The sequence below is a fragment of the Glycine max genome, chromosome 19, assembly GCF_000004515.6.
Source record: "Glycine max cultivar Williams 82 chromosome 19, Glycine_max_v4.0, whole genome shotgun sequence".
Taxonomy (NCBI): domain Eukaryota; kingdom Viridiplantae; phylum Streptophyta; class Magnoliopsida; order Fabales; family Fabaceae; genus Glycine; species Glycine max.
Window position 1 is genome coordinate 46,823,847 of NC_038255.2, and position 122,989 is coordinate 46,946,835.

The following is a 122,989-nucleotide window of genomic DNA, read 5'->3' on the forward strand; positions in this document are numbered from 1 at the left end:
TACTTGTGATATAGGAAAATGGAGGACATGATGAATGAAGAGTGTCAGTCATATATTCTTCAACACATTAATTTTAGTATACTCTTTGTTATTAGTTATTTTTATACAGTTTTAGTTGAAAATTATTTAAAATTATAATACTAAAAAGTGAGATCTATAAATTTTGTAATTTTTAATAAAATTTAACTAGTTAATAATAAAAATATATTTAAAAGAGTGTGTTAAAAATTATGATACTAACATCTCTAATTATATAGTACTTTTATTTTTTTAAGGGGGGTTTTGTACACAAACTAAGAAATGTAAAAAAAATAGTTTTTTATAAAATATTTTTTAAGTTTCTTTTTTCTCCTCTGCAATAAATGTAAACCGGATGAATGTGTAAATTAATTAAAAAAGTTAGGTGAAAAATAAATATCTAAAACATATACACCTTAAAAAAACCGGAGCCCCACCTATTTATTGACCCACGCACAAGTATCTAAATATGAAGCAAAGGAATAATTATTTTGATGTAGGATAGGCACAGTGTATGATTGGAGCTTATTCAATGCCGTAGCAATTGAAGTTGACAAACAATTTATTCAAAATTGATTGGTGATACCCCATCACTTAAATTTGATAGTATTAATTAAGATATAGAAATGATAAAAAAAAAAAAAAAATACAAGTATGATAGGCAGAATGATATAATAAAAACTACAGAAAATAAAATAATAGAGACTAATAAGTATTTAAAATGATAAAATATCTATCGATCATCATCACTCTTATTTATTTACGACGACAGTGTTTTATGATATCTCTTTTTAATTATTATAAGATAGATGATATGATGAATTATTTATTTAAAAAGGTGATGAATTATAAGATAGATGATATTATAAAAATGTTATAAACAAGATTTTTATAATTAATATAACTCATTGAAATTTAGTGCATTGTCCCGACCAATATAGATGTCTAAATAAAGAGCTAGCAAACATGATGCATTAAATAAAGAATAATTTTAAATCTTTCTACAATGTCTTTGTTTTGGATAGTCTACATGAGATTTTAAGTTCTAACTACAGTGCCATTTTTGTAAACCAAAAAATGGAGTACTAGATTATATATATATATATATATATATAAGAAAACATGGTATTGCTTTTAAATAAAAACACGTGATAATTAGTATCTTTGAATTATTGGTTAAAGGATACAAATATTTTTTATTAAAAATACTAATTATATCATTAATGAATAAATTATTTAATATATTAAAAATTTAAATATAATAATATTTCTTGTCCAATAACTTCAATATTCAATTTATTTAAGGTTTCTTGTCCAATATTTAAAAAGAACAACTAGTAAAGAAAATGCTTGTTGAAAAGTCCTTTAGATAAATACATCAGCTCATAGCAGTAATTATCATAAATCACAAATGTGACCAACTGTTGATGAATCATGATCGTAGACTATCTGGTCATCATGACAAGATCATCAATTTCTTTTGTCAAATTAATGTCTAAATAGTCCAAACGGTAATCCGAACACTGAAATAAAATTTAGAAAGAAAAAATAATAAATTTTATTTTTTTTACCTAAATTACCTGCTTAAGAAACATAAGTTATTATTTTTTTATGACTCGTGATTGTTGATAAATAATTTTACTTTTTGTTGGTATATTTCCTATCAAACACAATCAAGATCCTATAATTTTATAGTAATAACTTTGATTTATGAACTTTTAAAAAATGCAAATTTAGTAATTGCTTTTAACTTTAAAAATATGTTTTATTAAAAAAAAATCTTTAAAAATGTGATTAAGTAGTAGAGACGAAAATGAAATTTATTTACTTTTCAAAGCTTAAAGACTACATTTATCAATATAGAAATATAAAACTTAAACTACGTTAATAAAAACACATGTTACCTTTGAATTTAAGATATTCGGTTAGTTTGTGATTGTACTTTGTAGGTTGCACCTCCATTTTACCGGAACTGTAACTATTTCATGTATTATATGAATAATTTAAAATATAACATAGTAATATAATTAAAATAAATTAAAATATAAAAATACATGTATTTAGTTTTTAAGTTTTGAAAATTTATAAAAAAATATTTTAATTGATAGAAAAAATATCATTTGAGATCAGCAAATATGTTATTATATATTAAATTTTGGTTGGCAAAATATAAGTATCTGTTTAAGAAAATGAAAAAGAAAAATAAAAATAAAAGCAATCCCTCCGTCATGATAAATAGCGTCCTAAGTTTTTTTTATCCAAGCTGACAAAAGTTAGCAAACACATAAAAGTGATAACAATCTTACAAATTAACTTTATTATCATTAATTTATCTATAAATAAAATTTATTTTCTATCATTAATTTTATTAGAAATATAAATGAAAAAGATAGTTAATATTTTATTAAAACTAAAATGACACTTATTTTTATTTTTATTTTCTTATATAACACTTATTATGTAAAAATCTTTTTCATTGTGTAAGTGATTGAAAAAAATTAACTTGATATTTGTCATAAAAAAAACATTGTGATTGAGAAAAAGAGTACATATAAAATTATTTTACATTCAAAAATAAAACTCAAATAAGTAATTATAAAAAATTAACTTGATATTTGTCATAAAAAAATATTGTGATTGAAAAAATTATCCATTTTTTTAATGGATAACTTATATGCGTCTCAGATATTATTACGTATACAATTAATACATATTTCAAGAAATAGAGTATGTATTACTAGTTTTAATCAAATTTACATCTTTGGTAAAAAAGAAAATCAAGTTTACATCAATTTTAAACATTAACTAAAAAGTTAATTATGATAAGAATTTTTCAAGAAGCATGCATTAATTATATACGTGCAAAAATAAATAATTCCCCTTACTCACTCCTGTCTTCATTGTAAGCAAAAAAAAAAAAAAACACACTAATTAAGTAAATCAATTAATAGAAATTTGTTAGTCCTACTTAAAAAATAAGTTATGTTACTCAATTATCCTTCATTAAATTTTGATATAAAAAATAAAAAGAGTTCATTGAAAATAAAATATCAATTAAATGAAAAATATTTTTTAGATAACCTCATTAAATGTAGTAAAGTTAGTAGAAATTTGTTTATAATTGAGATCAAAATATATATTGTTTTGGTTCATATATATAAGACCTAATTACTTAATTCATGAAGATTTTAAAAAAACAGTTAGTTTAGTTAATAATAATAAATAATTTCTTAAATTCATACCTTTTTCAAAATTATGTTTTGTAATTAATATTTTTTTCTTTTTTAATTATTTGTCAATATATCATCTCTCTTCTTTTAAGGGTATTTGTAGCCTAAAAATAATGAATATAAGAAAAATTATATATCGTATTTTATAAAAAAAAATATCATTTCAAATAGTAGATAGAATAATTTTTTGTTGTTTATATTTAAAATCAAAGAAAATATTTTAACACATGCACACACACAATATTTGTCTGTTATAATCATCAATATATTCATTTTATACCATTTAATTAAGCGATATAGGTAATTATCATTTATTTCAACCTGTTGATGACCATGCATATAATATTTTTTAAGTTGTTAAAATTTTAAAAATATTTATTTTCTTTTATATATAAAATTTCGATTAGATTGTATTTTTAGTCCTACAAAATATTTTTTTCCATTAAATCTCTTATTTTTAAAAGGATGTTTCTTAGCTATTATAAAAAAAAGTCTGAGCCTCATGTAATCTATTTCTAAGGCTTCTATTTTTTTTATCTATTAATTATTGATGTAACTTAAAAAATTAATGAGAGGAAAAATGAAAATTTTGTGATATTTAAAGAGATTAAATAGAAAATTCGTGATATGTAAAGAGACTATATATAAAATAAAATAAAAATAGTACTTAATAAGCAAAACTAATGAAAGCCTACAAAGAAATCACATAAAAAAATAAAAAGTCAATAATTAAATTAAAATTTTAAAAATAAACTGATCCTGATATTTAAAAAAATATAATTTACCCAAAAATTTACTTTAATAAATTCATTCATTCATCACAACTTTATAGTAGTAATTTACTGCCACCAACCCCTACTTCCAAGAAATATGAAAAAACTGACAGGTGGTCCAGTTTACCTCTGCAATTAAACTCTTGTCAAAGTGCAACCATCTTTAGAATCATATGGTAATATAGAAGACACTAAGAATGAGCATAATTTCATTAATTCGTTCCCCTTTCCTCCTTTACGTCAATGTCGTTGCACCCTTATTATCTTTATCATAGGATTAGGAATATAACTTCAAAGTGGACCAGGTTTGTGTATCAAAGCTTCAGAATGAGTTTCCAAAGCACAACCATGATGTGGTAGTAGGGAGCAGCTACTTTTTTTTGGTTCTTATTACTTAGGGTCGGGGAAATTAATAAAAAAACAAAGCATTAATTTGTTTTTAGTTTTTCCTATTTGATCATTTCTCTATATTTGATTTGCAGGATAAGGCAAAGGCAATGCAGATTCTTGTACCGAGTCTGGAGACATAGGAAACCCATATGTTTTAATTTGTATTGTGCCCATTTGTCTTTGCATTTCTTCAATAATAAAATGAGTCATACCAAATTAAACCTTTCTGTTTTTCCTTTCTCAGACTTAAAAGTAGCTTTGCTCATGCTTTCTAAAGTTTATGAAAACTAATGGGTCGATCTATCATAAAACAGACACGATATCAAAGTTGAGAGTTTTTTTTTATTCTTTTCTTTTCTTTTCTTTTTATTCATAAAGTTGAGAGTGTATTGACTCTTGATATTCAATTTAACTATTCTATTCATAATATCAGTTTTCCTCTTTGTTAATGAATAAAATAGTTTAGAGAAACCATATAAAAATAATTAAATAAGAATCATAATAGATACTTTTTTTATGGATAGAATCATAATATATATATTAAACAGCATTCGTTTAGCTAAGCATTAACAATGTTGTCACTTTTTATATTTACACCAGATGTAGCCTATAAGGCTATAACTTCCAAGTATTGGTTGTTGCCTTTGTATAGTTGTCCCTCCTGTTCGCTTTTGAAACATATAAAGTTCAAAAACTGTGTTTCCCTACGGCTGCCATAAATTAATTTGTTAGAGATCGAACAAATGACATAGACACAGCTGAAAAAGTTTATTTAAAAAAAAAAAGAAGAAGTTTTTTTAATTTGGACAAAATTGTAAATTTGGTTTTATATTTATCTCAGAATTTGATTTTGGTCCCCTATTTAATTCATGAATTCAATCATCTAATTTTTTACAATCCCATTATTTCAATTCACAATCTTAAAATTGAACTTTAACCGTTAATTATTTAACTTGATCATCATCTATCACATTCTTATTGGACTCCTCAGGTGTGATTTTAGTAAAGATTGACATTAATTAGGTATACAAAATTAATTACTAATAAATAGGTGACACATGACGATCAACGTCCAATAAAAACACGACACGTGATGATCAAGGTTGACAAGTAATCGTCAACATCTAATTTTAGAATTAAGAACTCAAATGATGAGATTAAAAAAAATAAAAAAATTAAATTCATGAATTAAATTATAAAATGATGAAAATCAAATTTTGAGACAAATAAATGGACCAAATTTTACCTTTAATTTTTTCACACATTGGGATGAAAGACTGAAATGAAAGAGGCTTTGTATCATTAGACATTATTGCAGTATGGAAAGAAGGTGATCACATGATGATGCACAGTAAACATTTGATCCCACACTTTTAATTAAACATTGGATTTATGGGAGAGTGGGGACAGGCACTAAAATTCTAAGCATCACTTGGGTGAGCCAATCAATACGTGACGCAGCTAACCTTGTACATTCAACTTGGTTTCAATTATATTCCCAAATTATATACTATAAGTGCTTAAAAAATAAAAATGAAATATTTTTCTATAAATTAAAATTAGTTTATGTATAAATTTAAATTAAATTTGAAAAAATTAATACAAGGAATTTTTATAAATTAGCTTAGGCATTGAATAAGCTTATTTAACATTTTTCTAATTTGTTATGAGTATTTATTTATTTTAAGTGTTTATGAAAAAAAAATCTATATGTCTAAAAAGTAGGACAATGACATTACACATGGCAATTTTTTTTTTTTTTGCTGGAGGGTTGGGCGAACACCCCACATTACACACGACAAATGTTAACTAAGAGTTAGATTAATAAATTAAAATGAATTTTTTTTATTTATAAATGTTATTATTATGCACTTGCTCTGGTTTTCATGCATCTCGGTATGAATTTTAATATTTTTTATTTATTGATTCTTTAATCAATGTCTTTAAGTAATTAGTAAAACTCTGAATACAATTGTACCCATTTGTAAGAAAACAAAACTAGAAGTAAGGATGCTTTGATAGAGTTGGAGACGCCAACTTAATTAGTAGAAGTAATGTACACGCTATAAAAAAAAAGTAAGAATGTTTGGTTTAACAAAGTAAAACCAAACTACTCTTTTATTATATATATATATATATATATATATATATATATATATATATATATATATATAGTTTGGTTTGGTTATTGATCAAACTGGGTGATGCTAGGTACATCCAGTATTTTAAGTGAACGAACGAAAATGTTTTTCACTCAAGTTGATTTGTATGAGTCATATGGATCAACTTGATTCATATGACTCATACGGATCATGTTGATCCGTATGACTCATACAGATCAAATTCATTTGTATGACTCATACGGATCAAGTTTATCTGTATAAATCATACGGATCAACTACAAACTCATATACCTTCCATGCAAGGTAATTTTAGAATTAACAAAAAATGATGGGTGCACAAACAATAAAGCTGGTGCACTTAGCAACACCCAACAAGTTTTTAACTAATTTATGGATAAAATTGGATTTTTATTTTGTCAAAATTTGAAGATCATGGTTGGGCTTGTTCGTTCAAGACAGAGTATTGTTGAGCTGATATGTCTGGGCCCAACATGGGCCTCGTCTATGGAAAGTCATGGGCCATACCGGATCAAGAAACTCGGGATGTTGAATCAAATTTCATCGTCGACCTCATTATTGTAATATAAGCACGCGTGATGTGGCTAATTAAACATTTAACGAATTTACCTAATCGGATCCTCCATCAATTATTTATTTTAATGATTTACTGCAATGATTGCCGAAAAGTGTTGTATTTCATTTGAATTAATTCATACAAAAATAATGATAGTAAGTTAACAACAAAAACAGTAACAACATCAATTGTGCTCAACGATTGCTTTTGACCCCTGAATCCTTGCTCTTTATTTTTCAACAAACAAGGTTTAATTACTTTTCCTACTTCAATTAACTAATTTATCTTCCTATAGCCCCCCAAAAGCAAATAGCAAGAAACTCAATTGTTTACCCTCGAATGGAGAAGATAACAAATAAAGTGGGTAAGCACAACAATCAGTCATCACCATGCAAGAGGAAGACAATGGAAAAGAGTGTTTGCTTTGGTGAAAGCAATGAGCAACCAAGGCTTGCGGGAATCAAGAAGTTGAGTGTGATTGATAAGTTATTTTCACCAGCTTATAAATTGACCTGATCAAAGGAAAAATGTTGGTGATAATTTTTCTAGCACATACTTTCTTATAGATTAAAATATATTGAAAGGTATAAAATTAGAAAAGAGAATCATATGATAAATGAGAATCATCAAATTTTGTGGTTTCAAATAAATTGACAAGAGAGCCCAACCCAACAGAAGCAGCGCCTCATCTCATCGGAACACCAACAACAATGTACGTGCCTTCCGCTTCTCTATCCGGTTACTCTGTGGCCATGAATAGCTTAACGGCGAGTTTCACAGCTCGAATATGCGCCACGCGCCGCGACCTACTCCATATACGACACCGTTCCTTTCATCCTCTCACTACTCGACGCGTTGCCACCAAACTCACTCCTCCAAGAATCGTTTGCATGGCGGTAAGTCACCAAAATCATTCAAAACAAACACAACTCCTTCAATTCACTGTCGTATTTTTCCTCATTCGCGCTGAGTTTCAGGAACCTTATCTGATAACGAAGCTTGAGTCCGCCGAGAAAACGTGGCAAGAGTTATCGGTATGTTTGCCACCACGCGCTACTATGCTTCCTTTTTCTGCAAATAATATTTTTTCTCAAAGATGAAATTTCAGGTCAAGCTTGCTGATCCAGACGTAGTTTCTGATCCAAAGGAGTACCAGAAGTTAGCACAATCAGTTGCAGAACTTGATGAGGTGCTTTAATTTTATGTTACTCTCACTCATATTCATGGCTATTAAACCTTACATATTGACGCAACTGTGTAATGTTAATTGTGGTGTAGGTTGTGTCCACTTATAGGAGATTTAAAGACTGTGAGAAGGTTCTAGAAGAAACCAAAGGTTTGCTGAACTCTACTATCTTAGGTTAGGTACTTGAAGTTGAAGGCTCATTGATATTGAATTATTGATTTCTTTTTTTGTTTTATTTTTGAACTTTTGTTGTTTAGCTTTAGCAAAGGATGATGGCAACGATGAGGATATGGTGGAAATGATATCTTTTGAAATTGACTCTTTGTCTAAGCAACTTGCAGAGCTTGAGGAAAAGCTTAAGGTTTGTTTTTAACTTTGATATTGCATTGCAAACTGCAACTTCTTTAAAGTCTTATTCTGTCATGCTTGCAACTTGTGTTTTCATCTACAAAATCCTAATTAATGGATTTTAAGTCTGTTCTGTTGTATGTTCATTCGTAAGATGTTCTTCTCGTTATATATCATCATGGATAATATTGTGTTTTGTTTACTCATTCTAGTTCAATACCAATGTTGTAACAATCATCAATTCAAAATGTTGATTGTTGAATCAGTTGAAATTTCAAAACCATGCCGAGGAATCATGGTTCACTTTCGTCGTTCTGTTAGTATGTACTCTCTTTTGTTATTGGTTATCATGACTCATGAGTTTCCATTCCTCGGTTTTCTAAACCATACTAGGAATCTCATCTTCATATATTTCATCATTTGTAGCCTCTTTTGTCTTTGGCTATCTTGACTTTTCAAGTCTCTCCTCCATCTTTTTTATTTTTTCCCTTGGTATTTAGAAACTTCTTAGTTTTTTCCTACATAATGATAGGTGTTACTGCTTCCCAGTGATCCTATGGATGCTAAAAACATATTGCTTGAAGGTACATTATCTCTTTCTTTACACTACATTGTTGTAGCCCAATGATTTTACTTTATGGCTAAGTTGAATGTTTCATGAATCATGGCCAAGACTTGTGTGAAATATACATTTTTAATATGATTGATTGTATAGCTGAAATTAGGGATTTCCTTCTTTATTAGTCATTATTAGGTTTCCCTATTTATGTATCAATTCTGATTATAAACAAAGGCATTGTGTGTGGTGAAGTACACACAACACAGTAAATTCCTTTCTTACAACTTGTACTGTAGGACATAAAGTGGTTTCCTAAACTTTTTCTAATATTGTTTGCATTTTAATAATGGGAAATGTACAAAATATGTTATATTAAGGAGTTTATTGAATTGATAAAAGTGAGGCTGCTTCATCATATGCACTCAACTGAATTAAATGGTTACAATTTACTAGTGCTACTGTTTTTTAATTTTGCTATGGAGGAGTGTTACTCTTATTTGATTTATACATCACAGAGTGGCATAATTTTGGGATTCTCCCATCTTGTACATTTAAGTTGCACTCCAGAATTCTGGATAGCTGAGTTTAACATTTCAATACATTATTATCTTCATTTATTTTTCTAGCTCTAAAGGTTATATTCATCATTCACTTCTGCAGTACGAGCAGGCACTGGTGGTGACGAGGCCGGAATATGGGCTGGTGATCTTGTAGGTACATGCTAACATTTGTCTTTTCCAAGTCTAATCCATGCAGAATGCTTGAAGTACACACACATGTTGCAAATGACAAATCTGTTGTTGGGTCATTTCTGAATTGTTTAACTGTCGCTAAAACTTTTTAATTTTTCTAGTTCAAATGAAGGAACCATTAATGTGAAGTTCAATTATAAGCATATTCTGATGCTGTTTTGATGTTGAATCAGGTTCGAATGTATGAAAGATATAGTGAAAGGAATTCTTGGAAGTATTCTCTTGTCTCAAGCTCTGCGGTATTCCTCATGAAAACTCTAAAAGAAATAGTTTGTCATTGCTTATGTAATCTGTATAATTATTTTGCCATCTTTTAGGCAGAAAAAGGAGGATACAAAACTTATGTGATGGAGATAAAAGGAAATCGTGTTTACAGTAAATTGAAATATGAATCTGGTGTCCACCGAGTTCAACGTGTTCCCCTAACAGAAACACAGGGCCGGGTGCATACTTCAACCGCAACAGTGGCCATCATGCCAGAGGTGGAGTACATATTTCAGGCTTTTAGCTATAAATTATTCATGATCCTGACATCCAGGTTTGAAAACAATCAAAACATTAAGTCTTTGCATTTGGACTATTGCTAATTTGATATTTTATTCCAAAAGTTACTACTTTTGTATAAAGATCTATCTGAATCATAGAAGTATCTTGCATAAGTCTAAAGTGTTTCAAGTCTATATAGATATGGTGTTGTCTCAATTTATAATCTATTATTGTGGAAGGCAGATTAAATTTTGTAATTAAAGGTTGATGCTCTATTGAAATTGTTTCTTCTTTAAATTCATATGTTCTTTAGTCAGTATAATTTTTAGCGTACTAATTCTGTAAGTATATACATGCCTTCCTTTCTTCTTTTAAGACTTAAAAAAACATCTAAATCTATTGATCTGGAATCTTTTCATAGGCTGATGAAGTTGAAGTCATAATTGACCCAAAAGATATTGAACTGACAACAGCACGTTCTGGGGGTGCTGGAGGTAAAGATCTATGACCATTAAACCATTTTAGTCAAGTAATCAATCTTTCTATTCCTTGGAGCATGAATAAACTCCTCCATGAATTCTCATGCAAAGATATCTTGCAGGCCAGAATGTTAACAAGGTTGAAACAGCCATTGATCTCTTCCATAAACCAACGGGAATCCGCATCTTTTGTACTGAAGAAAGAACACAACTTAAGAACAAGAATCGTGCTTTTCAGTTGCTCCGAGCAAAACTGTAAGCATCAATCATGTAGTTTTATGAGTCTGATTTTAGAATCGAGTCATGTTTATGTCAGCAATGACTTCAACTTTTTTCCCCCTCCTTTTCCTCTTAAACACATGTTCACAAGATAAAATATCCCAATCTTTCCTTGAGTTCAATTATTCATGAGGAACTAAGGGTATGTTTGGATTGGGGGTAGAGAATGTAGTGGTAAGGAATGGAGTGGATGAAAAAATTATACCATTGATTTGTTTAAAAAAATAAGGATGGGAGAGGATGGTAACTGATGAATCCCACTCCACTGTTCAGTTCCGTTTTCATCCCCCTCAATTTGGGGAGCACAAATTTCCTAATTTATAGAATATCTAATTTGATCTTATTTTTTTTTATAACTGTCCACTCCACTAAGAACAGTTAAACTTTCTCCTTTCTCTTCCTGCTAGTGCCATGAGGCGGTGAGAGTTCTTCTTCCTCTTGTGTGCTGCTGCCTGCTTCTCCTGTCAAAGCTACATGTGATTCTACATGCTTCTTCTTGCTTGGTGTTTCTGAATGTCCTGCTAATAAGTACACTGTTTCTTCATTACCTTTCTTGTCAATCCAATTGCTTATAATGTAATGATTTTGCTGCATAAGTTGTTGTTAGATATTTAGGTGGTGGGGCGGGGGGTTAGAACTTAGGACTGAATTAATACTAAAGTTCAGAACTTTCCAGATTAATTTCATTTCTTGCAAGAAATAATAATTGGTGTTTTTTGTGAAATATTTGTGCCATTCTATTATAAATTACCTAAACAATAGAATGGTATTTTAAATCCAATCCATTCTTCTCCATTATATCCTGATCCATTCTGTTCCGTTCTCTACCACCAATCCAAACATAGCCTAAAGGATATTAATGTCAAGAAGCCAAAAACTGATCAAACACTATGAGTTCATCATTAATGTAATTATTCATGAGGAACTAAAGTATATTTATTTGCTTTAGTATGTTACGTGTAAAATGATACAAGGTCCTTTTACAGATATGAGATGAAGATAAGGGAGCAGCAAGAGTCATTACGAAATCAAAGGAAATTACAGGTATGCTCCTTCTTGTGCAGGTGTTTGAAATACTAGCAAGATATTGAATTAAATTTTATATGGTGTACTTGCTAAATGGGTGAGCAAACAGTTATTGAGTTAAAATTCTTTGCCTTGCTGTATGCAATTACAGGTCGGTACAGGTGCACGGTCAGAAAAAATCCGAACATACAATTATAAGGTACTAAATGTTGCTGTTCAATATATTTTAACATAGTTACACAGTCACTCATGAGTCTCTCCAATCCCCATCCAAAATTTAATGAGTTTCTATACATTGTAATTTTATTCATGACAATTTTTCCCTTTATAAATTGTAAGGTGAGCAATGCTAATGCTATTTTGTTAGAAAAATAGAAGATATGTGAGAAACATGACATAATAAGTCATTAATTATTTTTTTAAGATCTTTGATAATCATGTTCATTGAGTGAATTGAATAAGATTCAGCGAACTAGAGTTATGTAGTTCCTGTCAGAATAGTGGTTTGAGGTAGAATATTGCTGTGTTATTAAATTTTCATTTTGTCTTGATGAGATTAAGATTTTTAGTGGCAGTTTTTGACACTTGCAAATTTTTCTTATCAGGACAACAGGGTTACTGACCACAGATTGAAGATAAACTATGAGCTCACCTCTTTTCTTGATGGTGATATAGAAGATGCTGTTCAGGTATATTATCTAACACTTGGAATGAACTTGTTCTTTTTTCTTGTGTTTCCCAGTGTCTGGCTTCGTGTAAAATATGCTTAGAAAGTGGTATATGCTAGTTAATATAGGGGCATCTGTGCACTTTTTCAGGTGGTTTATTTAGGTACTAGAGAAGTGCTAGCAGGCAACACCCTATTTCTAACAGATTCTCTATTATTGGTTAAATTCATTGGAAACTACAAAATTATTAGTGGAACTCATAAAAAGTAGGACCCACAAAATTTTGAATTCAATAAATTTCAACTAATAGTAAAAAGTGTATTTAAAAGACTGTGACAGAGTGTGTTACTAGTATTTCTCTAGGTATTATTAGATAAGGCAGGTTTGTATTAAGATGAAAATGGGTCTGGTAAGCAAGGATTTGCAACAAGAAAGTTTGGAGGGCTTCAGAGAAACCCAAAATCATTGAAACTTCTGGATTGGATTTGATAATGTTGAGTGGGGTCTTTGAGAAGGATATAACTGGATGCTGATATGCTGTTGAATGACATTGATTCTCCGACTGAAATTCACACAATCACATTAACCAAAAAATAACCTGTTTCTTCAATTATTCCAAAAGACACTGCAAGGGTGAAGAACAGGAACCCCACAAAACAAAGGAAGGGACCGCACCCATGGGCTTGCACTCTACTTGGGCTTTTAAAAGAAAAAAAAAAGTGAGGACACGATTGACCAACGGCAAAGAATGACAAACACTAATCTGATCAAAAGTTACAATGTTTACCGACATTAAAAGGATATACTACAGACTTTACCATTAATGAGTTAATATGATTAAATGAATGAGATTGCTTTATCTATATCAGGACTCTGCCTTATTAAAAAACTTTCTTCTTGCAGTCTTGTGTTACAATGGAGCAAAAGGAACTTCTGGAAGAACTTGCTGAATCTGTGGGTGCTCCGGCTGGCTGATATGCAGCAGATTTCGCCCAAGTGATTTGAATTTTTTTTGCTGGAGTAATTTTCAGAATGGAAGATCTGCCATATTGTTGTTCTCCTGAACGTGCCCCATCATCCCAAGTTTGAGACATAGACATACCGTATCGAGTTGATTGATTGTCAATGTGTAGTAGATAGGGGGCACTTATACATATAACACTTAATTATATAGTACTCTGTAAAAATCTGTTTCATTATGTGAAGTGATGCAATTAACTTTTGCATTTTTTTTTGCATTGTATATGGTGTTGAACCCAATGAACCAAGAGTTCGATTCCCGGCTCCCTCATACTGGTTGAAAGTTGGAAGCCAGCCAAGTGAGCCAACATATACTTTTTCCAACAGGTTGTTGAAGCCTTGAAGAGCAACACAGTTTCTTACAGTTCCATTTCCGACCAAAAAACAAAACAAAGATAAACAAAATAGTGCTAATTTCTGCCCAGAGCTGCGTGGCTATCTGAAACATTCAGACTTGTTGGATAATCACTAATGTCATGGGATCTTTGGAAATTATCAGCTTTTATTTCGAGTAACATTTCTTTTTTATTGTCAGAAAAAAGATGACAAAAGCTTATTTTGGTAAGACACTCCCCAGTTACAAAAGTTCATGAGCATTGGAACTAACCATAGGATAATGATTTTAATAACATGGTGAATTGAATTTAAACCCATTGAAAATAGAAGTTTAATTCTAATTTTTTGTCATTATCAATTTTCATATCATATCCAACCCTAAAAAATTAAAATTAAAATATTTTTAAATAATTATCTTAAAGTAATTTAAATAGTGATTTGTGATTGAATGATAATGTAAAATTGTTTTAGACCGTTAATATATAAACATTAAACTTTATAAAATATGAAAACTTTCACTTAAATTTTATAAATAAAAAGAATTTTGGATAGTCTAATGAATATAAAATAAAAATTTAAATGTTTTTTTATATTTGTAATATATATTTTTTAGTTTAATACCTAAAATTATTTTTTTTATTTGATCTTTTTAAATTTTTTTTTTTGATATATATCATTAATTTAAATTTAAATTCGTTAAGTGATAATGGAATAAGTTAATATATTATCATGTTATAAATTAAGTGAACATGTAGGGAACTAACAAAGCAAAGAAAAGGTTGTGGATGTCGAACCGTTGAGAAGGGAAGAGGTAGACATGGGAACTCAGCTCATACTTGAAACTTGCTCTGGAAGATGCAGTTATTAGCTATTACTCATACATAATTGATAACCCTTCTCTTCTTCAAACTTGAAACTCTCACACTCAAAGTCCTCTCCATGGCATCATCTCATTCCCACATACACATTAATCGACTCGCTTCCGAGCAGAGCCCCTACCTTCTCCAACACGCACATAACCCTGTAAGTATTCACCATTCTCACCTCACTCCTCACTTTTCACTAATTATAATTTAATTCTTATTCAAGGTTCATTGGTATCCCTGGGGTGAAGAAGCCTTCGCCGAAGCGCGCCGCCGAGACGCGCCTATCTTCTTGTCAAGTAATTCTCCTTTTTTTGCGTGTTCTGTTTTTCTTTCTGCGATTTTCGTTTGCCTTATTAACCGCTAAGCTTTGCGTGTGGTTGGTGTTTGTTTGATGGCGATTCTGTTCGAAGTTGGTTACAGCACTTGTCACTGGTACGTCTATGTGTGTGATTCACAACTCCTATTGTTTTGGATGAGTTTCAACGTTTTCGGAATCTCAAGTGTTTATTGCTAAGGTGTCATGTTATGGAGGTCGAGTCTTTCGAGGATGAAGCGGTTGCCAAGTTGCTGAACGATTGGTTTGTTAGCATTAAGGTCATTTAATTTTTCTTTTTTATCTTGCTTTCAATTTTAGTTTCTAGAAATGTTCTCTCTGTTTTTACTCGGCATTGCTTCAAAGGTTTCTATGCTTTATTCTGTCTCTCACTTTAATGTGTTAATGCTACAGGTGGATCGAGAGGAGCGACCAGATGTTGATAAGGTATATTTTTGGAGGCATGTCAGCTGAGAGTACCTACAAGGATATTATTTCCAAAAATTATTCTATTTTAAGGAACAAAAAATGGTGTTTATAAATTATCCAAAATTCCTTTGGAATTTGAATGATTGAGATGGTTATGGAAAGTTTAAGGTTTTCTACTAGTAACAAGTTGTACTAAAGGATATTTTTCCCTTCTTTAGGTGTACATGTCGTATGTGCAGGCTTTGTATGGTGGAGGAGGTTGGCCCCTGAGTGTGTTTCTTTCACCTGACTTGAAACCTTTAATGGGTGGAACTTACTTCCCCCCTGATGACAAGTATGGACGACCTGGATTTAAGACTATACTTAGGTGAGAGTTATGGCACATGTTGACTTGAATCATCAACCTGCTTGGACTCTTCTCGGAGTAAAATTTGGTGGATGGCATGCTGGAATTTATTGAGTATAAAACTCCAGGCCAATGGATTGAAATTTTTATTATGGTTTTTGAAGTTTTTATTTGTATACTGTTTTGTTCCTGTTTTCTCCAGAAAGTTAAAAGAAGCTTGGGATAGTAAGAGGGATATGCTGATTAAGCGTGGATCATATGCAATTGAACAACTTTCTGAGGCAATGTCTGCTAGTTCAGATTCTGATAAACTGCCTGATGGGGTTCCAGCTGATGCGTTACGCCTATGCTCGGAGCAGGTGGGGCTTTGAGCATCTGCTTTTGTCTACTATTTCAACATTTCTTAGACTCGTATTGTAATGACCGGGGTTGATAGCAACCACTGTTGTAAGATTTCATATTGTAACATAAATTAAAGAATATTCTTTTTATAATGTGAGAAAAAAAATTATATCGACATGTATTTGTTGGATGTTTTGAATCGTTAAAATTATGCTGAGTGTTTCGAATCTTGAGTGTCATTCAATCTACTCTTTTCTTTGTAGCTTTCTGGGAGCTATGATTCAAAGTTTGGTGGTTTTGGATCTGCACCAAAGTTTCCCAGACCAGTTGAGATAAACTTGATGCTATATCACTCCAAAAAGTTGGAAGATACGGGGAAGTTGGATGGAGCTAATAGAATTCAGAAAATGGTTTTCTTTAGCTTGCAATGCATGGCAAAAGGCGGGATGCATGATCATATTGGAGGGGGATTTCACAGATACAGTGTGGATGAGTGCTGGCATGGTAAGTTTACCTTGGGCAGCAGTCATTTCTTTGAGTATATATTTGATATGTTATATGTATGAGTTGTAATTCTCAATATGAAAATACCTGAGCATTTTGATTTGGCCATGTTAATTAGGATGTGCTGTTATATCCAATGCTCTTTGTTTTAAAATATTGTAAAGATGATTGATTTGTTGAGCTGTTATATCTTTGCAGTTCCACATTTTGAGAAGATGCTTTATGATCAAGGGCAGCTTGCTAATGTTTATCTAGATGCGTTTTCTATCACAAAAGATACCTTTTATTCATATATATCACGGGATATCCTTGATTATTTAAGGAGAGATATGATTGGTCCAGAAGGTGAAATTTTTTCAGCAGAGGATGCTGACAGTGCAGAGACTGAAGGAGCTGCAAGAAAAAAGGAAGGAGCCTTTTACATATGGACAGGCAAAGAGGTGTTTCATTCATGCCCTATTTGACTTTCCTTAATATATTTTTAATGGATAATAACATTGTAGGTCCATAAAGAATATACAATTCTTCATTATCGTCCCCCAAAAATAAATTAGTTCAGTTAGGTCATTACAAAATTTATCTTTCAGTTGGGTCCATGTTAGGAACCAGAATTGAATAACCAGAAAGCTGATGGTATTAAACACTAAAACCAGCCCAATGAGCCGTTACAGCCAGAAGGTGAAGTCCAGAGCAATGTGCTCCTCAGAGAAGAAAAATTCTGTCCAAGATCACATCCAAAAAGTAATAATCTTAGCTAACTATCCTCTTAGGTTTTTACCATTCACCCCTATATCCCCTTCCTATCTTGGAATATACACCGTGCATAACTAACTCTCCCAGTTTCACATAAACACTAAACTTTGGGGCCCACATTTTGCTTTCTCACTTAAACCTTCCAAAACCTAGGCCCCTTGGTCCTAATCCAGCATCTGGTTTAGTTCTGGGTAGCTCTACCAGTCCAAAACTATTCAGAACAACTATCTGGGATGACATAAAATGCTGTGACATGGCCTACAAAGTTGCTGACATGGCACAATAACCTGGTTATATGGCAGTCAATTGAAATTCTTTAAGGATTCAATTGAATCAATTTATTTTTCTCTTGCACGAATTAATAAACTGTATTTTTCAAGAGAAAAATGTGTTGTTTCGCCGATTTCTTAATTATCTGTTAATTTGCTAAGGACAATCTAACTACAGTATTTTCAAAGTTGATCTGGAATTATTTGCTTAAACTTGTGAGCTATGATACCCTTTTGAATTTTGAGTTGTATTTTATGTTTTTCAACTCATTATTTTGTTCTCCTTGATATTTATTGCCCAACTGGGATAATAAAAAAAAATATTTGTTTCGTTACTGTAGATCTCTATATTGTACTTCCAAATACAAATAGAACATTCTAGTAGATAATAAGCAGATAATTCACAGAGATCATTTGTGCTAAATAAAAAGTGTGGTTTATTATGCTTTTTTTTTTTTCTGAACATCTCTAGCATTTGGCAGTGTATCATATTGTTCTGTTTCCCTTGTGTAATTCTGTGATTATATCTAGTGCTTCTTGACTCTTGACAATTTCTCATAAAAGTATTATATTAATGATTGGCTGGTGTATTATTTTTGGAGGTGTCTTTCAATTCGGTTTGTTCTGTATAGGTTGCAGACATACTTGGAGAGCATGCTGCTCTTTTCGAGGAGCACTATTACATCAAGCAATCAGGTAACTGTAACCTATCTGGAATGAGTGATCCTCACGATGAATTCAAGGGAAAGAATGTCCTGATTGAGAGAAAGGAACCTTCAGAACTGGCATCAAAATATGGCATGTCAATTGAGACATATCAAGAAATTCTTGGAGAGTGCAGGCATAAGTTGTTTGAAGTAAGGTCAAGGCGTCCAAAGCCACATTTGGATGATAAGGTATTTCCTCTGAATAATCTTATGGATTTATTTGGGATCCACCTATGATGATCTAGACTTCAACTTTTATGTGTACTCCCAACTCAAGGGTTCCTATGCTCCTAGGTTATTGTATCATGGAATGGACTGGCAATCTCATCTTTTGCTAGGGCTTCTAAGATTCTCAAGGGTGAAGTTGAAGGGACCAAATTCTACTTTCCTGTCGTTGGCACTGAAGTAAGTTTTTCCCCTACTAATATAGCAACTAGCAGTGAAAATGAATGACTACCAATATTTAAAAACATGGGACACAATCCTCGTTAATATTATTGATGTTTCTGGAAGATGTCTGTAAATTATCATCATAGATGCTCAGTTTTATACTGTTGATCACAATTCTTGCTTTGAACAATGACTAGTTTCTGAGTTAGAGAACACTGACAGTTTAAGTTATAGTAGTGGGTGAAGCTGTTGGAGGAAACCCTGTAGCCAATTTGATTCTTTCCTTTGTGTTTAACTTTCTCCTTTTGATTGTGCATGTTCCAGGCAAAGGGGTACTTGAGAATTGCAGAAAAAGCAGCATTCTTTATTTGGAAACAGCTTTACAATGTGGAAACTCACAGGCTACACCATAGTTTCAGACATTCTCCGTCTAAAGCTCCTGCTTTCTTGGATGATTATGCTTTTCTGATTTCTGGATTGCTGGATCTCTATGAATTTGGTGGTGGAATTAACTGGCTTCTATGGGCCATTGAATTGCAGGAAACCCAGGTAAAATTGATGTTTGGACTCCATTGAAATTTTATTTCATGTATATCAGGCATTGAGTTGCTAATGATGAGTTGCTTGCAGGATGCCTTGTTTCTTGATAGGACAGGAGGTGGATATTTCAATAATACAGGAGAAGATTCTTCCGTTCTCCTCCGGGTAAAGGAAGACCATGATGGTGCAGAACCCTCAGGAAACTCAGTTTCTGCTATAAATCTTATAAGATTGGCTTCCATGGTTGCTGGAAGTAAGGCTGAGCACTATAAGCAAAATGCAGAACATCTATTGGTCTGTAAAACCCTTTTCCCCTTTCCTCCTAAAAGCTGTTCTTGTTTATGTGCTAACAATGGTGGGATCAGGGATGGGGGTTATTAGAGGAAATCTGTTACTAGACCACTGAGCCAGTTGCAATTGACTAGAATTCCCTTCAAATGGTAATGCAGGCCGTTTTTGAGAGAAGGTTGAAAGATATGGCTATGGCAGTGCCTCTAATGTGTTGTGCAGCAGACATGTTGCATGTACCTTCACGGAAGCAAGTGGTTGTGGTTGGTGAAAGGACTTCTGGGGACTTTGAAAACATGCTTGCTGCAGCTCATGCATTATATGATCCCAACAGAACAGTAATCATACTTACTCTTTATAAAGTTGATATCTGCAATTTCCTTATGATTGTCATCAATAACATTTGTGCTGGTGTTGATCGTAGGTTATTCATATAGATCCCAACAACAAAGAAGAGATGGGATTTTGGGAAGTAAATAACAGCAATGTTGCTCTCATGGCAAAAAATAACTTTGCAGTTGACAAGGTTGTAGCTCTTGTATGCCAAAACTTCACTTGTAGCCCCCCTGTCACTGATCATTCGTCACTTGAATCTTTGCTCTCCAAAAAACCTTCCTCTTCATTAACATAAGCTATTGGTTCTGATTAGTAGGAAAAATAGTAGCTCCCTCTTAGAGATCCTCCTTTTCGTCTACAGAACTAGTTGGTTCTGACTTCTCTGTCAAATAAACTAATAAAGGTAGGTAATATTCTCCGTTGAGTTGAGGGATTGATGCATATCCTTTTCGTTTGCCTGTGCTCAACAAGCCATAATTTTTCTTTAAATGTGATACAGAATGATGGAATCATGGATATATAATTGTATATGTATTATGTAGGCAATGGTTGAAATAATTATCTTCTCCAGTTGGGGTCTGTTCTCATATGTTTGTACTTCATTTTTTTCTCGTTGAACTGGCACAATAAAGTCATGATGCCACGGCTAAGATATCCTTCATGTCTGTTTGTTCGTGCATATGTTGTAGGAAGCTCAAAAGGTTTTCCAATCTGAGACATTCTTCTGTTTTCGAGTCTTTTCTTGTTCTGTATGATTGGATGTGTATTTTTTTATTTATAGTATTAAAAATTGTAGGTTGCACACACTGAATGATATATAAAAATTTCTTATTTTTCGTAACACCATATAATCTGTCTCTTCAAATATAAAGAAAATGACAGGGTAACATACTTTCAGGCGATTTCTAAAAACGTTACGCAGGATTTTCGTATAAAACACCCTCTTGATATGGTGGTTCGAAATGTAATAATTTGTAATAAAAATATTTTGGCTTAGTTATCCTTTGAGTGTCTCAAGTTTCAGAGTCTGTATATTTTAGTCTCTCAAATTCGTGGAATGTTTTATTAGTCTTTTCTGACTGGTTTTTTTTAGTCATTTTGATTTGTGGTAATTTTTTGTTACAAGAGGGACTTAAAAAAGTATAAATTTTAATTTGAGAGATTAAAAAGGATAGACTTTCAAATTTAAGAGACTAAAAACATATTTAAATTAAAATATTTACATTGACAATTATACCAGCAGTATAAAGGAATTGTACAGAACTTGGGTATGGATAAAAAACAGTAGGCATTATGGGTAATTCATTTGTATATCGAATTACTATTACTATTCTTCTATAAAATAAAATTATGATTTCAGTAGATAGTTCAAAATTATCTTAGCAATGCATTTTCATTGGATTGAGCGTAATAAAATGCCTGATGCTAATGAATCTTTCTCGTAACTAATATCATGAAAAACGACTTCAACAAGCATATCAGAACGTATAAGTAATGTCATGAAAAATAAAACCAGCTCATTATTTTACTAAATTAAACTAATTGGATGAGGCAAGTGAGGCTTTAAAATAATATATAAAAGCATGAAACTAAAGAAAAATAATAAATGAGACAATTGATATAAAAAACCAAAATTCAATTACATGGTTTTAAATAGACTATATCAATATCCTAATAAGAAAGTTCAGTTACAATCCATGAAAGAAAAACAGAAGAATGAGGAAGAAAAAAAAGAAGACCCTATAAGAAAGAAAGAAAAATGAATTACTGTTACATTATGCAGAGAGGAAGAGGTCACAAAGTAAACTTCAGAAGATATGTACAGAATAAACTACACACAACATTTTGAGAGAGAAAGACGTTACAGAATTCAGTATGAATTAAGAACACTGGCTGAGAACTGAGGGGATCAAGGATCCTAGCTAACTGTTGGTCCTTGGTAACTTAGGAGCGTGACGTGCACGGTTTCAATCATAGGGTGCACACTGGGTTCTTGCACCTTCAAATGCCGTCAAACCCACTTGCCCACAATTCTGAACTAATTGGCCTTGCCCTTTATTCTTCCGAGTGTTCTGGTTTGCATCCAACATGTGCCACCCCAAGTGGAGGAAGATAGTGCATTCTAGGAAGTAGCAACGGCCTGTAAATGGCACATGATTGATTATAGTGGCCAATTTAACTTAGGTTTCGAACGTGCAGATATTGTGACATAGATGATCTTCATTTCATCAGCAATTTCCACATTGCGGACCGAAAAGGGGTAGAACATTGAAAGCCAATTTTATTTTTTTAAACCAAAGCATCCATTGTAAAAAAGTGGTTCGATCAAACTTTCCCTATTATAATACAAAATTATTGAATAAATCAAAATACTATTTCAGCCATTCAATTTGCCACTTTCGAAACCTAAGTTAATAACTTTACGACTAAAAGTTCATAATTGGTTGGGACAGAAGTTTCTAGACCTTTGAACATTTTTTATTAGGAGGTGGCACTTCGGCTCGCATGCAACGAGAAGTCAAATTCAATCTGTAAGTTTAAGTATATTTTTTTATTGTTTTAATTATTTAATCCTTATTCATAAATGATAAATAATGAAATATTGCAACAAGAGGTTGTCAAATTCTCCCAAGTCTCTACCCCCAACTTAACCATCTCGATGAAGATAGTAAGTGAAAGCATGTGGCAAGAATGAATTGAAAAAAGGAAGAGATTTCCTGCCTTTCGATTGAAAAAGAATGAAAAATCGATAGAGAATTCGAGGACCTACAATTTTTTGCTATGGAAAAAAAGGAAGAACATTTTGTTAGGACAAGGAAGTTATCCACCTACTTAAATGACATTAAAATCATTTAGCTCAACATTTTTTCCCACATTTTCTTCCCAACAAAAAAATGATCAGTTTTTTGCACTCATTTTTTCGATTTTCTATCATGCATCCAAAGAATACAAGATAGTAGAGTTTAGATCTAGTTATATGTAATTAATAGTGGTTAGGCTGCGAATAAAAGGACAATAACACAAGCATTTCCGCAACTACGTGAATCTTAATACCAAAAAACAGTAAACACCGACAAACAAAATATATAATTAAAAGTATTCAAGATATGAAGTTCTTATACATGCACACTACAAAGTCTAAACCAACAAAAAGAGATTCGTCACAACTACTTTAGCAGACTAAAGATTTTGCAGAGCTATTAAAGATTCAAGGTCCTTTGAATTCCAGGATATGCTGCTCACTTCTTCGATTTCTTTGGCGCTCTGCATAAAAAATATACAATTAGACCACAATACATGAACGACCAAAAGCATAAACATAAACAGTAATACTCACTGGGCAGACTGGGGCACTGTGGCAGCAGGGGCACTGGGTGCTGTAAATGACTTGTCAACAGGACCCTAAATATTTTGCAAAGAAAATATGAATGTCAAAATTTCCATTACCAACTTCAGTGAAAACAATCTTAGCCTTGTTTTACATCCCCAATTTTGATAAAAGTATATAGATTCAAAGACACTGGAACTCACTTGGGCTAAGCGCTCCTCCCTCCGAGCAATTTTCCTTTCCCTGCTAGCCTTGTTCTTTGCACGCTTAGCCTCAAACTGATCAGACAAAGTCTTCTCTCTTGCCTTCTCAGCCTTAGACTTGTGAATGCTCTCCATCAAGACTCTCTTGTTCTTGAAAACATTACCTTTCACCTTCATGTACATATCATGGTACATGTGCTTGTCAATTTTCTTTGATTCCCTGTACTTACGAAGCAACCGTCTGAGCACACGCATCCTTCTCATCCAGAGTATCTTGGTGGGAAGCCTTGCCTCCCTTGTACCCTTACGTTTACCTAATAGTATTCAGATAAGCATTATAAATAACAAATAAGGCTTCTCCCCCTTCCCCTCCCCAAAAGACAATGCTTCTCCCCCTTCCCCTCCCCAAAAGACAATGGAGCAATTCATTCAAATGGTCATCCAATGACCCAACAATATTCAACATACAATAAGTATCTATATGACTGTCTCCTAAACTATTCAGCATTATCATTACAATTTTCCTTAAACTGATAAGCAGCTCGGTAGAATCTGTTTGGATAAACTTTTCCAAAAACACTTAAATCTCCATAAACACTAATAAGTTATAAGGGGGAAAAATTGCTCAAATAAGCTAAAATCAACTTTATCACTTCAGCTTTAGGAGAAATTAAATGAGAGCGATCCTATAATGCTTGAGTTGATTTAAGTCAAAATCATTTTACTTTCTTATGTTCTTTTCTTCTAAGTGATTGTAGAAGGTTTATAGAGACAAAACCCTAGCCAATTTCAAATGACTAAGTGTGAAACATGACCATAACAATAGATTCCAAACATTCATTAACTCCAAACTGCTCGCAATTACACCCCAGATCATTTATTAATATTTATTTTACATTATACAAGTTAAAGTTGGGAAAAAAAATACCATAACCGGAGTGGCGGCCCTTCCTCTTTGCCTCCTTCATCCTACGAGCACGTGAGCGGGAGTGAATCTTGGTTGGCTTCCTGATGATAAACCCATCCTTAACCAACTTCCTGATGTTTTGCCCTGCAAACAAAAACCACCAAGCTTATTAACAAGACCCTTGTGTTGCAAAACATTTGAGGATTAGAGTAAACATTAGATTCAACTAAAGGACCTCTTAAAAATAAAAATAATAATAATAATAATAACCTTAGCAATTGTTCACACGCAAAACCCTTGACACTGCAGACAAGTTTCAGTTTCACTAGTCCACTTAAGAGCACTTTAAATATCAATCACAAATAAGACAAAATTAATGAAAATTACATACAATCAAACTAGAAAGCAATTTATTTCAATGGAAATGATAGCCGACAGTGCAAGCTCAAGTTAGAAATATAATATTGCAAACAACAATAAGCTTCGGATTCAATATAATTTCTCGGTCCTCAACACATCGATAAGAAAACAAATAAATAAAAATATTTATACTGATAAATAAGAGAAACAGAGATTATAGTGATGAAAAAAGAAAGAAAAAAAAAGAGGAGTGAGAGTGGTTACGAGAATTGGCCATGGAGATTTCGTTGACTTCATTGGGGTCAAGCCAAACCTTTCCTCTGCCGCACTTGAGCACGCTTGCGGAGAGGCGCTTCTGCAGTTTCAGCGACACCATTTTTCCCTTATTTCTCTACGATGCTGCACTGGGAGGAAGGAAAACCCTAATTTCGCTCTTATGGATATATAAAGCCCAAATTATCAAAATTGGGCTGGGCTTTATCCAGACCTAAATCATTTGGATTTGTCCACCGTCATCTGGGCCTGGCATGTTCGCCAGCCTTGTGTGTGCGCGTATATCTTTGGTGCATAACTTTTAAAGAAAAATGTTAGTAATAGATTTCAAATACACCTTTTTTAATATATATATATATATATATATATATATATATATATATATAAATAATATTATTTGATGAAATTTATCAAAAAAAAATTATAAGGGTCACACTTTTTATCTAATGAGAATTACAGTTAAATTATTTTTGATACAATGACACCATGTTAATTACATATGCAAAAATTCATCAAAGTTAGTAAATATTGTTTTGTGACAATTTTTAATAATCATTATGTTAAAATTATTAATAACATTAATTTTAAATTAACCAAAATATCAAATTGATCAATATTTAAAATAGAAAAGACTAAATTAATTATTTAAAGAAAAACAAACTATTTTTTTTAAAAGAACAGATCAGTAATTTAGTCTAAATAGTTTTTATATATATACTTTTTGTGTGTTCATTATCCCAAAGAATATGATTGATTATTGATCATTTCCGGCATAATATTATTCCCAGGATAGAAGAAGGCATGAATCGATGAAGTAGCCCGCTCTCATAACAAACCACCAACGACCAACATTGGGAAAGGCAAAGAAAAAATTGGTGGAAGAAAGAAGCTAAGGTAGAAAAAAGCAGAGCTTTAGATTGAAAAAAATGGTGGAAAGGAGGAGAAAGCCTCTGATACTGTGTTCCACCAAACATCTCATAAATTCCACTGTTCCAACCAACAACCTCTTCCCCCATGAATCTCTTCCCACTTTCCGTTTACCCGTTGGGATTCTCCGATTCTCCAACCCCGCAAACCCCTCTCTCGACCACTCTGCACTTCTCGCTCTCTCCACTAGTCTTCTCAAAACCCTCTCCATCACTTCAGGCTCTCCGGTAATTCAAACCCCTTCTGCTCAATTTCCCATTTTTTTTAACTTTCTCCACTTAAACTATCACTCATTTTTAATTTTCATTAGGTTTTGGTCAAGAATGTTGATACGAATACACAGAAAATTGCAGTGGCTATTGCTCTTGATCCACCAGGCACCGCCACTAATATGGACTCACCCTCTTCTTCAAATTCTCGAATAATGCTTGTTTTTCCTTCTTGTGATTTCCCTTCTAGTGGTTCTGTGTTAGATGATCAAGTAGCTTATATATCTCCTCTTTTAGCCTTTAACCTTAACTTGCACGTGACATGCTTAAAATCTATTCTTCACCACGGGCAAGATGCTTTAGCTTCTTATTTCAAAAGGGGTGATGAGGATGCCACTAAAAGCACTGTGGATTTTGTTATCAACGTAGAATTGGAACCACTTGCTCAACCTCCAAAATTTGCCTCTCTCCTGAGGGTTTCTTTTGTGAAGATACCTGAATGTGGCATCCTTGAATCCATTAGAGCAAGTTCGCCTGTTGAGTCACAAGAGCGGCAAGACATGATCGACTTGGAGTTGCAAAAGTACTTTGAAGTCGATAGGTATTTGTCGAAGGGAGATGTTTTTGGAATTAAAATAAGCTGGAACTGCAATTCCCCCATTTGCATTCCTTGCAATCAAAGATCATTAAATAAAAATGACAACCTTGTCTGCTTCAAGGTAAGGTATTATGAACTCTCTCTTGCTTTTGCTAAACCTTGAGAAACATGTCAGGTTGGTTGCTAGAGTGTAACTTATGTCTTCAGGTTGTTGGTATGGAACCTTCAGATGAGCCGGTTTTCCGTGTCAATAACACCTTAACTGCTCTTGTGCTGGTAGGGAGTTCTCCATCCGCACTCCCTCCAGATTTGTTGATTGGTGGACAAGCAGAAGGACCTGTGCCTTTGCAAGGGGACACTGTGAACATCTTGGCTTCAATACTTACACCAACTTTTTGTCCGTCAGTGCTTTCTTCCAAGTTTAGAGTTTCAGTTCTATTGTATGGCTTGGCAGGTGTGTTCTATGTTGTCCTGCTTTGTTTTCGAAAGGGATCAGTATTTTCTCCATGATTCATAAAATTACTTTGTAATTTTGACTACCATTTGATATCCTTAATTGTTGTTCGTTTAAAATGTCAACTAAATGGTGGTTTTGAAATGCATTGATGGTGCATGTTGTATTTCCTGATCAACGTAATTATGCAGGGTGTGGGAAAAGGACTGTTGTTAGATATGTTGCTCGTCAACTGGGCGTGCATGTGGTGGAATATAACTGTCATGATCTAATGGTGTCTGATAGGCAATCTGTTGCTTTAGCACAAGCTTTCAAGACAGCTCGAAGGTTTATATTTAAAATATTTGGAATGATAAGAACAATTATTGTGCAAGAAACTTTGTTATAGGGACAGGAAGATGCAGTTTCACTAATTTATTCACCTGCTTTTTCTTCATAGTGGTTTTTCTCTCCACCTAACATTTGTTAGATTCCAGGCTTTAATTGGGCCACTTACCTGATTGCCTGATCATGTGTCAGCTCTAAGAAGTTTAATGTTTTGGATATGATTTCCAAGCTTCTAGTCTGCGCTGACAGGATGATATTGTTACAGATACTCACCAGCAATACTTCTTCTTCGTCATTTTGATGTTTTTCGTGATTCACAATCGCCTGAGGTTTCACCACATGACCAAAGAGGAAATACATCTGAAGTTGCATCAGTTATTAGGAAATTCACTGAGCCAGTCAATGAACATGGTGATAGTAGTGTCCCAGGGAAATCAAACAGTGAATCTGTATGATCTTATTTGAATTTACTATTGCTGTTGTTATTTAGGAAACAACCTTTTTCTGTTAATGTTTTTTTCCTGCACATGGCAGATATTGTATCTTGTATTGCAAATCAGCTAAGGAAGTAAATCAAGTTAACATCAAAAGAAATGGAGAAATAATCACTTTTTTCAGCTCTCTAACATAGCTTGAGAGAACAAAAAAGCCAATTATTTCCTAAAAAATAAGCAATACTATAGGGAATCAGCTTCTGTAATAGAAAAGATAATTAGTAAGCAATAATGACAGTTTCTGTAAAAGAAAAGAAAATGTGATGACAAGGAATTAGCTTCTGGGAAATCTAGTATGTTGTGGCAATCAACTATGATACAAGCTTCTAAATTGACTGTTCCATTTTAGGGAAAAAGTACACTATCAAGTGGCATGCAACATACTTTGATAAGAATTAAGAATAAAATACATCCTGCAGAAAGATGCCTTCAGTATGCAATTTGCACTCAAACACTACCCCTTTAAGACCAGGATACATCTTTTATCATTCGGCTAAATCCAAGATCAGAAAAAATCTAAAAAACCAAATTTGCCTTTTATTTTTAACTAGATTATAGAATTGCAAAGATTTTTACTTTTACAGCATGTCAGTGAAGGTGGAGAAGAATGCTGAAAAGACAAGTGGGCATCAGGTCCTATTGATTGCTGCTGCAGACAGTTCAGAAGGTCTGCCTTCGACTATCAGACGCTGTTTTAGCCACGAAATAAGCATGGGGGCTTTGACTGAAGAGCAAAGGGCTGAAATGCTATTCCAGTCACTGCAAAGTGTTTCCGGACTCCTCTCTAATGTAAGTGTGTAATGGAGCTTCATCTTGTGTTTATGTCTACTTTTTTATTTTTATTTTTCTCTTTTTGACAAAATCTAGATCAAGTTTCTTATATACGTGCCTTCAAGTTCGCAAATCAAACAATGGCATATGGGTGTTTCTTTTGACATTGAACAACTTATATTAAGAAAATAAGTTGTCATTTCATTGTTTGATTTGAGAATTTGATGGAAAAGGTGTAAGGAACTTGATTTAAGTTTTGTCCTTTCTTTGGTTAATTAATTGACTAGTAACAGATCCTTGTGATGACATTTCTCTCTCTAAATTTCAAAACACTGAACAAAGAAATTCCTTCAAAGTTGAGAGTGGGAGTAAGATGGTGCCTTGTGATTAGTTTGGAATTCTAATTTTCATCTCTCAGCTAAAAATATAACACTAGACTTTTAAGAAAGGGAAAAAAACAATACCAAATGTTGGGACATGCTCTGTATAAGAGTATAGATGATACATGCAATATTCTTCAAATTTTTAAGGCACTTGGCTACAATTTGTGCTCCTGAATCCTTCATCATTAAGGTTGAATGTTAAGCCTGACTGATTACATTGTTGCTTCTTGCAGACTAATTCAGAAGCTTTAGTAAAAGAAATAGTTGGGCAGACATCTGGTTACATGCCCAGGGATATATGTGCTTTAATTGCTGATGCTGGTGCCAACTTATTTCCCAGAAACAATGCTAAAGTAGACAAAGATGTACATGATGATGTAGGTAGTTCCCTTAGTTCCAAGATGGCAGAGGACAACAATCACGGGAAAGTTTCACCTCAGATTACTGGAAAAGAAGACTTGTTGAATGCTTTGGAACGATCAAAGAAAAGAAATGCATCAGCATTGGGTACTCCAAAGGTAGATTAAGTGATCAGGCTTTTATGATGGTTTTCATGTCTGCATTTAAGCAGAACAATTTACTGTTGTTTTGATGCCCAAAAATGTATATATACTGCGAAAGATGTGTTCTGTGAATTAGATGTTCCACAATGCACAGAAATTTTAAGTATGGATTTTTCTTTTGCAGGTTCCGAATGTGAAATGGGAGGATGTTGGTGGGCTTGAAGATGTCAAAAAATCAATTCTGGATACTGTTCAGGTGAGCTTCTTGTATGATATAACTATATCATTTATTACTTTATCCCCTGATTTGAAAGTACAATTCCACCCTTTTAGGGGTCAGTTTGGATAAATTTCTCAAAAATAACTTATAGAAGGAGAAAGGTAAAATGAATAAAACTTCATCTTCAAGTTAAAATCAACTTATCCACCTCAACTTTTGAAAAGTTCTCTCATCTAACTTCTTCAAAAGTAAAGGTACATATGTTGATTTTAGCTCGTGAGAAAAGTTGTATTCACTTGACCTCCCTATTTTTTTTCCTTCTATAAGTGCTTTTTGTAAGTTTATCCAAACTGGCCCAATGTAAAATTCTGTTTATTATATCAGACGCAATACCTGTCGCAGCAACTTGAAAAATATTTGGTGGAAAAAGAAACTTCTGGTTATGTTTGCATGGTGAACATTTTTGAAGATGCATTAGGCTGTCATATGCCATAAGCTGACTCAGTCAAATTACATTTTAATTTTAGGTTAGGTATAAGAATAAAAATTAAAAAGTGCTTCCGGAGAGTCGAAATTAAATTTGAATGCAGTTCTCTCCTATGTTCAACATGGAAGCTATGAGCTATCAATAATGGATTCTGCTAAGAAGAGATTGAATAGGATCTTTCCGCTAGAGCAAGAAGATATGTCCCTTCTAACCATAAAAAATATGTGGTTTTCCTCTGCAGTATCGCTACATATGTTGGCTCTTTCTGTTGAATGGAAAATAATGCGTGCTTCTCTTTCAAGTCACTTTTCTTTTCTGAGAAATTCCCGTGCCTTCTTGCATCTCTATTTTAATACTTATTAAATTAATGTTACCTGGGGCATACTGTTTATTGTCTGTAATTTCTGAAAATCTGATTCATTCTGTATTTCATACTGTAGTTACCTCTCCTGCATAAAGATCTATTTTCATCTGGATTACGTAAGCGATCTGGTGTTCTTTTGTATGGTCCCCCTGGAACTGGCAAAGTAAGTTGTAATGTAACTGTAAATGACAATGTTCTACCTCATTTGTCTAACGTTTTACTTAAAAAAATATTTCTAACACCATTTTCTTGCTCTTTTATTTAATAACAGACATTATTAGCAAAAGCTGTTGCTACAGAGTGCTCCTTAAATTTTCTTAGTGTGAAAGGTCCTGAACTGATCAACATGTACATTGGAGAGTCTGAAAAGAATGTTCGAGACATTTTCCAGAAGGTATAATAATATTCCGGATTTTTTTATCTAAATAATTTCTCAATTTGAGTAAATGTGTTTGTGCCTTTTTACTGTGAACTAAACAGTTTTCAGAACAGATTTTGATAAAATGAACTTCAAAATAATTCACAGGCCAGATCAGCACGTCCATGTGTCATCTTCTTTGATGAGCTTGATTCTCTTGCACCAGCTCGAGGTGCCTCTGGAGATTCTGGGGGTGTTATGGACAGAGTGGTTTCTCAGGTGATTTCCTACTCCGAGCAAGACCATGATGTTTGCAGTTTTTTCTCTGGGTTTCCTAACGTAATATATTCCCCTTGTTATAGATGCTTGCAGAGATTGATGGGTTAAGTGATTCCACACAGGTTTTTTATCTGCTTGAAATATTTATCCTTTAGCAAAATATTTTCTTTTATATTGCTTCTAACAAGTGGTGTTTCTGTTCTTGGCTTAATAGGATCTGTTTATTATAGGTGCAAGTAATAGACCAGATTTGATAGACCCAGCACTTCTGCGCCCTGGTCGATTTGACAAACTGCTATATGTCGGAGTTAACTCCGATGCATCTTACAGGGAGCGGTAAGCAGCCTGCTTTTCCAGCTTTCTGTGTTGTGAAATATCTATTGTTGATAACATGCTATTTTGGACCTCTGATCTCCATCTTTCTAGGGTCCTGAAAGCTCTTACCCGAAAGTTCAAATTGCATGAAGATGTCTCACTTTACTCCATAGCAAAAAAATGTCCACCAAACTTCACTGGTGCAGACATGTATGCTTTGTGTGCAGATGCTTGGTTCCATGCTGCAAAGCGCAAAGTAAGTTTGACCAGGATCACAGGACCTATGATTACTTTGTATGCATTTTGTTTGATACTAGATCTGTTATGATATCTGAAATGATAGTGGACTATCAATTTATAGAGGAGATTGCATCCTGTATTTACTGTCACAAGCAACGCCAGCATTCAGATTTCAGAAACCTTAATGTTGTACAAAACCATACATAAACTATTATGTGATTTAGAGGTACTTAATCTCACTACTTCCTTCTAGGTTTTGAGAGCAAATCCAGAGTCTTCCAGCCAAGATAATGAAGCAGATTCTGTTGTTGTGGAATACAATGATTTCATCCAGGTAACTTGCATTTTTTGTTGATAAATCTGTTTATCTGTGGATCAAACTCATAGCACTTGTAGAGTTACCAACTTATCCATCAATTGCTTTCCCAGCTGTTTCTTGTATCTATTTATGTGACTGGCATTTTCTGGATTTTTCAGGTCTTAGAAGAGCTGTCGCCTTCCCTCTCCATGGCTGAGCTCAACAAGTACGAGCAACTGAGAGATCAGTTTGAAGGCACCTCTAAATGAGTTTTGTTATTATGTGTTTCTGCTGCTGTTTTGAGGAATACAAAACAAATATACATCAAAATTCAAATATCCTTTTGTGGGGGTAGCAGTGGTGTATTACTGTATATTAGCCATTAGGCTTTCAACCACGGACCAGGGACGGCCCACATCTAGCTAAGTGACCATCTCACCATAGTCAACTATCGTAACTAACCTCTAATTTTTAAAAAAAATAAATAAATAATGATGATACATCATATTATTTTAAAGTAAAATAGAAGTTAATTAAGATACATTGATAATGTAAAAGCTTGTTATATTGACATCATATCACATAATGACACTTACAATAATTATTTTAAAAGTCGTATTTAGAATAATTTCTATCTAGTTGATCATGTAAATTTTTATATTAATATTAGAAAAAATTCAAGTTGCATTTCGACTAAAAATAATATCAAAATATAAGCATATAAGTGGGGGCTCACCTTATAAGTGTGTTTTGTAATTGATAATTGACCATGTATGAAAATTAAACTCTTAAAATATCAGTGTAAAATTATTTTGAAACTTACATATAAAACTATTAGAAATATAAAACTATTCTAGATATTTTAATATTTAGAATGGAAGACGAACCCAATCCTATTTAGTATTTACAAACTAGACATTTGCCAACTTAATCCTATTCAACACAATTTTGGAAAACAAACTTGAACCTTTTTACATAGTAGCCAACATAAAAGAATATTAAGTCATTTTTAGAGGAGACATTATTTAATTTAGTTTCAGCATCTCTTCCCCTAGTTTTGAAAGTCTAAGTGGTGGTATTGGGAGTTGTAGGCCAATGCGATGGGATGTGGAAAGGTGACAATGTCGTGGTGCTCCTTCTATTTGTTTCCATCTTACTCTCCCACAGTGAAGCCCATGGCTATGAGTCATCACCCTTTCATTTTCTCATACATCAATGACAATGTCACTTTCTCTTCCTTTTTTTTTTCTCTTTTGCTACTAGCTAGACCCACAAACCCTTGCTGGAGAGTGCAAGTTCAAGTGCTCATTTTTCTTCCCATTGCCATCTAAATTTTCAATGACTAACGGCCGAACGTTTCTTATCTTTTTTCTCCGTGTAATTTAGGGATTTTACACTAAGCTTGTCGAGAATAAAGGTTAATTATATTGGCGTTTGCTTGTTTGAAAAATTACTTTCACTTTTGTTATTTAAGGTTGGAGTGTGTGTATATATAATAGAATTAGTTTCTCATACTAAAAACATGTTAGAAAAAAATATGATCAGTCATTTTCCGTAAGAAATCAGTCATTGATAAAATAAGTAGATATTTCATATCACTAACATGATAATCCAAGAAAAAAAAGGTGTTAATGAAATACAAGAATACGAAGAGTAAAGCATATATAGTGTAACAAGGACGGTTTATAGTACTGCAAGCAGTTGAGGAAATTGTCACTCAAGAGAAATGCTTCCAACATATTTTCTATTATTAATGAGTCATCGAGCTTTATCATAGTAACGTATGTGACTTTGGAAGATCAATTAATGTTCTACTAAAAATGAAAGGGCAATAAGTGAAAGTTTCGTAATCTTTATTATCAAGCTTTCAAATCAAATAGATTATTCTGGGATCTCTTTTCAACATTAATTAGCTTTTGTTAAACACACGTTGCTAATGCTGATTTAGAAACAAGAAAAAAAATTATTACTTTTTATGGGTAAATATATATTATTACTTAATTTGAGAATTGGGTGGCAAAAATATAGAATTTAATCTTTAAAAATGAATATTTCCCCTCAAAACACATGAAAGGATTCTGGCTAAATAAAGAAGTCAAATTTTAGTTAGAAGTCCTTAGTCTCGTATTTATTATACGATCCATACGCATTATGTATCCGATAAATTACAAGATGGCAAATTGGCAATAGATGAATTATAAAAGGACAAAATCTAGTTTGCCATCAAGTCTTCCATTCAATTGATGGCACGTGGATTTTTTATATAATAAATCTCATCCCTTAAATATACATTGTAAAAATTTAAATGAAGATTTATGTGTCATCATTTCATTAAATAACTACAACAAACGTTGAAACTGTTAAAAAAATTTATGAAAATAATTAATATGAGCTAATATTTTAAAACAATTTTATTAATTATTTATTATTAGTGAATTTTATTTTATCTGATTAAATTGAACGAGTTTGAGACTAATAAATAAGGTGACATGGGATTAAATGAGCAGATGTGCTCATTAAAAAATATGGAAATTTTATTAGGTTAACACTATAAATAGGTTATAGTTTCTAATATATCAAATCATTGTACATGGTAGATTCTCTTTTCTTCATGTAAAGAGTTACAAAGGTCCTATTGTAGAATAAAGAAATTTCGGTTGAGAGAAAATCATAAAACTATCCTACATTATTCACCAGTTGTTCATGATTCAATGACTGTCGAATAACACTTTAATTAGGAACCAACTATAAATCCATGTATTTTTACTACAATCCTTAATAACGAAATACGTAGATCTTAGAACTTTTGGTGATCTAGTCTATGATATGTACTTGTAAAATTTAGCTCCCGCATAAAGCATAAAGAATAAAGAATAAGGTTTAAAGATTAAAGATTTCCAATAAACATAAATAATAGTGATTTGTGTCTCTTAATCAACCAATCTAAAATTGGAATATTAGTTGACTCTTGAGTATAAAATAAATCGAGTCGAAAAGAGAATATCCATTGTGTGCGCGCTTAAGGTACCCGTGGAAAATTTATCACCACTTATAGAGGGAAACAATTTCATATTAATACCATGATCATACAAAAAAATTAATTAAAAACTTGATGTTAAAAATGTATAAAAATGCCTTTATATTTGTTTGTACTAAAATGCTAGGAAAAATCCTAGATCAAAATGTAGGCAAGGGTCTTATGAATAGATATCTATCCTAAAAGAGATTAGTAAAAGCAATTATTTCAAAGTATCAAACCTGTGAGATTGGTTTAAATATATTTTTAGTTCTTTAAATTCTTTAAACTTATTTTGTTGTCCTTAAAAAATAAAATTATTTTTGTTATTCTCTAAATTTTTTGAAAAGCCACTTTTAATCCCTCTTTATTCATTATGTTTGTGGTTAGATAATTTGTGATAATTTTTAATTTCCAAAATAAATATTTTTAATTTATTTAAAAAATGCCAATTTTAAATCGCTAAAATATTTGACTCATGAATTGATGTTTTTTTTTACATATTTTGAGGGTTTAAAAGAAGAAAATAAAAACATGAATGTTGAATTGTGACGATTTTTTATATATTATGACAAATTAAATTATTACAAATCATTTTTGAAGAAATTAAATTAAAAAAAAATGGTGGTGAGCAACCCTCAATAACGCCATCAGTGCAAAGAAATAAAAGTATTTTTTTATAAATTTGAGGGACGAATAAAAATAATTTTTTAAGGATTAAAAAAATAATTAATCAAATTTAAAGAAATAAAAATATATTTAATTGTTTTTAATTTCATTAAACCTCTGACATATTATCGAGGTACAGTTGTGCAGACATAAATTTGAGAGGAACCGCTTTTATTTTCTTATTTTGATTTTGATTTTGTAGCATGCACGAACACCTTTGCTTGGGAATTCCACAAGCATGTGTGACATTAAAGTTAGGGTTTTGTTAATTGTTATCCATTTATGACTGTTCCTACATTCTTCACTCGGATGGCATATTCTCGCCATATGCGTGGAATGGGCACTGTATATTCCAATGCTGTAGCGAATGATGGATATGGTTTCCATCGCTTTCAACCCAACAATTAACAAAAGCATGAATGACTACTCCACTCACGTGATAAATATCCGTGGTTCTAGGTCCTTTTTTTTTTATGGTCAACGCGGGTAACATGAACTTTATCCCTATCTTCCTAGCCTCCATTTTGAATCTTCCAAGTTTTCCTTTTTCTACATATATGTTTATATGTTTTTGTAGTAAAGGTTATTGTGTATTTATGTTAAATCGATATAGAGAATGTATCTTGCTAATTAATTTGGACTATTATATTCTAAGCATGCATACACTACTCAGTATATCATGTAAATCCAAATTTATGACTTTTTTGTCTTGTAATGAAATTAAACTCATCATAATAATCTAAACCAACAGCTTTGTCACATAATTTGTCACTTAGTATATATGTGAATTACTGACAAGAATCACAGTAGTTGATAGATAGTTAAACTGTTTGAGTATTTTGTCAGAAATTTAAGTCCTAGTCATATATGAAAAAAGCTTAATTAAAAAAGGCAAAACTTACTTTAATAATATTTATGTCTCCAAAAAAATTAGTTTCCATATATATAACCAAAAAAAATATTTGTAAATTATTTTTTGGTTTAATTGCTTATTCTGTTGGGCTACAGTTCGTGTTCACTTCAATAAAATTCGTTTTTCCATTTAAAAAATAAATACTTATTTATCTTTATAGTTAAAAAAAAACCTTTTAATCTCTATACTTTAAAATATCTCCTTCCGGTCTCAATGCATATAATCTTTAATCCTTTTCTGTCTTTGTTGTGGAGATTAAAAGGGAATAAAATGATGCGTGTTGAGATTAAAAGAAATTAAAATTATACGTGTTGAGATTAAAAGATTATGTTTTTAATTATAGATATTAAAAGATAATATTTTTGTAATTATAAAAATTAAATGAGTAAATAAACCTTTCTTTTTTTCATATCTTAAAAATAGTTTAAATAGAAGTAGATTGAAATTGTTTATAATTATTAAGCATAAGTAAATGTACTATTTAATGATTTAAAATTTAAACTAATGGTGGACCACATTATAATAAACTACAAAAGCATCCTAACCTTACTAACTTTATTCCCTTTGACTAGTCTTTCATGCGGGAGAAAATGAGTTTTTGCCATCCATTGTTAGAATCTTTTGAAAGCCAAACTCATAAATTTTCGAGGAGCGACTACAAGAGAGAAACAAATGAGAAAAGGATTTAAACTTATTCATCACTCAAAACACACAATGTTTGGTGAAGATCTAAAGTTTCATTCCTTTTGAGTAAATTCTGTTTTGTTGGAAGATTATCAAGCATAGTTCGCAAACAAAAGAGCAACAACCTTTGAAGGCACAAAAGTATCGTCCCAAAAAATTTACCAAAGAACTAGTTTTTTCTTTTTTCTTTTTTTTTTCTGGAAAGCAAACTCATATATATATTATAAGGTACCAGTGGTACCGAATTCAGACTGTTTTCCTAACCGCTACCAGCAAGGGGGTTTACTTAATAATAGATTATTACAGGCTATGGAATTAATATAGGTCTTACAACTATTCAAAGACCATTTTTTATTCATCATTACAACCATGTTTGATGACAGAATTTAAGGTGTTCGATAAATCGACAAAAAAAAAAGCTCTTTTAACAAACAAAACAAAAATCTCCTTCGCCTTTCATTTTCCCATGCATTCGTTTAGGTTGGCAACTTTAATTTCCTTATTTTCAATTATGCAGTACATCTAATCAAATGAATAGTGTAGATATTGAGTTCCAATTCACGTATCATGCCAGAAATAAGTACTGGATTCATCAATTTTTTTAGCTTTAAAATGAACCATACTTCGAGGACCAATTGCATCATCACCGAAATGTTTGCTATCCTTTTATTTGTTGAATGTATATGTCAAAATCTTCAACATCATCTGTCATACTTATTTGATTAAATATTATAATTTCATATTGTACCAAATATTTGTTTTGGAGCAAGCTAGTATTCCTCGTGAGAGATAACATTGTGTTATTCATGTGAATATTAACACGTTATTGCTGACTTAAGCTAGTTTAATTACTATGAAATACAGTTTAGTTTTGTGGTTTTAACTGTTTCTTTTGTGATAGGCTTGTTAGTTTAATGTGTTGATTAGTTATAGATTTGCCAGCCAATTAGGTTTTTGGTTTTTTTGTGGGTAGACTCGATAGCCCCCCTATTGATATGTTTAAGGTTGAACCCATCAACCTATATAAGATCTTATTATAAAAGAGATCTATAAAGAAGCTAACATGTTATATCATGATTACGTAGAGGCCAAGACAAACTTAAAAGAAAACTTGTAATAGGTTAATAGGCCAGACTTAGCTTGTGAGATTAGGCAAGTTGATCTAGCTTAGCATGAATTATTTTTATTTATGTACATTATCTAATTCCCTAATCCACATAAAGTAAAATATAAGATAGCATATGTATCACCCAACATATTATCGGATACACAAACATTAGACAAGAGCTTATTGTGAAGAAAAATAACCTGTTCATGAATGTTATGTAGATTGAGTTTGGTATACCTCTTGATTGATTGAGTTGAGAAGTCTCAATGAGTTGATAAAAAAAAAAGTGAAAATAAACTATGTGTGTTCTAAACAAACCATTAACGTAACTCGTATTGATGCTCTTGAATGAATATGCTAGTTTAATTTTTATTTGTTAAGTTGATAAATCATATTTTGTGTTTGTTGTAATAGATTACACGTATTATGTATTCTGTCATTTAGTTCAAAAGCTTATGATATGATACACGACAATTTATTACATGGTACAAAAACTAGTTTTACATAAAAATATTTGCTTCATGGAATAATTAATTACATACTTACCAGGGACGGAGCCAGATTTGATTCTAAGGGGGGCAATTATATATAAAAGTTTATTTTCATACAACAACTATATAGATTTTCAATTTTATACAAAATACTTTTTATAGTTATATATTTCAAAATCTCAATCACATTAACAGTTTATCATAATATGTCTCATATGTGTTACATAGATCATGTTTTAAATTTGCACTGAACTTTTCAATAGTTTTCTTTTTAGAATAAATATTTTCTAAAAAATCACTATAACAAACATTAGTTTAACATATTAAATAAATAAATATTTTCTCCATTAGCAAAACTTAATAAGTAAATTTTAATTTTAAATAAAGTATAATCAAATCAATATGAATGAAAGACTAATAAAGTTATATGTGATTGCAAATGCAATATACAAATTATAAGAAGAAAATTATTAAGAATAAAAATAAATGATACTCAAACATTTGATCACTATGATGAAAACAATAAAAAGATAAATATAATATTTATCTAAAAAAGAAAGAAAATAATATTACTTTTATAATAAAGTTATATATAAAGGAGAATAAAATATGTTTTGTCCAAAAATATAGATAATTAAATACTAGAGTATTATTTCCCAAGTCAAACCTCATTAAATAATTTTTTTATCCTAATACAAATATCATAAATATGAAATTTAAAATATTAAAATATAAAAAATTATCTCTACATCACATGCAGCGATCTAAATCAACTTTAGAGTATCTTTCAAAGTGTATCTAAAATTCATTGTTAGGATATTATTTTATGAAAAATTTAAATTTTTAAAATTTTAAAACAAAATTTTAAACAATTAAAAATGTGAATTTTCAATTTCTTTCTAAAAGATGAGAAATTGAAATTTTCTTTTTGATAAAAGAATATTCTAAAATGTTCGCATATTTCCTTTATAACCTTTATCGTTTCTTTCATCTTGAAGTTTTTGAAATCTTGTTCTCAAACTCGCGACTCTTCATGATTCTCTTTTTTAAGAAATAGCTCATGGAGCATTGATTGAGTGTGGGCGTATGGGAACACATAAAACTGTACCTGCTAGTTAGGGGAGCAACCGTCATTATCCATCACGCGACAGAGGTAGCGCATGAGAGCTATTTTTATTTCTTAATACTGAAATTATTGACACGGTAAGTTGATTATTTAATGCATGAAAAATTTGTTATTGTTTTACTAATTATTGAACTTAAACCGTCCCAGTTATGAATTTTTTTGTTATGAATGGGAAGTTATTGATTTTATCTTTATGGAATTAATGACTATTTCTTCGGCAGGAATTTTTGTTATGAATGGGAAGTTATTGATTTTATCTTTATGGAATTAATGACTATTTCTTCGGCAGGAGTTAGGGATAGAAATGAGTGGAGCCGCTTGTCAAGGGCCTATGGCTCGGTTTGACTTGTTTATTATAAAAGTCAAGCTCAAGCTTTTTAAAAAGATTTTTTAGATAAAAAAAGGCCAAAACCAAACTATAAAAAAAGTTTATTAAGCTTGACAAGCCGACTTGTTTAAATAATAATAATAATAATAACTATTATCTATAGCATTTTTATGGCATCATGAATGCCAGGATGAAGTGACATAAAGTGCTTAGAGAGTTCACTTGCATATGAAAAATTTTCAAATAGAAAAAGACTAAGTTAAAAGGATAATGCAATCAGATTAATACTTACAAAGAAAAATGTTTTGTAAGGAAATTTTCAAACAATTTAAATATTTTTATTTGGTTATATTAGTATAAATCATCTCCAATCCATATATTTTTTAATATTATGCTTTCTTTTTTCATTTTCTTTTGATATATTTTGTATTTTAATAACTTGAATTCAATATGATTTTGTTTATCAATTATTTTTGGATTTGTATGTTACTTATATGAAATTTTATAAGTTTCGTTTTTTAGTTAGTATTTCACTAGGTTTTAAAACAATTAATTGGTTAAAGACGTCTTTAGGTAGACTTTTAAATAGGCTCGTAGGCCAAGCCAGACTTTTATGTAAGCCGAGTCGAGCCTTTAAAAAAAGTCTATAACAGGTAATGAGTCAAGCTCAAGCCTTGCGTATTCAACTCAAGCCGAATTCAAGCCTAATAAAGCTTGACTTGACTCGACTTATTTCCAGTCCTAGTAGGAGCTAAATAATTTATTTTAACAACATTAAAAAAATTGTAAATAAATCTTTTTAAGGTTGGGGCCGATTCGCCATGCCCCGACAATCCCTTAAACTTAGGTGAAGATTTCTTTAATAAATAATAATGAACAAACTTGAACATTTAAATTAGTTTTTAATAATAAATAATAATAAAAAACTATTGATGAATTTGTTGCTTCACACATGATATGCATAATGCATGTATACACACACACAACAAAATAGCAATCTATTTTGTTACCTCCATCAATAAGGACAAACAGCTTTCCAATTAAGAAAACGGGTTGGTCTTGAGTAATTTTCTTGAGTAATACTTGTAAATAGGTGTTGAGTTGTTGATAAAATATAAAACTAAACTACTCAGTAAATGAGTATAATAAAAATAGAAATACATGTAAATGTAAATATAACAACAAATGTATGCATCTTGTGAACATTTGCTCAAAGTATTTGGGAACATTCATAAAAATAAATTTAATGGTACAGACCCAACAATCTTCATCAATTTAAGCATACTCCATACTTCAAACATTCTTTCTCCTCCGTGTAACCTTTTGGCATGACATGCAATTCACAAAATTAACGAACCCTAACGAACGAAAGCATGACCAAATCTATACTTTTGGCGTGTTCATATTTTTAGAGATACAATATTCAGACCTATCAAAATGTTGTGCATAAATGTCAGACATGTTATTCATAAATTCACTCATTCTTTGACGCCCTTCAATTCGCATTGATGCCCTTTCAAATGTATGTAGCTGCCAAGAAAAAAAAAATACAGTAACATTAATATAACAGACAGTAATATTTTGAGAAGTATTAGTTAGAATGCAGAATCTTTTTTTCTAAAAAGAAAAGCAAAATCTTTTAACAATAAATGTTAATAAAACTATAAAGTTGGATTGCTCTGCTTCAAAATCATGTATAATTTATCTACTATAATAAATTATACCGTGTCTTGTATAATAATTACTATTTATTAATTTATATAAGTAGATACCCATGATTTTAAAGCAGAGCAATCCCCTAACTATTTTTTTAACAAATTAATTTTTCTTGATAGATATTCTTTTAAACATGCTATCACACCACTAATTATTAAAATATATGATTATTTATCAATCTTATTATATCATATTGGTAATCCAACGTACTTATATGAATCAATAACTAATTTATTATATTAAATATGGTAGGATTTAAGTTTTGGCCGCTTTTAAGTAGATTGTCCTAAAAATATTTATATATAAAAAAGTTATGCATTAACGGTATTAGATGTAAAATAATATTACATGATTTTTTTTAAAGTGAAAGATTATAAGTGTCTTTTAATCTATTGGATCAAAGATCGATATTGCTCATGATATGTGATTGCCATTGATTCGAGAAAATTTTGCATATAGTGATTTTTATATATCATTGCATCAATTTTTTGGGTTAATATTATATGATTATTTAATTTATGAAGTTAATTTTTACTAGGAGATTTACTCCAATGGAGGTGTAGATTTACCCCATTCCGGTCCCTGATTTGCTTATAAAGTTCTATAAAAAAATAATTTTCATAGAATAAAAAATATAATTTTAAATAACAATCATAACATATTTTTAGATTGTATATGATAACATAAAATTCAATCCACCACAAGTATAAAATTCAATTCAATAGTTTCATGTTTTAGCGTGTTATAGATAAGTAATGATATTTTAGTAAATTAACTAGTAGTGGGACGAGTTTGGGAGCGGATTCGGATTGTGTATTAATAATCTCATCCCCTATCCCAAACCTTACTTTTACTTTGACTATCACAGACAATCCGATCTCGCTCCCGATCAACTTCGATTTTTTCCGTCAAGATTAGTACGAATTTGAGACAGGTTCATGGGTTCGGGTCTATTGCCACAAAACAGATTATCCATTCATTCGACAGAAAAGATCACCAAGATTTCTTGATTCGCTGCCGAACTTATTCCAATTCAATAAGAGATCTCAATATTATGTTTTGAAAAAGACTCGAACCTCCATGTTCTTTAACACGAGATTTTGAGTCTCCATGTCTACCATTTCACCACCAAGACATCTTGCCTACTTCTTACCATGATTATTTTAAAAATAATATCATTTGTGATATTTGATTAATGAATAATATAGAAATCAGGTGCATAGTCATTAAACTAAAAAAAAGTGGTAGAAAAAATGGGAAGGGAAGTAAAAACACGCGCCACGTCAAGGTTTGGGTATGTTGTGATACTTTTTGGACAAGGTTGTAAGATGAGGAGGGTCTGAAGCGAAAACATAAAAACGAGGAAGCGAAGGGGTAAAATGGTTTCTTTCGCCCTTTTTCCCCCCTTATCACAACTAGTTTCTCCCTCTCTCTCTCCTACCGTGGGATTAAAATATTGTTTTTTAACGAAAAATTAAATAAACAATTTTGGAAAAAATAAGAAAAAAAAAACGCGGCTGCTGTATTCACCAAAAACAGAGACACGGTGAGAGGGAGAGAGAGAGAGAGAAAGACAAACTGTGTTCTGATCGATCCCGGCTAAGATTCAACGTTCCAAATAATCGAATACTGCTTTATTGTTTTTTCGATTATCGGAGGTTGTGCTTTCAATTTTGCAATAAATTATTTTTTGTGAAATTTAAGGCTGTGATTTCTACGGGAGCTCGCGATCGTGTAGAATTTTTCAAATTACTTGCGGGGGTGATTGGTTTGGGTGGGTTTTTGATTCTGAGGAATGGATCGAAGAGGGAGTGGGATTTTGATTGGGACGAAGGGTTCTCAATGCGGAGGTTTAAGTTAGAGGGTTTGATTTTTGTATTTTGTTGTATGTTTTTGGATGATTTCTGCAGGAGGTAGGGATGCAATAAAGGGGCTAGGGTTAGGGTTAGGGTTAGGATTGGGAGCTGGGAGGAAAGAGATGGTGGAGTCTGAGCTTGAGGAAGGTGAGGCGTGCTCGTTTCAGAACCATGAAGATTATGATGCCACCGTTGATCCCGATGTTTCCCTCTCTTACATTGTAAGGGCCTTTTTGTCTTGATTTTGCTTGCCCTGGTGTTCTGAGTATAGTTTTGTTGGTTTTGGAACTTGGAATTATTGATGTTCACTTGTTTTACTTGTTAGATCCATGGCCTGAATTTTATTTCCGGTTGGTTGTGTGGTTTTGGGGTGCGTAGTGCTGAATTGTGTTTTGTTGTGAGTTGAATAGATTTGATATGTAGTTGGCTTAGAGGGTGTTGTAGAAGATTTTAAATCTTTGTGATGTCAACTTGATGCATTGGGTTGTTGAGGATGTTTCTGATCAATCTGCTTGATCGGCGTATGGAAATGCTGTGTGAATCAGATTGTTGCTGTAAACAATTAATTTCCCTTTTTTCCACTTCTCGTTTGATTTTTTTATCTTTTTCCTTTCATGAAGAACTAAATGTTCGGTTTTTTTATGTGCTTTTGTTTTTGTAAATTGATGTTTACGGTTTAGGTGTGCTGTGTTCCTTCAGTTAGACTTGTATATAATCTCCACTAAGTGCCAAACGATATGGTGGAGCTGTTTTGTCTGTATTCTCATTTATAATTATGACACAGCATGAAATACGTTTCTGCTTCATAAAATTTGTGTTTTAGAAGTTGTGTGTACTGAAGGAACTTCCTTAATTTGAAAATCGTTCCAACTGTGAGATGGCTGCGTGGCACATTTAAGTTGTTCCATTATTTCATTATAGAATGCTGTTTGTTTCTATATCATAAATCATAAATATGTCTACATCTGTTGGATTTTGTCAGATTTAGTCCCCGTTCCTGTTTTGATAACTAATCTTCTTTCTTTTCTCTCGATGATTTACATTTCAAATTTTCTTTCCCTTAGGATGAAAAACTTCAAGATGTTCTGGGACACTTTCAGAAGGATTTTGAGGGTGGGGTGTCTGCAGAGAATCTGGGTAAGTCTTAACTTGCTAGAACCATGACCCATCTAATGTAGGCATACACATTAAATAGTTATTGGTTCTAATGATATCGAGAAACAATTAATGACAGGGGCAAAATTTGGTGGCTATGGATCATTTTTGCCCACCTATCAGCGCTCTCCTGTTTGGTCTCATCCAAGGACTCCACACAAAAATTATAGTCAAAATACGCCCAGATCTCCCAATAATTTGCAACCGGAGGTAAATTTCTTTAACTAAATTGATGACTGTATATGAGATTTTATGACTTGCTCTCATGTTATTTTTTTTCATTTTCGACTTATTTCAAATTGATTTTGTACCATGCAGGGTGGGCAGGGGGATGGTGTACAATGTTCAACTGGAACTCAGTCATCAAGACTTGGCCCAGGTTCTGGTAACTCCTCGAGGATGGCTGCAAACAAGGGTCTCTCTTTAGATGATGGAACTAATCAAGAAAAATACATGACAGCCACTAAGGCTGACACATCCACTTCTAAGCAGGAGTCTCTAAACAAAAAAATTTCTAGCACATCAGACCAGAAGACACTGAAGGTTCGAATCAAAATGGGTCCTGATAGTTTATCAACAAGGAAAAATGCTGCAATATACAGTGAAATTGGGCTTGATGTGTCACCATCATCATCACTAGATGACAGCCCCTCTGAAAGTGAAGGAATTTCTCGTGGTCCTCAAGATGCTCCTTTTGAATCTCCAACCATTATCCTTCAGGTGAATTATCTTCTGGCATTTTGATTCTCCTTTATTCTCTTCAGATTGAACTTGACAAGATTAGGTTGAATATTTTTTGGTGTCTTGGATCAGATTATGACAGACCTCCCTCAGCTATTGTCACCTATTCCCGATGATACCATTGAGTTAACTGTAAAGGAAACACATGCTAGAGATAGCATCCCTGGTCCTGTTCATATGGATGACTTAGAAAGTTTTGACATGTACGAATCTAATAATGTAAAGGGAGACAGAAAGTTGTTAGGTGGGAGTGGGAGGAAAATGAAATCTCTGGAGGGTTGTGAATCCTCAATGGAAGTCAAGGGCTCTACAAAGAAGAATGCTCGGAATGATGTTGGAGTGCTGTCAAGAAAGGAACAAAGTACAGATGCATTGACTATGGAGGAGCTAGTTTCAAAAACTATGAAGCTTCCACTTTTATCCAGTTCATATTCTTTCAGTGATGACTTGGTTAAGGCTGTGGATGGGCAATGTGATTCATTGAAGGAAGCCAACAAAGTTATAGTGAGGGAGAAAACCTTCTCTGATCAGGGACAAAAGGAACGGATGGAGTCAACGTCTACTGAGGTGAATGGTTTTGCTGAGAAGGCAAAGGGAAGTTCAGGAAGAAAAGTTGTGGGAGATAAGGTTTCTCTTGATGACTACCCAGTAAAGGAAAATCACCAGGGAGATAAAAATTTCAACTCAATGATAGTTGAAAATAATGTTTCCAAAGTTAGGACAGAACCAAACACTGAAGAGCCACCTAAGAAGGCTAATCAGAGAGGTAACCTCTCTGAACAAGATGGTGTAGAACATCCATTTCCAGGGGGTAAGAAAAAGCCAAAGGGAAGTCATGGCACCATGGTTATGGAGAGGGAAAAAGAAAACTTGAAGGTTGGATCCTCTTTGGTTCCTAAAATAAAAAAGAGTTCTGATGATAGTTCTGCATCAAGAAATGAAACTGAAGATGCCAGAATACAAAAAAGTCTTGGAAAGACTAGAGATACTTACAAAGATTTCTTTGGGGAATTGGAAGATGAGGAGGATAGACTGGATTCATTGGAGACCCCTTATGGAGAAAAACTGAAGGAATCTGAGGTGGTCGAGAGGAGTGCACCTACGACTAGTTATGGAGCAAAGGAGAGATCTGGTGGTAAGAAAGTTGATAAGCCATTCACAGCTGAAATATACCCTAAAACAGCCACAAATATCTCATGCACTGGAAATGCCAATGGCACTGACCTAGAGAATGGTAAAGGGATTCCTGTAATGATACCTCCTGTTGAGATGGACGATAAGTGGGTACAGTGTGATCGGTGTCAGAAATGGCGTCTTCTTCCCGTTGGAACAAATCTTGACAGCCTACCTGAAAAGTGGCTATGTAGTATGCTTGATTGGCTGTAAGTTCTGATTCAGTGTCTAAATCTTTTAAATATATATGTCCATAATTAAGTTTTAATGCCCTATTTTGATAAATTTTTCATAAGTACATAAAGGAGAAGAAAATAAGAAGGTAAAACGAGTTGAACTTCTCCCTTTAGTTAAAATCAACTCATGCACTTAAACTTTTGTAGAAGCTCTCATTTATCATATCCAAAAGTTGAAGTGCATAAGTTGATTTTAACTTATGGAAGAAGTTTGATTCATTTTGCTTTTCATTTTCTTCTTCTATAAATGCTTATAGAGAAGTTTCTTCAAACGGGCCTAAGAATGAGTGAGCTTGTAGCTCAATTGGAACTGGCCCCAGTCTCTTGAGGAGTTAAGGTTGAGGTGTGATTGATTGAGAACTACTTATATTCATTATAATGGATAGCACTCAAGTACAAGGTTTTATAAATCAAACTAACGTTGTATGCATAAATATGCAGGCCTGACATGAATCGATGTAGCTTTAGTGAGGATGAAACCACTAAAGCACGTATTGCATTATATCAAGGGCCTCCTCTTGATAGTCAAAGTAACCTGCAGAATGTCTCCGGCAGTGTTATGCTGGGAGGAACCATGGCAATGTCCCAGCATCCTTACCAACACCAACTAAATAATGATATGCATGCAGCACCTGGGGGCAAGAAAAAGCTTATGAAAGAGAGATCAAATTCTATAAATAAAGACAGCTTTTCTCAATCATCATATTCTATTAAGAAAAACTGGCAGTCAGCAGTGAAAAGTAGGAGCTTAAATGATGTGAACAAATCTCCTGTTGTGAGTGAGGCTGATGTTCCAGCAGACAAACACAAAAATAAGCATTGGATGCTGGAGCACAATTCTGATAGAGGTAACTTGAACCACATATTCATTGTGCTTATCTCCTCTGTATTAACTAATGTGCAGATGTTCAAAGACCTGTTAAATTTATATGATGTTATGTTCATTTCTGGAAATCTGTTCTCAGGTGATACGAAGAATATGAAAGTCAAAAGCAGGAAGGACCCTGATCAAGATAGTTCTAGGCCATCCAAGAAATCTAAGAGTGACAAGGTTCATTCTACCAATGAAGAGTGGATTGTAGAACAGAGTGGGACTACTAGGAAGGTGGGTGATCATAGCTCAAATAGCACTTTTCCAAATACCTCAGTTGGCAAAGATCGACATAGACAGAAAGACCCCTCCTCTTTGCGGGACTCCAAATCAGGAAAAGACAGGCTGCCAGTTTCTGCTGAAACGACAAAAGATAAAGGTCAGGGTTCCTTGGATGAGGGATCCCTGGATCTGGGGAATTGTGATTCAATTGGTAGTGTGAAAAAGAGGAAACTGAAGGGGTATCAGGATGCTCAAACTTACAGCCCTGGTAACCCTCGCCTACAGGAGAGCAAAACTTCTGAGCACGAGTTTAGTAATTCCAGGAAGGAAAAGAAGGCAAAAAATTCAAAATATGAAGGTAAAGAATCAAGTGCCAGTAAAGGCAGTGGTAGATCTGACAAAAAAGTTAGTCATACAAAGACCCAGAAATTCAGGCAAAAGCCTGAGAGCAGTTTGTCACACCGGAGCTTGGATGGAATGGACTGTTCAAAAAGGGACTTGGGGTCTGTACATGCTTCTGTTGCTGCCACTTCAAGCTCTTCTAAGGTTTCTGGCTCTCATAAAACCAAAGCCAGCTTCCAGGAAGTGAAAGGCTCACCTGTGGAATCAGTTTCTTCATCACCTATAAGAATTTCAAATGCAGATAAGTTTACAAACAAGGAAATTATTGGGAAAGATGATCCTCATGATATTGCTGCTGTGGATAGTCCAAGAAGATGCTCAGATCATGAGGATGATGGTGGGAGTGATCGATCTGGAACAGCTAAGAAGGATAAATCTTTCACCATTGCCCATAGGTCAGATTTTCAGGACAAGGGTGTTAATCACATGTCAGATACTAAACTTAAAGCTCAAACAACCAGCTATTGTACCAATGGGGGTGTGGACACTATAGTCCTAGATGGGACACATCCAGGCACAGAGCAGATTAATCATCCTGGTGAAGACAAGATTGATGTTTATTATGCTACTACATCTCAAGCAAGGAAAAATGGCATAGAATCAGGTTTGGAGGACAACAATGTCAATGACAGCTGTAAGTCAGAGTCCCATGCAGATAAGGTCAAGAGTACTAGTTCTCCATGTCAACTGAAAGATCAGTCTCCTCTACATGAGGCAAAACATAAGGATGGAAAAATTAAGTTGCAGGAGAAGTTTGGGTTCAAGCCTGACCAAAATGAGATTATACATGCTGGCAAGAAAGATTATACAGGAAAAAATGAGAGCAGGAATAAGGAGAATCACTCGAATCGGGGTCACGACTTTCAGGATGTTAGTACAGATGCCCCATGCAAACAGGAGGTATTTCATGCTCCTATTCAGAATCAGTTTCCGGACTGTGATACTGAAAGATCCACAAAGAGGTCTCTTTTGGAAAGAACTGATCAAGAAGTACATGGAAAAGGGAAGCCATTGTCATCATTGCCATATGAAGGATCTCAAGTTGAGATATTAGGTCGTTGCCCACGACCAGTTGGCTTACTTAAAGGAAATGGAGATATGGAAGTTGATCCTTCCAAAGTTGATGATGTGTCAAAGTTACAAAAGAAGCAATTGAAAAAGACTGACCATCAAAATGGAAATCTGCAAATTGGTTCAAGAAATCCCATACTTAATGGTCACAAGTCCAAGGAGCTTGATGCCCCTAGTCCAGCTAGAAGGGATTCTTCCTCCCATGCTGCTAACAATGCTCTGAAAGAAGCTAAAGATCTAAAACATCTGGCTGATCGTCTTAAGGTTTTTACGCAGTCCCTTTTAGATTTTTATGCTTTTGCTCTTCTCTGTAATTATTTTACCAATTTTGGGTTTATCAAACAGAATACTGGATCCAGCGTTGAGGGCACTAGTCTTTACTTCGAGGCAGCCCTCAAATTTCTTCATGGAGCCTCTCTGTTAGAATCTGGCAACAATGATAATGCTAAACACAATGAGATGATTCAATCAATGCAAATTTATAGTAGTACAGCAAAATTGTGCGAGTAAGACAACAGTTTTCTTTATAATTGTGCTTTAACTTGTTTTAAAGATCATATTGTCTTCCTTTGTTTAAAATGCTGGTGTAAATATTCTTTCCTTCATCTATTGTTTTATTAGGTTGCAATTTGCAAGCATGCCTTCAAACCTTATTACTGTGCTTTGCATAAATTATATCTTTAGGCTGATTTTATGTTGTATATCATAACCTTTATGATTGGAATATTTTTATTTTGGCACCATCTTAATATTTTCCTTTTGATAGGTTTTGTGCTCATGAATACGAGAAATCAAAAGACATGGCTTCAGCTGCTCTTGCCTACAAATGCATGGAGGTAGCATATATGAGGGTAGTATATTCTTCACACACTAGTGCAAGCAGAGATCGGCATGAGTTGCAGACAGCACTGCAAATGGCTCCTCTTGGTAATGAATTTTGTTACTTGATTTTCACTCCATTTGCATGATGCAACAATTTTCTTTCTGAAGTTCTCAGTTTCCATTTGAATTTGTCCTAGATATCCTACCAAATCCAATCTCCATTTTGATGATTTGGCAATTAAATGTAAAATATTCTGATAGTTTTGTAGAAAAAATATCATGTCTCATTCATTATAATGGATTATCTGAACATCACTCATCTGACAAGCATTCTACATGTGGCTTGATCATGGATACATATCCTCTTTGGTGGTTGTCTGTAATTTGGGGAGGGGGTGGCATTTAGAAGAGTTTCTATGGAAGCTTATTCAGGCTTATGGCCATATAAGCTGTTTTAAGTTTATTTCAATGAGTTTCATGGAGAAACTTATCAAAATAAGCTATCTTAAGCTAATTTCAGTAAGCTTCACGGTCAAATTTATGAATAAGCTCTCATGGGATGAGTTTTTAACTTTTTATTAAATAAATGTTTAATTGTTTTGTTTACCAAATGCACACTAAATGTATGAACAGGAGAAGGAAAAAGAGAAGAAGAATAAGAACAGGTAGAAGAAAAGTTAGATATGGTTAATTTGGTTAATATTAATATGTCTAAAATTTGTTTTTCCTTTTATCATGTCATGTAAGTGGACTACTGTTTCTCTTTCTCAGGAGTTCCATTGACATTGTGGTGATGAAATTAGAGTAGATTAAACTCTGGTCTTTATTTTTTAACCTTGTTTCATTTCTCAGGCGAGTCTCCATCATCATCTGCCTCTGATGTAGACAATGCTAACAACTCTACAGCGGCCGACAAGGTCACCATATCTAAGAGTGTCAATTCGCCCCAAGTAGCTGGAAACCATGTTATTTCTGCACGAAATCGTCCCAATTTTGTGCGATTGCTCAATTTTGTAAGTATATAGTTCTTATTCACAGAATAATGATCTTGACAAAAGCCACCCATTTCCTCACATAGAAAGCCTTAGAAACTTGATAGGAAACCACAGTGAAGGATAATGCATACGTAAATTTTACTTCAGAGTAATGTGAAATTCTGAAGGCTCGTTGATTACTGAATTCAGTGATTGTCATGTCAGGCAATGCTTTCACTGATTGTGCTGTGAAATATGGTTACTATTTAGGATCTATGGTGGAATTTGCAGAATTGAATTTATTTAGTATAGGACTGTAGTAGCCTCCTGCAAAAATATAGAACTATAGAAGTGCTACATTGTTAATAAAATTACAAATTAAAAAATGCAACAAACAAATTACAGTAAACCTTTAACTTGACTGAAAATACCTAATGATTCCTTTTTTGAGCTTTCACAAGGAGAGAAATGTAGTCATAACCACCAAATGTGTAGATTTAATTTAACCTTTGATGGCTAGTCTAACAAAGAGAAGTCAAATATATGTGCACAGTAAAACAAGTAAATTATTTTAGCTTAAGAATAGCCTGGGCCAAAGAAATATGCAAATAAGTCAACTGTTCGAATTCTAAGCATCCCAGTATTTCCTATTATGACCAAATGAAGGAATTAACTTCCTAAAACTGAAAGGAAGTAGATCATCAAGGAAAGATGACTAAGATTGTGCTTAAGACTGAATCCGTTCTAAATTTTAGGTAGTGGGAAATAGAATAATAGATTTTATGATCTTATTTTCTTAATGGCTAGGCTATCTTATTCCTACAATGTTCGTTCAAATTGTACACGAGTAAAATTTCTGCAAATAAAAATCTGGTATCCAATAGGCTATAGGTACAATCCTTTTATGATCCTATTTGATTCCAATTCTATTCCTACTTCAGATTGGTAGGGCATGTTAGCTCTATAAAATCAGATCACTTGGTCTTGTGATCTGGATTGTGATTTTAGTGTTTGCAACAATTATTACAGTCATGCCAAAAGGGAAGCCCATACCAACAACTATAGTGTTAACTTACATACTTCGTTGACTGTGTCTTAATTAGGTTGCATATGATATATTGGAATTAAAGACATTTATCAATTGCAGGCTCAGGATGTTAATTTTGCCATGGAAGCCGCAAGGAAATCACGGAATGCTTTTGCAGCTGCTAATTCAAGCCTGGCTGTGGACAAGAATGCAGATGGTATCTCCTCTATCAAGAAGGCTCTTGATTTTAGCTTTCAAGATGTGGAGGAGTTACTACGTTTGGTAAAAGTTGCTGTGGAGGCCATTAATCGTTAAAGGATCCATTTAATCAAAAGATGATCCTAGCCCGTTAAGAACATGTGTTTCTTGGTCATGTATAATATCTTCACTTTGACAAAAAGACGGTCTGAATTAAATTATGAAGGGAAAGATTCATTTTGTTGGATCTTGATCTGGTCTTGCCAACTGGTGAAAGCTACTGTCTTTATCATATGTTTGCCTTACACAGATGGAAGTCTCAGTTTACAGTCAGAGGAATTCAGTTGCTCTCTGTTGTGTACAAGAATAAGCTCTTTGCAAACCTTGAGATACGTGGGAGGCACTTGGAAGTAAACTTCTGTAATGCAGATTCTGAGCTACTTTTTTGTGCGGAAAGATGCTACATCCAGATTATGAATTGAAGATATAATAGGTGAATGTGGGTAGACTTAGAAGTTTGAAACTATTTGCTATCTTTGTCCTCTTCTCATTCTGGAGGGTTTATTATTTTGTCAATGTGTAAATGTATAAAGTTGTAATTTCTGGTGAGAGGTAGTTGTGGATTTTGCATTACTGCAATCATGCTTCTACCAGTGGGTACTGCACTTTCTCCTCTTGTCCAATCTCTGCAGAAAGGAAAGTCAAAGAGAGCCAGGCTAATGTGAGGCATTTTCTTAATATGAGGGCATACATGTCCTGTTCCTGTAACTTTTTTATTTCTTAATAGCCATTTTTTTTCCTGATTTGAATCTCAACTTATATGCAGGTTGTCTTGTACAATGTCAGGATTAGTGGTAGAACAATACTCTTTACTCATTTTATTGTTGATAGAGGCCAAGCTGAAAACAGAAAAGGAGGGATGTACAGCAAGCATTTTTTTAAAGTGGCAGGCAATTAGCTGCAAATGGATTGTCAACTTATAGGTATAAAACTACGCATGTCTTGTAAAATGCGTTTTGTTTGATAGTCAATTGAATGTCAAAGCATCTCTAACTCTTGATTGCATTACATCTGTTGCTTTTCCGTGAAGGGATGCAGTGGACGTGTAAATAAACATTATAGATTCAAGTTAGAGACAGTGCAAGCTGGTTGCTGTCTTCTTGCAGAATCTGACAGGTATTTTGGCACTATGATCAATTGATCATTGGCATATTTCTTGATGATCATATTACTGCTAAACTGGCACTATTAGTTGTGCACTGCTTGGGAAATTTTTTATATGAAAGTGTTATATACTTTCATATTAACTTTAATTTTAATTACTTTAATATATAAATATTATTAGTATAGGCATACTAATCAGACCCTTTAACTTGCCTCTATTTTAAAGGTAGAATCTTATCTGTGAACATCAAAGGGATAAGCGTACAAATCCTTACATATATGCGTTAACGTGCCTCACCTCTAGATGCTGGTCTTCTAAGTTTAACTAGTTTCCTGTTCTGAAATGGCTCAAGTGGGCAACATTGATTGTAGTCATACAAGAACTTTAGTTTTACAACGTTTATTGCAACTATCTATGTCAAGATTGTCAGGCATTTCACACGTGTAGCATAAGCACAGCAACTAATTACCAGAGCTATAGATAGGGTTATACAAGTCATTCGAGTTATTGATTACCTAGCCTAAGACGCTGCCCCCTCATTATGGAATATATCCTGTTTTCTACTTGCTTTCTGGTTTGTTGCTTGTACTTTATGCGGGTATTTATATGGGTGTATGGTAGCATCATATTCTAGTTAGCACTCCGCAATGCACTTTGTGATTGATTGATGCCAACCTAACAGTGTCTGTGGTTGCAGGTTTGAGCAACTGAGGTAAATTCCAGATAGAGCTACAATTGAGCTGGCCAAATCTGTCTGTAACTGACCTTGGTGGAGTTCTTTTTATCTATTTTTTCCCCCTGCTTTTCCCTTAGTCAACAGTATTACATGTATTTTTTTATACAGTTGATAGTATTGGGCATTTAATTTTAAAATTTGACTTTACTTACCTGTTCTTATAATGTACATACTACATTGCTTTATTCATCTACCTTTTAGTAAACGAGAATCTCTCATCCTTTAGGTTTGGTAGCGAGTCCCATTTGGTGCATCTTGTGAATTTATATGCAGTATAGAATTGAAAATAGTTTAATGTAAGATTATGGGTCTTTGATTGTGGTTTTATTTTTCCTAAGAAAAATATTTCTAGATGATTTTCAAGCCTAGTTTTTAGAGAATAGAAGGGAAAATGTGAAGTGTAAGAAAAAAACATAGGAATAATAGAGAATTAAAACAATTTAGTAATGTTTTTGTTTTAAAAATTAAAGAAAAATGATTTTAGAAACGGGTTTCACAAATTATTTTTATTAAGCAAGTTTCATTTTTTTTAAAAATAAGTAGTTTTTGAAAATAGTAAACAAACGGAATCTATCATTGTTGTACGTAATTTGGATTAACTTATTTGGGTTAAATATGTTTTTGTTGGTCAGTTTTGTTTTTTTCGTAAGTTAAAATTTGATTGTTAGTTCATTGATTTTGAAAATTTTAGTCTCCCATCCCGTCAATAATTCTCTTAAATTATGGTGATATTGATGATAATAGTGTTGATAATGATGGTAGAGGTAATGAAAAATAGTGGCGATATTTATGGTGATAACAATAGTAGTGTAATAATGGTAACTATTAATGGTGGTAATAACATTAATAATGATAACAGTGATAAAAAGAGTGATTATATTACTAATAATGATAATGATAGTGGCAATGTGTGATTATGACAGTAGGATGATAGTAATGGTGATAAAAGATGAGTTTAAAAGACTAATAGAGATAAGTGAGAGAAAAAAATAACAAAAGAGATAAATTATTTTCTAAAAAATTAAATCAGTTTTAGAATTAAGACAAAATTATTAAAATTTTAAGCTAATAATTGTAATAAAACTCTCAACATATATTTGTATCAACATGTTCGCTAAATCCTTAAGTATGACAATCAGCATGTTAGCTAAACCCTTAAGTATGATATTATTGCTTTAATATTGTACCTGTTCTATGCTAGCTAAAGTATACCTGTAAAGCCTGGCCATTTTTATTTTGGATGCAAAATTTATTCTAGAACATGTAATTTATATGAAAGTTATGTATGTATAAAGAGATCTCCTTTGATGGGTAAAACATGTGAATTATAGTAAATTCTTTGGTATTAATTTTTGGATCTTATGGATAAAAAAATAGATTATGCATATGACAAGACACATTAATAAATTTAGAGTCACTCGCTAATTTAGTCTTTATATTGTATTAATCCATCAAATATCTTTATAATTAATAAAATAGTGAAATGATTTTTGAAATTGTAAATTAACCATTGATTATCTGAAATTAAAATAATTGATCAATTTGGTTTCTAAAATTAAGAAATAGCAAGAAAAAATTGAACAAGGAAAAAAGAGGCTGAATTAGCAAGTGTCTGAGTTTACTATTTTCAAAAACTACTTATTTTTCCTTCAAAAACTACTTATTTTTCAAAAACATACGAGATTATCAAATCACAGGCATGAAAATGAGTAAAAATTGGTGGAATAATAATCGACTTTTCCTTCTCAGCATTCTTATTCTTCCTTCGCCCTTTTTGCATTTGTCTTTTAATATATGAGAAATTCTATCAGTTATCACAATAACCCCTAAAAGTAAGTTGTGAAACATGCATAGTTTCCAAAGTGGATAGATAAGATCAAATGAGTACTACGGTGCCATTTATTCACTGGGTAAATAATAATAAAAAAAACTAATGAGCAAAGAAAGAAGATATAGAAAAGAAAAAACCAATCAATCACAAATATGTGTCTAGTTAATTGTCACTCGATTTAACTTTTTTAACGACCTTAAATGATAACAATAATGGGTGATCAAATTGATTAATGATTTATAATTTTAGGGACTGTTTTGTCTTGTTTTAAAAAAGTTAGGGACTAAACATTTCTGTTGTGTGACACACCACACAACGCTAAACATTTCTCTGATAAAATGAAAGTCGAAATAAGTTGATTAAAAAGTAACAATTAATCCCAAAGCCCGAAAATATACTGCTAAACCAAATGATATCAACAACGGCCGATGAGCCACACTAGCTTGCCTCAATTTGTAACACTTAGGTATTATAATATCAAGGTTCAATCTTTCATTATGCCACCTCCCCTTCCCATTTAAGTAACCAAGAAAAGCAACGTATTTAGTACGATATCTTGCTTCGCTATGTTGTTATAAACTAGCTCTTAAAAATTCAAGTATGCCAAAAAAAAGTCGCTCCTGGTGCTTCTGAATCAAGTAATCGGCTACGATCATTTACAGAATTGTGTAACCTTAAGAATTTTCAACTGTACTTCCCTAAGAATTAAATTCAGGCAAACCCCAGTGCTTTTTGCAGGCCATAACACTGGCCACTCTATACATTAGTAACTTCCATTTATGCCAGATACCTGAAGGTGTTTGGGTTATCTTTGTCCCTTTCCAGGTAGTCCCGAGTGATGAGATCTTCGATCCTCTTCTTGATTGCTTTGATATCAGGCTATAAAAATGCAAATTCAGAAGGTTCAGAAAATCGTTCAGCTATTATAGCGATTATCATACTTTCTGCATTAAAACCACTTTCACATTGACAACAATAAACAAAATTCTGGCATTTTATACCTTGAACATGCGGCCCAACTGCTCAACACACTCCAAAACTAGTTGTTGATGACCCAAAATTTTCCTACTCTTCATAATGCGCACAATTGCTGCATCAATGGCATATCTCCGATCTTTGTCAACATCTTCAATTACCTTTTTTCTTTCATCAGCTGGTGGTAGAGGTATCTATCATTAACAAGTGCCAGATTTAGTATCTTAACAGGGAGAAAAGGATGCACAACCCAGCTAGCAAAGCTTCTACATCTAATGATCTAATAAAAGATGAAAAGTATGGCTACAAGTAAGCACAGACCTTGATCCTTCTCATTTTATCCGTAAATTTGTGGTTGAACTCAAAGATGTCATTTTGAGATATAACTTTATTGTTTGGCTCCTTGATAAGTATCTTATATTTTGCACATGACAGTGAATGGAGCAATCTAACAACATCTTCATGGCCCAAGTTCAGCTGAGTCAAAATCTCTGAATAGCTCAACCTATCAGCATTGTTGAATAGCAGTAGGGCAGCAGCCTGTGAAGTAGAAGCAACACTTATCAAACCAGCAGCACAAGGTCATAAATCTTAAATACCATAGTAGCACAAATTTCAACATAGGTGATGGGTGAAAGGCAGGTTACCGGATAGGTTGGCACAATTAGTTCAATGTTTTTTGTATCAAACTTGCCAGTGACGTGGCATGTTCCCAGTGAGTATATCCAAGTAAGTTTTCTGTGTTTTGTCCTCGTTTCATAGAAGCCCTTAAAAACTTCCAAGCATCTGATCTGAAACAAAAAAGTTCACAATAAAGAAGAATTAATAAATCTTGTCTTCTTCCCCACAAAAAAAATCACAATAACAGAAACTTAAACAAGTCTCATCCGCAAGACATTCTTACCATCTCTGAAGGAAGGTTGAGATCAAAAGACTTATAACTAGGCCAAAATCCTGTGGTAAGCACAGTTACTGTCAGGTCAATTCCAGGATTTACATGTGAGTTATCACGAAGATACTCCTCAAATTTCAGCTGATTATCCCTAGCCAATGTCAAGTCTACCACCTGAAAGTTACATATTTCAAGCAAATTGTTAAACTACCTGATTAAAAAACAAAGGAGAGCTAAGCATGCTAGGACAAAGACAACTGACCATCCCCTCCATCTTTGATGTGAACTGGCCACCACACTGCTGCTTTAACTTTGTCAAAATACACTTTTCATGGTCATCATTGGCACTCCTGTCAAAAAGTAATCTTCGGGCAAGCTTCTTCCTGTAAATATAAAATGCATTAAGGACTTCACAAGATAATATGAAGCCTAAAATGTATATATTACAATTAAAAAACCTAAGTCTTACCTGTAAAATTCTGCAAAGAGATCCTTATCACTGATATATGCAAGCAACTTGACTACCTGCAGAAATTAAGCAATTTTTAATACACAAATCATAAGGGATGTAAAATCTAAAACCTAAAAACTACCTTCTCAAGGGTATCTTCAATTGCTTCATCACTTAGCTTCTCACTTCCACCTTTCTTAAGGATATTGTCACAGAATGTAGATAAAAGTTCAGCACTGGAACTACCACCAACAGTTTTATTGCAGAATATCTCAAATGCCTCCTTTAATGCCTGCAAAAGCAGCCAAAATGAAATATACTATTTATTAACTATAAATCATTCTATTATTCAATAAGTTATTCTTCAGTTGTCTCGACAAACCTTGTGGAACAGTGTATGATTCATAAAGCAATCATTAACATATGCCATATACTTGTCATGGAGCTCTAGAAATTTTCGGACAAGGACCTGCAAATGTCACATGGTTAGCCTTAAGAACTTTCCAGCTATTATTATATATATATATATATATATATGATAACAAAACACGGTGAAGGGACTTGCTTGTTCCTGAAAGCCAGAACCACTAGTAGTCTGGAGAAAATGAAAAAAAATATATTATCAGCTGAAAGTGTCAAGAAGCAGAAGATATCAACAAAAAAACACACTGTTGCAGCAAATGCTGAACCTGATTGCTCGAAGCTTCTTCAGCTTGTTGAACCAATGCTGCACCCTCAGCTGTAATATGCTGCAAACAGATAATCATCATAATACAGCATTGAAAAGAACTAAAACCAGAGACTCAAAATAAGCACAAAGCATAATGCAAAAACGAAAGAAACCAACCTGCTTGAATACATTGGCTACAGGATCCAAGCCTTTAGGTATTTTATGGTAAAGTCTATACATCCTCGAGAGATCTTCCACCTGGGAAAAAAGAAAAAATTAAAAAGAAATTTAACCAAAAACATGAATGGGTAAAATGATTAAGTGTCACGTGGATGATATTGTTAAATAATTTATTTGAAAATTTTGATTGTCAGGGTATCGTAATTTGTATAATAGTGTTTCAATTTACAAATATTGCTTAAAATCTACATCATTCTGGTTGTTAAATCTATTTTTTACAGTTAGGGTTGTAGTAATATATATATATATATATATATATATATATATATATATAGACACAATGTGGATCCCTAGCCATTAATTTTGAATTAGAGAAGTGACCCCAAGGTCACTACTTTACAACCCAAATATGATGGCAAGGTGATGGAAACAATTGGTTTTTGAGCTGTAGAAAATCTAAAGCAAACATAAATTGAGAAAACATCATCAAACAAACTAATGCAACACAATCAAGTACCTTATCATCTCTAAGTAAGGCATGGCAGCCAGAGTTCTCTTTCTCGAGTAATTGATTTGCATGAATCACCAGCACCTCTTGTTGCACTTTCTATTAAAAATGAGAAAACAAAGTGTGAAGGGGGAGATAATTTTAACAGAAAAACAAGTAATTTGTAAAAGGGAAAAAGCTTTCAATAAGAAAAATATTTGTTTTGATAAAATTGAATCACAGTTTTTTTAATTACAATCTTCCCCAAACTTAGATAAGCAAGAAGCATACATAACATGTGCTTTGAATACTTAATAATCTTTGCAACTCTTTATTTACAATGGTCCATGTATCAAATATATAGGTGCAAGATTCCCTCACGATGCATTCTAAAATTATCATCAACATGCACCTAATGACTTCTGCTGCAATAGTACACTCAAAGAGATAACAGGAAGAAAAAAAACTGTACATTTCTAATCATCCAAAAAAATATATATAAAAGAAAAACAGACTGACCTCTACCAATTTCTGCTCAGTGCTAGAGTGTAAGTAATGAGACACTCTATCTCTCTCCCTTCTCAAGCAATCCTCAGCCTGTGCAATAACAGGGAAAAGTTATTATGCATATCAACTAACTAGATACAATTCAAACTCTCAAGGCACAATATAGACAGACTTGCCTTAAGCATATAATCTGGGCAGGAGTCAATCTCAATCCAGTTTGCAGCCTTACTTTTGTAGTAATCGGCAGTATCCTCAAGCATATGTACCTCAAAATCCTGTTCATATTGATCCATTTCGCCCATACCAATCTCAACAAATATATCAAGAACATTTTTCAACAACGATCTATCAATTTGTTCACCCTCACGTTCTTTATCAATCTGTAACATGAGGCATGGTTATTTTAGAAGTCATCATCAGCAACTAAGTATATCATGCATATGAAGTAATATACTTACAAGTGCAATCACAGCTTTCCTAGCATTGACTCGTACCTCCATATAAACCTGTAATTACAAAAAGGTTCATCTAGTATAAATTCAACTATGTATAAATAAATTATTGGTATCACATTGAAAGCTGACTGTAGTGTTGCCCTTCAGCACATAGTCATGGATAAGATCATAAGAGAGCTAAAAGAGATTGATAACTGACTGAATCACGGAAGCAAGTGAGGCCAACTGCCCCAAGTCCAGCCAGGGAGCGTCGAGAAATGAAGTAGCGATCAAGATAATGGAAAAAGCGTGAAAGCCACCGGACCATAACTTTATGATTTAACCATCTTTGGACAAGCTCCCTCAGCATGAATTCATCATGCTTCTCTCTTAGAGATGGCAAAACCTAAAAATGAAAGAAGATGAAAACAGAAACAGGGTATCAAACTCAATAAGTTATATATCAGAAAAGTAAATCAAGCAAGAGCTGATGAAAAAGTCAAAAAAGTAAAGCAAAAAAAAAACATTAACAGGGGAGATTTCCATACGGTGGTATTAATGTATTCATCAAAAGCATCCTTGTATTTGTCATAAAGCTGTTGTGAAAAGTCATTCGGTGGCTTCTGAGTACACATATTATAAATGGTTCTGTGATGGTTATCTTAAGGAAAAACAACAAGATATCCAAAACTACGCATTAAAACGGGATAGATTAGACCACAGGAACAACAACGGAATGCAAGAAAAAGGATACGTGTATAGCATCATGTATTCCTCAGAACTGAAAGGAGTTTCCGGTGCTCCTTCAAGAATTCTCTTCAGCTTGGTAATCCCCTTCTGCATATAATCCCAGCCTTGGTCAAAATCAATGATCTTCCGCTCCATTGTGCCTGCAAAAATATCAACAACATTCAGGCTATACTATAATTCCACGCACGCACAAAAAAAAAAATCAAAACCAATCTTCTAGCACGTAGAAACATCACAAATCTCATCCCTGTCATGCGAATGCAGATTTCAAATAAAACCCTAAACACACCACGACCATAAAGATTTCAATAAACCAGTGGAAGAATCAGCACTAAACCCTAACAGGGCAGTGAAAGAATCAATATAATTTCTGACAATGTTCCACACGTAACACACGTTTTCAGTAATAATACTGTGCAGATGGCAAATAATAAACCCTAAACCCCAAAACAAAGCGATCGTCGAGTCAATAGAAAAGGAAAACAAAATCGCAACAATGAAATTATTTAACGGAAAACAGCAATACAAAACCTAGCTGTTGCGTTGAAGAGACACAGAGAAAGTTTGTTTTGATTGTTCTGGTTTGGTGTTATGATGTATTAGTATTAGTATTATTATTAGTGAAACGAAAAAACGCAAGGTGTAAGCATTGCAAGGAGATACACTGTATTGTGAGTGAGTGAGTGAGCAGAGAAAGAAACTTGGGAGCGTGACAATCCTTTTGTAGAGTAGCCTTAGCCTTACACCTTCCCAGACTCTCTTTCACTATTATCACAAATTATTAAACAGCTGATCCAAGTATATAAAGAAGAAGAAAAGGAAAAAGGAATCAACATAAAATTTAGGCTTCACTACAATTTTATCCCAACTTTTTACTCTCAATAAATTAATTTGATGTATTTTAAGAACTTGCGGATTTCATTCTTTATTGTTTATCCATTAATAAGCATAAAAAATTAGAATAAGAATCTACTATAGATAAAATGATACATCTTATTTGTGTATTTTTTTAAAATATATATAGATACATATATATAAGATATATCTATTTATAGATATATTTATAACATATTTTAGTTCATTGATTAAAAAATGTACGTTAAGAGTAAAACGGTGGAGATAAAATTTGTATGTTTCTTTAAAATTGTGATAAAATGTATGAAATTAATTTATTAAAGATAAAATTCGTCAAAAATTTAAAAGTTTCAAGTAAAAAATTACAATTAAGTTTAAAATTTAAATATAATATTTCAGGTTAAAAATTGATAAGAATAAATATTTTTATCTGTTTCACCTTTTATCTTTTTTTGGTGGATTTTATTCTACTGACGTTGACATTTTATTTTGAATATAAAAAACTATTGCCCTATTTATCCCATTTTTATTATTGGACATATTAAGTTATTTCCTTTCTGTTTTTAACTATAACATTGGAATTTGGATAGTGATATTATATTTATTTTTTCAAATTTTTATAAAATTTTAAATTGTTTATTGTGATTACAATATTAATAATATGTAAATTCTATTTGTGAAGCAATATGTGTCGGTGTAATATTTTTAAATATTAAAAATATTATATATAAATAAATAATATTTGAATGGATGACATGCTATGAAAAATTGTATTCAAGTGGAAATACTAGAGTTTAGTAGGACTTTTTGTGTGAATAAAATCCTCTAAATTTATCTTTTACAATATCTAAGTTTATTATTTTTTTAATAAATATATATTTTCTCGGGATCTTTATATACAGGAATTTAAGAAAATATCAGGGATTAAGAGTTACAATCACACGCATCGTGTTCACCAAACTTAGTCATACTCCTTGATTTTCAGTTTAAATATTCACAAACTTAAAACACCGTAATTTGTTGTCATGCTATATACATATTGATTTTTGTCATATCTTTGCCAACATGTCTGCGTTATGTTAATGGAAATAAGTCATTTTGGTTTATAAATAATGTTTTTGTTTTTTAAGCTTCCACATGACGATCACACAGCTTCAAACCAACAAACGACTGGATCCACAGATGTAGCCTTCAGTAATGACGAGATCCACAAACCAGGGCTCATGGAGAGTATAAGAAACAAAGGAGTCTGCGAACCTATGAAATATGAACATCTCAGTCTCTTGTCATGTTCGATATTTGATCTGACACCAACACCAACATAATCGTGTTTGGATTGAGTTTAATGTGTTTGATATATATCTACGTGTCCGTGTTAATATTGGTGCTTCATAGCTGTGAACAAATTCAATGCAACAATCACAAACAAAAAAACGTACCATTTTGGATTAAAACAACGTTGTTCATAGGTTTTTTAAAACAAAACAGAAACGCGTTCAACCCGACCCCAGTCGCCAAACTTGACTGATCACACCGCTAAAAGCATCAGTTGTCGGTCCGATCAATGCGGTCTGGTTTTCACAACATTGCATCTATGTGTCCATGACATCCGCAACACTGCATCTATGCTTTTAGCAACTAAAGCATATGACTCGTTATGGATTCAGTCAACTGTGTTATGATCCCAACACCTTTTATCCAAATTAGTGAAATCCGTCACTTTAAGGTCCAGAGATACCATTACTGAGGGATGTTTGTTCTCATTGTCATTGTGAAGGCTCCAATGTATTTTTGACATGTCATGTCATGACATAAACCGTAAAAGAGCAAATTGGATATTAGAAAACCATGATTACTCCTATGAGAAATGACATTTGCAGTGTTAAATCTTAATAAACTGATTTTAATTTGTATTACGTATATAAATAATTTATATATATTTTGCGAAAATATTTTTTATATACTTATTAGATAAACTTCAAATTTTGGCTTCCCTATGATTTCTTCCTGGCTCCGTCTCTGCTTATAAATTAGTAATTTTTTTCTTTCTATTTCCTTATATACACATAAAATAACTTTTATAATTAATAAGTTATTAGTTCAAATGTTATTGAATTTTTATTCTGGTAAGCAAAATCTTATATATAAAATCTTATGAATAAAAAAAAATATAATTATAAAAATAAACCAACTGAAAGGTGATTAATTATATTTTTAATGGACATTAGTCACTAACAAAATTAAGACATATTTTACACTAATATCATGGACATAATTTTTTTTTTTTTTAGTTTTAGAATCCTTATGGTCTCTTCACTTGGGTTCTCAATGCTATTCATGAACAACTTCGAGTCAAATATGAAATATATAAAAAAAATTGTCATAGTTATAAAATAATATTCTAATAATTAAAATACCTTGGTACATTTTAGTTATTATTTATTTTGACAAAATTATTAATAATTAATTTATTTATTTTTTTTTATAAATTATTATGATTAAATTCATAATATAGTCTCTATGTAATGAATTCTCAACTTGTTCTCAAACTTATTAAATTATTCCTTCTACTTTCATTTGATTTTTATACTTATATTGCACCTGTTCTATTAATAATCAATCAATCTTTCCCAAAAAAATCTTATTAATTTACCTACAGTCAAATGTTTTCTTTTAATTACATTTTTTTCATCCATAATTAAGTTAAATCAAATTCAGAATCACTCAAACTAATAACTTGTTAAAAATATATATGTGTTGTACCATAAACATTAAATTAAAAATACGTAAAGACCTAAAAATGGTCCAGCTTAACTTAGGTTAAGTTTGTAAATTATTGACAACAGACTTATTTGTCCCAATATTACTTTTTCCTACCATTTTTATTAATTTAAATAATTTTTTATGTTTAACTTTTTCATAACTTATTTATATTACTTAAACACAAATTGTTTTTAAACAACACCAAAAGTAGTAGAATAATGGCTTGTAAACATGACCTTAATTTTTTTAATAGGCCTCAAAAGTAATTCCTGAAATTCAACCGGGTCCCGAACATGGCCTAATTCTCGCTCATCTCATTCGACCCAGTACTCTATCTGACTTTCTCTCTTCAGAATTAGCTCCGAGCCAAACCCTAACCAGTTTCGTTCCCAACTGGGAACCGGTGAGAAGCATTGAGATTCATTCAATCATCTCTAGTTAAATGCGTGTTGCTACGCATTGCGGGGAAGGAACTTCGATCAACGATGGATGCGTGGAACGAAGATTTTTCGGTGCTGGAGATTGGGAGCTCCGCGGAATCGTTCCAGAAGTTTTTGGTTTCGCAGAAAGAGCTCTTCCACAGCCAGATCGATCAGTTTCAGGAAATCGTCGTCACACAATGCAAACTCACCGGCGTCAATCCTCTCTCTCAGGAAATGGTGCGCTCTCTTTGTTTTTCGTTTAGTTTTCTTTATAACCTCATTATTTAGTTTTGGTTAATGAAAAAAGTGAATAGTCTATTAGTTGCGTTTCATTTCAAGATTTATGCTGCTTTACTTGGAATCGCTTGGAACTTTTTGTAGAATTAATTGTAAACTTAGTCTAGTTTTAATTTTGCTCTTGTATGTACTAAGTTCTTTTAAGGCATTGTTTGAGTGTCTGATTTTGTCTATTTTTCGTTTTTTCGTGTGCAGGCTGCTGGTGCTTTGTCAATAAAAATTGGTAAGATTTTTTGGTTTTTTTTTTTTTGTATAGGTTCTCATGTTTTTTTAGTGTTGGATGTGTCTAACTTAATCCAAATTTGCAGGAAAAAGACCGAGGGATTTATTGAATCCAAAGGCTGTAAATTACATGCAATCAGTTTTTTCCATTAAAGATGCTATTAGCAAGAAAGAATTGCACGAGATCAGTGCTTTACTTGGTGTCACAGTGACACAGGTTTATATTTCTCTGCTTCCTGTTTAGTCCTTTCTATCTGTCCTTATGGAATGATCTATGTAATTGAGATGTTGTGTGTAGATATTTTTTCTGTCCATCACCTTTCTTGATACTTATCTGTTTGTAGTTTGTTATCCTTTTGTTGGACCGAAGAGGGTCGGATTCAATTTAAATTTTATATTAAAGATAACATGTTATCTAGTTCCTGTTTTACGTTAATTTATGAATCCTTGTACTTTGGCTTTAGGTGCGTGACTTTTTCAATGCTCAACGTTCAAGAGTGAGGAGATCCGTGCAGTTGTCAAGGGAGAGGGTATTGAGTTCTAATTCTTGTGAAGAACCTCATGATGATCAAATAAACTCTGATCCTATGAGACCAATAAATCCAACTCCCTTAAACTCTGCTGGCCAGTCCAATACTGAAGAAGCTTCTTGTTCGACACAGGAAGTGGCTTTGCCCGACCTAGATGACTCAGATAAACAATTTGTTGATAACATTTTTAGTTTAATACAAAAAGAGGAGACATTTTCTGGGCAGGAGAAATTGATGGAGTGGATATTGACAATACAGAATTTTTCAGTATTGTTGTGGTACACGATTAGTTTTCTTAATAGCATGATAATATTGAATTATGGTAGTTTATATTTTATGTCTTAATTTAGTTTTTCTGCTGTATGCTTGTAGGTTTTTGAGCAGAGGGGGTGGAATGAATTTAGCAACTTGGTTGAGTAAGGCAGCTGCTGAAGAGCAAACAAGTGTCCTTCTTCTTATCTTGAAGGTAAATCTGAATCCTCTGGTTAATATTTTGCATTGTTTTAATTGGCACATAACTGAATATTCTGAAACTCTCTGGTTAACTGTTTTGCAGGTTCTTTGTCATTTGCCTTTACATAAAGCCATTCCCATGCACATATCAGCTATATTGCAGAGTGTAAATAAACTACGGTTCTACAGGACATCAGGTGTGATTTATATTTTCCTGGCCCAGTGCCCATCTTCCTTGACACTGATTTGTCTCCAATACTCTCCCCTTTCTCTTGGTGTATATTGATATTCTCCCAAGATTTTACCTGTATAGCATGTGTTTGGTAATGACTGCAATGGACTGATATATGATAATGGCCACATTTTCTTGTGGTGGGAAACACTTTAACTTGTGGTTAGCTTGTTTGGTCATGTCAACTATTCTTAAAATTTCGTGGCTGATTCCAAGTTGTTTGATGTTTGTTCATTGTGTTTCTGATGTGTATATTGTGGGATCTGGGATGTTGATTAGGAGACTTGTGGATTTTGTTATCATTTCAAGCATGAATTCTAGGTTTTCATACATTAGCTGGCAAGTTGCTAGCTATTAATGATAGTATTATTTGAAGGAGCAAGATAGAGAGGTGGAAGGTGGTTGACAATTGAATCTGATTCTTCCTTATATTGTTAATTGTCACGTTTTATCAGACAGCCAAATAATAGATTAGATATATCTTAATTTTACTCTGAGGTGTAGAAGTCGGGTTTAAGTTGATACGTAACACTTCATTCTTTTCAATATTTTATTTTATACATGTAAGTGGTTTCAAATCTTAATTTTGTAGGGGTACAGTTTGATGTCACCTAATAAACGCAATAGTTTTAGTAATTTGAGTGAATTATAATCTCACTGATTTGAGGATCAGACATATCAAATAGGGCAAGGGTTTTGCTGTCAAAGTGGAGCAAACTATTTGCAAGGAACCAAGTAATAAAGAAGCCCAATGGTGTTAAGATTTCTATTGATGGTCATAAAGAGATGATGCTTTCTCAGAGGCAAGCTTGCATTTTATCTCTTTTCTGTGCACAATTTATTGGGACCTCCTTTCTCAATTATTATGATTTCTATTTTTGCAGTATTGGTCAATTCATGGGCTCTGAATCATGGCATTCAAATATTGATGTTCCTGTAAGTGTTTTCTTATATATGTTTCAGCTAGCAATGCATTTTCAGTTTGCATGTTTCTTAGTGGTCCTTTCGTGTTCTCAGGAAGACATTCTTGCTCTCTCAAGCGAATGTTCGGATAATTTCAGGTATGCGTAGGTTGTGGCTGATTGCTTTAGGTCATCTGTTTTCTTCTAATTGAATAAATCTTTCTGCCAATACTTTTATGCCATTCTTGAGTTAATTGGTTTTGCTTTTGCTAGTTGTGAAAATGCTCCATTTTGTTTCTTCTCTATTCAGGAAAATGGGATCTCCACAAGGTGTGAAATTGTTGCCTCCCAGCTTGGATGATTCTAATAAAAAGTCCTCTCTTGGTGTATCTTCATCTCGTATCCTTTGTATACTTGAAACTAGCTGACTAACTAATAGAATTGGCATAAATCCCCAGTTTGATCCTCAAAAGAATTTGGGGTCCTCAACAGACTTGTTAATCTAATTGCTCTTAAAATGATAATTTTGATCATTGAATGATATCAATTTGGTCCAAGTGAACTATAACTTTTGGACTATAATACTATATTGATGTCAAAATATTATTGAAGGACCACATTGATGTCATAATGTTTCAAGGACCGAAGTGGTGGGTTACTTGGGGGAAATGCTAACAACACATTCTCCAAACACACTTTTTTGAATACACTATTAATGGCTAAAATTTTGAGACTTGTGAAATGATGTGGGTTCTATTCCTTATTTACTGTGGATTTCTATAAATTTTAATCAATAATAATGTATCACAGAGAATGTTGTTAGCACCCCTCTTACTCAAAATTGCCAATGATTAAAAGTAGGCTATATCTCTTGTCTATTCCTTAACACCCTATCAGAATCTAGAGAACGCAGAAAAGTGCAACTGGTGGAACAGCCGGGTCAAAAGTCAGTGAGCAGAAGCTCACAAGTGACGAGAGCAGGGCCTGTAAGTCAAGGCCGTCCCATGTCTGTTGATGATATCCAGAAAGCAAAAATGCGTGCTTTATTTATGCAGAGTAAGTATGGGAAATCTGGTTCAAAAGAGAGTAAAGAAACAAAGATTGATAGTCCAAATAAACAACCTCAGACAAACCCTGCCAGTATTGCAGCTTGCTCTTCTAAAGTTCCTACTCCACCCAAAATTGAAGAAAACAAGAAACCTTTGTTACTTACCTCTAAAACCACTAATAGGCTGGAAGCTTCTTATTCAAAACCAAAAATGGATGTGAAGGAACCTCTCTGGGAGAAGTGCAAGAGGGTTCAGATCCCATGGAGAACACCAGCAGGTACATTTGCAATTATTTTTGTTGGTTCTATCAAATATGTCTATAATATTAGGATAGAAAAATTGGTGAAATTCTATGACAGCCCGATAAAAGAATGAACGACACATTGAGAACAGACCATATTAACAGCTTTGCTGATGTTGAGTTAAAAAGAGGTATATCTTAGTCAATTCCCTGCACATTTTCTTGGAGGGCAATATCAGACGCTTCTTTGCTACCTTTGATGCTAACTCTTATTGACCGCATCCCCTTTTGCAGCTTTTATCACCTTATTATATAAAAGTAGAGCAAGAGTCGTGGTCTAACTCTTTGTTCTGTAAGTAACTTGGTATATTGGGAGTTGTATATACGCCTGCATTTTTAGAATTGTTCAAGAGATTAATTAATAAAATAAAACATTGCTGTACAAATCTGTCCCTTGGGATTGTGAGATTCAAATCCTAACACGGATTTTTTTGAGGATTTTAGGATCTTCCACTATTTCTAAAAAATCGGGCAGTGTTTCTAATTGATTTTTGTTTTCCCTACGTCTTATCTGCACAAAAGTACTAAAAATGGCGTGATGCTCCTAAATCTTATAAAGAATGGGCTTAAAAACATCTCGTTTGAGGACTTGATAATTGTTTATCACGAGCTATGCCAAATATTGAGGTGATCGCAAGGATAAAAGACCAATTTTACAAATTGGCAATAACATGTAGATCATTGTTGCAAAATTTATAAAAGGAATAATTTTACTGTCCGAATTTCTTGTATAAATTTTTAAATATATCGCAATTAGAGGTTCTTGTTCCTTTATCCTTTTGCCATGGCTCATGGGAATAAAAGTTAATGCATGTATGGATTGGTTTGGGCGTGATTGGTATTAATTCAATGTATGACATTTTTTGCTATAATGGGAAAGGCAACAGGGAATTCTGTGCTTTCATTAGGACCAATTCATAATTCTGAGTTATTGATGTATAGTAATAGTAATGATAGAAATATGAGGTGCTTCCAAATATAAGACGAAATTAAACAATTCTAAATTTCTTAAAATACAATCCGGCTCTATAAGTTGAGAATATGCTAAACTTTCAAAGTTAATTTTATCTACACCATCCCGCCTCTTACATTAGTTATAATTTTTTTTTCTTCATATTAATGAGTAAAAATACGCTGAAGCTTTGATTATGAGTTCATAAACGAAGCTTTCCATGTGACATTCCACGTCCAGGTTAAATATGTTGCATTTGTGGTAGCGATATTCTTTTATAATTTGCAATCATGATGGAGCATTGTTTCTTTATCTATGTGGCAAAGGAGTTTGTAATATTATTCATGGCGTCTTTTTTGCATGTTTACGTTACAAAGTAGTCCAGGTTATGGATATAGTTGCAAGCCTCGAGTATATAGACTGCATCCTGCCATGATATGAGTTACAGCACCGAATTAATCCCACTGAGGGTTGATTGGCGTCTATATTTTTTGTTGGCTGCGATTGTAAACTAATTTCATCTGGTGAATTCTTTGCTACATTTCTGGTATCACCCCCCTTTGAAAATTACAAGCTTTTGCAGTGTATTAATCACCCAACCTTCAATCCTTGAAAACTAATGAAGGGTTCTTTTTTTTTTTTTGGTTGACAGAACTAATGAAGGGTTCTGTGATCGTTTTATTTGTCATATTTAAATGAGTGTGACCAGCTACATTCTCTTTTATTCTTTTAACACTTCTCATGAAACCAAATTTTAATTTGCCCCTTCTGGGGCTTGGTTCATTAGGGAAGTTTGTAAATCTTGTAATACATAAATAAAATTGGCAAATGATCTGATGGAGGGGGAGTTGAAATATGAATTTTGTTTTTCAGTCATTTTTGTGGTTCTTGTAACTTGTGTAAGCAATAACAACTTCTTTAATTTCTCAAACACATTTATTTTCGGTTTTCAAATTTTTCCTTTTTGGTTCGTTTTTCCTTTTTTGCAGAAGTGGAACTTAAAGACACCTGGAGAGTTGGTGGCGGCGAAAATAGCAAAGAGGTTGAGGTCCAGAGAAATAGAAACCGCAGGGACAAGGAAATTATATACAAGACTGTCCAAGAGATGCCACCTAACCCCAAGGAGCCTTGGGACCTTGAAATGGACTATGATGACACTTTGACGTTGGAAATTCCTATTGAACAGCTACCAGATGGTGATGGTGCAGATATAGCAATTTCTCCCAATCAGGTTGGAACTCATACTGTTCAAGGGGTGGCCTCCACTTCTTCAACCGGTGTGGCTACTGCTGAGCCTGATTTAGAATTGCTTGCTGTACTGCTAAAAAATCCGGAGTTGGTATTTGCCTTAACTTCTGGACAAGGTGGTAGCATACCGAACCAAGAAACTGTGAAGCTGCTTGACATGATCAAGAGTGGAGGTGTGAACTTGGGTTTAAGTGAAAATACAAATGGAAGTTATGGCACGAGTGTGAAGTCCCCGGAGAAGGTGGAAGTTTCTCTCCCATCCCCAACCCCCTTGAGCGATCCAAGAACGGTGCGTGATTTGAGTTCATACTACAACTATTTGTCAAAGATCTTACCACAATGTCTGATGTCTCCTATTACAGTGCCTTGCACACCCCACTTTGGCCATGTTGGCTTATACGTGTTGAGAGTGGAGAGCCTATAACACTATTATAGCATTAGGGTGTTGGGGTAAATGGATTTTCAATGGTTGCCCTAATCGAGACCGAAATGAATTGATTTCCAAGTTCTTCTCGTTCTTTTCTTTGGCAAAATTTTGCCACGGTTAAGTTCTTGCATGCCACGTAATCAATATTCTATATTAGCAAATAGCTAATTTAGGCAAACCAATGGGCTTTAAGAGGGTTCCCTTGGAGTAGTTCTGCTGGTATTTAGAGTGGCCAAAATTTTGATGCCTGTCCCTTTATTTACGCCGTTGAGACACTTAGCCTGACCAAGAATGCATGAAGGGCCTCTTGATATTTCCTTACAATTTACATTTGTCAACGTGCTAATAACTTAGAAATCATTAATATTCTCATCAATTATTAAAAAGATTTTGGTTACAGCATTAACTGATGTGTTCCCATTTTATTAACTTTTCAGAGTGGATGGAGCTCAGAAGCATCAAAAAATCCCTTTTCACGGCGAAGTCTAGCACCCGATAGAATTACACAGAACCATGCTGCAGTGGCAACTACCAACTTATTATCTCAGATTCCTATAACTGGCACTACAGTAAGGCAACAGCCAACAGTTGTGGTTCCATCTTCGAGGCATCTTACAAGCACATCAGTTTCTCCATATTCTCTGCCTCATGCAACTAATGTTATTCCTGAAAAGCCATCACCACTGGGGCAAGTACAAACATCCTCAGATGTAGGTTTAACCATGAAGAACTTAACCACCGCAAATGCATCTTCAGTTAACTTTCCTGGCACACATTCAACTCTAGCATTGCGGGGTGATGGCACCAATTACGTAAAACCTGTACCTAATTTGAGTGTACAACATGAGGGTTTGTCTAATTCATTCCGACAACCCTTCATGCCACCCTCACCAACGCCATCACATTCATCCTTACAGCAACAAAGACATCAACATTTGACTCAGGAAGTCCATTACACTGAACCTCCATATCGTAACCCTGGCCGATCCTACCCGCCACAAATCGAAAAATCAGATCATGGGTCTGATAATATGTGGAGAGTTAGGCAGGATCATGTGTCATCCAGTTATCATTCTCAGCGAAATCATAACAACAACTATAACACAATGGTTGGGGGATCCAGGCAATCTGGTTTTTGGGATAGAAATAATCATGCAAGGGGAGAATTTGAATCATGGAGTCCGGAGAATAGTCCAACTAGAAATCCTAGGTATGCACCAGGTAGAAATTACCCAGAGTCCAGAATGAATCATGGTAGAAATCCTAGACCTGAATGGTCAAGGCAGAGGGGTTCTTCTGGACACTGGGACCCGGGCAGGCAGGGAAATAGAAAGTGGCATGATCAGAGACGATGATGAGTTTTCTGTTCAGATTGATTTGGGATTTTTTATCCGACTCATTAATTTTCCGGATGTAGAGTTGGATTGGATTCTGATAGCAATGACATTTCCTTTTTTGGGTATTGGAGAGTGGAGATGGATCTAAACCTCAACAGTATGTTACATCTAAGTGCGGTTGCACACTTGCTGTATCTAGAATGTCATGAGTTTGACTTGTCAATTGTAGAAAAAACAAAAAACAAATATACATTAAAATTTACCAGAAAAGGATTGATTTTGCCGCATTCTTTTTCAAAAGTCTTACGTGGCCTTTAGATAAGAAGTTAAAGATTTAGTTGCATTTTGGTGCCTCAGCATGAAACCGGTCAAATACCGAGGACGCACTAGAGTTATATTATTAAGGGGATTTTTATTACGTTAAAACCGCAAATTTAAGATTTAGAATTAAATAATAGGTGTATTTTATTGAAGGAATAAAATTACTAAATTACGAGTAAAAATCATTAAGTAAGAAGTGAAATTTATATAATTTATGATTTTGATAAATTTTAATTAAGTTTAAAATGTGTTCAAGAAAGTTTGTTACTATCATTTTCTGTACTTAAAAAGGTATAATTAACCAAAAAGTGTAAAATGAATTTTATTCAAATTCAAAAATATTTCAAATTGGCTAAATGATCATTTTTATTTTGTTGAAAATAATCCTTTTATCTTTAAAAAAAAAATTATTTTGATCTTTTATCTTATTTAAAAAGTTTAAAATAATTATTTAACTTTTAAAAAATCTACTTTGATATCTTACCTTGTTTAAAAGATTCAAAATGTTTTTTAACTATTTAAATATATTCTATTTTATCCTTCCAATAACATTTAGATAAATAATCATTTTGAATTTATTTAATTAGTTAAAGGATTTTTTTAAACCTTTTAAATAAAATAAAAGATCAAAATGAAATTTTAATAGAAAAAGACTATTTTGAACAAAATAATAAAAAACAACAAAAATAAAATTTTAAAAAGATTAAAAATCAAACTAAACAAAATAAGATAAAAAACCAAAATAGTCACTTAACCTTTTAAATTTTACTCCAGTTATTGCCATGGTTTACAAGAAATCCATATTGACATACATAAAACTTGCAGGATTTTACTTTGAAATTATATAATCGAGCAAAGTGACGCAGATGACTTTTTTTACGTAGTTAACTTTTAAAGTAAAAATTAAAGAGCACAAATGACTTTTTTTCCGAGTCTTCTAATGGAAGAAGTTGTGACAGATAACGAGAGACCGAGGGTACTTCGTTTAAGACCATAAAAGGAATGCAAAAATATATTTAAGGAAATAGCACAATTACAATAATCATACACAAATGAAATAATTTTGTGTGCCCAGTATTATTATATTTTCCAAAGACGAATGATCAATCCATTTCGTAGATCCCGCAATGTCTCCCTGCTCAACAGATGTTCTGAACAGTATTGTATTTGTTCCTCGTGGATAGACATTGAAGGGATTGTTTACAATATAACCTCATAAAGCTTTCTGCACGTATCATCTGTCTGTAAAAATCAAAATAGATCAATAAGGAATGCTTGTGGGTTGACGTCATTGGTGGACCATTGGAATATGTCTAGTTCAATTTGAACAAGATAAATGATATTGGTTAGAACTTATTAAAAAATCTTCAAAAATGGGAAATTCTTTGGCCTTGGTTAGATTAAATGGAAGTATCGCCTTTCACAAAAACAAGAAAAACTATTGCAATTCTCTTCGAATGATTCAAGACTTCTGGCCATTAATTTTGGGAAATTAAATAGATGTAACCATCTTATTCTTACCACAATAACATAGTAATCCCTCCGTTTCTTTTTAATTGTCAGATTTTCAACAAAAAATTATTTGTATTTATCTGTGTTTTCAAAATCCAAGATAACATTAATTCTTTTTTTTTTTGTCAATTATACTCTTATTAATTATTTACATATTTTTTTTATAAAATTAAATGATAAATAATTGAAAACTTGAAAGAAAAATTAAATGCAGGAGTACATATACGTTCCTCAGCTTCTTCACAAATGAATTATTCCCAGCAAAAGAGAATTAATGATAATACGTGCTCTGAATCTAAATTTCAAAAGAAAGAGGGTAAGATGCAAGTACAAAGTAACAAAAATGGAAAAGAATGGGAGTGCCATAGATCAGATAATTGTAGTCTGTTTTTTAAAGTCGACACTGAAAAATTCGGAAAACGATATCATCATTTCAATAGCTCTTCCCATTCAACTGCGTTTCTTTTCATTTTCTTTGGATGGATTTGAAAAATTCAAGGGAATGCTGCAAGCATTATTATGAATCTATATATCTAGAAACAACATACAAATAATCAAACGAGACGAATAACTTCATAAGAAAAGAGTTGAAGGCTCAGTAGGATCCATTGGTAGTTTATGTAATCACGAAGGAACAATTTACCTTTCCCTCATAAAATAGGTAGTTTTCAACATCACAGCCTTCAAAAACACAACAAAATGAACAAGAAATCAGTTAATTACCGACGTCAAACGCATAGGCACGAAGTCACACACACCAAGGCGAAGAGAAATAGAGAGAGAGGCGAGGAAGCAGAGACAAAACTGTGATGCTGAGTATAAATAGAAGTGGTCAAATTAGGGTTAGGGTTTGTGGTCAAAACGGCGAGTCGCATTTTTAATGACTGAACTACCCCTCCGATTATTGTACGTATGGGCCTTTAAGAAGATGATCTGGGGCCTCCCTTCTGTTGGTGGGAGTGTTAAGCCCATTAACTGAATGATATAATTGGAGCTGTTTTTACTTTGCATGATACCAAAAAATAAAATAAAACTGTAGGATACATTTATGAATTTAATTAAAATGCACTACCAATTAAATATTTTTTTTACATTATTAACTGAAAGTTATCATCTCGTTTAAATTGAAATCAATATCATCTCGTTAAAATTATTATTTTTAGTCTTCTACATGTATATTCTTTCGAAGTAATTTTGTTAGGTATTAAACTACATTTGGCTACTGTTGTATTTTTTATTTTTACTTTCCACTGTTGTTATATTGTGGTGTATATAATAGAACTATAGTTAATAACTCAACTGACATTGTTATTGTACAAAAAAGATTTATCGTCTTTCCTTTTAAGGTTTTTATAGAAAAACCTAAGTAAAGCAAAATTATAATTGTTAATGACCTAAATATTGTTAGTTTTTAAGGATTATAATTGTTCAATTTTATATAGGAGTAGAAGGATAAAAAGGAAAGAACAAGAGTTTGTTTTTTTTTTGAATGGCACTCAAGAACATGCACACAGGTCACAAGCTAACATTCTTTAATTTCACATGCATTTTTCTTTTTAAATCCTGAAAAAATAACGTAAAAATGCTGCTTAAATCTTCTATGAACTTAATTCTAAACTGACAATATGAGATTTATTAATCGATTTGCATTTTGTTTTTTTTTTCCCTTTACATGAACCGATTTCAGTTAGAGAGACAAGTTGAGTGAATTTATCAGCTTAGGCTTAACTATTGATTCAAAAGGTAAACGCAGCATTGAAATTGGTTAAATATTCTGTTTCGTATCCAATTCTAACCATTAAAGCATTCCACACAACATGATTAGTATCTGATGATTTCAAACATCCCACATGGGTTCCTCTATAGTTGAATCCTCGTGTGGAAAATGGTGATGAAAATGATTCATAACTCTTGAAGTTGAACCACCAATGCCCAAAAAGTCATGAACAGTTGTCATGTCACTCCCTCCAAACCTTGTTGATGGCTGCATTGGGTGGTTACCATCATTCACATCTCTTCCATGCATCAAACTGGAACTATTACTAACTTCTTGTTCCACGCTCTTCATCAACCCTTGGTTGTGATGATCTCTCCCCATTGGCATTTGGCCGAACATTCCCACATCATTCATGGCAGAACCGGGATTGTTAGTATCGAAAACTTGCGAAATCTCTTGTCCTTTATGAAACAACTGATTGATGAATGCTCCTCCACCACTCACCTCAGCCATGCTGGAAAGATCAGGCTGTGGAGAGAAGTGGTCATAGGAGTTGTTGTGCTGAAGCATAGCACCAGAATATGGTGGCCTAGTAGTGGAAGAAACATGATCAGGACCAGTAGTAGTACCACTAACAAAGCCTTTTTGCATCATTGGGGAGTTAATGCTATTGCTTGCAGTGGCACCCATTTGTGCTGCTTTCTGTAGTAATGCTGTTGCGGACATTTGAGCCGAGGCCGCGATTAGTCCTCCGTTTTCGCTGTCTTGCAAGTAATTGAAGCTTGATGAGGTGCTGGAGCCTAGCTGGAGGCTGGAAGAAGAGGGAGACATGGTTTTTGGGCCACCAAAGAGTGCACCTGCATTGGTGGAGAACATACCCCCACCCATGCTCATGAACTTGAATGGTATTGGGACAAGTTCTTGGGCTAGTGATTTTAGAGGGTTCTTAGGGTCATATTCCCCGAATTTGGATGCTGTGTTGGGACTAGTGGTTAGGGGCATGGTAGACATGAGATCGGGTATTTGACTTTGTAAGTTTGGTGGCATGCCACTTGTTAATCCCTGGTTGTTCACTCGGTTGTTTTCTTCAGTTAATGCGTCACAGAAAGCTCTGTGGGTGATGAAACTATCTCTCCTGCATCACGTAGAGAAATTGGTTGACATGCAAGAGGGCATTTTAATAGTTTTAACTGCTCAGTTCTCTGATCAAGGAGATATAAATTTAGGAGAAGATTTAGATACAATTTTTAAGTTGCTTTTGATCCTGTTTTCTAATCAGCATTAGAATTTCAAACCTCTGTTGATCTTTAATGCAAATTTTTAGTATATAGATTATCAAGATAAAACTCTAATTCAAACCTTTAATACACAGATTATCAACATGAAACTCTTAATTTTGATTAGAAAATAACACCAAAAGCATGTAAAGAACTAAATCCAAGTTTTATCCATAACTTAAAATAATGATGTCATGTATGAAAACTTCGCTTAGAGCCACTTCAATTCAATGGTGCCGTATGCATTGGAAAGCTAAGAGTTGTACCTGGAAAATATGGTACCACAATCACATTTGTATTCCCTAGTGCCACAAGTTTTCTGGTGAGCCTTCCAATCAGATTGCACTGCGTATCTTTTGGAGCACTTGTCACATTTCCATTTCTTCTCACCGTGTTTGCGGCTATAATGTTTTTTTATGCCAGTGAGGTCCCCTAATGCACGAGCTGGGTTATGGTGGACGCATGATGGCTCAGGGCACACATAGACCCGCTTCTTCACCTCAGTGCTTGTTCTTTGTCTCAGTTTCCATGGAAGATTGTGACCTCTGCGGTGCAACTGAAGGTTTTGGTCCCTCTGGAACCCTTTGTTGCAGATCTCACACACGAATCTATTTGTTGCCATTAGTGTGGTTGGTGATAAAGCAACAACTTCAGCATTAGGATCTATTTCATAAAATACACCCATTAGCAGAAATTTAGCAAATACTAATATTGCTAGCCATTACTAGAGGATTAGTCCCTCTTCTGAAAACTAGGAAAGATTGAGCAGATTAACCATTTCATAAAGAGTAAGAGTATACATAGAATTCGAACCATGGAATCTTTTGTCATTTCATGATGCTTTCTTTTTAACTTTAATTGTTTGATAGCCAGAAACAAAAGTAAGAATATCAAGCTTAATAAAGCAACAGTTGTTTACAGTTTCTGTTTTTTTTTTTTCTAACCAAGGATAATTCCCAGCTAAGAGCCAAAGACTGATCTCATTAAGTGACTGATTTTTTTCAATAGATGTTTTTCCTGACATTAGGACATAGAGATCAAACCCCCTAACTGCAGGCTTAAGTTAAGAGACAAGATTATCTGATAACCATGTCATACTATGTTGGTTTAGTGTACGTTATTTGTTATCACTACTTGACTACCTTCTAATTCTACCAAACTACAAAATTCAATGTTTAAGCAAGCAACGGAGAGCCTAGAATTTGACCAGTAGAGAAAGTATACATGATTTTCATTTCAAAGCAAAATTCAACTTCTCAAACATGATATCTTGATTTGTTAGGCCGTAATTACGGGATAGAAACAAAAATTGAAGTTGAGGCAGCTGAATATTTGCCTGGGGTTCCAGGAAGATTTCGTTTCTTCTTGGTTTGTTGTTGATTAGAGGAGGCATTGCTATTGCAAGCACCGGATGGTCCTGAACTTGAGTCATGAAGTTGGCTTTGTAGATGTTGCTGCTGGCTTTCTTGATGAACTTCTTCTCCATTATTTCCTGAGGAGAAGCTTCCTTCATCACCTGAAATATTTGACATTTGAACAGAAGACTGTAAAAGGTTAATAGAAGCTTCTATGTGTCTTCTCTGATCTTTGTATTTTTTTTTTGTTATTGGTGATGGACCTCACTAAAAGCTGGGGCTTGTGTTTTTGGTATACTCTAAACAAGAATCCACTCTCCCCACCTAGAGGAAGACAAAAAGCTCAGGGAGTTTTTGGTTTCTGTTGAGGAATTAGAAAGAAATTGCTGCCATATACAAAATATTGGAATGAAGCTGGTCTTCTTTGGCCTTATATAATTATATATAATGCTCATATGAAGAGAGAACTAGTAAGTAAATGCCCCTAACTTCTTGGTATTATTGTAATATCCTAAACAGCAATACATTTTTCTCTTTTTCATTTAATTCTTAGCTCATATACATTTATATGTAATATTTTAATATTTGTGTCATTCTCCTATACCATAACTTATTGTATGGTTTAAAATGATGCGATCCCGATTAATTTTCATATGACATGTAATTACATTAATTTTTTTATAAATTAAAAAATGCAATTACATATATCGAGATCACATGATCTCATACCACATGATAATTTATCTTTTAACACACTTTTAAAATGTTATTATTGATTAAAAAATATAAATTTTCGTTAATTAATGTTACTTTTTATTTAACAGGTCATATATGATTTTATAGTTGTTAATAAATTTTAGCCAAAATAAAAATGTGTTGCTAGCTATTCGGCTCTTAGTTTTTAACAAATTCGACATGGTTTTACTTTTGTACTGCTGACAATTTATATACTATACAACTGCTAGATAACAGATAACACTCTACTTATTTTACAAAGGACACTTTCAGGTTACATATTCATAATGGAGTTTTTTGAATGTCTGTAACCGAAACAACTATAACTAGAAGTAGCTACTAGCTAGGCCGGTAAATTTCAGAATTGTCCTGACTCCTGAGCTATATTATACTCTCTGCCCTCATTATAATGTTAAAAAAAGAGTTTAATTTATATCAATTATCAGAGTAAAATATATTTTTACGTACATAGATGTCGAATAAGAATTTATCATGGGTAAGAAATATTTTCTTGGGTGTAATTTATGATGATATGCACAATACTAGGTGGAAGTCAAACTTTGCTTTCTTGCATTAACATAACAGACATCTTTAATTTCTCCTTTTCCCTCTCTTAGGAGAAACATAAATAAGGTTCAAATCTTACCTTTGTGTTCTATATATCTGGATTTTATTTTATTTTTTTCATTTTTCATCCCCAAAGTTGCTAATTAAATTTGGTCACTAGCTTTGAACATCACGACATGTGGCTCCATATTATACTATTGTGTACTTGTGTTCAACTTTCAACCTTCATGTTACCAAGTGTTTTTAAACATGAATCTACTTCCACAGAACAAGAGAAAATTAGTATCATCATAAGATGAAATCCCTGCCTTATTTGAACCATATCGATCGAAGATATCTTCGTATAAAAAAATGGTAAAGTAGCTACCGATTAATGACACAAAAGAGGGTTGCTGCCGAGTTAACCTAGACTCAAGCTTAAGAGCAACGACATTAACTAAGAGTATCCTAAGGCCTCCTAAATATTCCATTGTTTACATATGACATGTACATGGAAATAAAAAGGCAAAATTTGTTATTACTGATCTTTTCAAGATTAGTTAAATTAAAATTTCAGTAGAAGATTGTTTCTTTCTAAATCTTAACCGGAACAAATGTTGTACCATGTTATGAGGTTGATGAAAATATTAAGATATTGCGTGGAAAGGTTTCTCCTCATATATCCACAGGTAATTAATATTTAAGGTAATAAATATAGTTTTTTTTTAACAATTGCTTTAAGCAGTCATAATCGCCATATAAAAATTCTATAGTATCCTTTGTTTATATATGTTGAATTTTACAGCTCCCTCACGCTTAATGTAAAGGAAGAAGAAAACAAAGGGACAAAAACTAGAATATCAAACGTGAACTAAGCTTCAAATTTTCAGTCAATTATATTTTTAGTCCTTCCCATTGCAAATGCTCTTCTCCGTATCAAACTGGTAAATATAAAACGACCAAAAAGACACCGTAGAAATTATCGATGTAGAGATCGATATAATTCACGAAGCTTGCATATACTTACAACAAAGTAAGGACAAAAGCTTGGCAACATTTATACAAGGTATATCCCACCGATTTCTTTATTAAATTATGGAAAGCCCAATTTTAATTCCTAAAGAATTTTGATTTCTAATTCTCCATAATTATTAATTGATCTGGTTGCTAACTGACATAGACAAAAGAGCTATATAGATAAAACCAACATGGGAGACAACCTCGAATTATTCTTTCCTATGGGTATGTCTCTTACTTCTCTGACAGTTTGTTTATGTTTTATACAAGGATAGGTAATCCATAAAATTAATATTGTTGATTTTGACATGTATTGATTAGGTGAATAATTATTAAAAAATTCATTTTTAAGTGTTTAGTCGTTTATCAAGCTGCGTGGAGTTCAGAGTAAAGAAATTGATGTCAATGTTTTTCTATTTTATCTTGACATAAATATTTTACAATTGGTTTTAATTATTTGACGAACAGGTGAATATCGATGTTGTGCCTCGACTACACGCAGTTCTTGTATCGAAGATTTCTAGGCTAGAATAACATGACACAATAACGAATAATTCTTGTGTGTGTGTAATATTTATGAACACAATCAATTAAAAACTCAAGATGTATTAAAATAATAATAGTCTGTTTTGAGGTTATTTTAATGCTATTTAATTTTTTTTATTTGTTCTACCTACAAAAGTTGTGCTCAAGAACTTTTCATTATGAAACTATATATATGTGGGGTAGTGGAAATATATTGTGATGAAAAACTCTTGAAATCACTAAAATTAACAATGCACATTTTAATAAATCTTTTAAATATAATCTCTTTTTTATTAAAATTTATTAAAAATTATAAAATTTCATCACTCTCACGTTTTATTTAATGAATATCTCTTATATGTTATTGTTATTTTCTATAAATTTTGATTAATAATAAAGTGGGTATCGTGAGTGTGTTAGAGAATATATTACCACTTACATTATAAATGAGTTGGAGGTAGTATATAAATTAGTTGTATAATTAAAGTCTATTTAGCAATATTATATTTTTATGGTATACAAGATACTAAATGAAATATAAGAGTATCTCTAGTGTAGGTGCCTATATGAGAAATTAAGCAACATTGCTTAATAAAAAAGAAAATATAAGAACATCTCTATTTAACTGATTTGTACTAATAAAAAAAAATATTTTTTGGTCACAAAATTTAATGTGACTCATTTAAGCACTTACCATAACAACTTTAGTATTAGAATATTTTTTTTTAAGTTCTTATTCTATGTAACATTATATAAGATCTAAGATAATTAATTCATTTAAACAATTATATATTATAGATGCTCAAGGTAGCTTAACTAACTAATTTGAATTCAAAGGACAAACCCACAACGAAAAAAGGACTATTTTTTTAGGTTCATCTATATGAAAAAATATCATTTCCTTAAATGGATTAATTATTGTCTATTGGTTAAGGGATAGGTTCATAAAGTAAATGTCATAGGTGGCACACTCATAGTTTAAGATTAAAAAAATAGTTGTTACCGTGTGTTTGGTTGATTTTAGCTGAACTAGGAGACTTATTTACAGTGTAGTTTTTACTTTTTATTTTTTCATGCCTATTATACAAAAATCAAACTCTTTTATCACTTGTATTATAGTTAGTATTTGTGCTCAAATTAGGACTAGGTATAGAAACCAAGTTTCTGGAATTAAGCCATATACAAATCCTTGTGCATCTCTCATTGTTTGAGACGCGGATCCTTTCGAGTCGGGGTTTTGACCTCCATGAGTCAACTTCCAACATTTGGGTTTAGATCCGGATTCTAAGTCCAAAGTCAAAACCATAGATTAACTAGTATTTTAGCTCTTGCAGTTAAATATAGTGTGTAAATTTTATGATTATAATTTATTTATTAAAAAATAAAATTATTTATATCATATAATTAAGGTAAATATATATATTAAATGACCCTAATAAAATTTAGTAATTTTTTTTATAAAAGAACATTAAATATATCTAAATAAAGGGGAAAAAAATAATGTTATCCTTATGTCAGGAAAAAAAGGTAATAATAAATCATTATCGGACAATTTATTCCCTCAAAATTGGAGATGAACATGATAGTTTAAGTCAAGTATGAAATAAAATTATTTAAATCAGGTAAGAAATAAAACATTAAATCAATATGCAAATTCAAAGATATAAAAATAATTTTTTCCCAATAAATTAAAAAAACTCCATGAAAATATAAATGAGGGGACAAATTAGTTTAAATTAGGAAAGAGATAAGGAATTAGAGATTTTTTTGAGTGAATAGAGATGATTTTTTTTAATTCAATAGATAAGAGAGGAAGAAGAGAAATTTTTTAGAGCAAATAATATTTGCATAGGGAAATAGTGTAATTCACCTTTGTTTGAGAGAGAATTTAAACAAAATTGGATGTGAAAGAGAGTGAAGCTTCTACAAATTAAGTAATATTAATTATTAGTAAAGTCTATGAATGTTTCGTAACAATAACATGATTATAAAAAAATAATTATTTCAATTTATATAGAGAAAATATAAAAAATTATAACTACTTAAACCTAAATATATAAATATTATAATTGATATATCATTTCAACAAACAAAAAAAATGAAATGATTTTTTTTCAAATTTTCTATATTTTCATTTTCCACATATTAAATTTTTTTTATATGTCTACTAATCAGCTTCAATAATTACAATGTAGTTTCTTAAACTGAAATTCCCACTTGCTTTCATTTACAGTTTAAATCTCAAAAAACATTGATAATATATAATTACAATTTGTATCAAAATAGAATTTAGTTATCATGCCCCGAAAGTGTAATTATTTATACATTATTAATCAATTAAAAAAAATCTTTTTTTACAATAATTTTTAAAGTAATTATTATAAAAAAAATTTATAGATACCCAAAGGTCTTCATACAGTGACTGCATTTAAATTAAATTTATCATAAACGATAATCTACTATAGAATGACACTATAAAAGGTCTTCATACGATGAGTTCATCTAAATTAGACACCTAAAGTCTTGCATAAAGATTTGAGACAAGGAGGTGCTTATGTCAACATTATTATCATCTTCCACGAGTGCGGCGTGCACAATGTTTTGGACAAAACGAGTTTAACTTCAAGCATAGATTCAATGGACCATGAGAAATCTTGGCCTCTGACCATGTCAACGATTCAGGCACATCAGATTCCTAATCAATAATGTCCAGCTAGCAGCAGCCAGTTTGGGCTGAAAATTATTATTTCAACTAAACAAAGAAAGTTTAAAACGCAATGTAGACACTAATAAAAATTATGAGAAACCTGTGAAAAGGCATGTTGCTTGGTATTAAAGTTTCACATTGTACCAACCAGTTTAGTGGTATTGTAGTTAAAAATTACAGTATAATATCATTGGTTGGCAGCTTATACATCATAAGGGCTGCCCGAGTTATAGAAACTAATTCATGAAATGATCACCTGAGACACAAACGTGCATAGGGAGATGGTGCAATTGTGCACTATTCGAAGCATGATTATATTACTATCAGTCTGATACAAGGCAGAAACTACAACTTACGTTCCTGTTAAAGAGAGAAACTTAGATCACAGCTTTGGCATCAATGGTCTATCTTTATATAATTAATCATGTTATAAATTCTGATTTTATTCTATTATTCTACCAGTCACATGTTTGGAAAAAAGAGAAAGTGAATATGGACTGATGACTTTGATCTTCTTCATGTATGCTTATGATACATTTGAACCAATGAAATTATTAGCAGTTTAAGCTCAAAACCAGAAAGTTTTATGAACTTGATACCCCTCGAGAAGAAGCTGCCCCAACCTTTTTCACAAATTATAATGAGCCCCCATTCAGATCGATGCTACAACTATATGCTTGGATAACATTCTCTTCCTCTGCTCTTGTATCAGTCACAGAATCCTCAATGCCATTATCACTAGTAGCACTATTAACTGTCCCACTACTTACACGTACACATTTGGACTTTGAATTATTGTCTGAACATTCTGTGTTCTTTCTTTTCCTCTTTGAGTTGATAAATCGGTACTCAAGAGCTTCCAATGCTTTTGTGGTCAATGGCCGGTTCCTTGTGCTCTGGCGACGGTTGGCAAGGCTAGACTGCTGCTCCTTATTACCATCAGGAAACTCCTGTGTGGCATTGAACTGGGCTATCTCAGATGGAGAAGATGATGTATCTGCACATTGATTGTCATTTTGCGGTCTGACCATAGAGGATGGTATTTCCATTTCAAGTCCTAACTCAGGTGAAACTTGAGGAAAATTCAAGTCAATCAGCATCTTGGTTTCAGAATTTTCTGCAGAAATTTCTCCAACCAGGTGGTTCTCAGTGACACTGCCTTCATTGCTCATGCTTGGACTTCCTTTAGCCAGATAACTTGGGAAAGGCAAATTTTTTAAACCCATAGACAAAACCATGCCATCAGATGCTTCATGCAGATTTGATGGTGAGATTGGCTCATTTAAATCAAACTTTCTATCCACAGAAGTACTTTCAGTGCAGTGGCTAAATTCTCCATGGTTACAAGCTCTTAACTTCTGCATCGATGTGATGCAGGGAATTGTGCAATCAGATGTCATCTTTTGAATAAAGGGGTGTTCATTGATCTCCCTTGAATGCTCATCATTATGCAGATCAGAATGACATCTATGATACTTTACTTCATTGGTGGTGTTGAGGGCTTCAAGAACATGAGTACAATCTGAAGAGTCTATGCTCAACCCCTTATCAGAGAATTCTTCAATAGGGTTTGAGGAATTAGCTTGTTCAACCTGGTCTTGAATAGGATATGAAGAATTAGCTTGTTCAACTTGATCTTTGTTAGGGCTTGAAGCATTAGCTTGTTCTACCCGATCTTCAATAGGGCCTGAAGCATTAGCTTGTTCTACCCAATCTTCAATAAGGCTCGAAGCATTAGCTTGTTCTACCCAATCTTCAATAAGGCTTGAGGCATTAGCTTGTTCCACCCGATCTTCAATAGGGCTTGAAGCATTATCTTGTTCAGCCTGATCTTCTGATTCTTCAGATGTATCGTGCTCAGATTCACTAGAGCAGCTTGAGATGGTAGATACACTCATAGTTTGAAAAGGTAAGCTTCTCATCTGTGTCACTTTATGTTGATTCATATCATGAAACATACTGGTATCTACAATTGTAAATTTTGTGAGATCTTGATTGGTCTTTGAACTTTGAGGTTGAAGGTAATGAACTTGTTCTCTATTTGGCACACCCTCTAGGTCTCCTTGGTCTTCTGTTTTTTTCCTATCTGCACTTCCCTCAGTTGCTTGACTTTCAGTCTCAAGAAGCCCAGGGTCAGATGCTACTTTATTCAAAACATCACTTATAGAATCAAAGTAGTGGTCACCTTTAACCAGTTTCCTTCTTGAAAATTTCTTAACACCAGGTACAAGAAAAACCAAAGATTGTTTTGATCCAGAAACAACTTGATCTATAGGCTGTTCAGAATGCCAGCCTTTTGCTAACAGACGAGGCCAAACAGCTTCCCAAAAGAGATCACTGGATCGAGCTTTACTCAACCTAAAATCTCCTGTGAGAAACTTGATTACATCTGCAGGTGTAAGAGAGGAGCAAGCTTTGCCAATTGGTATTTCAGGGCGAACAGAGAATGTGTGATTGATCTTTGTTGGCTCAACAGCAGTGCCGGTGAGATCTTGCTTCCCTTTTCCAATACCTACTGCAGCTATAAGTAAGTCAATGCCAACTGCATCCTTTAAAGCAAATACATATTCTTCAAAAGGCATCTTTCCCTCCACAAATTTCCTTGAAATCTGCAGTAATATAATAATATATACATGAATTCAGGCGACATTGTTTTTCTGGTTGGAAAATACATGGGTTACAGAAATACAGCCAGTTTAACAGCACACTATACAAAAGCGAGTGAACTATGGATACAGTTAGAAGGAAGTGTCTATACTTTTATTTGAGAAAAGGAAATAAAAATGAGTGTTTAAGACTCTAAAATGTAGGAATGTCGATTATGCAATTACTTGGACCAAATAAATTATCATGGCATGTAACTTAAGAGAATGTATAGGAAGAAACACATTAGTTGTAACTTGTAATTCACTCTAGCGAGTATTCTCTCCTAATCGAGAAGCTAATAGACTTATCTCAATAACATATGTAAGGGGAAAAGTTCACAGTTGAAACCATAAATATATTTTGTTTTAAGACCTATTGACACTATTTTAAAGACTCTTCACATATCCAATCTTTTTAACTTCCAAAAATTAAAGGAGGTCTAAGCAAATCCTGCATCTAACTCATCACTAAACAGTTCAATTTTTTAATGGTTAATAAAGAAGGATCTTGCATTTTTTTTAACTGTGTGCCACATTCTTCTTGGAAAATAAAGAAGATAGCCATAAATACCTTCCTATAATTAAACATTTAATAGTAAAGGACTTGGTTTAATGGGATAAGAGTACAAGACAGGAAATATGCTTGAGAATTTGACTATTGTTCTAAAATCAACCACATATTTTCCATGGGAATAGAAACATTGTTATTTAAGGTCCTAGTATTAAAAACACACAGAATGACCATGACAACTTGTCATAATCAAATTATTCAAATGCAAAGAGGCTAAAGAGCAAGGAAAATTTGTCAAATAAATTTAAAACTGTGTAACAGTGATTGGCATAAATGAAATATGTCAGAGAGATACCTCCACCAATGTAGTTTGAGACTCCCCTGGCACGCGGGGAAATAATCTTGACAGCAATTCTTGCTGCCTCCATCCTGTGAATATTTTCTGGCCATATATACACCGCTTAGTTCTCAACTTTCGGCACTCTGACCATCGGCAGTATTCTTTAGACTTGAAAAACTTTCCGTAATAGAAAAACAATATATCTCCCATAGTTCTACTCCCAACAAATCTCTTTAAAAATTTAAGGTTCTTCCCAAATACATAGAGGCCAAGAAGAAAATTGTTGTATTCAATATCTGTCCAAGATTGATCATCCAACAATCCAGGGAGAAGATACTTCCCTCTTGGCTGAACACTTTTAGAAGATGATTCAAAATTTGAGAACCCTCCTACATTTTTCTCTCCACCATGTGAAACAGTCTGAAGTGTCACTTCAACTTCTGGACATTCATTCTCGGAAATAATTGGCCCCGCTTCACTTGTGAAAGATTCTGAAAGCCCACAACCACAACTACCTTCAAATTTGCAATGTGCCCACTTAAGAGGAATGGGCAATCCTAGTGACATAGACTCTTGCTCGATGACAGTGATTTCTGAATCTCTTGTCTTCTTCACAAGCTGAGAAAGATAAGGTGTTGTAATTAGTGAAGGAATTTCTGCCTGGTATTCCTCTCCAACACGAGGCAGAACTTCTGGATCTCCAAATATATCTTCAAATCCTTCAGCAGACTTCATTTCATTGTCTTCTTTGTTGTCATCAATGCAACGAGAATCCATCTGCAAATATTGGATTGTAAGTTGAATAAAGAATAACATAATATGATTTCTCTCTATTGCAAAGACTATAAATTCTTGCCCCTCATTGCAATTGCTCCTCGTGGTGATAAATAAAGTTAGGAGAACAATTCCATCTATAAAGCATTAAGCCAGCGAAGTCGAATCATTCACACATTAACTGAGGCAATACCATATGTTAAAATTTCGTACCTTAAAACACAAAATTATACACCCTATAAGATAAAAACAAGAATTTCAATAATTTTTTTATCATATCAGAAATTTCATTCATTACTGCAGAATATATAATTCAGTCATATTTAGTATAATTAACTTAACTATCGCGTTGCTCGAATGAAACAACAATCGGAAAGGAAAAAAAAGGTGATACAAAAATCAGTTCACAGAAAACCACTCAAATACTCTGAAAATCTAATCAAGCACATATCCACATCCAATTCCAATCCCAGATCAACGCTCCACGTTAAAAGACCCGATTGATTACTGATTAAACACTAGAGAAATAAAGAATTAAGATTTTACAAAAATCGAATAAAACCAAATACGAAGTAACTTTGCCGTTTCTTGTTTCTTTTCTAAAAGATGGGAAAAAAAAACTACCTTGATAATATTATATGAAGCAAACAATCAGCAAGCAAGTATAAATGATTGAAGCAATCACAATGGGTTGATACGATAATTCAACGGCAGACCCATGAAATATTAAGATAAATAAAAAAACGCATTGAATAGAATATAAGAAAAATCAGAAAGAGAAATGCGCAACATGCAAAGTAATGATTAGAAACAAGCTCGGGTAATGTAAATGTAACCTTGAGGGGAATAGGTTTGAAGGCACGTGAGAAAATCGACCTGGGGAAATGGGTCTTGGAATAATCCTCGATTTTCAACGTGTTGTTGTTTCCTTGGTGCGCTGAAAATAAGAACTGAAAATAACAATAATTATAATAAAAATAGAAGAGTAAAAGAAAAAAACATTAGGAAGAGAAGAGAGTGTTAAAGAGAGAAGAGATACGTGGTAAGGTAAGGTAAGGGGAATCGTAGAATCATATCATATCATCACTCACATAGCTCTACTTTCATGACAGCAAACTTGCGTCCCCGTAACGAGAGAGAGAGAGAGAGAGAGAGAGAGAGGACCAAGAAAACGAGAAATCGAAAGAAATAAAGAATGGAAATTCTCCGAGCATAACAAAAGCTTTTTTAATTTATAGTCCTCACTAGCTTATTTCTCAATGTATTGCACCGAACTTAAATTTATATTTTATTATTTATAGGAATATTTTTAATATATTATTAATGATTTAGTGTAAATTTTGAAGGATATGCCAATAAATCATTTATCAAATTCTTAGGTATTATAATCGATTTAGGATTCTATTAAAAATAAAATAAAATTTAATAAATATAAATTTTATATTAATTAAATTATTTAGAAAAAATAAATATAAAGTATCATGTCACATCACTCTCATAAAATAAAATCTTATATATATATATATATATATATATATATATATATATATATATATATATATATATATATATGCACAAGTTTAGTGTCTCATACCTTGCATATGGATATTAATTTTATATTTATAATTTATAGGAATCAATTTTTTATTTTATTATAATTTTAATATATTATTAATTATTTATTTCAAATTTTAATAAATTTATACTAGTAAAAATGTAAATAAATACCTGAATGTATTTTTATGTATCCCACATGTTTCAAAAAAATTATTATTGAGGTATTGTCTTAGGTATGATTCTTTATTTTAGTAATATCTTACATGTTTCTTTTTTACTTATTTTTTTAAGTTGATTTAATTTTTTTTTTTAATTATGTTATTGGTATGAATATCCTATTTTTGTCATTAATGATAAGATTTTTAATCAATTAACTATTTTTAATTAAGATAAAAACCGAGGGGGTCTATCTAAGTTTATTAAACATGATATGCAAGTTGTTGAAAATACATGTTTTTGATTTCTACTATAAAGATACTTACGGGATCTATTTTTGTTTTTTTTTTTGTTTAAAAAAGTGCATAAATTGTTGTAAAATAATATTGCTTTACCATATTTATATTATTGTTTTTATTATTAAAAATTAAATACTAATAAAAAATATTTATTTATATATTAATTAAACATAATTATAAGAATATATTGATGTTACGTCAAATACTAATAGAATCGTTAAAACCATAAAAAAAAAAATCTACCATATCCATAATATATCTAAAAATTCCAAATGATTGTTATAAAAGCGAAATCAAGACATCACATCCACAACTATTTTTTATTTTTCTAATAAAATCTAATGAAATTCATTATAATTTAAAGTAATTTATAAAAATTTTAAAATAATTTTATCTATCAAAATTAAAATTATATTATTTTTCTGTTTCTATTTTTGTATTTAATTATACATGGTTAGATTTAAATTAATGTATATATTCTAAATAATTCAAACAAATTAATGTTGATTGATTATTTCTAATAAAAAATTCAAAACTTATACAGACAAAAAAAAAATCAAATGATTGTTAAAAAAACATTAGATATCAATTACTTTTTATTCAATTGATTTTTTCTAATTAAGATAAATAAAACATCAACACTAAAATTAAAATATCTTAAACACAATTTTGTGGGTAAGTAAACGTTCTTTCCAACCACGACAAATAAGAAATAGAAAATGTAATAAAATAGCTTTTTTCAATTAATTTTGAATATGATATAAAATGCAATTAGAATACATATTAAATATTTAAATCATAAAAATCATTGGTAATAATTTCCTTAAATATGAAATATATATATATATATATATATATATATATATATATATATATATATATATATATATATATATATATATATATAAGTACTATCAATTAAATACGAATGTATTAATAGTTTGAATTTTCAAATTATAAAAATTATACTATGATAATTTCCTTTATTATGTAATTAAGTATATTATAATTGAGTAATTATCTTAATTATTGTGTAATTAAGTATTGCATAATTAAATAATTATAATTTTCTTTATTAATTAGACTATTTTTGTCATGATTGATTATCCTAATTAAATATTTCAGAAAAAAGTGTAATATTGAGTCTCTAATCAATCGATTTCGGAAATAATATCCAACAAATTATATTAATTTGATTGAATTTACTAATTTTGAAAGGAACGATTATGAGTTTGTCACTTAGCATCACTCACAGAATTAAATATTTTTTATATCTATAAAAATAGTATGTATATATATAGAGCTAATGGATCAAATTATACATGTATAATTATTACATCAATTCGGGGCGTCATTAAGCCAAGAATCGTAAATTCAGCTTGAAGGATGCAAGTATCCTTCTCCAAAAAACCATTATTCTGGCCTGTAAGCTGTCTGGACCCCCCCCACGTCGAACTTACCACAAACTACAAGAGGAACCAAGTCAAGTTAGAAAGGATAGGAAAAACTGTTGGAGATAAAACAACACTATCGGATTGCATGCGAATTTCTTTTATATGCATTCCACAACGAGTTTAGTGTTGGGGGGCAGAGTTGAGACTTCCAAAGTTAAAAATAACGAGATACTGTTGCCCTTTCCCTCAACGATTCCATTAGGAGCTTCCTTAAAAAACAGATTTGACAAAGAACAAAGAGATTTTTGGTCCTGGTTATATGCATTAAGAACATCACAACAGTAAACATTTAAATTCTACCTCTAAAATAAGTTGGCCTTTAAAAGTATCTTCTTAGTATAATTTGACCATTTAAATTAATTTGCATAAGAACCAACTGAATTCTCGTGTATCTTCTTATACATAATTTGGCAATTAAATTAGTATGTGTTTAGTATAATTTATCTTAAAGAAACAATCTTTTTTATTCATTTCTTCACAGAGCTTCTGGAAAAAAAAAAAACATTTCCTAAAATTAATTAATAATAAACATGTAATAATTCAATTTCAAACAACAAATCAACCATAAGAAAGTTGAAACTTAAAAGTATTTGTATATATACCATTTATAGTTTCCACCGACAAATGATTCAGATTCGTACTTGTCTGATTTTGCCAAGGAAAAGCTATTAAATTTCCAACTATGGGTAAGAGGGATAGAACCATGAATCATAGATAAACAATCGCCTTTATTCGTGGTCTTGGCAACGAAAACCTCAGCTCCAAACACACAGGTATCGTCCATCAGATAATCCATTTGAAGGGTTTGTGTCTATGTCAATGAATTTTGTGACACCCCACTCAGTTCTCAGCACATGGAAACGCTTACATTTGTATCTGCATTTCAATTCGTTAACATATAAGTTAAGATAATAAATTTTATCATACTTCTTCATATATTTTTGAAAATGTCATTAATAGATAAGTTTCGCTCGTTTGATCAAAACACATGCATGACCAATAAATAAATTAAAACACGTATTCACCAAAAAAATAATTAAAACAGAGAAAGATTTGTATAAATTAGAAATCGCCAACATATAGCATAAAGACTGGAATGCAATAACAAAGAAATTAACGAATCTTACTGGCTAGTTGCTACATGCTAGTGTAAAATGTTGATAAATTTGAAATTTATGAACTACAGCTGTACCTTGAGTAGTAACATACTCGTCGTCAATGAAATTATATGCAGAAAAATTTGCAATTGCATTGACCTCCCAATCAGCAGGTAACGAACTTGAGTCCATAAGCACCAAATAAATAGAAACATGACCTTCACCAACCCCTTTCGTGTTCCCAGTTCTGCAGGTCCATTGTGCATCAGATTCATAATTCACAATATATATAGAAGATGGAAAAGCATAAACAAAGTATCAAGCCAAGATCAATAATGTTATCAATGTGGTGAAAATGTTTATAATAAGGTTGTATTTAATTTGTAATGTTCAATGAGCAAAAGTACAGGGATCACTGAATTAGCAAAAGAGCATGCATATACCATTTATAACCCCCTGCTTCAAACTCTTCGGAGGTACATTTTTGTACCGAGGCCTTGGAAAGCCATGAGAAGGACTTGATTTTAAATGTGTATTGACTTGGTGGAGCTTTTCTTCCTAAGAGATTTAACCGAAAACATGGTAAATTTTGAGAATGGAAGAGATGTATGGATGTATTATGTATAATGTACCCCACCTTCCTATGTATCTTCCAATGGGATCAGTCTAACTGTTACGTACCATTGTTTTTTACATAAAAAAAAATCAATTAAAATAATTTTAAATTTTTCTCTAACATGGAAAAAATTAATTATTTGTATATTTTGAAAATATTAAATATAATTAATTTTTATTTAAAAAATAATAATTCGAGCAAGATATTCGAAGGGAATAGGAGAAGAACAGACACACCTTTCATAGTTTGGACAGAAAATAATGGATCAGCAGTTTTGGTCTCCATGATTGATGCAGGCAATCCAATGGTAAGGTCTAAGGAAGCTTTAATCTGGGTTTTGGAGTTTCTCAAAGATTCCAAGTTCCATCTGCAGGTGCAGGTCTTTCCACTAGTACTATATAATTTCTTCAACACTCCAACAAGAAAAGGATTGTTTGCGAGTTATGCATTTGTTTATTATACGTAGCCGTAGGTAGTGGAGCTTACATTTTTAACAATAATTTCAAATGCATTCTAAAGGGAATCGATCAACCTTGGTATAACCAAAATACACATCACAAACAATCCTTTCCTTGTAGCACCAGAAAGGTTAAGAAATTGTATCGAACCACCAAGAGTTAGATATTTCAAGAACTTTGTGGCCATAATTGAGATTTGCTCTCTTTCTCTCGAACAAACTACCGATAAAAATTAACTTCAATGACAGAGAGAAACATTATTTGTAGGAAGATGATTTCCTTTTTTAGCCAATTGAGTGTCACGTTTTGGGAGAGAATAAAAATAATGATACGTGAAAAGCTGTCAAGTGACTTAACGGAGAGATGAAGTGGATACCATTATGTAAAACTTAGAAGCATTAACATATCATGAAGTCGTTGTAGTATAGTGGTAAGTATTCCCGCCTGTCACGCGGGTGACCCGGGTTCGATCCCCGGCAACGGCGTTTTTTCTTTTACGTTCTTATGTTTTTCTCTAGTTTGGAATAGCGTGTTCGGTAATTATGAATTATCTCAAAGTGTTCATTTATTACTAGTAATTACCAGAACTAACTAACACTGAAAAGTGAAGAAAACAGTGAGTGATATTTTTGCTTTGCGTGCTTAGCGGGAGAGGGAAGCTGAAGAGAATATTTTCGTTTTCGAAATCCACCGATCTCTCTCATTCTTCAATGGCCACCCTTTCCGCATGCGCTTCCCCTCCATGGCCAAACCCTAATTCTCCCAATTCAAATCCAGACCCTAATTTCCTCCCCGATCAATCCCAAACCCTCGACTTCGACTCCCTCATGCCTCCGCAACCCGAATCTCCACCGCCCCACCACCACCACTCCCCCGACGCATCGCCGCCGGAATCCTCCCCATCGCTCCCGCCGCCGTCGCTCCTCTACCTCTCCTTCAACCAGGACCAGGCCTGCTTCGCCGCCGCCGCCGACAGCGGCTTCCGCATCTACAACTGCGACCCCTTCCGCGAGCTCTTCCGGCGCGATTTCGACGGCGGCGGAATCGGCCACGTGGAGATGCTCTTCCTCTGCAACATCTTCGCCCTCGTCGGCGGCGGGCCTAACCCTCAGTACCCGCCCAACAAGGTCATGATCTGGGACGACCACCAGGGCCACTGCATCGGCGAGCTCTCCTTCCGCGCCGCCGTGCGCGGCGTCCGCCTCCGCCGCGACCGCATCATTGTCGTCGTCGAACAGAAGATCTTTGTCTACAACTTCGCGGACCTCAAGCTCGTGCACCAGATTGAGACCGTTCCAAACCCTAAGGGGCTCTGTGCGGTTTCGCAGCTGTCCGATTCTCTCGTTCTCGCGTGCCCCGGTTTGCACAAGGGTCAGATTCGCGTGGAACACTACGCGCAGAAGAAGACCAAGTTCATCTCAGCGCATGATTCCAGAATCGCTTGCTTCGCTCTCACGCTTGATGGACAGTTAATCGCCACCGCCAGCACCAAGGGTACGCTGATTCGGATTTTCGACACAGATCACGGCACGCTTCTTCAGGAAGTATGTGTTGTTTCGTGTTTGTTTGGTTTGGGGATTTGAATGATGTCTGTAATTTCTGAGTTTGTGCCTGAATTGCTAAAGCTATAAGTAGGGTTAGGTAGTAAATGTGTATGTTAGTTTATTTTCTCTGATTTGATGCTATAGTTTTTACTGTGTGGTTATTTTAAACATTTTGGTTCTCTGGTATAAAGTTTATTGGGTGTCACATTCAGGTGAGAAGGGGTGCGAATACTGCTGAGATTTGTAGTTTGGCATTCTCTTCTACTGCTCAGTGGCTAGCGGTCTCAAGTGATAAGGGTACTGTCCATGTATTCAGCCTTAAGAAACATTCTAACATCCCCGAGCTGGAAAAGACACAAAGTTCATCCAATTCAGAGGCTGCCGTTACCCTATCTAACTCATCTCGCTCCTTCATTAAATTGAAAGGTAGTTTTTTTTACTAGAGTATTTCTTTTCATTTTCTCTCTTACAATCTTTTCTACAGTACCATTTTATGGGCTTGTCTATTTGTCGTGCTGATGTTGAAGTTTTAATAATGGTGTTGAGATTTCAGATTTCGAAGAGAATTGGTTATATGTTGTTTGCTTGTTCTTTATGCAAAAGTGCTGCGGGTGAAATTGATTTCATTTATGTAATATCTGTAAATAACTTTTTAAGTTAACTTTACCAAAATGTAATTAGAAATATATTAATTGGAATAAAATTTGTAATAAATGGTAAAGGGAAAAATTATATTTACATGGAACTGATAAGCACATTAATTTCATTTCATTTTCAATATCAGATTTTGCTAATAGAAGCAAATAGTTGGTCCTTATCTATTTTATAGGAGTATTTCTTTGATTTTTGGGGACACTGAAAAGTTGGACTCTGAAAACAATTTCTAAAACTTATCCTTGTCTTCCATAGTTGAATTTGGCTTCAAAAGCTATATTTGAGTGGCTTAGACGTTTGTCACACTAGTTTTTCTCTGGGTAACAAAGGTGGCCTATTAGAATAGGGGGGAGAATTGTTTACTTCACCGATTGTTTGATAGAATATTTTAAATGACATCAATTATTTTGCTTTCAAAGACAAGATGTACCCCCCCCCCCCCCCCCCCCCCACACACACACACACAGAGTTTCACCCTATTTTTTCAGTGTTAAGCGTTGTAACACATGAATTTGGGGGTCAACAAAGTTTTATTTGAATTTTTATGTCAGAAGTACTACCTGTTTGGTGTGTTGTGCTGTGGTCTGTTTAACTCAAACTCATATTTTTCATTGTAAATTGATACTATTAGTTTCAACAGCTGTCTGTATAACTGATCCCCCCCCCCCCCCCCCAAAAAAAAAAAATTTGTTGAAATTTCTCCGTATTTTAATTCTGAATTTTTGAATTAATATAGACTGGATATGGATTGTCTGCGTATGAAGTGCTTTATCTATTCAATTATTTTTTTCAAAAAATCTGTCAGTTAGGAAGAGTACGGTGATTAATATCCTTTTCCCTTGTTGATTCTATGTATTACTTTGCTCTTATAGGAGTGTTGCCCAAGTACTTCAATTCTGAGTGGTCAGTTGCTCAGTTTCACTTACAAGAGGGCTCTCATTACACAGTTGCATTTGGTCTCCAAAAGAATACAGTCATTATTCTTGGCATGGATGGAAGGTATGGTTTGAAGAAACGACTAAATGGTGTTTTCTCTAAGCTGTTATTGATAGCTTTTCTGTTTGTTTTAGATGCCGCAGATTCTATTGTAATACGTAAAACATGATAATAATGCATTCAGTATCACTCTGCAGTATCACTGAGCTGACACTTTGAAGAATGATCTTGAGAATTCTAAGTTTGCTACTCGTCTCATACTTATTATTTGTAAGATAAGATAAAGCTAATGGAGTCCAAATTTAACTTAATGATTCAATTGAGCAGATAGCTAAAAGCATTCGGTTTTTGCCATATAATTTTATTCATGTGTGTTGCATAGGTCTCATGGCTCTTTTGACAAATCTTAACATATATCTATGGCTTTGTGTTTTTGGTATGCTTGTTGTTTATTGGACCTTTTCATATCCCAAAAAGGTGGACGCTTGTGTTATATGATGTAATGAATTGCAGGATTTGTTTTATGCAGCTTCTATAGATGCCAATTTGATCCAGTACGTGGAGGGGAGATGACTCAGCTGGAACATCGCAACTTTTTAAAGCCAGAACCAGAAACAGCCTTGTAAGACGCGGAGAGAAGAAATCCTTAGCGCTTGCGTTTCTCTGCTTAGTTAGGCTTATGTAAATATGCATACTGAAGTAACACTGACCCCATTATTAGTAACTCAGGGTCGACCTCGTTGCTTCCATTGTAATATTTGTGATTATATAGTTTTCTATTTTTTTAATAATAAATATTGAGAGCTATGGTAAAATCTGCAATCTCCTAATCTGGTTGTGTATTAGTATTATCGTATGTGCACGAGAGCTGTGGCAATCTATAAAGCATTACAAATTATTTTCCGACGATTAAACATGAAATCATTGAAACTTGGATTGATAAAGAAAAATGAACATTTTCTAGTCAAGTGGAAAATAAATGCATTGAGAGATAATCCATATTACCTTAGAAGGCAGCTAATTGACAGCGATTTTGCATTCCTTCCCTTACATTTGATTTCAAACATGATCTGCAATCAACGATTTCATTTCACAACTGCTTTCCTAGCATTTCATTAGAATAACAATGTGTTTTCCATCAATAAAACTTTCATAGTGATTATGATAAATAAAAAATTGCATGGAGCATAAATTCCATCCGAAGATATTAAAGCATATGATCTTCACCCCAAATGAATAAAGATGCATCCAAATTCCCAAGAAACTATTTTGCTGAGACCTAAATGGAATGGAATGAATGGCATGATGAAATGTACAAAAATATACATCCTGTGTAAACTTTTAAGATTCTTGTTGTGGGGAAACGAGTAGAATATCCCAGTCCCAAAGTCGAGCTGCAATGTTGTCAATGCCTTGCACGATTAAAAGACACAGCAGAAGGCGCACATAGCCAGTTGGTTTGTAGGTCCATCGAGTAATGTAGTATACGTATTATCTCAACTGTTAAGTATGTTACTATCATTTCCTCAAAAAAAAAAAAAACAAAGTATGTTACTATCGTGTAGTATTTCTTTTGTGAACTACTACATCATGATATCCTCTTGAACACCAATTTGGAGGGAGTGACAAGTATTCCATCTTAAGTTACATGATAATGATAAGAGACCAACTTGGTTAGCAGATACCATATCTTATAAGCACGTAATTAGAGGTTTAATTCCTACATAGTCGCTTAAATGGTAAGAGAGTTTTACTATGCCAAAAGTTCGCCAACATTCCTCTGGTGTTGTACCTCCACAGAACTACACCCCAAGTCCTTGGTCAGTTGCCTATCCTTCATCACCCCCCTCACTTTCTCAACATCAGTCCATCTTCCCATCGCCGCATACAGATTTGATAGATGAACATAATATGCAGTGTTATCCGGCTCCAATTCAATGAGCTTTCCAGCCGCTAGCAGACCCAACTCCAAGTCACCCTGAGCTTTAGAACCAACCAACAACGATCCCCACATAGCCTTGGTGGGTCCAAAAGGCATACATCCCATGAACTCAACAGCCTCTTTCAAACGCCCAGAACGCGCCAACACGTCAACCATGCAAGCATAGTGTATGACATTAGGACAACACCCGTACCTCCCATCAACCAACAAACCAAAAATCTCTCGACCCATGTCCACCAAACCCGAGTGACTGCACGCAGATAGCACCGCCAACAAAGTCACTTCATCCGGTCTAACTCCATCTTTCTCCATTTTGTTAAACCACCAAATTGCTTCTTGTCCACTCTTGGCCAAAGCTAGCCCTTTAATAACCGTATTCCAAGTAAACACATTCTTCTCCTTCATGCTCCGGAACACATTCAACCCCTCTTCCACTCTCCCACACTTCCCATACATATCAATCAGCGCCGTCCCCAATACCACATCCAATTCCCAACCCTCCCTCTTTATGACACCATGTATCCACGCCCCCATGTCAACATTCCCAGAGTGAGCACAAGCGTGCAACGCGTTTATCATCGTGACCCTATTAGGAACAAACCCCGCATACTGCATCTGTTCAAAGACAACCAAGGCATCGTCGTAGCCGCCAACGCTGTTGTACCCAGTGATCAACACGCTCCAGGACACAACATCCCTGTGAAGCATTTCATCGAACAGTTGGCGACACAATGCGAAGTGGCCGCACGAGGCGTAGACGTCGAGGAGGGAGTTGCGGACGTAGATATCTTGGTGGTGGCCGAGTTTGAGGACGTGGGTGTAGACGCATTGCGCCTGGGTGACTTGGCGGGTGTCGGAGAGGGACTTGAAGAGGGGAGGGAAAGTGAAGTTGTTGGGGAGGAGGGAGTAGCGGCGCATGTGGGTGTAGATGAAGAGAGGGGTGTGCGGGGTAAGGGATTGGGAGAAGACTCTGATGAGGGTGTTGAAGGTGTAGACGTGGGGGTGGGGGAGGAGGGTGGTGAAGAGAACAAGAGCAGTGTTGAGAAGGCCGTGTGATTGGCACGCACCGATGAAGTGTTGAGCGACTCTGGTGTTTGGGTAGATTTTCTGGAGGATGAGCTGCGCTTGAATTTCTCGAACCTGCTTCTGGCTACGGCAGGATTCCTTAAGCAGAACAAGAATCGCAGCCCTCTCCCAACCCGCCATTTCCAAATCAAAACGTTTATACCGTCTTAATTATTCACTCATTCTCATATTATTTTAAATCATTTAATTTGCTATTTAAATTTTCAAAATAAATTAATTTTATCTTCAAATTATTTTAAATGATTCAATTTTATTTTTAAGTTCTTGAAATTTGAGAATCAAATTGATTCATTTCTAAGAATTTAATGATCAAATTAATTTATTTTTAAGAATTTAAGGATTAAATTAAATTTTTAAAAATTTTTAAAAACAAATTGATTCATTATTTTTAGAACTTAAAGATTAAATTGATTTTTTAAAAAATTTAAAGACAATTATTTATACTTTATAGTATATGATCTTAATATACCATGAAATTTTGATTTCCAAATAACTGTTTATGTTTTTTTCTTCTTCTTTTTCTTTTCTTTCCCCTTTTGTATACTATTTTTGGCGACAATTTTTTGAGACAAGCTAGTCCGTAAGCATGGGTCGCATTTGTTGTTAGTACATATATATTTAAAATGATTTATGTGTATAAATATTTCCTTTAAAAATAAATAATAGAGTTTATGAAACAAAATCAATCATTTATAACATAATTAAACAACCTGAAAATTTTAATTATATTTATATATTACAAAAATTAAATTAAATTAAATTAATTTACTATGGACTAGAAGAAAATTGTAATTCCAAAAAGGAGAAGTGAGTCTATTTTCTAAGAAAGTCTTTCTAAATCTTTTTTCACTTTCATTATCTATTGCATGATTTCTTCATTTGGATCTTCAGAATTCATTATCTCACGTTCACACGGTTGTGTTCATCTTTATGTTTATTCTAAAACGATTTTATGTATATAAATATTTATTTAAAAATAAACAATAGAACATGTAAGATAGAATCAAATATTTTGACTGAATCTAATAGAAATTTATTATTATTTTTTAGATTTAAAAACATAACATGATAAAAATGAAACAAAATTCCAAATATAGTATCTATTTATTTAATTAATTAATTTTTTTCATCTCACAATATTTTATTTTATAAATTTATTTCAAAATTAATACAATAAAATATAATAAACTTGATATTTTCTCTTTTGAAAAATTCCGAAAATGAATTCTATTAAACTACTTTTAAATGAATACTGGAATGAAAATAATGACTTCAGAGTGTAGATAAATGAAAAAAAAGAAAATAATTTATTGAAATTAAAACAAAATTTATATATTTTACATAGACGAAGTAGTCATTTCATTTCATATTTTAAAAGAATGTAAATAAAATAGAAAATAAATAAAGGTATGCGCAACCGGGGAATCGAACCCCGGTCAGTACCGTGGGAGGGTACTATGATACCACTACACCAGTTGCGCTTTTGGAAGAAAGTGTCGCACCAAAATGTTTAAGATAACTAAAAGATATTTGAAATTAAAGATGCTTGTGTTGAGTTGAGAATGTCAAACAAGTTAATAATTTTGATTACAAGTAAATTAAAGGAATACATATAATAATTATATAGGCTTTAATCTTTAGGAAGAAAAGACATTGGCATTTAATCCGAGTTTTGAACCCCTCCCTGTCCCAGGTAAATCTGGGTTTTGACAAACTACTTGAAATTGATCAAGGGAATGAGGATCGTTGGACTGACGGGTGGAATAGCGTCTGGAAAGAGCACCGTTTCCAATCTGTTCAAGTCCCATGATGTTCCCATTGTAGATGCTGACGTTGTCGCTCGCGTAAGTTCCTTCTCCCTTTTTTCAATTTCGGTCAAATTAAACTCTGTGTCTGTGAGTGATTACTGGAATACTATGCAGGAGGTGTTAATGAAAGGGAGTGGTGGTTGGAAGAAAGTCGTTGCAGCTTTTGGGGACGAAATTCTTCTTGAAAATGGAGAAGTCAATAGACCCAGGCTTGGCCAAATTGTCTTCTCCGATCCGGATAAGCGTCAATTTCTCAACCGGTATTCATAATTTCCCTTTCATTTAGTTGCATTTGGATAGATTATTGAATTTCTCTTTTTGAGTTTGGGTTATGATGTTGTTTTAGATTGCTAGCTCCTTACATATCACGTGGGATATTTTGGAAGGTTTTGAAGCTATGGATGAAGGGATACAAGGTCATTGTTCTTGATGTGCCTTTGTTATTCGAGGCCAAGATGGACAAGTTCACAAAGCCCATTATTGTTGTATGGGTTGATCCTGAGACGCAGATTCAGCGGCTCTTGGCGAGAGACAAATCCAGTGAGGAGGATGCTCGGAATAGGATTAATGCTCAAATGTCACTGGATGTTAAAAGGGGTAAAGCTGATATAGTTATAGATAACACTGGTTCATTGGATGACTTGAATCAACAGTTTCAGAAGGTTTTTGTTGAGGTCACAAGGCCATTGACATGGACTGAGTTTTTGCGCTCCAGGCAGGGAGTCTTCGCCATTCTTGCTTCCTTCACCTCAGGTGTTGTTCTGTTTATGAAGACATTCAACAATCATACCCACATTTCATAGCCACCTGTGTTCTACACATTTGTTAATGTATTATTTACATTCCCTCTAAAGCCCTAAACCCATGAGTTCTTTTGTGTATCTCTTTTCAAATTCCCCAACAAATCCTGCTGTTCAAAGTTGATTAATTTAAATTTGAAGATACAACTTCAAGTTTTAAATAACCATGATATTATATTTCTTACGACATGCTTTCTTTCTTTTTGTTGTTGTTGTTGGTTGGGAAATGACTGTTGTTGATTGGTCGTTGAAGGCTTTTGAACATATATGTTTGAAATTTTTTATAGATATATCATGTTTGATAAACATATGCGTCTGAACACTTTGGTTACCTTAAGGTGGGTTGAAATAGAGATGGAAAGTTGTTGTGTTCTGCAAATTTAAGCAGGTTGTGCTTCCATTTAGTGACCTTGAATGGCATCTACGATGCATCTATCATTTGTTTTCTTTATCAATTTGTTCCCGTAGGATGAAAACTTTTTCTGGCTTCACATATATAGACATGATTAACCTTGTGGAGAAAATATATGTCCATAATTATAAGATCCTTTTCAAGAAGTTTGTATATTTCTTTTTATAAGATTTTTTTCTAATTTTTAAGTGCATTAATTATTTTTTTCCTATATACTCTTACTTAATTATTTTCTTTTCAAATATTAATGAGAAGCAATTAAGAAAAGAGTAATTTTGGAATAATAATATAGTTAATTGATAGATATAATGTGATTGACTAAATTAACTACTTTTCTTAAGGGACATAAATTAGTGAAAAGAGTCTTATAATTAGGGGCAAGGAGTATATATGAATAGCAAATCTTTTGGAGGAACTATGGTTGTTAGCTTTTATGCTCTGATTGGTGAGACACTTTCATTTTGATTCTTACCAATTATATTCTAGAAATATTTGACTTGAAGTTTTAAACCTTCTTTAGCTTGCAGAAATATTTTAAAGCTTGGTGGCCTAGCAAGTGGAGGTTAAGTTGTACACTTCATTACTGTGATTACTTCATAACTTTGATAAGGATGACCACTTCCTTTTTCATTGGTCGTTAGATTGTAGATGAGATAGGAAATTTTGATAATGGTAATCATATTTCACTTTTCCAAAAGTCTGTCAAAACCATTAGCTAGCCTAACATAAAGTGGAAGATAACCTAGTGTCCATTATGATATCATGTTGTGTTGATATGGATGTTTTTGTTCTTACATCGAATACTACAGTTATATTATTTACCAAAAGACTGCATGGCACTTAATATTCTATTTCTAATGATTACTGGTTTGAAGTGGGACTCCTAGTGATAATCCGTTGTTTACTTTACTAGTTTTTGCTTGAGGCACCACTTTCTATTTTGCAATTTGCTTTCACTTTTTATTTCTAAGGCGATGTCTACAACAAGCATGCATACACCAGATAGCTTTTGGGTTGGGATTCGTCTTTTGATTAGAGGAATTTATTAATTGTATAATTGCTTTTCGCTTTGTTATGGGAGATATCTTTTTATATTTTCCATTCCTTACCTTTGAAGGAATAGTGGTTTTAGACCTACATTACTTTACCCTTCAATCTTTCCACCGGTTGACTTTTCTTTCCTTCCATGGGGCAAGGCTAACAACTAACAAGTTACAAGGCACACCATAATTCTAAGGCATCATATGGTATTGGTTGCTCTGGTCTTGCTTTAATTTCCTGAGTGGAATTTTCCACGGAGACTGGAGATTTATTATGTGTAATGAGGTTATAAATTGACTAGATTAAATTAATAAATAAAGTAACCTGTTACCATTTAAAATTATAGTAACTTCGTAGTATAGAAATTTAAGCTACCACTTAATGAAAATTATGTTACTTGTTATCAAGTTTATTTTGTCTACACAAGAGTTGATTGGTTTATTGGAGAGATACATTTTCTCCCTAACTTTTTGTTGCAGTATGCTGGGGTCTGGAGGGAGCCATATCTGTTGTGCTCCGTGGTTAGCTTTTTGGCTCGAAAGTCAGAAAATTATTCTTGCTGTATTTTGACTATTTGAACTATTCAAGTTAGCAGTCTGGTAACCTAGTATTCAAGAATATGTAGTATGCTGTTGCTATATTTTGCGATTTAGAGCCTGTTGCTTGACAGAATTTCCTGGCACCTTTGGACTTCTCAGATGCGTTATGTATTTTATCTTTTCAAGTGTGTGATTAATTTTCTGTCAGAATGGAATTTAACAGACTTATTTTCTTTCAGTGTGTAAAATGACAACAACGAGAATTGAACCTAAGATATCGTATAAATTACCCAAATCTCTTATAACTAGGCCGATCCTAATAGGTATAAATATAATTGATCTAATGTAAGAAAAAAATTGTCAGGACTTTTTCTTTCATAACCAGATAGTGCAATGGCTTTCACAGTTTATTTTTGGTAAGCTGTGAGCCTAATTATTTGATGGCTTACATGAAATTGTTCTCAAAAGAATGAATTCACTGGGAGTGGATTGGGAAAGTTGGCGATGATTAGCTGATTAAATGACTCAATGGTTTGTAATTCACCTGAGTAGCCGCCGATGATGGAGGTTTCATGTTGAAAACAGTTGTTCCAGGAATTTGGAATTTTGGAATAGTGTTGTTGCCACAAACCACGATGGTGGGAGTCATGACAATCACAACCACCTGTTGCATAGCAAATTCTTTTGGTCTTTGACAACAAAGTTTGTGAGGAAGGAATAAAAATGAAATAGAAATAAATAAGCCAGAGAAATTTTGTAAAGATAAAAATGAAAGAATAGAGTAAAAATGTGTTATTTGGATTGATGAAAAAAAGGGAAGGAATTTCTCTCTCATTTGTTTAATGAGTCGAAGTGAAAATAAATAAGCAAATTGTATAAAAACCTTATTATATTCTCTTTTCAAACAAACATTGTGAAAATTTGATATTTAATTCTATCTCTATTTATACTCGAACAAACTTAACGTTAATGAAACAAATGTAACAGACCACTAGTGGATACTTGTTGAATATTGCCATTAAAATTCTATAAAAAAGAGTTTTGAGTTAAATTTAGGAAGAAAACCTGCTACTGTCATTCGTATAAGTAATTATTATACATTTATTCTATGGCACTTATAAGCCAAAGATTAAGAAGCATTGATAAGTGGACCCTGAAAATCTGAATGGGGTGGGAGAAATTATTGGATGCTGGTGAGTTAAATCATCTGAATTTTATTCGAGACAGCACAGGGCTGCCCCTTCAGTCATCAACCCAACGAGCTAACCACTCACCAGGCAAGTACCACTGTAAACTTCAGAAGCAAGAATGGATGGTCATGTTATGAAGAAGACGTACACTTTGGTGATTGCATTCTTCAATAGCAGATATACCGTTAATCATTGTCGCATGTAATTGATTAATTATCATAAAATTTATATTTCAACACATTTACATTTACTCATCATGTCATATACGAAGTTGATTTTAGTATATAGTACAAATATTTTTCATTAAAGATAATCATGTTTGAATGGAATAAAATCAAAAAATTTATATATATTACAATTAAAATGTTCTTTAAAATATTTATCTAGATCTCAAACGTAAGATTAAGTTAAAGTAATCTTACACCAGTTAATTTAATTGTATATATGAAGTTGATATAACAATTTATATATTAAGTTGATAAAAAAAATTAACTATATGAAGTGAATCTTGAAGCATAGAGACAATGCATTCATGAGTGGTGGACCTGTTATCGTGTGTGGGTTGTAGTCCCGGGGAGCTCTGCTTTGAGGGTCAGAAAATGAGTGGTACTAAAAGTGATGAAGGCCTTAAAACCGTCTGATATGACAGATAAGATGTCACAAAAGTTGATGCAAAGGACCACCTACAGTACACCCAGGGAGTGAGCATACGTTTTTATCACACCCTACGGAACTAAAAACGTAAAAACCCATCACTTACTTAGAAGTGAATCATAACTTTAATTAATCCTATCATTAAATATTGTTGAACTTGAAATTTTGCCTCCTTTGACGCTACTTTTTGCCACATGATATACCTCAACTGAATATCCTCCTTTGGCATCACGTGACTTTGCTGTTGTGTCAAAAAGATAGTGGTGATCAATGCTCGCTCAGTTAAAGGTGACCAAATGAAATGAGTGCTCTGATTTCTCTTTTCTTTCATATTATATTTTCAACACTTCTATCATTGAGTAACGTTTTCTAATTAGATTCAATAAATAAACTATGGCCAGTGTCAATTAATGGCATGTAAAACTTAACCCAAAAAATAGTACGTTATAATAAAAGTGTGTCAATCACTGCAAAATACCGGGAACTGTTTCTAACTTAAGAATTTTATGTTTTTAGAAAGTTATTAGATGTAAGCTAATTTAATATTTAAAAACGAGTTATCTTCAAAAGAAAAAAAAAAGTGTAAAAATAACGTGATAAGAATGTTTCTGTGTCAAATACTTTTCTTGATGGATCATTTATTTATTTAACTCACCCTTGTTGCATGTTCCTTACTTCCTTTGAAACCTTTGGCCACCAACACACACACTTAGATCAACTTTCCTCGTCCCTTGCTTTCCACTCCACCAAGGTACCAACCAACCTACCAAATGGCAGCAAAGCCAGCTGAAGAAGCTCCTCAAGGAGAAACCCTCAAGTACCAGGTCATGATCAACTTTTCCTTGCTCTCTCAATTCCGTTTTCTCTTTTAAATTTGCATGTGTGCATATATAATATTTCTCTCCATTTGTTCAGTTTTGTTCTGATCAACTTCACTCTAATTACCGATTACTCCGTTCATTCTGCAGTCGTGGGTTTTGAAAGTATTGATCCACTGCGATGGCTGCAAAAGGAGAGTCAAGAAAATTCTTCAGGGAATTGATGGTATATATCACTCTCTGCATTTATACTTCTTTTGGCACATGACATAGTATCCATTTTATATAGATATATCTCAACTTCAAATTTTGTAGGTCTTGGTGATATCTTTATATATATAATGATTATCTTAACATAGAAGTAACTAATGATATGTTAGGAATATAATAGAAAAATTAAAAGAAAAAATACTAATCATATGTTTGTCAATGGTATAGGGGTTTATACAACAGAGGTTGATTCTCTGCAGCACAAGGTTACTGTCACTGGTAACGTGGACGCTGAGACTCTCATCAAGAGGCTTTCAAGATCAGGGAGGGTAGTGGAGCTTTGGCCAGAAAAACCACCTGAGAAGAAAGATAATCAGAAGTCTGGGAAATCCAATAAGGGGGGTGGTGATGGTAATAAAGAGAAGGAAGACCAAAAGAATAGTGAACCAGATGCTGATGGTGGTGGTTCAAATGAGGGTTCTAAAGACGCTCCCGGTGAAGATTCTGACAAAGAAGGTCATAGTGATGAATGTGAGGAGGGAATTGGTGGTGGTGGTGGTGAAGGTGGCAAAAAGAAGAAAAAGAAAAAGAAGAAGAAGAACAAAGGGGAAAACGGTGGTTCTGCATCTGCTCCTCCTAATAAGGGAGGAGGAGGAGAAGAAATTAGTAAAGTTGATGCATTAGTCCCTTCTTCAAATTTCTTGGCTCCTAAGGATCTTATTAGTCCTCCAATTCAGCATGCTTACCCATATCCACCACATGTGTATTATTCACCTCCTCCAGCATATGGATTAAGCTATAACACAGCATATCCTGTCTCTAGTAGTGCTTCATATTATGTTGGTGCTCCTATCATGCCCATGCATGCTTACACTACTTCATACTCTAGACTGCCACCACCTCCTCCACCATCTGATCCAATCAAGCACTATGGTGAGGATGAGGATGAGTATGAAGGTGGTGGATATTGCTCCATTATGTGACAAAACACCAAAGTGGAGGATGATGTACTAGCTAGCTAGTGTTATTACTTATTAGTGATAATACTCAGGTTAAGTGGGGGTGTTAAATTTTGTAATATGCTCAACAAAATTAGAAATATTAAATATGGGGACAAAAATAAAAAAAGAGGGTATGTGCAGGTATGGGGGGTCTTCAATGCTTTGTCTTTGTTTAGCATGATCTCTCTCTTTTCTCTTCTTTTTTATTCACTTGTTAAGAGTACAAAGCTTTTGGGGTTTGCTAAAGAAAGGCCAATAGCCTTGTAATGCTCTGCAATTTGTAGGTCCGGAAATCTTCCTTTCCCTCTCTATCTTATGTGTAAAGTATCTTTATAAGTACCGGCTTTTCTTTTTCTCTTTTCATATTTGGTTAGTAGTTACAGGCTGGTAAATGATTTTGTTAATTCTCATGCATGCAAATCAGCTAGCCAGGCAACTAGTCTTAGCTTTGCAGTCACCGAAGAGTGAATCTTATATATAAATAATTACTTCCTATGGGAAATGCTTGAACATCTTTTGCAAAGCGATCCTCTGGTTAGTTAAACATAGATCTATTTTGCTTTGTCATATTTTGGCCTTTTGGGGATATATATGGTAGTACCATCGCACTTTCAAGTGATCGAAAGCTTGGTTATATTGCTGTTGGTAGGTGCCACCTTTTACTTCTTTCTAAATCTAAGGAGCAGGTCAGCACCCGAACCAATAAAAATAAAAGGGCAAACTTCAACTCCTGGCCTTTTGTATTTCTCTCTTATGTTGCTAGCTTTGGCCAAAACACATGTTTTTGGTTATAAAAATGATCTTGTGTGCATGTTTTGCTTTGGTTGGAGAGATGGGAATAGACATCAATTAAACCAAAAATCAATATTGTTGAGGCGGGCAATTGTTCTTCAATGAGTGAGTGCATGTTTAATTTCATGCTGGGGAGTTAAAATGTATCTTTAAAGTAATAAACTTTTTCTTTTTATTGAAATTTGCAATTGTGTATTAAATTTATGGAAGTAATTTCTCAACTTTCTTAATTACTACTGAGAAGGAAAGCATCAAATTTAGAAAAAGTGTTGTTACCTTGTGATCTCAATCATCCATTCATAATTAATTTCAACTTGTGCTGGCTGGACCCATTTGAGTTATAGCCTGCACTAAAAGTATACTAGTATTCATTGGGCAAATTACCATTTTATCTACTGAACATTAATGATAATGCATCTGTATTCCTATATAAATAAAAATTAATTTTACACTAATTAAAAAAGTTAATGAACATCATTTAATGTTTCTAATCTTAAGTAAAAAGTAAGATTATTTCTAAAATTAGAATTAAATAAAAAGTATTTTAGGAATGAAAATATTAAATAAGATAAAATTATTTAGATTTACTTATATTTAAGTTTAATATACAATATTACTTTTTTCTTATATATAAATCCAGAGACTACTTTTTTTCGTATTTTCCTCAATTTTTGTAATAATAGTGTAAGTAAAATTCTGTTAAAAAAAGTATAAAAAAATGTGTTAACAGAATTTTTTTAAAAAAAAATCACATTGTTATGTAAATTTAAAATGGTATCTCACATGATGCATCTACTTTACATTTAAAAGTTTAAAACAAATAACTTGATATTTATTTTAAAAGGGTATTCAGGTAAAATTCATAAACAAACTTATTAATTATGAGATCTTGAGTTTGCGAAATAGTCCAGTTCATTGTTAAAATCTCTTTGTAGTTCAATATTATTAGTACAAACTAGCTAGTCTCCATGTTTTATTGAGTTATTTAGGCAAATACGCTAAACTGTATCCGACACATTTTCTCTTAATCGGTTACTTTACAAAGCCAACAAGATGTGATTCTCAAGATTCAAGCTAATCAAATCCAAGAGTAGAATATTCGCATGATTATACCTCTTCTTTCATACTAATCTTATAGTCATATCACAAAAGTATGTGAGTTTATATAACATATCTGGTGTCAGAATGTCACCATATCTTCAACATTAAGCATCTAAATTACATGTCCCCAGCAGGTTAATTAATTATTCCCTCTAGTTTGCCAATTTTGCAGCCCCACAACCCCTTCAATCTTTCCTTCTCTTGGCAGAAATTCCAGAAAGCCCCACGGAATTAATTATGACTAAGACTAATTATGAGGTCAAACTAAGAAAGACTAGTTAACATATATAATATGAAATTATGAATAATAAACGACAAATGTGGGATACATGATTGCTGTATGTTCCTTGTGAAAACGTGAAAGGACACAATCACACAATCGCCCTTCGCTTTTAATTTAAAAAATTCAAAATTTTAAAACAATTAGAATGACAAATTAATATAAAACTATTCATTAGTATGCAATGCTGAGATAATGATGACTTTTTAATTGGTGGTTATAAGTCGCTATTTGTTTTCCACGGTTCTTTCTACTTCACGAATAGTTTATAATAATTGTAGGTTGAACATTTCAGGTTAAAAAAAAAAACAATAGATGCACGGTCGAAAGGACAACATAAAGATAGTGCTGCGAAAAAAAAAAGTTACGTGAATTGGGACGGGATATGTCGGACAATTTATCAGAAAGAAAAACATCAAAATCCTTAGATAAATCTATGTGAATTCGAAAGGTATACTTGTTTTGGTTAAGTAAATTAGTATACATCAAAGGATTATGTATAGACTGATATGAAAAAAGGCTTATGTATAGCTAATGAATATTGGCACTTTACCACCATACATAATTTGGGGTATAATTGACTGGATTCACCACCTTCTTAGGTATAGAAAAGATTTATCTTCATACAAATTTAAATAGTTTTGAATTTCCTTGGATATGGTCTATACTCCAAAAGTGTTTTGTTCATCATTTGCCTTTTAATGAATTTGAAGGTGTGAGACACAGGATTAATAGGAGTTGACGTGTAATCCAGCTGAGATTTTTGTCTTTATTATGATGCGTCATCATACATTTTTTTTTTTGCTTAAAAAAATTAATTAGGTGATATGTGATATTTTCTGATTATAATTTTTGTAAGATTTATATTTCTTCTACATCTCCAGTAAAATGGGATGTATCTTTTATTTTCTCTGTATATTGTTCGTTGAAAAATATTAGAATTTCTTAATTTAAGTGTTTAGTCAAAAATTGAAAAAAAAATGTAATATAGAGCTAAAAAAATTATTATTAATGAACATAACTAATTGATCTTTCGAACGAGTATAAAGTAAAATTATACAATTACTTTTTGAAAATACTTGTTTATGGAATGGAGTCAGTAAATAAAGAAATACTCTTGACTCTTCCGGTAGGGCAGTAGAAAACTGGAAATTTCTTTACCAGCAGAGTATTTTCCTTAGGCAGAAAAAACAAACCAAAAAAAGTATCTTAAATGCAATAATGGCCTAAGTTGTTGCTTGTTAAAGAGCTCGAGAGGCTGACAGTTCAACCAAATCAACAGTGGCATGGAAAGTAAAATATTTTGATTGAAAGATAAGCATCTATCAAGCAGGGGATACTTATTAAATGGGTTTAGTTTAATCTTAATGTTCTTTTCATTTTTTTTTGCATAGGATAATGACTTGATTCAATCAAAATTCGATAATCCATGGAACAAAATCGAATTGACCTAAATTGTTAATCTAATATAATATAAATTATAATTTAAGTATATATAATTGAATTGTAAAACTAAAATTAAGATAAATCAATTAAATAAAAAATAAATATATTTTACCGAGTATATTTTAAAGTAAATAATATTAATATGAATATAATATCATGTAGTATGGAAATTAGGTTTAATTGTTTTGCAGCTCTTTGTACTTTTTTAAAAAGGAATAGGTTCTTATTTTTTTCTTTTAATTGGGTCTCTGAAGTTTTATTTTTTTAATTGAGTCCTTAAACTTTCATTTGTTTTTTAATTGGGTTCTCTTGGTTAATTGTCTTATGAAAATTTATTCACAAATACTTAATTAAAGGTGTATATAGTAATATGGCATTTTTGAAATATGTTGTAAGTACAATTAAATCAATTATGAGAATATTTTGCAAAATTTTAACCCTCCTGCAAGCCAAACAATTCTAAAAGACTACTTAGATTAAATTAACCTGTACACGTTGATAAAAAATTAGGAATCTAATAAAAAATTTGATAAAAATATAGGAATCTATATATTAATTTAACCTAAAAAATATCATCGATCAAGTTGCCAACAAATGTTATAATTAATATATAATTATTAAAAATATAAATTATAAAAGGGACACAAAATCATACTAGAATGACGATAAGTATGAACTAAAATACTTCTTCAGATTTTATTTCATTTTATCTGTATTTTTTCAGACTATGTCTGGTCTAACTTATGAAACAAATTAAATAGTTAAAAATATTATTGTGAAGAAATTGAGTCTTTCTCAATGTTCGGTAAATTTATAAACTATTAAAGTGAAAAAAAAAGCTAAAATAATGTGAAATTTAATCATTTTTAAAAAAAAAGCAAAAACAAAAAAGACAACTAAAAGCAACCGACTTATTATTTGAAGGTAAAAGAAGGAATAAACAAATTAAAGTTCCCCATTCCCTTGTTATATTATGCTTGGTGGTTATTTTTTTAAAAAAATTATGCTTCGTTGTTACTTTAATTTTCGACTTTGGTTTGTTTTTGTGTAACTTTAATAAAAATATATACTTGCTAATATCACGTGACACGTTAAAATATAACATTTTATACCTATAACTTTTTATGACAAAATTTTTGGTAAATTTTATTTCTAAATTTTTACTTTTTGACAAATTTTAGTGGTAAATTTTACACCACCATTTTCAAAAATAAAAATAAAAAGTTAGAAGTAAAAAGTTCAAGTTTTATCTCCCAAAATTCTTGCACTGATTTTTGAAAAGGGTGGTCACCTTGGGTACCAATCCAATTTAAGTAGTTATTATTTCCACGCATTATTTTACTTATACACTCTCCTTTGCTTCTTTTTTACCAAATGACACTCTTAAACACCCCCCCCCCCCCTTTTCACCCACCTTATTGCCAAAAACAAATTACCCCCCTCATCAACACACTCCCTCTTTGCTTGTGCAAGAACCTTCGGATCAGGTGTGGCAATAGGGCCTCCAATTGTTGGAATTTGAAATTATTGTTGTAGACATTGTCAAAGCATCATTGTTGTGTCAAAAAACTCCACATCAAATCAGATCTGGATGCCAGGGGGGGGGGGGGGGGGGGGTCCCAACAACATAGTTGTCAACCATCACATTTGTGGAGGTGGGTTTTTTGGTCAAGGAGGATTGGGAGATGCTTGTGATAAAAAAAATGGGGGGTTTTCAATGCTAGAAAACTTTTCAGAATTTTGTTGTAAGAACCATAAGACTTGAAGGATTTTTGGATAGATTGCATTTGTGTGTTGAATCATGTAGTGTGAATCAGATTGACGAATAAGATTCATATGCTTCTCTTATGACGATGATGGTAATATTGATAAGAATATTAATGATGTTTTACAATTGACCGGATAGAGTTTAGGTTAGTGTCTCTTGGTATGTGTATGTATGTTTGTGTATGTTGCTACTAATGTAATGTTGTTATTGAGATTCAATGAAAATTTAGTGTGGCCTGGTGGGAAATTTGGAGAGCATACACATAAGGGTAATTTGAGGAAAAAGAAGGGAATGTGGAGTGTATAAGTGGGAAAAGGAGTGTATATAACAACAATCTTTAGTTTTTCAACAAGAGAGTGGGCCTTGGCCCATTATTTGGAAGCTTGATTAAACCTAACAATTTTGTTAGAAGCACTTTTGCAATTAACCAAAGGGAGTTGCTGTTGGCCCTTGCAATCCCTCAAATTTTCAAAATTATCCATCCTTGAAAAGTATTATGAAATCATGATTCCACATCATAACATGGGTGTAAAAATTGTGCACAATGGAATCACCATTCTGTTACGGAATCACAATTTCATAGTGCATCTTGGTGTGGAAAAAAAAATACACAACCAAACCATGATTTTGTTGTGTAGGAGGGGGGGTTAAAAAATGACAATATAACAAAAGTGTGATTCCACATATGATGTGTAACGGAATCACACTTTCCTTTTACATTCTTTTATGGAAAAAATGTACAAAAAAAGGTGTGATTCCGTAGTACATTACACCATGGAATCACATTTTTATTTAGTAATTTTTCTTTAAAAAAATGTATAACGGAAGTGTGGTTTCATTATACATTATGTATGATGGTATTTTTTCCCCAAAATTTTAAAAAGTCTACATAAATGACATGAATTGCATACAATTTCATATAAATGTCAATTACATATTGAGGTTTACATTCATAAAATTAATGAGATACACATTCAACGTTTGTCATGAATAAAATGTCTATTATATATTTAAAAAAAGGTCTACCACATATTAATACTACATATTTTTCCATCCAACTGGCATTATAATCTCATCATATATAAATGTATTTCAATTCATTAACCTACATAATCAGTACAAAAAATATAGTTATTTAAAAATTATACACAATAGAATCACGATATCATTGTACAACATATTTTGTTACACTATAGAATTAAGATTTTCTTGTGCAATAATTATGCAACACAATAAAATCATGATTTTATTGTGTTACATGGTACACTACACAATGGAATTTTAATTATGTTATGTAACAAAACTTGTATAACAAAATCATAATTTCGTTTTGACTATAAAAACAAAAGAAATATATGACAACATGTGAGTGCAGAGAGTGAAAATAGAGAAAGAAAAAATAGGGAGAATGAATAAAGAAAGAAAAAGAGGGAGACAAAAATAAGATAGGGGAGGTGGGGAAGGGTGGGGGGAGGGGAGGGGGGAAGCCAGAGGTAAAAAAGGAGAAGTAAAAAATGATAGTATAATAATTACTCTTAACTAGTAGGAACCAAGATCATTTTTGTTGAGATCAATATTAATCACCTTAACCAAAAGCTGACAAACCTTTCTTAATTAACAATAATAATAATATACAGCCTAATGTATCCCTTTATTGTGAAATATATACCTAAATTTTAAAGATAAGATACATGTATAATCATTCTTACAACAATTTATACAGCAATATTTTATGTGTCTCTATATCATATCATTTATTATATTTTAAAAAAATCTCCCTCATTTTTTTCTCTATCTTTTTTTTATTACAAGATTTGTTGTATAAATTATACAAGGTATCATTTCTCCAAATTTTATATAGTAAGAACCCTTAATTTAACTGTCAAATTTGTAAGAAAGTTCACTAATAAAAATTTATTCAGAGTTCAAATTTACCTGGTGCCAAATTATCTCCTCTTTCAACTTGGCTTTCCCTCAATTTCTCTGATGTGCGTGGGATAGTGTGGACCACAATGGTGCCGTCAGTGGGGTAGATTCATAAGTTGTTTCTCGACATTTTACAACTTATCTAAATCACATTCATGCTATTTTGTTGTCATTCCATTGATCTTTTTCTTTAAGGATATTTTCATTCCATAGATCAAAAGTGACATCTTCATCCATTGACAAGTGACCATTTTTCCTCTCATTTTTTGGCATCTTAGTTGCCATTCTCAAAACATATTCTTCATGTCATATATTTTAGGTCCAAGATGATAAGCTAGGTCTCTTTTCTAGGGATATATACTCCCACCCACCCAAACCCATACTCACAGGCACGCGTTAGTCAATAATCGATATCAAATATTAGGGAGAATTTGGGTAAATAATTTAAGCAAACGATTATTTAATGAGAGTTTATTTATTATATAAAAATAATAAAATGAGTTATTTAACTACTTTACAACTCTCTTTTTTACCTTCAATACTTTGATACACTATTTATTTTAATATTATACAATAATTCATACCTTCTACTCAACAGTTAGATTTCTTTAATTATTTAAAATGAGTTTAAGACAAATTAAACTCATCATAAAAAAAAACTAAATAACTAAAAAGTAAAAGAGATGTATAGTTTTAATTATTATTTTAATATTTTATTTTTAAGAGGTTATGTTTCTTACCGGAAAGATATTCTTATTTAAACTTAATCAGACTCATTGTGTAGTAATAAATTTTCTCTAAATATTCAATACATAATTATGTATTTAAAGTTATAACTCGAAACTTATTAAGTTAAAATCAGATTGTATTACTTTGATTTGATTATAGTCACTTTAATTTGTGATGTTTATACGTGAAACTTTAGTGTTTCACTTTTTTATATTTTCTCTTTTTAATTTTTTTTCTCTAACTTTTACGTGGGTCGTTCTATTAATTCACCGTAAAACAGAATAAATCGGCATTTTTAATTTGTTTTTTTATAGGTTAATAGCAGATCATAATGAGATAACCTATCTTACCAACCCTATATAATATAATTATGTACCTCTAAGATATTGAATTTCCTGAGAATAAATTTCATATATTCTATAAGATATGTTTGTTTTAATGAAGTGTGGAATGTAAAGGTATGGATAGAATTGAAAAAAAAAAAAGAAGAAGAAGAAAGGAATAAGAGATAAACTAATTAAATGAGAATAATTGAATAAGAATCTAATACAGTAACTCTTTTTTCCTTTTTGAAAAGGCACAAAAAAGTCACGAATTGAACGAAAGAAGGCCACCAAGAACAAACTCGAATAATCTCAACTAAGAATAGGACAAAAAAGAGAGTAAGCAATTACAATATGTTATATATTATTAGTATTTTTTTAAAATTAAAACTTGAATTTCATTTTAACAATCTATGTAATAATAATGTCATTAAAATTTCAAAGGAATCATATTTCTCTTTTACCACTAGTATCATATTGAGATGTAATTTTTTTTGTTGAAAGTAATACTTAATCGAGATCCAATAACACAACTGGTTCAGGTTGATAATAGGATCGATTGTGTATTCAATTCAGATAAATCCTATAAAAATAGCTTTTGAACCACCAATTTGACCTAAAACCGGTGACTCGGACCAGCTTTTGAACCAGCCGGATTGACACTTTGCATGAGTTGCTACCCAAAAACCTATAAAAATAGGACAAGACAGCAAGCAAGCTCCTCTCACGCATCACCTCACGTTTCAATTGCCACTAAGTGATTGTTAATATGCTTCTACCTATATATATAAACCCCGTCAAAGGAATAATAATAATAAAGCATAATATAATAAACTACATAATAATTAAATAACATATAAATTATAATAAACTAAATAAGGATAGTAAAATAAACTTAAAAAACAAAACTTGTAATATGATAAACTAAAAGAAGAATAACGATTAAAACTAAACTAATAATATGTTTGAGAGTGAAGTTATATTAATTTGTGATATAATTTTTTAAATTTTTTGAAAGTATGATATGGAAATTTTAAATTATTTAATTTATATTTGGTCAAATTGGATTAATGAATGATTCACCGGTTTAATACTGACTTATTATCTCAATCTCAATCCAGTCAATAATTAGATCATTTCTAACAATATTAATTTATCCTGTATTAGATATTAGAATTTAAATTAGGAACATCTGATTAAAAGACAGTTATTGTTAATCAATATTGATTATATATAAAAGATATAATTGATTGTATAAAATGTGACACCACTGCCTTATCTGTCATCCAACACGAGGAATCTATCGACCCACATGAATAGAAGAACTGGCCCATGCTAGCTAGCACTACACATGGTTTGATTTTTCTCTATATATAGCTCCATTACTCCACCCTCTAAGTTCTACTATATAATATACCACACAAAGGGCTAGCTTAATTAGCTAGAATGAAACCTCACGTTTCTGGTGAAAGCTCTAATTTGGCCAAGGAGTCTAGCAGATCCGTCGGAGAGAAGCTCCACCAGGTTTGTAAGGCTGCCATGGTGGCAATCACCACCGATGGATCCAACCAACGTAGTAGTAGGCTTCTCCCCAATCAAAGGTTGAGCCTCCAATCAGAAGACCCAATTAGAACCTTGATGTTCTTGGGCTCTTGGAGTCACACGTAGCTAAATAGATTGAACCAAACTCTTTTAACTGTTTTAAGTTTGGAGAAAATTGAACAACAAAACTATGGGTGGGCCAAAATTCATTCATATATGTTGTCACACATATAATATTATACTATGTCAATACATGCAGGGAGTGGCGTAAAAATCTTATAAGCTTCCATAGCCTGATATATATATACCATACGGCAGCAACCTAAAGACAAAAAACACTCTGCATATGGCTGCATCTGCATATATATGTCTGTACCCAAAAAAGTAAATAAATAAATCTGTACATATATATATATATATGTCTATGTACGTACGCGCCTAGATCAGAGCTGTAAAATGATCCTGTAACTCCTGTTATAATTAGATTCCATTTGATCTGTCTCATACTTGAGCTTGTGCAGTTAAGGGTGATGACAGCTTAATTTGCATATATTCGTGAAAAAATTACGGAACAATTTAGAATACACTAGTGTTTTAGTGTAAAATACACTAAATATTGTTTCTTATAATTTATAAAAAGGACCGGAAGAAGTATTAGTTCCGAGATTCGATCTCATTATGAAATAATCTTTTTTAATTCTTATAAAATAAAAAATTTATTTCATTTTAGTCCTTTTGAAAAAAAATTATTTTAATTATTCTTTTATCAACTAACAACATCAAATGATAACGTAACAGTGTATTAACCATCTATTAATTTATCACGTGATCAAGTAATCTGACAAAATAATTATATGTAATTTTTTCTTTCATAAATTATATTTTTAAATATTTATCTATTCAAATTAATTGATGACGATAGAGTTAACAGGACGTTTTTTTTATAAAAAAATACTCTTATAAGGAAGAATAAAATCAAACAACCTATTTTTTATATGAAACTAAAGGATTAGGAAAAAAAGAAAAAAACTTATTTAAGCCTAAATAAAATTATATTTTTAGTAAAGAAAAATGTGAAAATGTTGTTTACTACGAACAGTTTTCCATAAATAAGTGATTAAAAAATATTATTGGTGGAGAATGTAAGAGAAGGATAACTTGTAATGGAAAAATAATATTTATCTGGACTCACATATAAATAAAAATAATTACTTTTATACTAATTAATAAAATTATTTAAAATTATTTAATTTGAAATAAAAAATAAAATTATTTTTAAAATATTTTTTTAAATTTGATATCATAAATAAAATAAATAGATAATAAATGATTAGCAATTCCCACTGTTCGTTTTTACTTCGTAACAATTAGTTTGCACCAAATAGCCTTACTCATAAATAAATTATAAAAAGAATAATTCTTTAAAGTGTAATTCACTAACAAAGCATCCTAAAAATCAAAATACAAAATTTAAGTGTAAAAAGTGCAATAAAGTATATCTGGTCATTAACTTTCATCCATCACGGTTAATAAAATAATTTACGTGGCACGAGAGATAAATTTGTCACTGAAATGATTGTCAACATGGATTGTCAGTATAGGAACATATTTGTCATAATACTTTTGTGACTTTTCTTCATCCCACTCGGTTGACAATGCATTTTTTAAAGATGAAAATATATTTACAAGTTAATAATAGATTGTGATTAATTATTATTATTATTATTATGTGTTTGTAATTTAGTACTCTTATTCGTTTAGTACTTATGTAATATATATTTTAAATTACCTTTTAATATATATATATATATATTTATTTATTTTTATTTCATTGTCAAACCTTAATCTTTGTTGTTAAAAAAACTTTATCTTATATCTTATAATTTTATCAAATTTCTACTAAATTTTCACTTTTAATCTTTAAAATTATTCCATACCTCAATTCCAACTTAAGTATCTTTATATTTAGATTGAAAATAATATGTCGAGAGTTTTGAGTAGAAAAAACACAACTACTCGCGGGACCAAATTTATTTATTTATTTTTTTAAAAAAGAATTTAATCAACTATTTTTTTAAAAAAAGTCTCACAAAATCTAAACTAGATAAAACTAAAGTGGAATTATAAGTCTCTTTCATTAATCAATAAAATGTATATATACCTCAAATATGAAAAATCTCTTAGATAAATCTTATGTGCTTTCACTTGAGACAACACTTATTATACATAATATGAATGAAATGAAAACAATTACTAACAAATAAAAATTCCAAATAAATTTAAATAAAAAATATAATAATGTTTAAACTAATAAAGAGATTGACTTCAAAATA

At 32.6% G+C, this 122,989-nt stretch overlaps 14 protein-coding genes, 2 long non-coding RNA genes and 4 other non-coding genes across 31 annotated transcripts; 9 read left to right on the forward strand and 11 right to left on the reverse strand.

The window, feature by feature from the left end:
- Nucleotides 1-7,429: 7,429 nt before the first annotated feature.
- Nucleotides 7,430-14,117, forward strand: LOC100805037 (peptide chain release factor APG3, chloroplastic). Of its 2 annotated transcripts, none has more exons than XR_005889962.1 (15): nucleotides 7,430-8,004; nucleotides 8,086-8,142; nucleotides 8,217-8,297; nucleotides 8,387-8,444; nucleotides 8,552-8,655; nucleotides 9,175-9,226; nucleotides 9,862-9,911; nucleotides 10,127-10,192; nucleotides 10,271-10,435; nucleotides 10,861-10,933; nucleotides 11,041-11,173; nucleotides 11,605-11,725; nucleotides 12,184-12,241; nucleotides 12,375-12,422; nucleotides 12,829-12,865. XR_005889962.1 is itself a non-coding variant. In XM_003553597.5 (15 exons), the coding sequence occupies exons 1-15, from the start codon at nucleotides 7,819-7,821 to the stop codon at nucleotides 13,864-13,866; spliced, it is 1,287 nt and encodes a 428-aa protein (XP_003553645.1). In that variant the 5' UTR covers nucleotides 7,438-7,818; the 3' UTR covers nucleotides 13,867-14,117. The 2 variants fall into 2 exon arrangements, 1 of the variants encoding a protein (XP_003553645.1); XM_003553597.5 differs by lacking the exon at nucleotides 11,605-11,725 and adding an exon at nucleotides 13,795-14,117 and having other exon boundaries at nucleotides 7,438-8,004; nucleotides 12,829-12,912.
- An 879-nt stretch (nucleotides 14,118-14,996) lies between these two features.
- LOC100805578 (spermatogenesis-associated protein 20) lies at nucleotides 14,997-20,900 on the forward strand. The gene is made up of 15 exons (XM_003553598.5): nucleotides 14,997-15,270; nucleotides 15,337-15,409; nucleotides 15,524-15,545; nucleotides 15,629-15,707; nucleotides 15,841-15,873; nucleotides 16,074-16,222; nucleotides 16,404-16,560; nucleotides 16,807-17,047; nucleotides 17,246-17,487; nucleotides 18,702-18,965; nucleotides 19,071-19,181; nucleotides 19,491-19,715; nucleotides 19,797-20,000; nucleotides 20,156-20,332; nucleotides 20,419-20,900. The coding sequence occupies exons 1-15, from the start codon at nucleotides 15,187-15,189 to the stop codon at nucleotides 20,623-20,625; spliced, it is 2,268 nt and encodes a 755-aa protein (XP_003553646.1). The 5' UTR covers nucleotides 14,997-15,186; the 3' UTR covers nucleotides 20,626-20,900.
- A 2,650-nt stretch (nucleotides 20,901-23,550) lies between these two features.
- On the reverse strand, nucleotides 23,551-25,531 carry LOC100527275 (uncharacterized). Its single transcript, NM_001250460.2, has 5 exons — nucleotides 25,393-25,531; nucleotides 24,790-24,912; nucleotides 23,862-24,175; nucleotides 23,668-23,732; nucleotides 23,551-23,594 (listed from the first exon to the last, which is right to left on the reverse strand). Exons 1-5 carry the CDS (start codon nucleotides 25,502-25,504, stop codon nucleotides 23,570-23,572), a joined length of 639 nt encoding a protein of 212 aa, NP_001237389.1. The 5' UTR covers nucleotides 25,505-25,531; the 3' UTR covers nucleotides 23,551-23,569.
- A 610-nt stretch (nucleotides 25,532-26,141) lies between these two features.
- Nucleotides 26,142-33,145, forward strand: LOC100820183 (peroxisome biogenesis protein 6). 2 transcript variants are annotated; one of them, XM_006604641.4, is made up of 16 exons: nucleotides 26,143-26,555; nucleotides 26,639-27,256; nucleotides 27,343-27,589; nucleotides 27,781-27,916; nucleotides 28,182-28,365; nucleotides 29,008-29,199; nucleotides 29,798-30,082; nucleotides 30,252-30,323; nucleotides 31,215-31,301; nucleotides 31,410-31,532; nucleotides 31,665-31,775; nucleotides 31,859-31,897; nucleotides 31,990-32,111; nucleotides 32,202-32,346; nucleotides 32,584-32,664; nucleotides 32,808-33,145. In XM_006604641.4, the coding sequence occupies exons 1-16, from the start codon at nucleotides 26,328-26,330 to the stop codon at nucleotides 32,895-32,897; spliced, it is 2,760 nt and encodes a 919-aa protein (XP_006604704.1). In that variant the 5' UTR covers nucleotides 26,143-26,327; the 3' UTR covers nucleotides 32,898-33,145. The 2 variants fall into 2 exon arrangements, 1 of the variants encoding a protein (XP_006604704.1); XR_001386628.3 differs by lacking the exons at nucleotides 32,584-32,664; nucleotides 32,808-33,145 and having other exon boundaries at nucleotides 26,142-26,555; nucleotides 32,006-32,111; nucleotides 32,202-32,263.
- Nucleotides 33,146-44,048: 10,903 nt separating this feature from the next.
- On the forward strand, nucleotides 44,049-55,465 carry LOC100806105 (cysteine-tryptophan domain-containing zinc finger protein 7). Of its 2 annotated transcripts, none has more exons than XM_006604643.4 (14): nucleotides 44,049-44,756; nucleotides 45,600-45,672; nucleotides 45,770-45,900; nucleotides 46,009-46,410; nucleotides 46,504-47,813; nucleotides 48,282-48,688; nucleotides 48,806-50,670; nucleotides 50,752-50,912; nucleotides 51,173-51,333; nucleotides 52,081-52,241; nucleotides 53,350-54,148; nucleotides 54,254-54,410; nucleotides 54,518-54,603; nucleotides 55,290-55,465. In XM_006604643.4, the coding sequence occupies exons 1-11, from the start codon at nucleotides 44,577-44,579 to the stop codon at nucleotides 53,542-53,544; spliced, it is 5,046 nt and encodes a 1,681-aa protein (XP_006604706.1). In that variant the 5' UTR covers nucleotides 44,049-44,576; the 3' UTR covers nucleotides 53,545-54,148; nucleotides 54,254-54,410; nucleotides 54,518-54,603; nucleotides 55,290-55,465. The 2 variants fall into 2 exon arrangements, with proteins under 2 accessions (XP_006604706.1, XP_006604707.1); XM_006604644.4 differs by having other exon boundaries at nucleotides 54,526-54,603.
- On the reverse strand, nucleotides 53,975-54,361 carry LOC121174137 (uncharacterized). Its single transcript, XM_041012699.1, has 2 exons — nucleotides 54,256-54,361; nucleotides 53,975-54,150 (listed from the first exon to the last, which is right to left on the reverse strand). The coding sequence occupies exons 1-2, from the start codon at nucleotides 54,359-54,361 to the stop codon at nucleotides 53,975-53,977; spliced, it is 282 nt and encodes a 93-aa protein (XP_040868633.1).
- A 2,263-nt stretch (nucleotides 55,466-57,728) lies between the features above and the next one.
- Nucleotides 57,729-63,323, reverse strand: LOC100819650 (cullin-1). 3 transcript variants are annotated; one of them, XM_006604645.3, is made up of 20 exons: nucleotides 63,169-63,323; nucleotides 62,510-62,645; nucleotides 62,304-62,403; nucleotides 61,976-62,161; nucleotides 61,780-61,827; nucleotides 61,498-61,701; nucleotides 61,334-61,411; nucleotides 60,845-60,934; nucleotides 60,325-60,405; nucleotides 60,167-60,226; nucleotides 60,043-60,072; nucleotides 59,860-59,946; nucleotides 59,620-59,769; nucleotides 59,496-59,551; nucleotides 59,289-59,409; nucleotides 59,039-59,200; nucleotides 58,782-58,925; nucleotides 58,456-58,674; nucleotides 58,161-58,328; nucleotides 57,729-58,038 (listed from the first exon to the last, which is right to left on the reverse strand). In XM_006604645.3, exons 2-20 carry the CDS (start codon nucleotides 62,638-62,640, stop codon nucleotides 57,937-57,939), a joined length of 2,217 nt encoding a protein of 738 aa, XP_006604708.1. In that variant the 5' UTR covers nucleotides 62,641-62,645; nucleotides 63,169-63,323; the 3' UTR covers nucleotides 57,729-57,936. The 3 variants fall into 3 exon arrangements, with proteins under 3 accessions (XP_006604708.1, XP_006604709.1, XP_006604710.1); XM_006604646.3 differs by having other exon boundaries at nucleotides 63,037-63,273; XM_006604647.4 differs by lacking the exon at nucleotides 63,169-63,323 and adding an exon at nucleotides 63,042-63,149.
- A 3,064-nt stretch (nucleotides 63,324-66,387) lies between these two features.
- Nucleotides 66,388-74,765, forward strand: LOC100806633 (homeobox protein LUMINIDEPENDENS). The gene is made up of 13 exons (XM_003553599.5): nucleotides 66,388-66,782; nucleotides 67,038-67,065; nucleotides 67,151-67,281; nucleotides 67,529-67,872; nucleotides 67,967-68,060; nucleotides 68,151-68,244; nucleotides 68,953-69,082; nucleotides 69,164-69,215; nucleotides 69,297-69,340; nucleotides 69,492-69,580; nucleotides 70,079-70,507; nucleotides 72,473-73,020; nucleotides 73,596-74,765. The coding sequence occupies exons 1-13, from the start codon at nucleotides 66,609-66,611 to the stop codon at nucleotides 74,511-74,513; spliced, it is 3,075 nt and encodes a 1,024-aa protein (XP_003553647.1). The 5' UTR covers nucleotides 66,388-66,608; the 3' UTR covers nucleotides 74,514-74,765.
- Nucleotides 74,766-75,800: 1,035 nt separating this feature from the next.
- Nucleotides 75,801-77,202, reverse strand: LOC106797208 (uncharacterized). Its single transcript, XR_001386378.2, has 2 exons — nucleotides 77,052-77,202; nucleotides 75,801-76,058 (listed from the first exon to the last, which is right to left on the reverse strand). It is a non-coding gene; the product is annotated as an uncharacterized lncRNA (long non-coding RNA).
- LOC113000600 (small nucleolar RNA Z155) lies at nucleotides 76,692-76,767 on the reverse strand. The gene has a single exon (XR_003265932.1). It is a non-coding gene; the product is annotated as a small nucleolar RNA Z155 (small nucleolar RNA).
- Nucleotides 76,917-77,015, reverse strand: LOC113000593 (small nucleolar RNA R41). Its single transcript, XR_003265925.1, has one exon. It is a non-coding gene; the product is annotated as a small nucleolar RNA R41 (small nucleolar RNA).
- Nucleotides 77,203-77,998: 796 nt separating the features above from the next.
- LOC100782774 (zinc finger protein GAI-ASSOCIATED FACTOR 1) lies at nucleotides 77,999-81,124 on the reverse strand. Its single transcript, XM_041012697.1, has 3 exons — nucleotides 80,659-81,124; nucleotides 79,589-79,985; nucleotides 77,999-79,180 (listed from the first exon to the last, which is right to left on the reverse strand). The coding sequence occupies exons 1-3, from the start codon at nucleotides 80,852-80,854 to the stop codon at nucleotides 78,166-78,168; spliced, it is 1,608 nt and encodes a 535-aa protein (XP_040868631.1). The 5' UTR covers nucleotides 80,855-81,124; the 3' UTR covers nucleotides 77,999-78,165.
- Nucleotides 81,125-86,505: 5,381 nt separating this feature from the next.
- Nucleotides 86,506-91,699, reverse strand: LOC100807168 (uncharacterized). 6 transcript variants are annotated; one of them, XM_006604649.3, is made up of 4 exons: nucleotides 91,569-91,699; nucleotides 91,354-91,427; nucleotides 89,719-90,480; nucleotides 86,506-88,816 (listed from the first exon to the last, which is right to left on the reverse strand). In XM_006604649.3, the coding sequence occupies exons 1-4, from the start codon at nucleotides 91,582-91,584 to the stop codon at nucleotides 86,843-86,845; spliced, it is 2,826 nt and encodes a 941-aa protein (XP_006604712.1). In that variant the 5' UTR covers nucleotides 91,585-91,699; the 3' UTR covers nucleotides 86,506-86,842. The 6 variants fall into 6 exon arrangements, with proteins under 6 accessions (XP_006604712.1, XP_014627516.1, XP_014627517.1 ...); XM_014772030.3 differs by having other exon boundaries at nucleotides 91,354-91,414; nucleotides 91,517-91,689; XM_014772031.3 differs by having other exon boundaries at nucleotides 91,517-91,676.
- Nucleotides 91,700-94,481: 2,782 nt separating this feature from the next.
- LOC102663933 (uncharacterized) lies at nucleotides 94,482-96,590 on the reverse strand. Its single transcript, XR_420035.4, has 3 exons — nucleotides 95,893-96,590; nucleotides 95,136-95,287; nucleotides 94,482-94,819 (listed from the first exon to the last, which is right to left on the reverse strand). It is a non-coding gene; the product is annotated as an uncharacterized lncRNA (long non-coding RNA).
- TRNAD-GUC (transfer RNA aspartic acid (anticodon GUC)) lies at nucleotides 96,528-96,599 on the forward strand. The gene has a single exon. It is a non-coding gene; the product is annotated as a tRNA-Asp (tRNA).
- Nucleotides 96,600-96,690: 91 nt separating this feature from the next.
- On the forward strand, nucleotides 96,691-100,063 carry LOC100807695 (autophagy-related protein 18a). 2 transcript variants are annotated; one of them, XM_006604653.4, is made up of 4 exons: nucleotides 96,691-97,658; nucleotides 97,871-98,084; nucleotides 99,185-99,311; nucleotides 99,762-100,063. In XM_006604653.4, the coding sequence occupies exons 1-4, from the start codon at nucleotides 96,825-96,827 to the stop codon at nucleotides 99,784-99,786; spliced, it is 1,200 nt and encodes a 399-aa protein (XP_006604716.1). In that variant the 5' UTR covers nucleotides 96,691-96,824; the 3' UTR covers nucleotides 99,787-100,063. The 2 variants fall into 2 exon arrangements, with proteins under 2 accessions (XP_006604716.1, XP_003553649.1); XM_003553601.5 differs by having other exon boundaries at nucleotides 96,694-97,658; nucleotides 99,778-100,063.
- Nucleotides 100,064-100,744: 681 nt separating this feature from the next.
- LOC102664320 (pentatricopeptide repeat-containing protein At5g56310) lies at nucleotides 100,745-102,495 on the reverse strand. The gene has a single exon (XM_006604654.3). The coding sequence runs from the start codon at nucleotides 102,394-102,396 to the stop codon at nucleotides 101,002-101,004; it is 1,395 nt and encodes a 464-aa protein (XP_006604717.1). The 5' UTR covers nucleotides 102,397-102,495; the 3' UTR covers nucleotides 100,745-101,001.
- A 1,191-nt stretch (nucleotides 102,496-103,686) lies between these two features.
- TRNAG-CCC (transfer RNA glycine (anticodon CCC)) lies at nucleotides 103,687-103,757 on the reverse strand. Its single transcript has one exon. It is a non-coding gene; the product is annotated as a tRNA-Gly (tRNA).
- A 14-nt stretch (nucleotides 103,758-103,771) lies between these two features.
- Nucleotides 103,772-105,068, forward strand: LOC100791096 (dephospho-CoA kinase). Its single transcript, XM_003554464.5, has 3 exons — nucleotides 103,772-104,120; nucleotides 104,199-104,344; nucleotides 104,431-105,068. Exons 1-3 carry the CDS (start codon nucleotides 104,013-104,015, stop codon nucleotides 104,885-104,887), a joined length of 711 nt encoding a protein of 236 aa, XP_003554512.1. The 5' UTR covers nucleotides 103,772-104,012; the 3' UTR covers nucleotides 104,888-105,068.
- A 4,105-nt stretch (nucleotides 105,069-109,173) lies between these two features.
- Nucleotides 109,174-111,088, forward strand: LOC100791626 (heavy metal-associated isoprenylated plant protein 36). The gene is made up of 3 exons (XM_003554465.5): nucleotides 109,174-109,544; nucleotides 109,689-109,764; nucleotides 109,977-111,088. The coding sequence occupies exons 1-3, from the start codon at nucleotides 109,491-109,493 to the stop codon at nucleotides 110,729-110,731; spliced, it is 885 nt and encodes a 294-aa protein (XP_003554513.1). The 5' UTR covers nucleotides 109,174-109,490; the 3' UTR covers nucleotides 110,732-111,088.
- Nucleotides 111,089-122,989: the final 11,901 nt, after the last annotated feature.

Coding starts and splice junctions, on each gene's coding strand:
- LOC100807695 (XM_003553601.5), top strand. CDS start 96,825: ATGGCCACCCTTTCCGCATGCGCTTCCCCTCCATGGCCAAACCCTAAT. Junction 98,085..99,184: donor CTCCTTCATTAAATTGAAAG/GTAGTTTTTTTT, acceptor TTGCTCTTATAG/GAGTGTTGCCCAAGTACTTC. Junction 99,312..99,777: donor ATTCTTGGCATGGATGGAAG/GTATGGTTTGAA, acceptor TGTTTTATGCAG/CTTCTATAGATGCCAATTTG.
- LOC100805578 (XM_003553598.5), top strand. CDS start 15,187: ATGGCATCATCTCATTCCCACATACACATTAATCGACTCGCTTCCGAG. Junction 19,182..19,490: donor TTCCTGTCGTTGGCACTGAA/GTAAGTTTTTCC, acceptor TGCATGTTCCAG/GCAAAGGGGTACTTGAGAAT. Junction 19,716..19,796: donor TTGAATTGCAGGAAACCCAG/GTAAAATTGATG, acceptor AGTTGCTTGCAG/GATGCCTTGTTTCTTGATAG.
- LOC100819650 (XM_006604645.3), bottom strand. CDS start 62,640: ATGGAGCGGAAGATCATTGATTTTGACCAAGGCTGGGATTATATGCAG. Junction 60,073..60,166: donor AAGAAGCTTCGAGCAATCAG/GTTCAGCATTTG, acceptor CATTTTCTCCAG/ACTACTAGTGGTTCTGGCTT. Junction 59,201..59,288: donor CATCAAAGATGGAGGGGATG/GTCAGTTGTCTT, acceptor TGTAACTTTCAG/GTGGTAGACTTGACATTGGC.
- LOC102664320 (XM_006604654.3), bottom strand. CDS start 102,396: ATGGCGGGTTGGGAGAGGGCTGCGATTCTTGTTCTGCTTAAGGAATCC.
- LOC100527275 (NM_001250460.2), bottom strand. CDS start 25,504: ATGGTGTCGCTGAAACTGCAGAAGCGCCTCTCCGCAAGCGTGCTCAAG. Junction 24,913..25,392: donor AATCTCCATGGCCAATTCTC/GTAACCACTCTC, acceptor TTTTGTTTGCAG/GGCAAAACATCAGGAAGTTG. Junction 23,595..23,667: donor ACAGTGCCCCAGTCTGCCCA/GTGAGTATTACT, acceptor TTTTTTATGCAG/AGCGCCAAAGAAATCGAAGA.
- LOC100806105 (XM_006604643.4), top strand. CDS start 44,577: ATGATTTCTGCAGGAGGTAGGGATGCAATAAAGGGGCTAGGGTTAGGG. Junction 45,673..45,769: donor GGTGTCTGCAGAGAATCTGG/GTAAGTCTTAAC, acceptor AATTAATGACAG/GGGCAAAATTTGGTGGCTAT. Junction 45,901..46,008: donor CCAATAATTTGCAACCGGAG/GTAAATTTCTTT, acceptor TGTACCATGCAG/GGTGGGCAGGGGGATGGTGT.
- LOC100820183 (XM_006604641.4), top strand. CDS start 26,328: ATGGTGGAAAGGAGGAGAAAGCCTCTGATACTGTGTTCCACCAAACAT. Junction 26,556..26,638: donor CCATCACTTCAGGCTCTCCG/GTAATTCAAACC, acceptor AATTTTCATTAG/GTTTTGGTCAAGAATGTTGA. Junction 27,257..27,342: donor ACAACCTTGTCTGCTTCAAG/GTAAGGTATTAT, acceptor TTATGTCTTCAG/GTTGTTGGTATGGAACCTTC.
- LOC100805037 (XM_003553597.5), top strand. CDS start 7,819: ATGTACGTGCCTTCCGCTTCTCTATCCGGTTACTCTGTGGCCATGAAT. Junction 8,143..8,216: donor AAACGTGGCAAGAGTTATCG/GTATGTTTGCCA, acceptor ATGAAATTTCAG/GTCAAGCTTGCTGATCCAGA. Junction 10,436..10,860: donor CAGTGGCCATCATGCCAGAG/GTGGAGTACATA, acceptor ATCTTTTCATAG/GCTGATGAAGTTGAAGTCAT.
- LOC100807168 (XM_014772030.3), bottom strand. CDS start 91,551: ATGATTCTACGATTCCCCTTACCTTACCTTACCAC. Junction 91,415..91,516: donor CCCTTACCTTACCTTACCAC/GTATCTCTTCTC, acceptor TCTTATTTTCAG/CGCACCAAGGAAACAACAAC. Junction 90,481..91,353: donor TCCAAGACCCATTTCCCCAG/GTCGATTTTCTC, acceptor CAATATTTGCAG/ATGGATTCTCGTTGCATTGA.
- LOC100791096 (XM_003554464.5), top strand. CDS start 104,013: ATGAGGATCGTTGGACTGACGGGTGGAATAGCGTCTGGAAAGAGCACC. Junction 104,121..104,198: donor ATGCTGACGTTGTCGCTCGC/GTAAGTTCCTTC, acceptor AATACTATGCAG/GAGGTGTTAATGAAAGGGAG. Junction 104,345..104,430: donor AAGCGTCAATTTCTCAACCG/GTATTCATAATT, acceptor ATGTTGTTTTAG/ATTGCTAGCTCCTTACATAT.
- LOC121174137 (XM_041012699.1), bottom strand. CDS start 54,361: ATGCTTGCTGTACATCCCTCCTTTTCTGTTTTCAGCTTGGCCTCTATC. Junction 54,151..54,255: donor TCCTGACATTGTACAAGACA/ACCTGCATATAA, acceptor AGAAAATGCCTC/ACATTAGCCTGGCTCTCTTT.
- LOC100791626 (XM_003554465.5), top strand. CDS start 109,491: ATGGCAGCAAAGCCAGCTGAAGAAGCTCCTCAAGGAGAAACCCTCAAG. Junction 109,545..109,688: donor GAGAAACCCTCAAGTACCAG/GTCATGATCAAC, acceptor TTCATTCTGCAG/TCGTGGGTTTTGAAAGTATT. Junction 109,765..109,976: donor AATTCTTCAGGGAATTGATG/GTATATATCACT, acceptor TCAATGGTATAG/GGGTTTATACAACAGAGGTT.
- LOC100782774 (XM_041012697.1), bottom strand. CDS start 80,854: ATGTCAAATATTTCAGGTGATGAAGGAAGCTTCTCCTCAGGAAATAAT. Junction 79,986..80,658: donor AAATCTTCCTGGAACCCCAG/GCAAATATTCAG, acceptor TTTATGAAATAG/ATCCTAATGCTGAAGTTGTT. Junction 79,181..79,588: donor TGTGGTACCATATTTTCCAG/GTACAACTCTTA, acceptor TACGTGATGCAG/GAGAGATAGTTTCATCACCC.
- LOC100806633 (XM_003553599.5), top strand. CDS start 66,609: ATGGATGCGTGGAACGAAGATTTTTCGGTGCTGGAGATTGGGAGCTCC. Junction 68,061..68,150: donor TCCTTCTTCTTATCTTGAAG/GTAAATCTGAAT, acceptor ACTGTTTTGCAG/GTTCTTTGTCATTTGCCTTT. Junction 69,083..69,163: donor GAGATGATGCTTTCTCAGAG/GCAAGCTTGCAT, acceptor CTATTTTTGCAG/TATTGGTCAATTCATGGGCT.